At 32.9% G+C, this 144,179-nt stretch overlaps 3 protein-coding genes across 3 annotated transcripts; 1 reads left to right on the top strand and 2 right to left on the bottom strand.

The window, feature by feature from the left end:
- Positions 1-47,966: 47,966 nt before the first annotated feature.
- On the bottom strand, positions 47,967-51,861 carry LOC110995229 (centromere protein S). Its single transcript, XM_022262289.2, has 4 exons — positions 51,618-51,861; positions 51,179-51,336; positions 49,688-49,754; positions 47,967-48,130 (listed from the first exon to the last, which is right to left on the bottom strand). Exons 1-4 carry the CDS (start codon positions 51,648-51,650, stop codon positions 47,981-47,983), a joined length of 408 nt encoding a protein of 135 aa, XP_022117981.1. The 5' UTR covers positions 51,651-51,861; the 3' UTR covers positions 47,967-47,980.
- Positions 51,862-52,290: 429 nt separating this feature from the next.
- LOC110995227 (GTP-binding protein 128up) lies at positions 52,291-56,837 on the bottom strand. The gene is made up of 7 exons (XM_022262287.2): positions 56,653-56,837; positions 56,374-56,494; positions 56,013-56,188; positions 55,491-55,730; positions 54,949-55,117; positions 54,196-54,448; positions 52,291-53,641 (listed from the first exon to the last, which is right to left on the bottom strand). The coding sequence occupies exons 1-7, from the start codon at positions 56,692-56,694 to the stop codon at positions 53,539-53,541; spliced, it is 1,104 nt and encodes a 367-aa protein (XP_022117979.1). The 5' UTR covers positions 56,695-56,837; the 3' UTR covers positions 52,291-53,538.
- A 1,133-nt stretch (positions 56,838-57,970) lies between these two features.
- On the top strand, positions 57,971-142,588 carry LOC110995230. The gene is made up of 6 exons (XM_022262291.2): positions 57,971-58,494; positions 138,918-139,103; positions 139,693-139,877; positions 140,219-140,438; positions 141,356-141,584; positions 141,901-142,588. The coding sequence occupies exons 1-6, from the start codon at positions 58,260-58,262 to the stop codon at positions 142,364-142,366; spliced, it is 1,521 nt and encodes a 506-aa protein (XP_022117983.2). The 5' UTR covers positions 57,971-58,259; the 3' UTR covers positions 142,367-142,588.
- Positions 142,589-144,179: the final 1,591 nt, after the last annotated feature.

The raw sequence follows: 144,179 nt of genomic DNA, 5'->3' as shown, positions 1-144,179 counted from the left end.
GTCATTCATAGAACAATTACTGATTAATGGTTTTAGTACGTGTATAATTTTGGCTGGTCATCTATATTTATAGCATAAAGTGTATGATTGGCAGGTACAGGTTATATTGAAATATGGTCTTTTAAAAGCCATTAACAACAAAGTTTAAAAATCTAATTTTATTTTTATCGTGTTATAAGAATCGATTTTTAAAATCGAATTCCACCACAAAGGCTAAATTAAAAGCTACAGACTATAGCAAAGATAACATTTAAAAATGGAATTCCACAATCGAGTTTAGAGAAATTCGAGCATAGCTAAGATTTAAAAATCGAACTCGAATCCAGGTTATTCCATATGCTGTCTATAGCCAAGATTTAAAAATCGAATCGCACTTGCTGACCCTTATACAGCGACTTAATATAGCCGGGCGCGTTTCCTTTGCGGCCCAGTAAGTTGATCATAACCGGCCCGTTAAAAGCTCCTAACTACCTTACAAGTCGGGGCCACATAAAGAGGCGTATGAACGCTCATTAGGTACGCGGTATCGTCCATAAATACATTATCGCAGGGTGGCGGGCGGCGGGTTATCGAATTAAAACTTCACTAGCAATACTAGAGTAACTATTAATACACCATGTATAATTCGAGCGGTTGGCCCGAGTTGGTCCAACTTGGCCCTACTTGCCGATACCATCAGAATATTGAATTTTATTACATGTTATGCGATGTTAATTGCGAATTTATTCATCGTTTTTAATTGTTCCCGATTCTTTAATAGAATAATGACGGGTTCGAATTTACGAGTTTTTGTAAGGCGGGATTAATTAACTCGGTGACATATTTATTGGTACAACTTAATATGAGCGTGTTATTATTTGATTAACTTATCTTTCTGAATTTTTATTAAGATAAATTCCCTGTTTGTCATACAAAATATCGGTTTAGTCCATTCTTGTCACGTGTTGCAGTCTTGTATTGAGGTCGACTACTTTATAATCCATATTATGAAAACAAATATTATTAAGGATTACGTCTAAAAGTGTTGTAATAACGTTTCAAAGATTAAACGTTTTTTTCAAATACCCATAACTTTCACCATATTGACATGGAAGTTAATATTAACAGTTAATAACAAACAAAACTGAACATAATAAGCCATAATTTAACTGTATACATAAATATTTGTGTTTGTTCTAACTAAAATTATTAAGTGGAATAGAACAACGGGAGGGGGTGTTGCGGGGTGAGGTCCGGGAGGGGGAGGGGGTAGACGCGAAGGAGCGATCGAGGTAAGGGTACTGGCTACGTAATTAGATTTTCAAAGTCCGAATACACTGCTCGTACTTGTCTTCATAATAATGTGGTTAGATGCGCACGTTTTGATACTAGACATTATGGCCAAGATTTCAATTACTAGAGCGACTCAGAAATACTTTGGTTTGGATTTTATATGCGTCTCGTTTGCGAATATATATTAATCTACATAAAAAATCATGGTATGCAATATTCATTTTTAGCTGAAATCATCTAACACATACAATAAACAAGTGAAGAAGTACGTCATTTCAGCTGCTTGTCCAAGGACAAGGCTGGACATAGGCTAAAGATCTCCACTACGAACGGTTTCCCGTTCTAGGTCAGGTTTCTGTATCGGCCTCCTGGACCTAACACACCGTCGACTGTTTGGGACTAAAGCAAGCCGTTTCCTCACGATGTTTTCCTTCTATCATCCTAAATCAATAATACACCTGAAAAGTATCAAAACTCTCCCGTCAACACTCCTAGCGAGGTATCGGATATTTAGTTTGCTTTGGGCCGGCGGGGTGGGGAAGCTAAGTCCAACTATAAATTAGGAAGGGTACAGTTTCATTAATCACCCATACGCCGTTATTATTAATTAACCCCCTTCGGAACTATCGCCGTTACGTATCGACCTACGCTAATGTCAACTCTTTCAATTCTCTCTAAGCTTTGACATTAATAACGACTGTAATTATTTGATACTATCGAAATGTCAATGGAATTATACAAACTGTTTTGAATGTCGTAATGTTATTTAAAAATATATGAGTTATTTGGATTAATATTTGATTCATATGAGTTCTCTATTTGAATATGCTTAAGGAGACAGTATTTGAAAGGATACTTTAAAATTTAAATTTTAACACTAAAAAAATGGGGGAGGCCTTTGCCCGTGGGCACACAGAATTAGTTATCGTAGATTAACAAAACAATAAAAGCTATAATGTATATACATATTTTGTATTCTGATATAAGGCTATAAATAAAATAAGAAATAAGGATACAGTAAACGGAAACTTGAGGCTAGAAATTATATGAACAGATTATACTTGATAGGAGGATTATGTTGATACTTGCCAGGTGTAATATTGATATAAGAAGATGTTTTGAATGATTTTTCTAAACAGTATTAGCCTTGTAGCTTCGGCGTGCCAATCTTATCTCTACGGTCGTAGGTTTGATCTCCGGCTGTGCAATCGACTTTTTTCATTGTGCGAATTTAATATTCGCTCCAACGCTGAAGGAAAACATCGTGACAAAACCGGCCTGGATTTGACTCAAAAAAGTCGACGGCGTGTGTCAGGCACAGGAGGCTGATCACCTACTTGCCTCTAAGAACATAAAGCATTTAGACAAATTATGGTTTCTAGAACTGATGCATATATTTTTATAGATGGCTTATTTGATGTTAAATGATACAGGCAATGAAGCCTTATTACCAGTGGTCTGACAAATGCGTTGCAGGCCTTGTCTTATTATAAAAAGAGTGCTGGAGAGTTATTTGCCAGTTTTTCTCTTCCGTGCTACGCCCTTGATTTGAGAACTAGCAGTAAATGTAAAATTAGAAGCATTTGATGTATATTTATTTTTTTGACGGTCATAAGTGTACATAATGTTACCTATATGAATAAATGATTTTTGAATTTTATCTTCTATTGATATTTTTATTCAGTTATGTATACGTAAATTGTAAATGTCACTTTTATCTACTAATTTTCATCTACTGAAACTATATTTATTTATCACAATGTGTTAAAGATAATATAATAATTTTCCTTATGTTTAGCTAGTGTTAAAAGGCAAACAAGGATTTTTAACCTTATAGGTAGCACTATCAATACTACAACCCTCACTGCAATGACAATTAACTCAAACAACACGTCCTGTACTGTAATACATACATAATTTTTAGTACATAATTGTTATTTACGCGTTTCCGATTCACTCAGAACACTATAAAAGTTAAACCTAGTTCACTCTAGTCGCTAGTCTTAAATGATTTCTCTACCAAATTTTTTTAAGTAATAATAGGCCGCCCATGGACACTCACATTGCCAGAAGACTCGCAAGGGTGATGCCGGCCTATTGAGTTATGTACGCTCGTTTCTTGAAGGATCTAAGTCAAATTGGTTCGGTTATACTTCAGCAGGCAGCTGGTTCTACATAGTGGTAGTTCGCGGCAAAGACTGCCTTAATAAACGCTCAACTGTGGAACGGCGGAAGTCAAGGTTACTAAAAATTGGCGATTAAAAACAGTAGCGGAGAGATTCTTGCTATTCCATCTTGCGCGCTCTACGCCCTTGACTTGCGAACTGGTATTAAATGCATACAATCAATTTAACGTCTTTGCTGTTGAAGTTCCTATGCTAATTTACCTATATGAATTATATAAACAGACGACTATCTTACAGTTTGCTGTTATTTTCTATTTATTTGTTTAAGGTTCTGTTTCACAATGTCCGGATAAGTTCCAAATAATATTTATTACTTATTGGTAGGCTAAACACTATTTTTGCGTTTCACGATTGTCAGATAGCGCTATTCATCATGAAACGCGAAGTATCTTATTTGGAACTTTTATCTTTCGAATAATTTATGTGCTACATAGCTATTTGGTACTTTATCCATACATTGTGAAACACACCCTAAATGCCTTACTATCATCATTCAGACATGTAAATGAAATAACTCTTAACGTTGTTTAAGTTTTGAGTCCTTTTATTTCCTAAATATAAATCTTTCCGCTTAAAATATTAGTATGGAACACTTTAATCAGTTTTTACAACAATTACCAAAGTACCGCGTAATATCAAACAAAACTAGACTATATAAAAACCTGTTAATGTGGTTAGCAATAAATTAACGGACATAAAGTGTAGTTACAAAGAAGCTATTAAGGCCATTAAATTGAGGACCGTACAAGGTTAGGAGCAATATATTTATGTAAATTGTGTCTGGGCGCACTTGTTTATTTTAAACATACAAGTCAAGTAGATATAACTCGCGAACACTATCTTGGGTTTGTTTCCATTGTGCTGGCTGGCTTAATCTATTTTTCGTAATATATTTTTGCAGTGAAATGTAGTTTTGGCTTTTAAACTTAACCAACCACTGAAGGTTAAAAGGTTAGTCTTCTAATATAATATTAACATATTTGGGTAATTGATTCGTAACAGATTTATGTAAAAAGGGGCAGAAATAACTCATAAGTAGTAGGACCACAGACGTTGATTGACAAACTTAATCCAGATTGTAAAACTTCAAAGACAAATAGAGGAAATATAATCTCTTATTTCACTGTAGGATTTAATTCAATTCAATTTCAAAGATACTCACTTACATTTTTTATTATAGTACTTTAGTACAGCTAACATTTTGTATTATAGTACAGGTTTAATGCCATCTAGACTTCATTTGCCAATATGGCACTATCACATCACCTATCGATAACAATGTACACTTATGAACATCCATAAAACAGATAATTCCAAATTTAAATTTGCTGTCACTTCTCAAAAGGGCGTCCGGACGTACGAAAACGCTCCGTTAAAGTATAACTATGGAAACAGATTTAATGAGGTTTTGACTTCCGTAATTAGATAGGCGTGAAATTAATATCGTTAAAACAATGAAACTTAATCTTAATTAAGTATTCCATTATAAATTGTTTGGATCTTTTTTAACAAATTACCATTAAGTAATAAGTGAAATTGTATAAATTTAATAAACCTTTAAGCTGACTGGTACGTATTTAAATTTACTCTTTAATATCATTCACAGATTATAGTACATTATAATTCTGTATCTACTCTGCGATGTTATAAACCATAGATTAAAAAATATTGATTAATCAGACAGGTTGGCCAAAGATTTAATAATTAATCTGTGGCGATTTACAAATAAACCTACGCATTAACATTACCGGTTTCGTCCAGCAATATAATAGCTAGCCGAGTATCCGTCGACTGACCCTACCCTTATAAATAATAGTGGTAACTCTCCCTCCCCCACCCAAGGGTAACGGCTACCCTCCGGATCTCATTTCCAAATTGCATTTCGAAACTAAATCTCGACTTTACATCGGCTTATCGTCAAATCAAAATGGACCTTACCGCTAACTGCGAAAGTTTAATATATCTCGATGATGTAAGAGCGAAATTTAGTACTTACTTGTGAGGTCATAACCTAAGAAGGGGCTTCTACCCAAGCCTGTACAAGCACTAACTCGTATAATGAGATATGATAATAAACGCTCCAGTTGAATATTGATGTTGGGAAGTTAGGGATGCACTCAATGTTTACAGCTCAAGCTAATTACGTATAAATAAGCTAAGTCATTCTATGAGTTTCTATAATTACCGAAATATTCTTCGAGCGGCAAACTTAGCATCACACAAGTGAACTTAAGCGTTGAATCTTAAAAACGTTTTTAAGTGTTAAATGAGTGATCATTTAACACTTAAAAGGCGAAAGAGTGTACACAGCAAGCGACTCATTTCTGTGGTCGTAGGTTCGATCCCCGGCTGTGCACCAATGGACTTTTAAGCATTGAAAGATGCTCGTACGGTGAAGAAAAAAAGTGAGGAAACCGACTCGAGGAACCTTAGACCCAAAAAGTCGATGGTGTTTCAGGCACAAAAGGCATCAAAGGCCTATTAGAACGACAATCATTAAACAGACACACAAATCTGAGGCTGAGACCTAACAAGGTTATAGTGACACACATTTTTTATATGGCTTTTAAAAGAGCAATAAAGTTAATATGCCATATTACAAACACCACTGATTTTTTTTCTAATTTTACTATTATGTATAGTGTATACATGAGCCTGCGACTTTAACAACAAACAAAAAACAAAAATCTTTTATTCATATAGGTAACATAATGTACACTTATAAACGTTAAAATATACTTTAAATGATTCTAATTTTACATTTACTGCCAGTTCTCATACCTGAGGTCGTAGGTTCGATCCCCGGCTGTGCACCAATGACGTTTCTTTCTATGTGCGCATTTAACAATTGCTCGAACGGTGAAGGAAAACATCGTGAGGAAACCGACATGTCTTAGACCCAAAAAGTCGACGGCGTGTGTCAGGCACTCGATGCTGATAACCATTCGATTTAAAAATGATAATGAAACAGATTCAGAAATCTGAGGTCAAGACCTAAAGAGGTTGTAGCGCCACTGATTTATATTTTTTATTTTCGTATACATGAGGTAAGTAGTTGTTCAGAGTGAGTGTTTATTAACTTTTACAAAGGATCTAAGTAAGGTTTATAAACATAATATTTTCGTAAAACGCACTATTCAACCAGATTACATAACAGTGACTGAGATAAACGATTCTTTGTGTTGGCGAGAATAATTGTTTTGTTTAAATCAGCTTGTTGTCGAAGCAACTTGTTAACTGCCATTTATCTGGTTTTCGATTTAAGATAGCCGACTGGCGTATTTGTAAATTATATGGTGATATGAAGTGCAATTTATTGATAAGAATAAAATAAATCGGTGGCGCTACAATCCTATTTAGATCTGGGCCTCAAATTTCGGTACGTTTCATGATCTGTCAATCTAAAAGGCAAGTAGGTGATCAGCCTCCTGTGCCTGACACACGCCGAGTCACGCAGGTGAAAGTCGCACGATGAAGCCACGTTGCCCACACTGTTCATATTACAGGCATGTTTTCATATGTACAGTATGATAATAGTATGACTCTGAACGAACTGTCCAAATCAAGACGCTCACAATTGTGAGCTAATTATATATCACGTGCCTTCCATGACATCACTAAACAGTCAGCTTTGCCTTCATTCTCCAAGACGGGGATGAATCATCATCTGATATTATTCCTGCGCAATTATCAACGCCGCGCCTTAGTATTATACCAATTAATTGTTACGTGCTCCATTCATAGTATGGATTAAATTAGCAGATAAAATATTTATGAAAGAGAAACAGAAAATGTCTTTATCAAAAAAATTAATTAATTGCAAATTTACATTTACTACCAGTTCGCAAGTCAAGGGCGTAGAGCGGGCAAGAAGAACAGGCTAGAAACTTTCCGCCACTCATTTCAATCGCCAAGTTTTTGATACAAATTGTTTGAACTGGAGCAAATCAATCCCAAGGATTAGGATCTTTTAAGTATTCGTATAATTTTAACGAAGGATTTGAATTTATTTACCTAGTGATAATTCTCTAATTTCGCTTGGGAGTTAGTTGTAAAAACGAATACAATTTACATATAAGGAGTGGTTTATCTGGAGCCTGGTTGTTCGTACAGTCAAATAAGTTCTATTTCGCGTATTAAACTGGTGAAAGTCACCATTAGTTTTAAAATTGATTATTTTTTTTTGTATATACAACAAGGCTTCAAGAATATATTGACTGGATAGTATCATAATATTTAGTTCCCTAAACTTATTCCGTACCGACTTCCTCGGAGAAACACAGCACTTCCCCAAACACGCCCGCTTCTGCAACACAAATATGGATTTAACCTCTGCAGCAGCACCGCGAACAAACGTACCACCCTTACCAGGAACCAGCTGCCCACTCAAGTATTTCCGAACCAATTCCTTTCATCAAGAAAGAAGAAATGAGCGCATCAATCTTAAAAGCCCTCGCAAGCTCTCAGCATTGAGAGTGCCCATGTGCGGCGGTATCACTTAACATGAGGTGAGCCTTCTGCCCGTTTGAACTCTGTTCTATAAAAACAAATAGTACATCATACAAGAAAGTATCTTTGAACGAGGGTCTTTAAGGATAGGGCGTAACAATTTTTAAAAGCCTGGCAACGTATTTGCGAGTCCTCTAGCATTGAAAGTCTCCATGGATGGCATAAAATACTTCACGTATCACTTAACATCATCATCATGAGCCGTTTGCATGTTACTTTAAAATTCGACTAATGTAGTCGAAAACTACCATCATTATTATTATTTGTATTAAACTTTATGGCATAGTCTTGAAATTTTGCATCTACTATAATCAAAACAATAGTGCTAGTCGGTGAGCAATTAATACTTTTATGGTGGCGCCTAAATGCGGCACTGACAACTCATTCAACCAATTTTGTCGCTTAACACTTCGTGCACAAACATTAGTTGCCTGCTTGTTTAGCAATTATCTTGTGATACATACTAATAACACGACAATATATACTATATACATATATAATCTTAAAAAGAGTATAAAGTCATTTTTGTCGCACCACCAGTATGTTGCATTTGAATATCAGTGGCGAGCTGCTGAGGTCAGTCCGAACCAATACAAAATCTCCTATGCTCCTCCTAGGGCTGGACTTTTAAAACTTATTCTCATAGTGTATATACATACTTGATATTTTTTAAATATTAATAAAAAGTATTGACAATATTTTTAACCGACACTGTAATAAAAAAAGAGTTTGTGTACATGTACTTGCGTTAGAAGTTATACTTCTTTGGCGCATGGAAAAAAATAACTAAAATGCAGTAGTGATTAACTTAAATATTAAAATTAAATAAAAGATTTTATTTAAATAAATAAATTATTAGTAAATACTATCACCGTCGTATATGAAATTGATTTAAAACACCAACATAAGATTTCGATTAATGAAGGAATTTATTTTTTTAAGTTATAATAATATTTTTATTATTAACTAATATAATGTAATATAAACTTAATCAATTATTTTCGTTTCGTCTTTATATTGCGCATTGAAAGACGAAACGATAAAGAACATCCAATAATATGATTTTTATACATGTGTCTTCACTAAGACATCATTGAATATTACCATCTGCCTAATTAAGACTAATAAGTAATTTAAGTCTAACCTAATTTACCAAAAAGGATTATTATCATAAGAAAGTCTCCAATAATACATACAGTCTCTATTTAAGGGAAGACACTCTGTTCTTGTGTTCTATTTTTTAGAAATAATAATAAAACATAAATACATATAAAAATAAAACCAATTTAAAAGTTTCGTCCCTGTAGCAGTGTACCTTTAACGCTGGCAGCATTTTCTCGCTGTAAAATAAAAATAAAATAAAATACTTACCTTTATTTTGGAATATAAGATCATCAAGGTATCACTTATTCCACGTCGTTAAATTCTAACCTGGAGCATCCCTACTCATCGGCAAAGAAGACAGAGGATGTGTGTAGGCCGTCATAAAAAGGCGTAAAAAACTCTCGGTACTCTTTTAAAAAAGCATATCATCAAACAATACAACAATATTTAAAACAAATATAGCAAATTAATTAGACAGCACTAATCCCAGGCCCTTTTATTAATTAGATAATCGCTAACATACATACATCTAATAGTAATGAGTTTTAATTAAATGTCATATTTTCGTACAGATGCAAATTGTTCTAAATTTAAAATACTATACTATGCCAGTTAAAAAAAAGAAGCAGACATTTAAGACCATATCTCGGCTGGCCAAAGCTCTATTCACCTACATGTGTCGGGAAAAGGGAAAAAATCTAAAGCTTTTAAAAGAAAATAAAATCTGAAGGTCGTCCCCACACAAGTGTGTTGTTGCGCCATTTCACGCCCTTGTCCTTCTAAAATATACTACTGGAGATGATACAACACCTCCAAAAATGTATAGAAAAATCACAAAAATTGAATTTGTTTGTTTTAACAAGCTTACAAGAACATATATCTTCACAAATCTCACACACATATGCACAACAATTACATTACAATATAAAAAACTTGCAACTCGCAGCCGCAAACTTAAAAAAAAAAAATTTAAAACTCATTAAGAGCATAATACACATAGTTACGGTAAGTTTGAAAATTGTTGTAAATTTATTTGGGCAATTGAAACAGTAAATTTCCTTGAATTCAAGGCAATTCAAATATTTATATATTATTTGTCAAAAATTGGTCCCAACTAAACTATTAAAAGGGCCCACAGCTATGACTTAACTTCTGAAAAGGGCACATATGATTTGCTGTATTACTTAAATTAACAAATCACAGGTTATGGTAATAAACGGACCTTTTTTAATGCCAAAGTTCAGAACTTACAAAAATTCAATTATTTGCTAGTAATTATTTTTTGTTTTTTATTTATTTTATATTTAATTAGCTTTTTTCCTTATTTTTTTTCTTGTAGATTTAGGGTCACCGATTATGACAGAATTGTGTTTTTTGTAGATAAATACATTAAAAAAATAATTAAAGAGACGAACAATGTCCGTCAATTCTAGAGAATGACTAAATATTATTGAGAACTATTACTTTAATTTCATCTTGAAAGTCTTACATGAAATAATAATTGTAACAGCTCCATATAAGTGTGTTCTTTTATTTTCTCACGGAAGCAAGTAGCGGAGTTCCCCCGAAGTCGATTTATTCACTACCTTTTCACTTTTACGTGTGTGACTTTCATTCTTTCACTTCTTAGATACAGTATCATTTAAAAGGTTTTATTCATTTGCCGCAACAGCGCTACAGGTCTTTTAGGTTTGGCCTAAGATATCTGTATCCTGATCATTTGTTTTAATAATAGGCAAGTAGACGATCAATCTTCTATCATTGTCACATAAGTTTTTGGGTCTAAGGCATGCAATGTTTTCCTTCACCATACATATATATTGGTAGTGCATATTTATTTATTAAATTGACGACATCATACATAGTCAATTTCTAGCATCATAAATCTACAGATTTTTTTACAAAATTTCAAATGTGTGACAATTAAAGTAAACATAAATTTTACAAAAAACAGAAATTAAAAAATACGATTAAAATACACATATATACACACGCAAACAATTAAAATATAATTTAATAATAAGCGTAGAGACAGATAGTGTACTGGTGCACAGCCGGAATTCGAACCTACAACTATTGATAGAGTACACCAACACTGCTCAATTTTTTAATGTTTAAGATTATTTTAATTCTCAAAATTTCATCAAATTCATTATCATCGATGGCTTTACAGTATGCAGTGTGTTGGCCCTAGGCTAGTATAATACTTACTTGTGTACTATGTACTATGCCTTTATGAAGATTATTTTTGCAACTGACAACCCAGCTACATAGTTAATGACTTGGCACAGAGGTCAAAAGACAGAACCGGCCCCTTTTACTATCGAAGATGATCTAAGGATGGCTGGCACTTACACGGGAATAATTTGTTTAGTAATGAGTCAACTAATGTTAAAATATGTATACGTAAGTATTTATTTTAATTCAAATGTGGTCATAGTCGTAATACAACAGAATTCAGCCGGTATGTTGTCCTAAGCTTCGTCTTGTGCAGGCTGTTTCAGTGCCGAGGAATCCATCACCCAGGTGTCACCCAGTCTTAGATTGCGTGGTTGTGGCTTCCCCACGAACAGAAATCTTCGAAGCAGTGAGGTCGCACCTTAAAGTCGCCCTTGCTTAGGAATTTCTGAGCATCTGGAAGGAGCTATGTAGGCCAGGAGTTTAGAATCAAACGTAGGGCGTCTAAGTGTGTAAATTGAGTCCACTCCACATAGCTACATGCATAGTAGGAACCATCCCAAATGAAAATTCCAAAGGAAAATCTAACAGTTTGCGTCAGTAAACATTTTTTGCTCCTGTGATAAAGGCAAAAATTTTAAGGTGACGGACATGAATAACACCCAAAAATCTACATGTTTCGCAAAAGACTTTGGCAATCTGATAAGAATATCAAGGTAGTATAAAGTAAGGCAAAAAACATATCATATAAAAATAGCCAATTTCTAGCATCATAAAGTAGTTAACATTAAGATCCTCTTCAATGTTAATTCAAAGATCGTAAGCCCAGTTACAATTTGCACTAAATTTATCATACAATAACGTTTGTACTGAAATTATTATTCAAATCGAGCTGCATTAATCAATGCGTCGATAAAAGAAAATGCGAACGGTGCTCCTGCGCATAGGGTAAGGTAAGGTAATTATGTCGATATTTTTAAATTAGGTAATACTATTTCATTAGAATTTAATACGAGAAGAAGAATATTTTTAAAATTAGAATATTGATTATAATATGACTTCCAAAATCCATTCTTATACTCTCAAATCTTTGATTGTCTTGTTGAAAAGCATTCTTTCGTATCTTTGAAGACGCGTTGAAAACAAGGATTTGTCTCTTTTTTTCCACATTCATAGAAACAGAAAACAGTTATTTGACTTGTTTATTTTTTTAAACAGTAGAATTTTATTTTATTCATATGAAAAACTTATTATTTACATTATTGCGCGCCATCTTTACATTATCTATCCACACATTGGTTATAATTCATCCAACTTCCTGCATTCCTTTTTTATTTTTTTTGTGTCTCTGTTGGTCTATCATAATAAATATAATACAGTTTTAACTGTCATTTGATAATAATTCACCGTGAATCATCGTTATTTTATTAAACTCAAACTCAAAACATCTATATTCATATAGGAAAACAAGTACACTTATGAACGTCAAAAAAAAATTAAATTAATTGTAAATTTACATTTACTGACAGTTCAAAAGTCAATTACTATGAAGTTATTCACATAATGTGAATCAATAATCGATACAGAAGTACATCACTAAATCGCGGATCCTTTCGTGTATGCATGTGTGCGTGAGACCGCGAGATAATGAAGTATCTGCACTAATATATTATAAAGTTCATTATAAACAATTATTTATTGTTAGCGCATGTTTATTAATAAGGTAGGGCTACTGCTTGTGTTGGCGGCGTGTAGGGTTGTCGGTTTATAATTAATCACTAAGATTCCATCGTAACCTTGAAGCGACAATTTCTTAGATATAGTTCATTTCTATGTAAATAAGGTACGCGGATGTATTTTGTGTTAACGTCGAACTGTAATAATTCAAAGACAAACATTTAATCATGTTTTGAGTATCCTTTCAGTCTCTACGTAATTATAAGTACGTTTATTTTAGTACAGTTACAATGACAGTGTTCGCGATGCCGGCCTTTGGCATTGGTACGCGAAAGACGGATGTCGAATACGTGCGGAATTACGTACGATGATGAAACTCAGCAGGTATTATTCTATTCTCTCCATGGTAAATGCAGTACGCAACGCAAACTTACGTTGCTTTAAATGATTTCTATTTAGCTATAAACAATGTAATGAATAAGTAACAAAACTGGTAGGCCCATGGTAACGCCATCTATTGCCGAGAAGGAGAAATAACAAGTATTCACTGCGATTAAATGAACTATCAAGTATGAAACCATTTTTTAGACACTATGTTCCGCCCAAAAATAACACTAATTTATTATTAAGTTGCTGACCTTTGAAAGGTGTATGCTTTTAAAAAATCGGAAGCTGTATCTCCTAGGGTAGAGCCCTGGGAGTCAATCACACTTTGTTAGTTCGCAAAAAACAGTGCCTACTGAAGAGGCCGTAAAGATTTTCTTAGTGGAAAACGAGTTTAGGGAACGCCCATAAAGAGCAGTCATTAAAGCCAATGAAGACCCTCTAATAGGTTGCAGGCCTTTGAGGGAAGAGTATTATATTAAACAATTCGAGTTCGCATCTCCCAGGGAGTCGATTTCAGAGTTCCCTGGTTCTCAAAAGAACTATAATATAGCAGTGTTTATAACATAAAAATATATTTTGATTAAAAATTGTATCAGCCCTATAAAGCCTTTGTGCATTAACTGTCCATGCCGTAATATGAAAGTTGTACGGAGGTCTTAGATTTTGCGCTCGTAGATTATTATCCCATGAGCTGATCTTTGCTTCTCATTTTGATTGGATTTTTATTATTAGATATGGTAACTCTGTTTGGAGATGGATACACAGTCTTTAAAGGGAGCAAACCAATTTAGGCTTAATTAATTAAATTTAATCACAGTTAGTTAATTGTATTAAATACTTTGTTTGTTTGTTCCCTTTTATAAGTCTTTTTGTTATATAATGTATCATGTATTCCATCTGTGGCTATATTCTCAGTGTATTTGTTTGCTATTATATAAAATAATTTATGTTAGCTGTAGGAGTACAAAATAAATAAATACTATGCCCATACGAAAATGTTGAGAAAAAATAGTTTATAATTGTGCGTGGCTCAAAGAACGCCTAAGAAAATCTTTGTGGACGACCTTTGCCCTAGGGAATATATGAGAATAGTCAGGTGTAGACATCAGTAAGTTCGATAAAAGTTTCGTCAAGAATATGAACACAATTCTTAGTATAACTTGTATAAGAATTTGTACTTCTGTTTTCATTTCAAATTTAGCGACATAATTTCTTTTCAATATCGTAACTATTCGATAACTATTTGAGGTTAAGCTATATTTGTTTCATAAGTTTAGAAACACTTCCATGAAATTACCGAAAAATTCTAAATATTTGCGTTTGAAATTCGAATAACATGTTTGAATGTTACTACGAAAGCTTTTTTAAAATCGCTTTTTAAGCCTTGAATTTGAAATTAGAACGGATAACATATCTATAAAATCCACGCATATCCATTAACACAGATTATAATGTATTAATTAATTAGCACCTTGGTTGCTAGATCTTTCAAAAAAGAGCGTACCAAAAGGCCATCAACGCACTTGCGAGCCTTCTGGAAATATAAGTGTTCATGGACGGCGGAAAAAAATGCATTTTTTAAGTAACGTTACAATTACATTAAATATATTTTTTTATATGTCATATATAACTTATATAAAATTAAAAAATGCTTCCTACATATTTGCGTTTGAAATTCAAATAACATTTGTTTGAATATTACTTCGAAAGCTTTTTAAAAATCGCTTTTATAAGCCTCGAATTTGAAATTAGAACGGATAACACATCCACATGTATCCTTTTTCACAGATCAGAGTAAATAATGTGTAATACCTTGAAATAAAACCTCCTTGGTAAATAGATCAAGTATTGATTAACTGAAATATCTGGAGTTGTATTATCTTATTTCATAATATTAAGATTTGATATTTACGTAAATATTATGCTTTTAATATTATTATTTTGTCTGTAGCTTCCCTACCTTTTACTTGAAACTGGCATAAGGTTATAACTATTTCCATAAGTAGAAAAAAAATATCTGGAACCAACGTTATCTATACATTACTTATATAATGAAACGCCACCAGCCAGTAAACTCGTAATTAATTATTTTAAGATCGCGTCTTAAATAGTCACAGCTGTTAATTAAACAGGTGTGTGCAGAAGTCCTCTATTAAAATCATACATTATGCAGGAATTAAACGTGACTCGCAGAAATTCTATTGACAATTACAATTTACCTTGACATGAACTTGCACACTCATAAAATCACTTTAATGTTATTCAAAACAGTATTTATATGTCAATATTAACATAAATATAAGGTAACTAAGATAATTATTTGGTTATTAATTTGTTTTAAATTAATAAATCAAAGTTGCCTGGAAGATACTGTTCGAATATGACCGCCTTTTGACCGCTATTAATTTAATTGTACTGTATTTTTGTGTAAAAAGTTAAAAGTGGTTAGTGTAGTAAATGTATGTTTTTAAATCAAAATCGGGGTATTTGTCGGAGAGAACTGGCAATAAACTCTCTGTTATCATTATAATCGTGTACTAAATTGATTTGAGAACATTCTAATAATTAATTGAGGTTGTTTCACTAGCGTTACTTGGGATATTAAGAATGACAGACAGAACGGTAATTCAAGAGAGACTAAGGGTAAACTATGGCGGCCGTGCGTACTTTTAGATTTTTGAGTACGCGAGTAAGACCCAGAAAGATTTTAGACACATATGTAAACCGAAATTGAACACAGTTTTGATAAATTTTATAACTATAAACCCAATAGGAAATAATCATAGTACAATCATATACTCAAAAATTTACTTTATCTAAAATAAAGGGTATTTTTTAAATAAATTTCTGTAATTCTAAGAAATCTGTTTATGGATAAAATTTATTTTATCTTTATTTTATTGCAAGGAAAAAGTAAAAAAAATGGGTAATGAAAACATTATCTATGGTAGCATAACGAATTGTTCCATTTGATGGTATGTAGCTGCTGAAGGTAGGGTAACTAAAATAATCATTAAGACCAAACGAAGTTCACGGGCTATCTAGGCCATAATAATATCCGAAACATTTTAAGAGACGCAACATTTTGGACCAAGACCCATTTATTGGGTCTTCATCCAAATTAGGTTATGAAAGTAGTAACGCTCAATATAGAAACTTAACATTAGAGATGTACGTACGTACGTTTCTAAGGTCCCCACTGAATTTATACGTAAACTAAATAGCGTATAAAGCTAGAATCAATTAGCAGTGTTTATAATGTCGATGGCCGATGTAGGCCCATATCGAACGTTTAACCCAGCGCAGTGCGTTCAGAGCCGTTCGATAAAAAAATAAGTTCAAAAAAAGTACGCGCCACCCCTAGGCTCGACGGGAAAAAAGCAGATAAAAATGGGTCCCGCTCGTAATTTAAATGTCGATCCAGTTGTTTGTTACCTGTGGTTCATTCATTTAAAATTGTAGGTTCTCTGTGCGGTTTTTTAATAATTTTTCAAATGTTACACATTCTGTTGAGTAATAAGATAAGCTTGCTGAAAGAGATTTTATCAGCTCTCTATGTATTTTTATAATTTATTTCCATCAAATAAGACGTGTATGTGATAAGATGTTGCCGAAAGACTTTTTATTCGTATTTTTACGAATTCTTATAGAGTAAAGAATACGGTCACTTCGTTTATAGACTCTTCGTTTGGTGTATATTCGGTGTTCGGTCATATAGAAATTTCAAATCGCGTTTTGCTATTTTTAATTAATTTTAATACGTATTGCAATAATCAAACTCCCATTCAATTTTATTGTTTTTGTTAATTGATTTAATTTTATTTATTATTCCTAAAATAACGTGTTTGCTAAGAGATACAAGAAAATATTTATTAACATACGTACACATCAATCAAATAATCTTCAACCTCCAATCCTATCCAATAAACCTAAAGATTGTTGTTAAATATACCAATATTTCTAAATTTACAAGAGGAACGAGAACGTGTTGCTACTTTGATAAATTGCATTTTTTTACATTTTACTTAAAAACCAAAAGAAAACAAAAAAAAAACCCTTAAAAAAGGTTGAATAGCTCTGAAGAGGACACAACATAATTTATACAGTAGGTACTCAAACACTACTCATGCTGAGCACGCCGCGATAAAATGATTCTTCTGGATTGTGTTAAAAGATTATCGTCTACATTGTTTGGTCCTCCTCAATCTGTATTAATTACCTGATCACGATAAGTTATTATTCAGAACTAATCGTAAATCAAACGGATACGTGAAAAACTATACCATTACGATACGTTATGTAGTTACGGTAACCATAACCCCCGTGATGTTCTCCCTAGTACCAACTTCAAATACCCCTAAATATCGATTAAAAATCCCTAAAGTTTTTGTGGTACTTTTTGAGGGACAATTTCAAATATACGTCAAAAATACATTCAAGTTTATACAATTTAGTTGGTTTAGTTTGTTGTATAGAATCGTACGTTTTTCAAGATAAAATATAACCCTCCAGGATATCTTGATATACCCTAAATTTTACGCATTAGCGTACACTTTGAGATTAAAATCAAAACGTATATTTCTCTGCAAGACTTGAAAATAAAATTATACTATGAATCGAAGAACATGTAAAACATTTTTTGATGAATAAAGATATTTTGTTGTTGTAATTGTTGTTGATACACTTACTTATTATTTATTACGATAAATAAATTCTAGCTCAAATGCAAAGCAGCACTTCTCAGTTATATTCCATAAGCAAGTACATCAATTTGCACAGAGTGACCCAGTAAGACGTAATAATATAGATAAGTGGATCAAATAGCAGCACCTATCCAACATCAGAGCAGGATCTCTAAACATAGTCACAATGGCAAGTCATCATTCAATTGTGCTAGTGGAAATGGCCCGATTATCTTCAATAGGACGTTATCGTTTCATTGCATTTCTTCTATATTATGTACCAGGTGCTTCGGGCTAATTTAATGTGACGTCAGATAAATTCTGGATTTATTTTAGAAGTATATTTATTAAATAGTCTTATTACATTTAAACTACCAACACGTATTTCTGCTTAGATGTTTTTATGGAGAGGTTTGAATCATGATATACATCAACCAAACATATTTGGATATAGTTATATTTGGATTATATGCCCATTCATTCACTCATATTTAGAAATACTTTGAAAACACTCTGTTTAAAGTACTCTTTTTGTATTAAAGTATTTATAGCAAAGGTTCACATATTACATTATTTATTTCCAACACACAAATATACAGTATTTACAATATTCCTAAACTACTTAATAAACATTAAAATTGATAAATAGATATCTATTTAGCTATACCACACATGGTTCATAACCATACGAATTGTACTTTATTTTTGCTCTAAGCATCATATATGTTACAAGGACAATCAGATACTTTATTTGGTACGTATTTATTCTTTATTATATTCTTAATGGGATAAATAGCCCACACTTGTTTTCGTTAATTTCTCTTAGGATCCCTCCACCGTATGCGACACTTACAATTGTTTCATGTGCCTCAAATGAACACAAATTTCCTGCAACCTGGTTGTATCTAACGATGACACTAATTATGAGGATTTTTATTTAACCACCGCACCAAAGAGGATGTGAAGAAAATATATTTGAAGAGACCTGAAGACTTTGACTTTGATCTTTCTTGTTTGAAATAAATGTAAAATCTCAGTTTTCTTTTATTTATTTTTTTGTTTATTCATTCTTTATGTTTCATGTATAATGTTTATCTATGTAATCTGTTTTGTAAGATTACTAATAAATAAAATATGTAATAAAAAGTGTATCCAAATATCCATGTGTGAAAATGACACGACAACAGATCCATGCAACTTCCTTACGATCAAGTAGCCAGCAAACTCGTATAATAGTCTATAGTTTATGTTAATAGTTAGAAATAACTTCATACTGTATTCTAGATGCATCCATCATAATGTTAACAAAAGGGAGGTCGCGGCAAGATTGACTACACTTATACAATGAGCCGAGCTACTTAGTACCTATATTGGATTTACATAAGCATTTATAGAACTTATATACTCGTCTTCTAAGTACTAAAACCTAGTAGCGGTAACACCTTTAAGCCTCTATATGAATCTGTTTCGTGATATGTTTTCTTCATAACAATAGGCTTTTTTAAATTATGAACATCGTTCCATTTATATGGATCCTAAAAACTTTAACAATATTAAAAATACTAAATATACGCACCACCATATGCTTGCTTCAGGTTTTGGTTTGTTCACCATCAGATATCGGTCTCTTCCATCCTTTTCTAATGTTAACTAATTAAATTCAAGGCAATTAGATCTGTCTAGGAATGTCATGGCTCACGATATTTTTGTGTATAACCGAGTGTCTATTGTTGACATCGTGGTAAATCACTTGGTGCCCTGTGTGACACGATGCAACGACCAAAGAGTTGAAAGTTCAAGGCACAACGCCTATACTTGGTGTACAAAACACTGGAAAGTAAACATTATAGAAGACGTAGTGCACACCGCTATGTTATAAGCCATAGAGGGTAATAGATGTAAAACTGATCTTTCAATACAAAATGGCGTAATATCATTTACTTCTTATTATCTTGTTATATATCCTATATAGAACTCCTTCGCGGGTAAAGGCATCCTCCAGCTTTTTCCATCTGACTTTTTCCATAGCTTTCTTTCTCCATTCACCTCCTGTTACCGCTCATAGTCTGTTTCTTCTATCCACCTTTTTGGGGCACCATCTTATATTATAGTATATTTTAATAAAGGTTGTTTACTGTTTACCGGCGTTTTATTGTAGACATTATTGTGGCAAGTAATTAATAATTCATACATACATAGACGTAACAGCATTTTATCTCGCCCTATCATTCGTTTCCAAATAAGCTCATTTATAACGCACGGGGGCTGAACAAAAACAAAAAATTTGAATAAGGAGAGCATTATTTATCGCCGCCCCAATGAAGGCCGTTAATGTGATTTTTTAATAATAAAAAATACACGAACACCAGCGAAACGAGGATCATGTATCATCGCCATTTTGACCAGTCATTGTGCTGAAAAAATATTTTTATTTATCAACCGAAGCGGGGTAATGTTAACCTCGTATTAATAGCCCTAAATGGTTGACAAATCTGTGTTATTTTTCACCTACAATCCATATAAGATATACACGAACAGTAACAGCAAATTTACATAATATTAAATACCTAATTAACAATCGAGGCGAAAACAAAACGGTGCACGCCGATAAAACCCTTGCCTAATTAAAAAAATTAAAAAAAAAATCTCCCTCAGAACGCGTTGTCACGTTCCATATTCCCGCGTTAATTACACGTCATTCTTTTTTCAAAAAGCGCGCCAATGACGCGCGCAATTAAAGCCATGTACAGACAACGGGAAGACGCGACATAAAGCCGGCATACACAATGCGTCCTCGGCGAAATTCGCCGCAGGCTCTGCGAAATTAACAAGGCGATTTACACTTGACACTAGGCGTCCGTATTTCACTACTCTCCAACAGTGCACACTGGCTTAGCGTGTGCATTGTACATTGCGTCTTAACTTTTATTTTTCATATGTAAATGCATGTTACAAGTCATTCGCTCGCTTAGCCGGCAATGCTGAGCGAATCGTTGACATTTCCCCTTGCGTTGCTTGAAGCTTGGCTTGAAGCCGCCTAAAAGTTGAAACTTAGTTGAAAGCTTATTTACTGCGCGTCGCTTAATACGCACAGTGCAACGTGTCGAGGTAGAACGTCGTAATTGTGAGAAATGAAGCGTTTTGTGTCATTATTTTCGAGATTCTTTGGCGGAGGGTTATTGTTGATAATTTTTTATTATTACGCTGGGAACAACGAGTTCATTATTTTTTCAAGTGGTTTCTTGAAACAATGTGTTACTTAGACTATGCGTAGCCTGCGGCGGCTCTCTATATACAAAGACAACTGTCTTTAGTTCTTCATAACTAATTCTGAATGCTGTCTGTTGGAACAATACACGTTTAGAAACGAAATTGTGTCAAGACATTTTTTTAATCAACGTGTTTACATAATACACAATTTTGTGATTATGTTATAAAATTTCAAATTTTGTCGAATTTACATAAGCTCTAGGTATTTATTACTTTCTGGTTATATCGGTAGATAAAAATGATGATGATATGACATTAAGATTGGATTGGAGAATCGTAAAAAAATGTTTGATATATCGTTTGCATTTTATTCATATATTTATTATTGCCCTAAATTTAAATTTTGTGCATCTTGTGTGTGTGTCAAGACATCCCATCATCCCGTTTTGGGATAAACTCCCCGATATCCTGAGCATTGAGATAACCGACCTAGGTCCGGATGTCTATAGTTGCTCTTCTCATACTTTGAAATCGATTTTCCTTTTCCTTTAGATTTATATTTTTTTTTATATTGTCGTGCATGTTATGTTGGCTTGTAAGTGATAACATTAAATCTTGTATTTGATTTTTCTTATGTACCAATGAGTGAGCATTGACAAGCTTTGTAAATAAATAAAATAAACACCATGGATAAGCTTTTTCTTTACATAAAAGGCTTTGTTAATTAAATCGAGTTTTACTAAAGTTGGCTATTTGTCAGATAATTTAAATAATGTACATTAATTTTAATAGCTACACAGAGTCAGCTTTAATAGATAAATCCTATTGTGAAAACATAAACTGTACACAACTTACACAATTATGCAAATTTAATGTCGCCCCTAATTGCCAAATTATTTAAAGAGGTTTTTGTTAATATCACCCCTACACCCCTTGAGCGGGCGAAGATTTTATTTTCTTTAAATTGCATGTAAATTATGCTACAAGATTCGATGGGGTTCTTAATGGAAAACGTAATAAAAACTCAAATCTGAAATTCTCTTTTTTGTTTTTATTGTTTTGGACGAGGTTTTTCATCTGTGGTTGTTTATTTAATTACCTCCAATACAATTCCAAGGTAATGGTATTACCGCTAACAAGCAGTTTCATACACCCATAGTGAGAAGTAAACTTTGGTAAAGTATAAGAAATGCGACATTTATACTATGTAAACATTAACAAAACACTATGTAAAAAGTACATTCATTTTTCCTGGACTTGATTCCCACGAAAAGTTGAAAGAAAAGCTCTGTTACGAAACTTTGACAATAGCCAACGCAACTCATTGATTAACTACAAAAACAATTGAAAAGCGTGATAAATAAAACAGAGATTAGGGTTACCCTTCATCATAAAACTTCGTAACAAAAATCATCAAAAACTTGATAACTGGTTAAAAATACTAAACTATAACCAGAACACACCCCTGATCATTTATAATGCCAAAATGTTTTAATTAAGACGCTGTAAAATGTAATTTACATGCAAATTCGGTTTATGTTAATGTGCCGCGTATATCTGTTTGGGTGCGTGCTTGGTATCTAATTTTGCGACAGTGTACGCCGTCATTATCTTAGCTCTAATGAGAAATCTGGCAACGGCTTGATGTTTGCATAATTAAACTTGCGGTTGGGTTTTGATTGTTGCTAGGATAAAATACTCCATCTGTGTACTAATGTTTCTATTTTATTTTTCTACGATATTTTAGATAAGCACCTAAAGCTAAACCCTGCTTGGAACGGTAGAAAACACGAAAGTGACGTAATAAGAGTATAATTCATAAACTATCAAGACAGACAGGAAGTCCGTACGACAAAAATGTATAGATATTTGGAAGAAGGCAGTTTTTACCGCGCACCACCACTTTGTGGAACCAGCTGCCCACTGAAGTATTTCCGCACCAATTCGACTTAGAGTCCTTCAAGAAAAGAGCGTACAAATTTTTAATAGGCCGGCAACGCACTCGCGAGCCCTTTAGTATCGAGAGTGTCCATGGGCGGCGGTATCACTTAACATCAGGTGAGCTTCCTGCCCGTTTGCCCCCTGTTCTATAAAAAAAGACAAAGTTCGCGATAAATCTCGTTTCTATTTTCCTTGGATAGTAGGGACTATTGGCGCTAACACCATCAACATGAACTACGAGCCGTTACGGGTTGTAGTGCCCTCTAGCGGCAAATATTTCAATAATATCAATAAACTAGAAATTATAAAACATTTAAACTTTTTTTTATAAATAACTAAAGTACCTACTACACCAATACACAATTAGTGTACAACTGAAGCTCAAACACACGATTTTTGCATATATAAACTATGCTTATAAATGCGAACAACGATTAAATTTCTAAGTCTTAAAGTTACTTCAAATTCAAAAAGAAAATATCGGATTACGAATACAACTATCCAACTCGCAAATTAATTAAAACGAAGAAATTCATTAGCAAAAGCTCAAATCGACTAATTTATTCCGATAAAAGAAACGACTTAAAACATGTTTTCCCTCTCCAACCCTTCGCCGAGATTCAATTCGGCTAAATAAACTGAATTATGTGCTACTTAAATGAGTGTCAAGCCTCCCTTGAGGGCCTCCCCGTACTCGAGTCTTTCTTAAGGAAATCTTTATTGTCTTTGAAGTTTTCTAGAAACGTTCCAATTTCAAATTTCCAGAAAACTTAACGCTTTTTTATAATAATACTTATTGTACCGTATTAATACTATCAGTTTTATACATCGAATAGTTCAGTTTAATTAGAGTGTATTATTATTTTGTATCACAAAGCCGTGGTTAGGTTTTGAAAGTAATACTCATTACTGCCATTTAAATACGTTAAAAAAAAAAAAAATCCGCAACTTAATAATATCCTAAAAAAATATTTGTTTTCGTATGACCAGTGCTTGCCAGTTCGAATCCCTCGAAACTGGCTTTATTACCCCACCCAATAGTCACTTACCTACATAAAGTCAATGAAACACGGAGATGTGTTTCACCACTCACCGAACTTAGACTCTTTATTAAACTGAGTACAGTAAAATGCTTGTGTCGTTTTTAAATTTCGAATTGCAAAAGAAACGATACTCTAAATAATGTTTGAAGAGTGTTCTATTTTTAAACACACCAACCAAAACCTTTGAAAGGTATAAAAAGAAGATCCAAGTTGTTCGTTTTTCCATCGTGCAAAGACAAAAGTAGAGCCGCCCTCTGAAACGAATAGGCCAGGCGGCGAGCTTTTCTCACTCTCTTAAACGCTCTTGCTTACTGTACGGTGATTGCGCCATTTTGATACTTTTCACATACGATTTTTACGACTTGTACATTTTGAGAACTAGTACTTTGCTGGCTCCCGCTGGTAATATTTATAAACATATTACATATAGGTTAGGTAGTAAACTTAATAGTTTACAACATTAACATATAGGTATCAGTGGCGAAGAGTCCATACAAGCCGATTCCCACCGGGTTACCTTTCAAAAATCAGTTCCATATTCATACAAAAGTATTTACATTCTATTTCATTAACAAAGTATTATTAATTAAATGCCTGCGCGATTTACAATAGCAATAGTAATTCTTAGCAATACCCTAAGTATCACATTTCATTTTATAGTCGTAAATTAATCAGCGCGTCAATTTTTCGTACCTAAATTACATTAAAGGTAACTCGACGAATTACAGCTTATCTCGGCCAACGTTTTACTATGAGGCGAAAAGAGACAGAGCGTGTCAAACCATCTCTTTCTAATGCTCGCTAACTGTACGTAAAATTTAAAGAAAGATAAGGCTGATCGCGACCGGCTTGCAGTTCTCTCCTCTCCTCTATTAGAAAGAGACAAAGAAATTATTGTTATTGAACCACGGCACGGGAGAAAGAAAACACGACAAAATTAAAAAGAATTAGCGTTATAATGAATTCCTTCGCAAGTCATATTCTTTTTATTTTGGCATATTTTCGCGTTCCATTTCGTTTGGTTGAAAATAGATTATTTTTAGTATGTGACATGTGTTCCTATACCACTGGTGCGTGATAATTTCGTTTGTTATATTTTAATATTTGTGTTATTTAAACTGTGACTGATTCTGTAAGGTAATTTAATCGCAGATTTGGTTAAATACTGTGGATTTTGTTTGTTATTATGACTTTAATTCATATAGAGTGCTGTTCAACATTTTTTTGGACCGGCTTCCCTTTGCCAAAATTTCACCCTTCGCCACTGATAGGTATTGATAAGACTTTGAAAGTTGTGTGTTGATGACCTCCGAAGGAGAATTGTATTGTTTTAATAACTCGTAATTTATCGGAACTTTAGTTAAAGATGCACATATCTAGGTTATGTAACTGCAAGTATAATATGAACTTATAATATCCACTCGAAAAATTCGACAATTCCTTTTTGTGTTCCATATTATTAGGCCATTGTCGACACATTGACTAAATGTCAAAGGCGAATAAGGCTTCGCAATGAACATTTATTTTTAGATCAGTTAATTTATTGAAACACGCTAAATAAAAAATGATTTCAAGCTATGACCAAATAAATGGATAAGTTCGGAATAACGCTAGTTAATTTTATAAAAGTATCAAACACGTTCAATCTAGTTAAATCCGACAAGTGTTGCTCAAGTGGCGCCGAGCCGTGGCGTGTCGCCATTGTTGTAGTTACGTGTATCGCTAATATAATAATGGTATGTAACTTTATTTGAATAAATGAAGCAAAGACGCTTTGAGGACGGATGTGACGTCATTAGACATGATTGTTGAATTCCAAGGTTCGTAATTGAAAACGTCACATCCGCCGTTCTCATTTGTTTTAGAAGTGAGTACTACGATCACGGAATAGATGTGAAAAGAGAATGTAGACTCAGTAAACGCAAGTTTTTGCATATTATGTGAAGTAGAAAAAGATAAACAGTACGAATAGTACTTGACAAAAAATCGAACAGACATACAAAAATTACTTATCTATAAATCGAATAAAGTGATTGAAACGTAAAAAGTATTAGATAAGCCGATATAATTAATTATAAAACTTTGTAAAATTAAGAACTTTCCGAAATTAAAAATATTCAATCAATATTCAAATAGGCCAATGATTTAAAATTACAACGCAAAAAATCTCCGAACTCCATTAGAAACAAAAATAAATTGAATTAAAACTCGATCGACATTCACGATTCAGAGGCCTAACTCAATTAGATAGGGAGGGCTGATGGAAAAATAAAATAAATACCAAAAAAATTAAACAAAAAAGAGTTCAGATATAATTTGAAATATCTCCGTAAATGCAAAGTGCGAGTGGTGTTATTTTATTCAAATGAGGGTGAACTTTTTCAACCCCTTTCTCTCGACGCGCCATCAAAGTGGCCTGATATTCAATTAAAAAAAGAAGAGCGAGCCCGCGACTGAAAATTAATCAGAAAAAATGCTTTTAACTAGATCTACATTTTAATGAAATTTATTATTGACGATTATTGTTATAAGCGAGCGTCTTGCGATTGTGTTATAAATGCTTTTTGCTAATGCTCGCGATATCTTTACAAAAATTGACTATTCTTAGTCCCGGCGGTGCTTCGTGCTTGCATTTATTTATTTTACGCACTATATTTTTATTTATAGGTAAACTGCTGGTCAAATAACAGGAGATGACACTTGTAGGAAGTGTTCTCTGTACATAATAGGAGGCTAACGGGCAGAAGCCTCATCTTGTGATAAGTGATACCGCCGCCCATGGACACTCACCTTGCCAGCAGCTCGCAAGTGCCTTGCTAGACTTTTAAGAATTTGTACGCATTTTTCTTGAAGGAAATTCTTCACGCACGCGGCACGACGGATGTCGAAGATGTATGTTATTGGATATACAGCCTTGACGTTCGATGACGAAACCCAGCAGCAGGTCGGAATAACTCATCTGAACACTCACCATGCTGTAGAAGATGCGGAGACCCCCACATCTCGCACGAAATGTAACTCGTCTGGTAACTTGTGTATGTTGACGATTCGAATCGGTCTGGGGAGCTCCCGACCAGATGTGAGAACAAGTGCTCCATGTATTTATTTTAGAGTTACAGGAGGCAAACGCGGCGAGGCTCACATCCATCGCTCCATGGACACTCGCTCTGCTAGAATACTGGAGTGAAGTTTCCAATTTCTTGTAAATACATTATTTATTATTATTATTATTATTAAGTAGTATTCATAATTTAATCTAATGTTTAGCAAGTTGCTGAATATAGTTCTTAAATATCGTAGTGATTGCTAAGACTTTAAAAAAAATTGCTTTTATAACTGGTGTTAAATTTATTTATTTATATGTGTGAATTTATAGGCATTAGGTAAATGAACTGAACTGCAATTTAGCATATCAACTAACTCAACTAATTGAAATCAAATTAAGCAGATTCAAAATAGACATCTGCACAGATCCAAAATAAACTGTTTAGCAATAAAGTGCTAACTGCTGTATTTTCATAATAAATGTCAAATGGCAAACAATATTCTAAGCGTCATAATCACAAAGAATAATTTTAATATGCATATGATGAAAGTGCTTTTACAGATACACAGATACGAATTAATTGTTGATCAACATAACGGCAGACCGCTTTTACACCGAAGTGTAATAGCTGTTACTCGTTGTAAAATACGAATGTTTTTACCGTATCACCTCGACGTCCACCATTCCACAACTGCGCGTTTTTCTAGGCAGATTTTGCCGCGCACCACCACTCTGTGGAACCAGCTGCCGACTGAAGTATTTCCAAACTAATTCGACTTAGGGTCCTTCAAGAAAAGAACGTACAAATTATTAAAAGGCCGGCAACGCACTCGCGAGACCTCTGGCATTGAGAGTGTCCATGGGCGGCGGTATCACTTAACATCAGGTGAGCCTCCTGCCCGTTTGCCCCCTGTTCTATAAAAAAAAAACTTAATTTTAGCGAACGAGTTTTTACTTGAAGTTTTAAGTTTAGTTTACTTATTCACGACTGCATATGCTTTCATGGCATCGCCATGAAAGCGTTCTAATACATCGAAATCGAAGGAAAGATTATTAAAAATACCGACGGGACAGTAAAAACTAATTAATAGTCGTGATTTCTGTCTCTAAACGTAATCTAAATAGAAAATAAACATGTGATAGTCCCATGTCCTACCAATATATTTTCATACCGGAACATGGTATGAAAATATATTGGTAATTGGAAAAAGGACATAATATAATTACATATAAATATAATGTATAAGTATAAATACGTGAAGTTGTTTTACCATGTCATTGTGATTCTGTCACTACACCAATCATATTACATTTAATTTATTCATTGACTAAATACATTAACTTACATTAAGTGTAAGTTAATGTATTTATTACTAAAATCCTAATCTAAAGTAAACACTGTTACAATATGTTCTGAAAGTAAATGGAGGAGTTTAATATATCATAATCCTTATATGGAAATTGTTATCGTTTTTACAACTAAATTAGAGAATTGTCTGTTGTCGTTTTTTCTGTTGCTTTTTTGGCGTTCATAAGTGTACATTGTGTTACCTTTATGAATAAATGATTTCTGATTTTTTTATTGATTAGACGTATTACTTGGTTACCAAAATGAAGCTATTTTGAGTTCGAGTTTAAGTTTAATAAATCTTTAAATTTTCAAGACTTCCTACGGCGTTCGAGTCTAGAATAAAAGATTCTAAGGAACAATGGCAAAAAAATTATTTTAACCACTGTTACATAACAGTGTAATTCATAACAGGATTCGTGGACTGGTTATTATTCACCGAGGCCGCGAAATGAGTCCGTTTTTATTCAAACCCCAGAATGATATAATTAAAATTTGAATACAAGATTAAGTCTGAAAAATCCAATATCGAATTTAGCTTTGCCACACAAAGGATTGACGCCATTTTATCGTTGTAATTATAATATTAATAACCTTATTTGCACACTAATTAATACGTAATATTGCAAATAACTGTTTATAATTCGTTACATATAACCGTCATATTATATAAAATCATCAAGTAATCATATTAACAGATACTAATAATATTGCGTGACTGTTAGAATACACTCTATTCTCAAGAAAAATAATAAGTGAATCTCTCTATTTCTCTATCTTGCTATTTCAACTTGATTACTAACATTAATGAAATTATTTTTATATTTTACAAGAAATAAACTTCCAACATACCTTTTTTATCGTGCTGTTAATGTTTAAATTTATATTAAGATTTAGTTATTTACATTTTTGTTACTTATAGGTATCGTGGTTGCTTGTTTAATTTTTTACTTTGCTTTGTTATGTATTAATTGGTATGTGAAGAAAGAACAGCGAAGCTTCCCTGTCACAGGTCTCTGACGTAAGGAGAAGGAAGGAAGAAGGAAGGAAGAAGGAAGGTAGGAAGGCCTCTGAATCCTATTGTACATATTGCTAAACAAATAAAGAATTTTTGAAATTTTTTTATGTGTAAAATTTGTGACGTCTTGAATAGTTTTATACATACATATTTTAGAACTTATGAATACACTAATATAAACCTAACATAAACCTGTGTCTGTCAGCTTTTTAATTAACACATTGTTTTGTGCACAACTGGGGTGCAAACACACGACCTTGAGAATCTACTACTCTACTACTCAACTAGGTTAATGTATCTGTCTATTTATAGCCATGTTTCCCAACGATGAAAGCGAGGAAATTTGATAGCTAAGCTAATCGAACATTTATTAATTTTAAATATTTGTAATTCAGTTTTTAAAAATCTACTAACTGTGTTTCGTTAACAATTTCCAAGTAATTTCTTCCTAAAACTATTAAGTTTTTTAAGTGAGCAATTCAATTAAAACAATTAAAATCTTAATACTAATTAAATAAAGACGCAACTATAAATACTCTAAAATTCTCATCTCAAAATGTCTGGGTACAATATCAATGAGAGCAGGTTTCATGCGATATATGAACTTGCACTCTAGAAATCTAGGCAGGGAGGCTAGACCGAAAATTATTGGGAGTTAGGGTAGGGCCAGCCGTCACCGAGCTGATATGTGACCGGAGTCTTGTTCAACAAACGATGACGATGATTTAAGCTCAGCCGTTTTAAGTGTATTACCGTAGAAATCCGGCTTTCTGAGCTGAGGCATGGATTTGAGAGGGCCAGCCATTACGGCCCACCCGATTTATGTGCACGTCTACCGCGTCTCAGTCGATGTTGCATTCTGGAGTCAATATTTAGGCAAGAAATTGGGAACTCATTTGTTTTGGGTGAAAGATTAAATAGCTAACGCCTCGAGCGAAATCAAATCAAATCAAAATTCATTTGTTCGGTTTAGATGCGTCTTAGGGCATGCTTATGAATGTCAAAAACGTTTACAAAATTCGCGAAAGAGCATAACTACGCCATCCGTTCGCAAAACTACCAGGAGGCCTTCTGAGAAATAAACATTTCAATTTCCCAAGTAAAGGTATATTTTTCTAACTATATGTACAGCGGGTAAGTGAGCATATATGTATGTATCTTGAAATGGTTAGTTTAAATCATATTAAAACAGTTATGAGGTAGACTGGTATACAACATGATAATTAATTCAGCGGTTTCGGTGTGAAAACTTAACGCGTAAAGGAAGGCTTTCGCAATTAATACAAACCACTTATATTACATGCAATTGTTGGTTTTAACAGATTTTTTTTTGTAGTAGAAAATCAAATTTACTGAGGGTGGGTTTTGAGACCTGAAACGCGGGCATAAAAATAATGCACTGGCGTTCCAATCTTTTATAACCTTTCCAAGTACCACCTCGACATCCGTCGTTCCATGACTTAGCGTTTCTTATGGCATGCTTTGCAGAAGAAGCCCACAGTAATAATCCGACTTAGGGTCCTTCAAGAAAACTTGCAAGCCTTCTCGCAATGTGAGTACATCAGTATCACTATACATCAGATGAGCCTCCTGCCCTTATGCCCCGTTACATTGAAAAATTTATCTGGGATTGGTCCGATTATTATTTACAGGTCCTAATATGTTTCAATACATCATGTCTTTTTTGAGAAATAAGATTTTTAAACCTAAACCTATATAGGCTTAGGCTTAATTAACTTAGGAAGTAATAAAGAACTTCCCGAAGAAGTTATTATAGCTAAACATTATTCCCTATAATCTTTAAGCAGTAAATCTAAACTAAAATTGAGAACACATTGTTCGGAGATAAGCCTTTGGTTTCAAGCCAAAAGATATTATGTAAAGATCTCAGGTCCAGCGTTAACCATACACTATATACAAGTAGATATAGTTTACAAGATTATGATATAGATTTAGTGTAAATTAAGTTTAAATTTATGTTTATATATATAGACAAACTTTTAACGTAAACTAGCGTATTCAAAGTCAAAGTTAAAATCATATTCATATAAGTAACACAATGTACACTTAAAAAAGAAATATACTTTCAATGCTTCTAATTTTACATTTACTGCCAGTTCTTAAACGTAGGACGTAATTAAAGAAAGAAAGAAATGGCAATAAACTCTCCGTCACTCTTTTTAATCGCCAAGTTTTTTTGTTTTACACAACGTTTGCAAGGAGCTGTAACTATTACACCATGTTCCACATGACATCTGAAGTAATTAATAATAATAAAATAAATTATAATTAAAGATTTGTTCTCTATCAGCAGGAGGCATGGTGAAATAGAAGCACGCACTTTCTCGTGGGAACAACACGCTATTATAAATATTTTCATTAATGTTTGTATTCATATTGTAGATCGAGCCTATTTTAAAGTAGCAGATAAGCGAGCCGTTACTACTTATAGAAGACAGCGGGCATTTTAGTTTATACTCTAAATTCTCTACAAAAGATATTTAAGAAACCTTACATACAAACAGACGCAGGCGCAGACGATTTGAAGTTTGTTAAAAGCAATTACATGTTATGCCGTTTAAATAATAAAGACATACGACGCGTCATAACATTAATGCAGGTGGTCTGGTGCTAATAGTCTCGTGTTGATACACAATAAAACAATTTTGTGTATTGGATGCGTGTGCGCAGTATTAGATATTCATTTAACTTTTTCATGTAGGGATGTCTCAGTATCGGTGTTCTACAAAAATTGTCTTCGTTTCTTTCAGCGTTAAAATCTTTGACTAAGTAATTTTTATACATGATTGTTTATCCATTAAATTCTTCATTAACATCAATAGAATACAATTTTAGAGGACCTCATAGCAAGATTTAGAGACGAAACTCAGCGATGTTTGACCCCAGGGTATCAAATCCATTGCGTTTGTAGCGACACCTTTCTCTCTTCTGTGGCAACACACGTGATTGCTTGGCTTGCAGCTTCTCTACCGTAGTCACTAGTCAATGAGGCCTGTCAGTGGGTGAAAGTCTTCGATGAGAGAGTATCATCTCTTTGTCTTTTTTGAAATACCCTAAGTCGAATTGAATCGCGTTCTTGGATCTAAAACGTGCAGTTTCTTAAGTAAGATTGTAAACAAGTAAATTTTCGAAAATAATGTAAGTATATTTTCCATTTCAATGTTTCAATAAATATTCAAATAGCACATATACTATATATATATATAAATATAATAGGCCCTTAAACCAAGAAAATATAACGGGCAAGAGACTTGATGTTAAGTGTTACCGACGCCTATGGACATTCCCAGAAGCCTCGCAAGTAACTTAACTAATACTTTTCTCTTGTCCTTTATAGAGAAGTAAGTGATCAGGTTCCACAATACATTTTTGGTTCTAGAACCTGCTGGTTTTCTTCACCATAAAAACTTGGGTTGAAAGTCGTATCTTATTTCGCAATATCTACTCAGCTATCAAAAACCAATTCTAACAGTCAAATTCCCATGCATACTAGCTTTATAATTGCACAATTACGCTGACAGCCCTATTCTGCCCGTATCATATAGATTTATTCTTGTTGTGTCGTGATTTGCGAGACATTATGATAAGTTGGCAACGTCTAGGCCGCAATTAGAGCAACATACACTGTGAGGCATTAAATAAATTAGCGTATAGACAAACTTAGTGATTTGAAACGGTAGCACGACTGATTTAAATAGGATTGGTAGTTATGATTCTGTGTTTTATACATGGAATACTTGAGTGTACTTTAAAATTATTTTTTTTATTTTTATAGGTACTAGTTTTTATTGGATAGATGTTAAGTTTAGATCATTGTTTTCCGATCTTGTTTGTGCCATGTCCTATTATAAAATCCTTATGGTAACATTTTTAATATACAAGTAAATTTTCAAAACATGATAAAGACAATGAAATTCAAATTTCAAATTCCAAATAAGTATATTTTCTATTTGAGTATTTTATATAAAATAGCAATTATACTAAATATATTTTGCCCTTAACATAAAATTGCCCCTTCTGAAATTAAGAAGTATTAAGATACCTATTATTTCATAAATATATCAAAATATATATTTTGCATAATTATTTTCTTAATTAGGTTCCATTTACATTCATATAATACACATATACAAATTGAACCTTATTTAAATATACATGTATATGTACCAGACATGATACATTTTCGTTGAGTGATTTAACTATGTATGTACGGTAAATGTTCAGTATTTTTCAACTGACACACGCCGTCCATATTTGGCCGCACTCATACCGTTCTGACTTTTCCAGTATCAAATATTTAATTAAGAGCAGTGTTGGCTTAGTGGCGTGCGACTCTCATGCCTGAGGTCGTAGGTTCGATCCCCGGCTGTGCACCAATGGACTTTCTATGTGCGCATTTAACATTTGCTCGAACGGTGAAGGAAAACATCGTGAGGAAACCGACATGTCTTAGACCCGAAAAGTTGACGACGGGTGTCAGACACTGGAGAATTGCCTATTAGATGGAAAAACATGAAACAGATTCAGAAATCTGAGGCCAAGACCTAAAGATGTTGTAGCGCCACTGATTAATTTATTTATTTTATCAAATATTTAATACATATTTGTACAAACGACCTCATTTTCGAAATGAGCACAAGTATAGATTCAAATAACTAACCAAAATACATTACGCGTATATCGCGGCGATTTCTTAGTGCAATTAAGCTGCCGATAACAGCTGTAATTACGTATGCTAATCATGCACTTAATTCCTTTACATTTTGCGCAGTGTATACATAACACGTTTCATAAGTGTATGCTTTATTTTAGACCTAGGGCCGATATTACAAGGTGTGAAGTTAAAGTCTGTATAATTAATTTATGTCAACTGTGGTGACTGGTTGGACTTGAATTCGTAAATGCGTTGAAATAATTTCAACCTGTGTCACATTTTTTTTATAATAAATTCCACGTCACGTGGAATACCTGCAGCTTACAAGCATATTTTAAAATAGAATAACAATTTATAAAGAATAAGTTTATTTTCAGTATTCGTCCTTTAAACGGCCTTTTAAGTATAAATTTAGAGTAATTATAATAATTTTAGTGCGATTTTTTTGTGTGATCTTCTATCTTACCATGTCTGCTTATATTACCGGTCTGCAGCTATTTTTATAAATAAACTATTTATTTAATAGGATTTCGATATTAGATTTTTTATTGAACCTTCGTTCCTTTTGATTGTCCATCTTCAAGGACCTTATACTACTTACAGCCCAGCCATTTGTAGGTCTGAAATTGAAAGCAATAATAATATAGAAATAATAATAATAAAATTGAATAAAACTAGAAGAAATAAAAGATTACAAACTTTAGACATACTGTTACTTCTAGTATAAGCTTGAAATGGAAATTACACATTGTGATAGAAGACAAAGATAGAAAAAGTAATGAAATGCCTTTGAGCAGCGCTATGTGGCTCCATAAAGCTAGACACCGAGAAGAGTAAAATCACTTAGAGGAAGCCCTATGTCCAATAGAAATTAGTGTTTATTCATTCGCATTTCTATGCACTAAGATAAGCAGCGATAAAGGCTACTATTAATAATAATAATAAAAATAATAATTTATTTAAAGTTTGTTTCACAGGAAAAACTTATATCTAATCTAGTTATATAAACAAAATTAGTCAGGTTTATCTGACGCTGAACTAGGTGTGAACCTGTATTTCAGCATACAGCGCCTAACCCCTTAAATATATCAGACAAAAACTCTAGCATCGAGTACATGACTCATTGGCGAAACTTATATGTTGTAATTTACAATCAAATGTTTTTAATATAAACATTCTCTTCGATACAAGTACCATGCGTGTTGCTTCTACCGTATCCTAGTATGAACTAACGTATGAATAAATTAGCTAGAAAGCTTCTCTAAATAAGGCAATGCGTGTATTAAGTTACTGCAACGCCGCAAATGAACAAAGTGCTATTCAAAGCAAGTTACGAACTAGAATGCACGTTTGATAATTTTCAAATTTTGAATCGAAAGTCATTCCGATTTACGCTTTTGATAAAGTATTGGAATTTTTGGATGAAAAGTTTAGAGTTGCGCGTGAAGTATGTATTAGTAAAGTATACAAAAGTGCTTGGTGATACGATTTATAATAGTCACACTCAAACTCATGATTCGAAATCTTCTTCTATTTTTAGTGCCACTTTATTGCAACGTTTTTGCAACTTGAATTGCTGCGCCCGAACCCAATAATTAATCCACAATCTTAGATTGAAAACAATCTGAGATCAAAGGGGGAATGCTGCCAATATCTCCTAAACCTTTTAATGTTAGCTAGTGTCGGCGAATGTCAAGTGGAACATGGTGTAATGGTTGCAGTTGCTTACAAACGATGTGTAAAAGAAAAACGAGTGACGGAGAGATTATTGTCAGTTTTCTCTTCCGCCTTCTGCCCCGGAACTGGCAGTATATGTTAAATTAGAAGCATTCAGTGTATAATTCTTTTTTGACCTTTATTGTGTTATATACATATTTTGTGTTACCTACATGAATAAATGATTTTTGACTTTTTATTTTTATACCTGTATTTTATATTCCATAATAAACATATTTTTGCTATCTTACTTAAATAAAACAGACTCTCGTAGCGCGGGATCATATTTCATACACGTTTTGTAAAAAATTATATTCCATATTCTATGGGAGATATATTGATGGAGCTTATAACTAATAATAACGTATTATTATCATATCAGTAATTTAAATCAGTAATCTCTTACATCAGTAATTATAGTTACTGAAATTTGAGGACAGTTGGTGCACTAACAAACCCTTTAACAATTGCAAATAAGAAATTTTATTAGAAATCTTTATTTATTCTATTATTATTTATTATTCTTAAAAAGCAAGCAACGAAATCGCGTGCCTCATTTACTATACGCAGAAGTTAACTAGACTAAGGGCCTGTTTCACAATGTTTCATAAAGTAACAATTAGCTATGCAACACATAAATTTTTCGAAAGATAAAAGTTCTGAATAAGATACTTCGCATGACAAATAGCGCTATCTGACAGTCGTGAAACGCAAAAATACTGCTTATTCTACCAATAAGTAATAAATAGTTTGGAACTTATCCGGACATTGTGAAACTAAGGGCCTGTTTCACAATGTCCGGATAAGTTCCAAATAAGCTATTTGTTACTTATTGGTAGGATAAATAGTATTTTTGCGTTTCACGACTGTCAGATAGCGCTATACGTCATGAAATGTGAAGTAACTTATTTGGAACTTTTATCTTTCGAATAATTTATGTGTTGCATAGCTATTTGGCACTTTATCCATACATTGTGTAACAGGCCCTAAGTGTCACTATCGCCAAATCAGATGCCAAGTTAATTTGTGCGTGTACTACAATGCCATGAAGCTACAACTATCCTATAATAATAAGTAACGTACATGAGAAATGCATCAGGAAATCTGAATTGATTTTCGATAAGTGGTGAAAATAACCATAATCATTTTCATATTTGACAGTTCGAGACTGTTAGCTCATTTGCATCGACGATTTTCTGTATCACATTGATGGATATTAATGGATGGATATTTTGAATTTATTTAAGGAATACATTACCATAATATTTGTAGGCAGTCGCTTGATTAAAAATTATAAAATAGAACACAAGAACAGAGTGTCTTCCCGTTAATAGAGACTGTTACTAGTGTTATTGAAAACTTTCTTACATGAACACATTAAGTGATCTTTTCTCGGATCCGAGTGGAGCGGAGTCATAGAAGCAGTGCTGCCCACACATTTAATTCGGATCGGATTAATAATTAATGAGAAGTGTTATCCTCGTGACTTTAGCGTGCGATTTCGATCCCTGAGGACGTAGGTTCGTTCCCCGGCTGTGTACCAAAGGACTTTCTGTCTATGTGTACATTTAACACTCGCTCGTACCGTGAATAAACAATTGTAAGGAAACCGGCTTGCCTAAGACCTATTTAGAAGTATTACCTACTTGCTTATTAGATTGACAAATGTATATTAAATATATACAGAAACCTGAGGCCTAGACCTAAAAAGGTTGTAACGCCATTGATTTATTTTCTCTATTTGACACGTTTGAATACGATTCATCTCTCGTCATTGTAACAAACGAATGCCTAGCATCCATCTTCCATAACATACCTGTCGCGTCCTATTAAAAACACAGCCATCATAAAAGCACCAATGGTCATCAACCGCAAAAAACTATCCGAAACTGAATAGAAAAAAAATTACAAAAATACAGTCAAAAAGAGCACAGATTGTCCGCGGTCGGGGCGAACGTTATTAATTCTTGGGCATTCGGCGACCGGACCGCATTGGACAATTGAAAAATAAAATAACTATTATTCATTTGCGTAAAACTGTTTATTATGAAGTAGCTTCACTCTTTTGCGTTTATTTAAACATAACTAAATAATGGAGTATAAAGTTGACACAAAATTTTATAATAAATGTTAGTTAACAATTACTTAGAGTATAATTCAGTATACACACATACAATACCCCATGTGGTTTCCTTATAATATAAGATATATACTTTACTATTATAGATATATGTATATATTTTCTTCTTTTTGTTAAAGTTACAACCTACTATAACCATAATAGTTTATTCTTTATTATTTATCACGATAGCAAAAATATATTTATTTAGTACTCCTACAGCTAACATAAATTATACATAATGACATACAAATACACTGAGAATATAGCCAAATATGGAATACATGATATATTTAACAATAAAAAGATTTAAAAAAGGGAACAAACAAACAAAAATTATTTAATACATTTGACTAATTGTGATTTAATTTAATTTATTTAACTAAGCTTAAATTAGTTGTGTTGTGTGATGATGTAAAAGTGTGGGTATGTCCTACGTGATGGTGTGTATGTGGGGTGTGCTCATGATGTGTGTGATTTTGCGCTGTGGATATTCCTAATAAATTTTATAACCACATTCCATACATATCTATAGTCCGAATTGCTAGACTTTTTACCACCACGTGATCGGTCTACGCGCGTGAAACCGCGGGGCATGATTAGTAGATAATAAAAATCAAATCAAAAAAGAAATAACCCAGAAATGTCTTCATATAACCGGTTACATCCAAAAATCAAAAATCGGTAAACAGATACGAAATTCAAATAAATATATCGAACCTGTGATAATAAAAACCTACTTCCGCTGGGATATCACCCTGTACTTTTTTGCCATTTTATTAATAATTAAGGTTGAAAACCAAAAAATGTCAATTGCAATCGGCGTCGCAATCGAACGGAAAACGATGGATGGATACTACTTACATAACGAAATGATTAATTTTTATTTCTTTTGAGTGTGTGCAGAGCATTTGTGTGCGTTACAGTTTCACCTTTTAACTATGAAGTAAATAAATAGAATTGGATACTATCAATATAATAGATTGTTGTAATTGTATATTATATTTTGTTGTCCCTTTGTTAGACCCTAATCCCTGAGGTCATAGGTTCGATTCCCGGCTATACACCAATGGGCATATTGTCCGTGCGCATTTAACATTCGATCAAACGGTGAAGGAGAACATCGTGAGGACCCCTGCTTGCCTTAGACCCAAAAAGTTGAAGTGTGTCAGGCACAGAGGGCTGATAACATACTTGCAGATTTGTTGAATTAATTATAATGACATTATATTTATTTATAATGTTTAAAGAACTTTATTTCTCATTACAGAACCGAAATATTTTATTTACATGAGAAACTGAATATTAATATGTATATATTATATACCTACGAGCGAGATACACGTCGCCATTAGCCGTAAAAATTTTAGTCAGCTATTTTCATTCTAACATGCATCTTTAATGCCTTTTTGAATTTGTCAAACACTCCAATATTGCGAATTTGAGATGGTAATTGATTAAATAATTGCACACCCTCATACCTAATAGATTTCTTCAAATAATTTGTACGCGGCTTCGGCAAGATAAGCAAACTCGCTCGACGAGTATTGCGTGTCGTTGTGTATTTGATTTTTTTAAACGACAAGCAACTATGGATAGAGTTATTTAAATTCTTTTATCAAGATACAGGTGCTATATACATACAGTTGTTTAATTATCATAATTTTGGTTTCTTGGTTAGATTTTATTAGTCGGTGTTAAAAAATTGTATCTAAATAATGATTTTATTAATTTATTTTGTAGTGTTTGTAAGTTAGAAATTATGTTTTTACATACCGTACCCCATATTTCAATTAGATATATGAAATGTGGCTTGACTAAACAATTATAAATTAAATGACGTACGGATTGAGGAATACATTTTGATATTGACCAAAATCTGCCTATAAGTGATTTTAGTTTGGTAATTATGTGTGATATATGAAAGTTCCACTTTAAATATGTATCTATTCTAAGACCCAGATATTTTTCCCATTTTTTGTTAGTGATTTCAACGTCTTGAACTTAAATTTATACAATAGCTAATAGCCAATGGATAGTTATGTAACTTGATTATAGTAATTAGATCATATATACATACCTAAGGTCCGTATTGCAAATTGAGTATTTTGTTTCAATGAAGCATAGTGCTCATCTCTCACAATGTGATGTAAACAAAAATCTTGGCTATTTTAAAGAGTGGCGGAGTTTCTTGCCAGATTTCGTCCATTCTTTTTTATATGGAGACTGGTAGTAAATGTAAATTTAACAATTTTTTTTTTGTATTGACTTTAGGTGTACATAGTTACATATATATACATACTACGAATATAAGATACATTTTGATTAAATGTAACTTTTGCTTTTTCAATTAGTTATTCAAAATTCTCGTAATACAGTCAATTTACTGCGTCTATAATATTGATGTTTTAGTGACACAGAATCTTTACCAAAACCTGGTTTGTATTCGATTAGTATTCTAGTCTAAGCGGTAATGTAAATCATTCCTAGAAATAAAAATCTATTGAGATTTTTAATCAAGGTGACGGTGACACAAATATCTAATACAAAATTATAGTGTGCGTGGGACTAAAACGGTCCTAAGTGCCCTGATAATGAATAATTCAAAAGGCATTCGCTTCTAGGCTAGTACATTTTCCTTTTGCACCCGTTTCGATATTCACTCTAAAAGTGTTCCCATGACGTGTCAGATCAAAGACGACCAACGAATGCAATTGGAATTTTGAAAGCTTCACTACAATTCATTTTTTGAACTTTATTGCCTCTTGCAAGTAAAATCGTTTGGGTAGTTGGGACTGCAAAAATTCTTTATGTAATTTTTTTTAGATTTTCCTATAACAGTATAGTATTCTTCTCTACACCATTGCGGCTTCTAGCAGAAAAAGTCAGTGTCAAGCTGGCAAAGTGCGAGTTATTTCTAAGTTTAACAAACAGCAGACAAATGCAGATGATGCATGCCAATTGTATTGGAAATAAATCTGAAGAACGACCTTTTCAGTGGACTGTCTAATTGAAGGCCCAGCAGACGCCGACATTGATAGTACCTACCTACTATTGCAGTGTAACCAGTTAAAGTATTAATAATTATGAATAATTATAAGGCGAAAATTAAAAAAAAATTGAATAGGGGCTTATTACAATCATATGATTCTTGAAATGTCGGCAATGCGAGACCTCTGGTATTGAGAGTGCCCATGGGCGGCAGGCACTTAACATCAGACGAAGCTTCTGCCCGTTTGCTACTATATATTAAAATGTTACCATGGTTACCATTTTTCGTATCCCTGGTAACCTATTGTTTACCCTGTGTACATATACATTTCGTGTATCATATTTCAGTCATATAATGCGTAGAGGCGATGAGAAAGGCTTGGAGAATCTGATCGAGGTACAGAAAGCAAACAATCACATGGCCAATCACCAACTGGACCGATCAACTGAGTCATCTTAATCAAATCTCTACTGTTATAAGAGAAGCGATCAGAAACCGGTGGAATCGATTGTCCGCTCCAGATTTTTCCTTGGTCTGCCATGAGCAAGCGACTGAAAAGGGACTGTGCAAACTATTTTAATAAATAAGTATAAAATGTGAATCTAGCGTTAAATGAAATTCTTTCGTAATAAAAATGTCAGCAGAAAATAATTACCATTTAGTTCCGTTTGCCGTTAATTATCATAATGAAGGAAATAATTTCGAATAAATTTTTCTTGACGTCGCTTTATGAGCCAAGTATTTTAGTTCTCTTGCCAACATTTTTAATTTCAAATTAACTTTTAAATTTAATAACTCGCTTTGGTTAAGAGTCTGTTTTGCAAGTTCAACTCGCTTCAATTGCCAAAAAATAACGTTGAAATTGTAAATAACACTCCAATATTGTGATAGTATTGTATATCTTTTATATTATCTAAGAGAAAACCTCTTTTTAATGCATTCGTAAATAATAAAACGAGGGATGAGGGATACTTTGATTTTACAATTGTTTGCAGTTGTCATGTGGAACATGTAATAGTTGCAGCTCCTTATAAACGTTGCGGAAAACAAAAACTTGGCGTTTAAGAAGAGTAGCGGAGAGTTTATTGTCAGTTCTCCTCTTTTGTTCTACGCCTTTGATTTGATATATATTTCTTTTTTGACGTTCATAAGTGTGCATTGTGTTATGTACATATATGAATAAATGATTTTGAATTTGAATAACCAGCCTCCAAAATGGCGTGAAATGGCGTGGTATGCCTACTATCCTCAGCGTCCGTCTCTCATCCCAGGGGTCTAAGGTTCGATCGCCAACTGTGCTCCAATGGACTTTCTGTCTATGTGTGCCTTTAAAACTCGGGCGTACGGTGAAGGAAAACGTTGTGAGGAAAGCGGCATGACTTAAACCCAAAAAGTTGACTCATAAAGGTGTGTCCTGCGGCGTGTCCCTGCCTATAAGATTGACGTATCATGAAACCGATCGAAAAAGGTTGTAGAAACACTGATATATTAATTTTCTATAAAAATCTACATAACTTAATTTGTTTTGAAGAAATAAAACTCTTTAAATAAATTTGCTGATTTGTAAAAGAGTTGAAATCCTTGCAAACACAACGTCTAAACCAGTGCAAATTTTAATATAAGCATCGATATAATCGACATGCCTCGCTCGCCTCATAAATAATAGAGCAGACAAAAAACAAATCGTGACTTGTAACCTGATGGCTGTCAAGGGAATCTGCGTCTTATTGTACTTGCTAAGCCCTCTTGTACCATTAACATTCTATTATCATTTCCCTCCCGTCATTAAAGTTGAAATTTGAATATCTTCGGATCGGAAATGCACAAATTAAGCGAGTGATCTGTTGGCAGTAACTGTAATGAGCTGAAAGGAACGTAATGACGAGGACAAAACAAAACAACACTTGCTTACCTCAGCGGACTTGAGTAACGAACGCCATTCGATTTGTATGGATTACTGTTACGATTTGTAAAGAGCTTTTTGAAGTTATACTTCTTTTGGCGAGATGGGGAAAAATGATGAGAGTAAATTTTTACGATGCGCACGTGCATCAACACCTAAATTCGACATCGTAAAGTTAGGTCTAGGTGGCATGGAAATCTATAACAATGTTCAAGTTGTATATTCTAGTATTTTTATATTTAGAACACGTGTTTCGTAACAGTACAATTAAAGAGTGTGAATAAATAAACTCTCTCTTTTTTTCAATATTATGTCTATTTACAAAGCTTTTGACATGAAGAGTGCTACAACTGTATCTGTATTCTGTATGGCTGTGAAGCTTGGACAGATAAAGAAGCCGGTGCTTAGAAGCATTTGAGATGTGGTGTTATTGTTATTGTTGTAGTTCTTAATCGAGTTTGAATGTCGAAAAGACTTTTGCAGAAGATTAAACATCGCTCTCTGAACACTCTCTATGGTAAATGTGGTATAAGATGCAGAGAGATCCCAACGCCAAGGGATCAAGCCAGTCAAGTAGGAGGTGACTACGGTCAACTAGGGAACTGAACCATTTTGCGAACCTTGGAAAACTTTTAAAATGTTGTACACAGTAAAACAGTAAAAACTGAAAATTTTTAAACATAACCTAATCACATTTGTTTAAATGTTCCAAACTTCTAATCAAGTATTGAACAGAAGAATTTTAACGTTAGCTTTCTTCTCTATTCTCATATCATATCTTTTTTTCAAAATATTTTGTAGAAGCCTTATCCACGCTATGAAAGCTTCGACTCGTTATTAATAAGGAACGGTAGCAGCGCACAGACGGACAGAGCGACATTTGTAATGATACTAAATAGTTGCGCGCGGTAGGTGCCCCATACCGGTAATGCGTTCACAACCGCGGGATGGTGTTATGCAATTTTTATATATTATAGAAAGTGTTATTTGAATTGACTTGTAGAATTTTATGTTTATATTTTCATCTTACAGAAAGAGCCCTTATGTCAAGATTACATTATTTTTTATCAATCCACTTATTATATATTTTTTATTATATATGTCGTATAATCGCTTACGTATAAATAAATTTATTCTAATTAAAAATATTCACTAACATAAGAAAATCGGTTGTCTGTAATGTCGGTTTACTGACGATAGTTGAACGTCATAAGAAATACTGATGCAATGGTTGCATTTTTCAAAAGAAAATTTTAATTTTATTTGTTTGTTAGATATTTTGTATGTATATTAAATGCATCACAGGTAACGACGCGCCGCGAGGTAACGCTGCATGAGTCATGTTTTTTCGTGGGTGCAGCCAGCTTCATCAAATTATAAGATGTTGTCACATCAAAAAATAATAATATTAAAAACATAAAACATACTATATCACTCCACAATCGTAAACTGTTTCGCATTAGAATCTACCAAAAAACATCGTCTTTTTACCTCTTGAATTCCTAAAGAAAGAAACATTCAAAAAAGAAAACTACACTCATACTGCACAGCAAAAACATCCCACTTCGAGTAAATTCGTAAAAGCTTTGACCGCATATATGGAGTGCTTAAAGCTATCCAGTCAATAAGTCAGAAGCACCTATCTGCGTAATGTCTGGGGAACATTTACATATTTTAATGAGCACCGCAGGCCTATCTCCGTACACTCGGTCGCTAGACGTAGCCTAGATCAGACTATTAGTTTTGGAATTTGAGCTTTCAAGAATTAAGCTTTTTACAAGCTCACTCACGCACTTGGATAGCTTTGTTTCGAAAAGCATTCCTCAAAAGCGTTCCTAAGCGCTATGGATAAGTTTTAATACGATATACCAGCAACTCATATTTTTCCTTCTGGAATTGAGCTCAGTAAGTCTTTACTTAGAGCAGTGTTGGCCTAATAGGTTCAGCGTACGACTCACATCCCTGAGATCGCAGATTCGCTCACCGGCTGTGCACCAATGGATTTTCTTATATGCACATTTAACATTTTCTCGAAGACAGGGACGAACGGGGGATACTGAACAACACCAGCACGACTTAAGAAAGTATCCTTGATTTTTTTTATTCGTAGTTTTTATTTCTTATTACAAATAAGTATACAGTATTTACAATTCTCTTAATCTACATAGTAATAATAAAATAAATAAAAAATGAATATAAAGAAGATCAAAACAAATTTAAAAAGTTTGGTCTCTGCCTGCATTTCCTCGCTGTATTGTGATACTTAATCGTTGAGTTAGCAAAACACCAGCTCTGGGGTCAACATTACCATCTATCTACCAGGCCCCAACTTAATCTTCAATTAGCGCCTGTGCACTTGCACCCCACTGCCCAAGAGGAACTCCAAAGTGAACAAAATCGACGTTGGAAGACGGACTCCATTTGTCCATTTATTTTCCGGCTGCTGGTGAGACGAGCCTAACGTGTCAACAAAAGTAGCATTCCATACCAAAGCCTATCATTCCATCTTCATTCATCAGGCATCTTCCAAAGGACGACATCCCATCCAGCCGCTTGGCTTGCCTAGCGATGCCAAGTATACTTAATAAACTTGACTCGATCCTTACGGACTTCTAATTCCTTAAATTATTTGGTTTTTATAACTAGATGATATCCTATATTTATACAATTTGAACTACGTAGACGAACTTTAACTCGCATTGTGTATAATACTTGCAAATTCGTTTGATGAAATTCATTAACATGCCACCTAATAACCCATGGGTCACGTTGTGTGAGGTGACACCCAGTAATGTGTACTGTTGAATTGCAAAAATCTCATTATCCTCTAACTGTCGTTATAGGAGTAATTAACTACCTGAAACATGGAATGCATGGAGATGCTTTAACTAAAATTTGACATATATTAAAGCTCAAAGTGCATACGCAACTACTAGGTTAATTGATTACACCCATGGACACTCACGTTGCCGGCCTTTTAAGAATTGGTACGCTCTCTATAAAAGACCTCTCTCTGCAAAAGAAGGACCTAGGTGGCCGGCAACGCACTCGCGATCCCTCTGGCATTTAGTGTCCATGGGCGGCGGTATCACTTAACATCAGGTGAGCCTCCTGCCCGTTTGCCCCTGTTCTATAAAATTTTTTTTAATTAGGAATGACTATTGTCTCTCATGTGACTGCACCATTACTAGTGCGGTTGTCAGGGAGTTTTCCGGCAGATGGCGCAGTCACTGGTTACAGCTGATCGTAAAAAAACGAAATGCGGTCGCGGATATGTGACTGATGCAAACAAAACAATCCTTGATGCGAATGATATATCATGCTAAAATTTCAGCTTAATCGGTGCAAAACTTTTTGAAACAAACATAACACAAGCTTACACAAACAAACATAACATTTTTTTATATAATAGACTGTATCATGTTGAATTGTGGGACATAAAATACCAGCGTTATTTTAAAAGAATTTTTATTTACCATTAAACTTTATATAATAGCGACTCCGCTTCTCTTTTGTTCCGTGGACCATAATTGTGTTTGGTTATAACGAGTTTTTTGGCAGCACGCTCGGTCACATCCCTAGTTTTCATGAGCATGCTTTTTTGGCCTAATCCTATACTATTATAACGTTAATTTAAAGCCCTATCTCAACACTGCTGGAATTGCTGTGTCAGTGTCTCGGGGTGGACTCCGGTGCGCAATGGAGAGCCAGAGCACCGAGGTTCGCGGGCCCGTAAAAACAAAGTTGTGTAAAACATTAAATTAATGTAATTTTGTAATTTTTTTTTCCTGATATGGATTACTTGGCTTACGATAAAATATATCGTGTAAATTTCAAAATCACGTTCTATATAAATTTTCTTCATAAATTGAATTCTATGTGTCAAAAATTGGCTATGTATGGATTTTTTTCTATCGAGCAAACTTTTTCAAATCGTGTGTCGATCTTTCAAAATGGATTCATAAACTGCTCAACTCCACAATATAATTTTTCTATTTGCCCTACTTTAAGAAAGGATGACAAAAGATAGAAAGAAAGTATGTACTTTTTTGAAGTTTGGCGACTGGATAGATCGTTAACTTTCAACTAACATGTTGAGACAGCAATCGTGAAAACTTTGTTTATTTTATTTTCTATCACAATACAATCAAGTAACAAATTGATAAGGAAGAAACGGCGGTCGAATTAACAAGAAATTATTTCCAGGCAATCATTATTTTTTTTTTTTATATCCAAGGTGGAAATACATTTGCGCATATCCTTCCCCCGGAAAGTTCAGTGATGTGGGACCCACACCAGAATCTCAGCTTATAGGATGTATACTATACGGATGAGGATTTTTACTCCGCCTCTTCTAACAACGTAGAATTACAAAACTAACATCTAAAAAAAAGGGGGGATGTAGTTAAACCTGTCATATTTGAGTTAAGTCTGTTATAGTAAGTTTTGTGAATCTCTTAAATTGCATAAATATTTGAAAAACTGCATTGAACGGAGTTTTATAATCAGAATAAACATTTTTAAACCTAAGTTTTTTACAAGACCATTTTTAAGTCTTGTTAAATGTTTGTGTCTGTATTTTTCACCGTGGGACTTTAATTTTCCATTATTAATTTAGCAATTACCAAAGCCAATGTTTTAATGGTAAGATTTCTTTGATAACATTTCTTTTATACAGATAGCCCCAAGCCTCGACTCTGAAACCCTAAACACGCGTTCGTTCTAAGAAAACAACACGAGTTTCGTGGAAGGATGATATCCTACTGATTGTAGATGTCGTTTTGTGTGTAGTAAAATAAATAAACAATAATAAATACATACGTTTTACTACAAATCAAAGAAAGATTGAAAAAATATTTAACATTTAGGCGTTGTTTTCTAGGAGTATCTTAATAACTATAATAAATTAATTACGGTTATTTTTCAGTACACCGCCCATACTTGTGCAAATAAAAGACACTTTATGCTATGCGTTTAATCAAAAGTGAGGTCGATATTATCCACCACCATATCTTCGACGTCCGACTCCTTCGACTCCTTAGACACATCTGGTTTCACTACTGGCACTGTTTTTCTCCGTTTATCTTTTCCAGAGTTGGAACTTAGCGAGTGGAGGCGTGATTTCTGCAAAATTAAATGGTAAATAAATCTATCAAGTTATTTAAAATGGTGTAAACAAATATAATGTCAATCTGTCAATATAATCTTTGTCGTGTATTTAAGAATAGATATTCGTAGTGCTGACAGTAATAAGTGTGAGTGTGGTAATATTGGTGACCTCGACCATATTTTCTTTTCTCGTTCCCAATATGACCGCACCTCCTTTCTGAATTCCTTACAATTACTACATGTTCCGTTTCCGACTAAATTCTCCTACCTTTGGATTAATACTATATTGTATTTTAATGCATCAGCTTCTTTCATAATCAATAATAATATTAATATTTTTATTACATATGTTTTTAACTAGCTTAACCGTTTGTTTCCTTTTGATGTGTTTTTTATTGTTTCTCGCGTTTAGTTTTCCTACCTTTTGCTTGTAACTAGCATAAAGTTCTATCTATTACCATAAAATAAAATTAAAAAAAGAATACAAAGATTGTAATATATACTGTAGAATATATGAAGTGGTGTACTCTAATTAATACATAATCAATAGTGTTTAAATCTCTACGTAAAAATGAAAAATCACTTCGGTATTGCTTCATCCAAAAGTAATGGAATAAACAACTATTATGTGATATAACACCTGTTTATTTATTTTCGGGTGTACGAATGAAAATGTCATTATGCTGGTTACATGGCGAGAACATCAATTATGTGATTTTCCCTTGAAAACAGCGGTTGCATAAATAACAACCTCCATCATACGGATAGTTAGTGATTCAGAATCGAATTTGAATTAAAATTGCTATTTTAATAACCACTAACGGATTCATTATTGTCTGTTATCAGGTATTTTGTTATTATTCGTTATAACGAAAGCTGGTGGTACATGAGACGTAAAAATTTATCAGTGGTGCTACAACCTTTTCAGATCTCGGCTGGATTTCTGTATCTGGTTCATGATCTAATAGGCTAATCTAAGTAGGTTCTCCTGAAGTTCACTTTTTGGTCAAAGGCAATGTTAAGTGCGCACATAGAAAAGTCATTGGTGCACAGCCGGGGATCGAATCTACGACCCCAGGAATAACAGTCGCAAGCAGGCACTGAGGACAACACATCATGTCCATGACAAGTAGCACGGTTATTAATTTTTAAATACGTAGATTAAATGCGCCCGTGTCTTTAGTCGAATGGAACGCACGTTCTTCCGTATTACATAAAAACTCTTATGTACTACATGAACTTAATCATGGGAGCAAAAGTTTAGTCTTATATATATATAAATTGAAAGTTCCTACGTAATCTTGACGATAAATAAATCTTGTAAACATAGTAACTAAAATCATAATAAAATATAAGATTAAAAAGTGATTCTTTTGCCGATGAGTAGGGATGCCTACAGGTTCGAATTGATTGACGTAGAATAAGTGATACCTAGATGATCTTATGTTCAACGTATTTTATTTTTAATTCTAATCTATACGGCGGCTGCACCATCTGATATAGAACCTACCAACTAGATTGCATATGAGGTAAGACTGTAATTAGATTAATTTTTATTTCGGGTATACAAACCAGAGATGGATTTCTTCGAACTAATAACTTGACGTCATCGGCGTTAATTGTTGAACGTTTTGCGTGCCTGCAATAATAATAATAATAGTCAAGAGAAGAAAGATATAAAAGGTATATTTAAGTGTGTAATGTGTGTGTGTGTTATGGTTGTAACTGGTCCTGGCTCTGTATTATACCGTGTAGTTATTCTGCCAAAAACCACAACAGTAAGTTTGCGCCTCAGACGCAAAAGAAATATACTGTAATAATAGAAGAAAAATAATAAAAAGAAGAGTGTGTGTACTTATGTACACGCGTTAGAACTTCTAACTCTACTTCTTTAGCGTATGGAAAAAAATAACTAAAATGCAGTAGTGATTAACGATAAATATTAAAATTAATCAAAAAGATTTTATTTAAATAAATAAGTATAGTAAATAATAAAAAAATAAATTGTCACTAAAACTACTATAAGAATAATAAATGTTTTTAGTGGATTATAAGCTAGATTTATTTTGGCACAAGATAACAAGCACAGGTAAATATATACCACTAACAAAAACCTATAGCATTGAAACAGAAGCCAGTTAGAGTTTTTAATAGCCAATGATTGAACAAAATATATAGAAATAAAGCTATGGAAAGGCTTAAATGATAGAATACCTGACAAAAGAAAACGAGGAAGACAAATAATATGTCATCGGCTGTCGATTGTTTTTACGACGAAATATGTGTAGTCCCTTCGATGTCATTACAGAAAATGTTGACTGAATTAACATAACACATCGACGTGAAATGAGGTTTAAAATAATGTATGGTTGTATCTATTGGAACAGTGGTCGAAACATAGTTGCAACAGACAAACTAATATATTCATATCTACAATGTCACTGGTATATATTATTGTTAATATGTACGGATATGAAATCGTTTGCCGAAAAATAAATTTGCCTAAATTCCTCGCAAAAATGTACCGACTTAATTCAATACAAATACTCTTCATTGTGATAAAAAGGCAATTTTTTCCTAATTCAGTGCTGCTACAGTATTTGAGCCTCGTTTTATATTAAATCCGTTTTTTCGATAGTTTTTCTTGTATAGGATGGCTGTTTGTGTCCTGTAAACGATATTTGGATTTGGAACGACATGCCGGTTTCCGCACGGTTTTAGCACTAATTGCACACATAGAAAGAAATATCCAAATAACCGAGATTCAAACGCGTCAAACGTCAGGATTATGCTTGCTAACCTAACACCTATCCTATCAACTCAAGAAGTATGTTTTATAATATAACAATTAGGCGAAAAAATATCACACTTTTTATTTATAGTCTTTTTAAACTTAGATATAATACGACTAAAAAACTATTCTAATGGACTCCTGCCCGTTTGCCCCCTGTTGGCCTGTTCTATAAAAAAAAGGAAGTTTACAAGTTTTAAGAAAAATAATTCTGTCGTTTTTGACGCACGCATTTCTGTTTTTTTATTACTTTAAATTATTTATGTATTTACTTAGCGAATGCCTCTAAATCTGATCCATATACATGGCATTTCTTAAAAACCAGCTCCGCGATCACTTCGATTGCTGGTTTAGTGATTTCCAAGCCTAGAAAGTGGCAGGCTTCCGTACAAATACCTCTTACGTCCTTATGTACGGCCGCTTGCAACTTCTGAAAGAAATACATTTACGAGTTATTAAGGCGCCATAAAAATATGCATTTATAGTACAAATTATCTTAAGAAAATGTGATAGAACGTATATTGACCAGCAAAGACGTTAATAAAACGGCAGAAGTCAACCACGCAGATTCTGACAAAATTATAATATGATGCAACAAACGGCAGTTTTTTTTTGAATTCGCGGTCACATCATAACCTCTCAGCTTAAAGTTTATCATCAAGAACATAATTACAATAGTTTTAGGTCTCCATATATTATTTTAGTACATACCTGGGTTGCTGATAGATTCTGAAACATTGCCATTTTTTCCAAACTTGTATTGTTGAACGCTGGCAACTTGGACGGTTAATACTTTGAAATTATAACCTCTATTTTAACAATACACAAAAACGACCGGTCATTTTAAAACTTTTGCCTTAATAAATTAGTAATTATTGTTATATTAATTTTATTAAATTACAAAAGAAACAAACTGGGTACAATATTTACAAACATAAAAACAGCTGTTAAATGACATATGACTTATTGTCTCAACTGCAAGTTGACACTCATTGATATTTCACAAAAATAATTGTGTTATTAAGTTTTTAAAAAACGAAATAGTTAATTTTTAGTTTTAAATGAATATTTGTTTTATTATAAAACAGCAATAATAATGGGTTAAACACATCTCTAAAATATTTATTTACAACGCCATCTAGTGGAACTTATAATAACTACGACGTCTCAAAATAGAAACTATATATGTATTATGAATATCCTGTTTTCTCGTTTCAAAGTCATGATGCACATCATGTAATACATTTTTTTTGAATCATGCAATTCTTATACGAAAAATTTAATATTGATATTGGAATATATAGTATATACACATATTCCGAAACACGTATCAAAGCTAATTATTTTTGATTTACTATTATATTATAGATAATAAATAAAAGAGTATGTTTAAATAATTTTATTACAAATAACAATCCTTATAACACTTACAGGGGTTGCTTATTTAATGTAACTTTAAGTTCACAAAAATAAAAGTCAACTGCTTGATTTCATGCAACTTCTAGATAGTTTCACATAATTATTTTACAAATTGCTTTTTTATGTAAAACTTACAGTTATATTTTTCTCTTATTTATTACGAATTTGTTTAAAGAAACTTTCAATATGTCGCGTTTTATAGGTGCTAATTCTGATGTACAATAATTATTAAATTTAGCATTACTTATATATTTCTTTAATAATTTACTAATATAAACCGAAGAAACATATAATCAATTATTGCAATACATATTATAATCGACGAGTTATATAAAAAAAACAGCGCTCTGTGGGCGTATTTGGAACTAAACGAAAGTATACAAATGCCATTGCCACATACTTTTCTTGGCCGGCGGTTGCATTTAAACCGTAAAATTGTAAATACAGTTAGTATATAGTACTATAGTATTTTGATTGGTTTTTAATTGGTTTCATTTTGAGGTAACAGAACCTAGAATATCAGTTCTTATTATTTTATTTATTTCAGAAATACACACATCCTTACAGCCAACACTATACTGTCCAGAAACATTTAATAAAATATATATTATAGTATACATTGCTTTAAGACATTTCGATCAATAATTAAATTAGCCTGTAAGACTGCTAATACGACAGTGATACTTACCGGCCATAAAAAGTATGTGGCACTGTATGATAAATTTGCATTGAGGTTGTCAATTAAATGATTTATATGCATATAAGTTTTAATAGACAAGTTTTTTAAACCTTAATAATTGTGTTTAGTGTCAGTTACAGTCTGAGACATTTTGAGTTTGATAGAATGCATTTTTTTTTTTGATCAATGAAAACCTAATTGAATTTATGTTACTATACCAATATGTAATTATTTCATTTTGAATTTTACAAATAAAGTACCAATACAGGCATGCATAGATCTTAAAAATATTTATTCATAGAATTGTCATATTTTTTACCTCCATTATTCATAAAAAAATGTTTTATCATATTCAGTAAATTATTCACATACATATTCAACTGTCTCGTTTTGTCTCAGCGTTAACAGAATTTGATAGAAAGAGACGAAAGAGTACACAGTACAGATTGAACTGATCAAGTTTTATGAATGAAGGGAACTAGTTATTGATACACTGGCATACATCAGTCTTAGCACCATCATGTAATTCTGTAATTACACTTTCTTCACAATTTGAACAACATCTTCATCAGCCAACACATGTTCAATACCAACTTTCTGCGGCTGATGCTTCACCGAAGAACCCCATACCAGGGCACTGAAAATATATATGTGGAATAAATAACATTGGCAAAATAAATACCATTGGAAGAATAAATAACATATGTTGGCACATCGAACTTGCAGCTATCCATGTGATACATCACTTGATTTTGGATATGATGTGAATTTGCCAAAGGCACTTTTATAAGACAGGAGGCAAGCAGGTAGAAGGTTGATGTTGTGACACATAAAATATCAAAATTCAATACATATAATTAAAAATAAATGCCTTATTATTGTGATAATGCATCTTTGAAAAGATAATTGATATTTGATTTTCATTTGTTTACGCAACAGCGGGCAAACAGGCAGAAGGCTCAGCTAATGATAAGCGATACCACCACATATGGACAATACTTTTAACTCTCAATGGTAGAGGGCTTTCTTCGCCTTTTAACAGTTGATATACTCTTCTTGTAGGATTGAAAGTCAAGTTGATGAAGGGTACATTACAAATACATACTCAATCACTACATATAAATTGATTCAATCATTACATAAATCAGTGTGTAACATTATCTTCACAATATTTATAAAAGGAATACTCACTATTTAAATTCTTTCACAATAGACCTATGGAGTTTATTACAAAAATCTTCAACACTTGTTCTATCAGCATGCAACACAACGGGTGAGTTGTAATCCGGCAACTGGCCCTTGGGTTTTGTATATATCCTAATCAGTTTCAAATATTCCCACATTTTCTCCAATAAATCATCAAAGTTCCATCTGTGATGAGCGGAAATAGGCACACAATGGGGTATCTTGTAGATAACATCCAATTCCTCTATACTGATCTGATCTGGAAGAATAAATAATTTAAAAATGAAGAGAAAAATTAATGATCATTTTGTAAGCACTTTGTAGGATGGATGAATATTGGTTATGTCCTACCTTTGTCTTCCTTTATTAAAAATTTAGTGAATAAATATATATAATTTATCAAGAGCGATAAGTACACTCTTTAGATCTAAACTAGTGAACTTGAAATCATTACAAACAAGGTATATGTTTAAAACTACTACACACAGGTGCAATTTACTTACCAAAAAACAAAAAAATAAAATAATAAATAATCTTTTTAATCATTGTAATATAATAGGAAGATTGTCCACTATTGATATGGCAAGAAGAAAAATTTTAACAGTAAACAATGCAATGCTACTGGATGTATTTTGCTTTAGAACTTGCCCGTTATGATACATTTTCATTTCATAAAAAATCAACTATTACTGAGTAGAAGTATTTGTATTCGTTATTCATCAAATTTAAAGTATGTATAGTATAATAAACAAGGCTTACCAATTTTATTCAACAAGTAGATACAGGGCACATAAATTCTATTTCCTTCAATGACATCAATAAGATCATCACTAGTCGCATCATACCTTAGTGTAATATCAGCATTGTGTATTTTATATTCAGAGAGTATTGTCTTTACAGCTTCCATGTCTAACTCAGTTTGAGGGCACTGGAAAATATATCATACACAATGTTCAATAGTCCTCCAAACCGATTTTACCACAGCCACAAATCTCTTAAGGCTGATCAGAAGTTATTATGCTATAAGAGTTTTTGTAAATAAATCAAATCAAAATTCATTTATTGAGTTTAGATGAGTCTTAGGGTATGCTTATGCCAAAAACATTTACAAAATTCGCGAAAGAGCAAAACTACCAGGAGGCCTTGTTCTGAGAAGAACGGGTAAGAAACTCAGCACCAGATACTATTCCATAACTTTCATTGCCTGATTGAACAGACAGCATAAGATCGAATTCATTAAGTTATTTTGTTATTCATTCATGAATTTACTTTAAACTACCATTTTGCAATTGAATACTTACAGTAGAATTCAAATTGATGCCACCTTTGTCTTTCTTTCTAAAGTATATATTAGGTGGTTGCTTGTTTAACCGCAGCCCAAAACCTTCTAACTCATGTTCTAACAGCTTTTTGTGTTGTAGCGGTTTTAATACATCTAGAACAATGAATACGAGACTGCATGTACGGGCAACAGCAATTACTTGCCGACCACGACCTTTACCATCCTTAGCACCTTCAATAATACCAGGCAAGTCAAGAAGCTGAAAATTGTTTTAATGTGGTTAACTGTTTGTTTTTGTTACTTTTACTATGTTTAAACAAAATTTCAAGACTTATTCATATATTATCAAATATCTGAAACTTTTCAGTTAGCTTGTAGTTAGCATGTATTTAAATATGAGTTATTAAAAAAAAATTGTATTTTTCTTCTATAACAAGAAATAGAAGTAATGTTGTATTAGAATATGCCACTTATAATTTAAATGTGATAATTAAGGCTTTTAATTCCATCCCAAGATTAAGATTAATATAATATGAATCACCTGTATTTTTGCCCCCTTATATTTAATACAACCAGGAACTGTTGTTAAAGTGGTGAACTCATATGCTGCTACTTCAGAATACACACCAGCCAAGTTGGACAATAATGTTGATTTTCCCACTGACGGAAAACCCACAAAACCAATACGAGCATCACCAGTTTTGGCAACATCAAACCCTAAAATTATATAAATATTAGAGTAATATAGTATCAATAGCTAAGGCTATTTATACTACTTAAATGACAGAAAAATTATGTAATGAAATATGAATCAGTCCATTTAGTTGATATTAACAGTTCATGCTGTTTAGAATTAAGTCATGGTTTAATTAAATAAGAAGTACATATATAAAGAAATTTACCCTCTCCAGTTGCACTAGCACCACCTTTTGGGGTGATCAATTCACGTCTTAGTTTAGCTAATCTAGCTTTTAAAATACCCAAATGAAGAGCTGTGGCTTTATTTTTCTGGGTTCTAGCCATCTGAAAGGTATTTTAAAGATGTTATTTTTTGTCTTTATGAACATGCAATTGAGAAGATAATAAATTAATAATAAATAATCTAAAAATTATAATGTAAGGTTTCATTTTTTTATTTCTTTTCTAAAAACTTCTGGAAAGGCATAACCTATTTCACTTACCTCAGCCTCTATCCCAGCAATTTTTTCTAATATAGTACTCATCTTGGTATTGTTTCTTGACTAATTTACAATTTGGAGGAAAACTCAAATTAATAATATTCCTGTGTATTTTTCGGTAAAAATAATTATGGTTTAAAATAAATACGGACTACGGAGCCTACACTATGAAGCGTGTCCCGCCGTCCGGTTTCAACAGTCAACTGTCAACCACGTCAATTTCAAACAAAGTCAATTGTCACATGAAATCATACATATAAATTTTGTAGTTTTTAACAATTGGACTTCAAAATTATTTTTATAAGAATAAAGCTTATGGCGCAAGATATAGGTAAAAATTAGGCATATATTTTAAAATTTGTTATGTGTGTGTTTAGTATGGTGTCATCTATCGTTTACAAGGAAAACTATAATGGGGTCAGGTCATTAATAAGTTATCTAATATCAGCTTTAGTGTTTTTTTGGAAATTATATTTAAGTACGAATTACATACTAATAAAATGATGAAATATGAACAATATAGATCATAATATATTATGCTGGAATAGCTTTAGCGTTGTTGTGTCGTTAAACAATTAAAAAAAAAATAGTATTATTATTCGCCGATAGATGTCAGGAAGATTCATTTTTCAGTTTAAATTTGGACTACTCAAACACCACCTTTTTGTTATTTTCTATCATTTATTCCTAGCTGGATCGATTTATCACCCCCGAAACCCCCCGTATACTAAATTTCATGAAAATCGTTAGAGCCGATCCCGAGATTCCATTTACAAATATATATACAAGAATTGCTCGTTTAAAGATCTAAGATAAGATTAGAAAAAAAATTATGAAAGTGAATATAATATTTTTAAAATTAAAACAAACGTAAATTTATGTAAGGCTATATTTATATTAGTATTTGCTGCCGGCGTCTAATGCTAGACAAAGGTCAGTCTTCACCCTTCATCATTGCCAAGCTTTTTACGTAAGAAAAGGTCAGGAATTTTTAATGATGTCTTTTATTATTAAATCATATTTTACTTTGCAATCCATTCTACATTTTTTAAACAGGTAATGTTTTAGGAATATATATTTTAATTCAATCATTTTACACAACTATGAACTTTTGAGTGCCTCATCCTATATATGTACATGATTTGTCATATTTAAATGCTTAATTTTTTAGCGTCCTAACAAATAATTATTGCTGACGAAGTCGCGCTGGCATGTAAAAGTTTAGACCGTGGACGAAAACTGAAAACAGACTAAACGTCAGAGTTCAGAGTTCAGACTCAGTGGCTCAGTAGTCAGTGCTTCCCCATCGTTAAGGGCGGGTGGTTGTGCGTACCTTCTAACGTCGAGAAGTTTTCGATGTTTAGTGGAATGGAAATAATTTAATACCGAAACGGTACAATCAAAGTTGTGAATATTTTATATAAATTAAGTTGATCTATAAAAACAATATTTTCTGATTTACTTTCAAATTAAACCTATTTTAAGGCTTTTCGACGATGCAGTATGTAGAAATTGTTGAATATTTAATTTAAAAATGAAAAATTTCTTATATCGAATAAGTGAAGCAACATAAATAATGATGGTGCGTTTAGTGTAAATAATAAGTAAAAATGTCTTCAGAAGTATCGTTAGATGGACAAGAAAGACCAAATTTTTTACGCCGCGCGGGAAAAGGCTGTTTGAAAGCTGCGTGTTCCCAAATTGGCTTAGTTATTTTGGTTATTATATACGTTCTTCTTGGTGCTGTGCTGTTTGAGTACTTGGAGTCAGGACCTGAGGTGGTGAAACGGTCTGCCATACAGCGTTCGAGGGACGAATGCTTGAAGGAACTGTGGGCAATCACAGGTAAGTTATTAATTTATGAACATTTTTATATACATATTAAATAATACTTGTTTAATACAAACGAGTAAGGATAATGAAATATAAACCTGCCGCATATATCTGGGTAGAATATAGTTTTAAAACATTTTAAACATAAACAATTATGTATAATATGTACTAAACCTTTAAAAGTTACAGTAGAATTTAGTGACACATCAACTAATGTGACATATTTTTTTATGATAAAAGGAGGTTTAATGTTGGGTGTAAAGCATTAAATCGTCCATACCATACATATTTCCACGCGTACTTGTGTTTGACAGTAATCTAATACGTAATAAGAGCGTATGTAGAAGTTGGTATACGTTTTTATATCGAATATGTAATGTTCTCATGATGGAGAAATAAAAATGTTAGAGAGCAGTGTTGGCCTAGTGGCTTTAGCGTGCGACTCTCATCTCCGGGCTCGTAGCTTTGATACCCTGCTGTGCACCAATGGAGTTTCTTTCTATGTGCATTTAACAATCGCTCGAACGGCGAAGTAAATTATTGTGAGGAAACCGGCTTGCTTTAGACCCAAACTTACTAAGCTTATTCGATTGACAAATTATCATGAAATACATCTGAGGCCCAAACCTAAAAAAAACATTTTTTTTTATGGAGACTGGTTCCCATATATGTATCGTTTGACGTATTCGGTATTTAACGTCTTTAATATGTCTTATATTATTTTATATATTATATTAGTATAAATGCATTAATTTTTTATAGATTCCAAACCTAGCTAAAATATTTTTTTATGAAATCGAGTACCTATTTGATTTTAGAAAACGATCAAGGGTTGTAATTAATAGCTTAGCAGGTGTCGTTGACCGCTGTTTCATTGTTTTGGGAAAGGAATTCGGTGTAATTAATCCAATTTGGAGCTATGTGTCACAAGTTTTGAGTAAATACTTCGCATACCAATTTCTGTTATTCGACTCTACCTATTGATGCAATTAAAGTTGTTTGTTAATTTATCTACCTCGCTTCTCAGGTTTAGAAAAAAAATACATTTCTTTGTTTTATTTATGTTAAATTCTTTATATCCTTAAATAATCCTTTTAAGTGCCAATGGTGGATTTATATTTTTTCAAGGTACAGTCTATGAAGTTTTTGCCGCCTCTCTACAATTGTCATATCTATATTTTTCTATGAGTCCTATAGTTTTTGAACACCAACCATCTAGTTTGCAGCCTCCTACCAGTAGTAGGAATGATAGGGGGAAAAGGGAAATACATATGCTGCAATATCGCCCTTTTTACTCGTACAAACTGTAAGCCGAGGACGCAGATGTCTGGTTGAGATGACTGGTTAGAGGCGGAGAACTAGCTGTTTTACTCTTGAATATTGAAGTTTGCTACAATGAATGTACAAGGATAAGTGAGAGGAGATCGGCATCGGAAAAATTGGTTTCAGTCCATTCGTAAAAAATTAGAAAACCGACATGCAGAAATCTCTTTGATTTTTATATGAGATAGCAAAATATTCGGTTGCCAAATTTGCCGCTGCAATAATCTGTCGTCCTAGGCCTGCAGCCTGCTGGTAAATCCGCCACTGCCAAGTGCCGTTGTCGGTGAAAGCTGTATACATAATAAAGGTCATATTACAGTTTTAATTGGCTAAGCTGCGAGCAATTAATTTTAACCCTTTTCCTCATTAGTAAGCTATTAGAAATGGATTAGAAGCTCTATTGAAAAGAAAGGTCACGCTTTGTATAAAATAAATCATTATTGTACCAATGAAAATTGTTTTCCATTTTTAAATGAATTACATTTAATCTGTCCTATGCTGAGATTTAAAATATTGTTATTGTGCACCAATAATTTAATTATAAAATGTGTTATGTAGAAAGTATTATCAAGTAACGTTAATTAATTGTAAGAGACTAGCTGCCGAGGGGATTAGGGGAGTCCTAGTGTACTTTCTATTTAAAATAACAACCTTTTTAATATTTTACGTTCCTCGAGCAGGATAATGATAAAGATCGTCAAGTCTCTAGGTTTTAAGCTACCTCCCCACCAATTTTCAGCCAAATTGGTTCAGTAGTTCTTTATTCATAATAAGTATTGTAACTAATACGACTTTCTTATTATAATTTTTTATCTTTTTTTATATTTATTATAATTTAATTTAAATAATATACACGATGACATTAAATAAATGTAAAATATACTAATAATATAATGTCGCAATATTAACGATAATTTACGCTAAAGGGAATACAATTAAGGTTAGTTTGAACCGAGGTTATTAAATAGCCATTTAAATAAATCCAGTTGTATGAAACTAAAAATATTATGCGGCATTTGTTCAATAGTATATGACGTAATGTATATAGAAACCACTGATTTTAATAGCTAATTAAAAGGCCAAAGGAAAATATCATTTTCACTGACATTTCGGGCACGTTTTTAGAACAATAAATTGGGACGGCGATGTTTTAATTACTCCAAAAATACTTTTTAATATCACGATGAATTTGGATGGAGTTGAGAAGAAAATTAAATGTTTACTGCTAATTAATATCGTTTATATGTATAGGCTACGCTCGATCCCGTATGAACGTTGAACGATAAGAACTTAAAATTCTTAAATAGCCGGCAACGCATTCGCGAGCCCTCTGGCATTGAGAGTGTCCATGGGCGCCGGTATCACTTACCATCAGGTGAGCCTCCTGCCCGTTTGCCCCCTGTTCTATAAAAAAAAAATACTGGAAAAATCTGCCATTATTTTTGTTGCCAATTGTACACGATGTTTGTACCTGCATTACTCGTTGGACCTGAGAAATAACGAATGAGAAAAAAATCTGTTGTCTATAAATTCGGTTTACTGACGATAGTTGAACGTGAAAACGTCATAATTAATACTCATCGAATGGTTGCATTTTTTCAAAAGAAAATTTTAATTTTATTTGTTTGATTTTTTGAATGGATATTGAGGAGGTAAATGGAAAGCACAATTGAATTGATCAAGTTACATTTATTTGTACCGAGTTTAGCTGCTCGGCCACTAAGTAGGAGAGAGTTAGATGTCGAACGCTGCCGAACGCGGAGGCCAATTATTGTGCCTCTTTGTCGCTCGTTCCGCGCTCTCGCTTGCACTTCAAGCATTAAAAGGAACGCCTCAGAGCAAGGTAACGTCGCATACGTCATGTGCGCGCAGCCGATTCCATTGAAATATAGAACACTGTCACTTCAAAACACAAACGTTTAGCGGGCATGACGACACACATTATGCTTACAACCTGCGTGAATAATAATAAATAATCTTTAAGTGGACGGCAAAGTTTATTTTTCTTACAGAATTTACATATTACAAGAAAATTTGGCCTTGCCAGGCTGAAAAATCGACGACGTGTCGACGGAGGACTAGCACCGATTTGGCTAGAGATAAACTGATTGAGTCAGTTACGCCGAACCTTTTCTTATACTTCTACGACATGTGTATTGTGAATATCCATAGCACTAAATAACCTGTATCATGAGCACACCCAAATTAGGTATACTGAGTTAAATATACGAGTATTTAATCTACTTTAGAGATTTTTTTCCCCGTGAATTCTTAAACCTTTTTAGATATATTTGTGTAATGATGACCCGAATAACTTTATATTACTATTTAATAAGTACATTTTTTTAAAAGAACAAAGAGATCGGACTATATACTACAGTTTTGAACAAAAATATCTGAAGGTCTGAAGTATATGACAAGCCAGAGACAAAAGACTACAAATAGAAAAATAATAAAATATTTCGCATCTAGTTTTTAGTGAAAAATACAATTGCCATTTTTCCTTTACTTATTATTTATGTGTCTCATCGTTTAATGAGTTTGTGTAACTGGGAGAAGTATGTGTAACCATGTCGAAGTATGTAAATATAAATAATATATGTACAACATTTATGTAGAGTTGCATCGGGCGTGTTCTATCACGTCAATTTTAATTAGCGTTTTTCTCGCATCTGTTCTCGTTGGGTTATTATTCCAACACCTTCCTATAAAACAAAAAATTTAATAAGTAATGAATTTCACAAATAATGCAATATCGTAAAAAAATGCTTTAAATAAAAATTGACTTGTGAATTATTATAATTAATATTAATTTGATAACGTAGTCATATATTTCAATAATTTATGATGAAGTGATAAAATATTATAAGGATTGACTATATTATGACTCATATGTAATATATGTGTAAAATTCAATTTAAGACAAATTTGCACGCCATTGTATGTGTATAAGAATATGCGAACATTAGATTGTACCACCAAAACATTATAGTATCATATTCTTGCAAATAAACATTATTATAATTATTAATATTTCCACGTACTATATATTTCGATGTTACTCACTGATTATTTTTTCTTATTTTTTCAGTGTTTATCTTCAAAGTAGTAGGAGTTTGCAGCCTTATCATTCATAAGCACTAATCCCATAATGAATTTGATATCTTGCGTCTAAGAAACGTTATGAAATGAAAAATAATTTTATAAACGAAGTTGCTTACATCTCTTGCTTGTATATTTACATCTAGATTTAGCTCTCTCTACGAGTGCTACAAAGATTGTCTATTATAAATTCATACAGTAAAAATATTTAAATTGTCTAACAAAACTGTATTATATAGTCAAAGGAATCAGTATTTATGAGGTTGTACTTCTCCGGCGTGGATTTTCTAGACTTGCAAGATTTTTTTCGATAACCTCAACTATACTCGTTACATAAAAACAGTGAATTATACACCTAAACATTTATCAGACTATCGAGTTCTTGAGTTTATTGCGTTCATACAGGTGACGCGGCTCGGGGACTTAATTTCTTAATATTTAAGGTAATACGTCTCATTACTTACATTTTAGCAAGAAAAGGCTAAAATTAGACACTCGTACGCAATGGAAATCCATAAATGAATGGGAAAAAAGAATTTGTAATACCATATTTAACAACAGCGAGATTTTCCGTAAGGAATTGGTAGCAAAATTAGGTTACTCGGGAGATGTTTTTAAGGCAGTAAAATCGATTTGAGGCCTTAGTAATGGAGGGTACTAAAATATTTATCCTTATCTGACATTACTTTTATTGAGGTTGGGAAATGTACCTATCAATAATGAACTAAAGTTAAAATGTATGAAATAAGAAGGCAAATGTTGTTGTTCGATGTTGGAAAACTACATGCTTGTTTTATGGAGCTTACTAATCTTAGATTGAAATTTCGCTGAAATTAACCCATTTATACACATTTATATTAAACTGTCTATGGAATATGAAAGAGGACAAGGGGACCCGCCATTTTTACAAAAAATGACGATGCAAATTAGCGCAGCACTTGTTCATGTCAACAACGAAGTATGAAACTCCAGCGTGATTCTAGAAGAGCGCTCTTCAAAAGTAGAAAAACTTACTTGGAATCGTCCAGAGGGCAGAAAGAGTTGAAAACCACCATAAAAAAGATAGCTAAGATGAGAGACAAGTGGAAGAATTTGAAGGAGGCCCAGACATTTCACAGTTTCCAATATTGAAAACAAATATTAGCCATTTCGAACATTAGTGCAGGAACTTAATCTGATTCATAATTATACCTGATAAAAGCTATCTGTATTTAAGTATATCTGTAAAATGTACTATTAAAAATAAAGACCGCACACAATATCTTTGTATGTGACATACATATTGCTGCGAAGCACGCGAAACGTCAGTTTTATAATTGGATTTTTATTACAATCGCATCGCTATTAAAACATTTGAATAAAGTTACTTTTGTAGTAAATCAAATAATAATTATTATACGGTATTGTTTAGTCAATATTAGTATTGTAGAAACTGTATTTATTATTGTAACGAGTGTGATTGCCTCACGCAGAACTCACATTGCCAGAAGGATCGCAAGTGCGTTGCCGGCCTTTCAGCAATATGTCTACTATTGAACGACCCAATTGAAATGTTTAGGAAATATTTAGTGAGCAGCTGGTTCGACACAGTGGTGGTACGTGGCAAAAGCTTCCTTAGAAGACGCTCAGTTGTGGAACGGCGGACGTCGAGGTGATACGGACGGTATTTTGTATTTTGCCTTGATGTCCGATAATGAAACTCAGCTGCAGGTAGTAGACTGAACAACTCCTAAGAACATTCTCCATGGTAAGTAAGACTATAACTGAATACAGAATATCAATAAAAATAATTCAGTTGCAAATAAATCTTCATAAGGCCTCAGATTGCATCTGTTCCAAAAACTTTTTCGTTAATAGAAAAACCTTCAGGTTTCTGAGCCTGACAAATTATTTAAGGGTTTTAGTACCTATTTCGGGTCATAATTGCCCCTAGTATGACTCCCTTGTGTCAAAAACCTATTGTATTTCGTCATACAGAAATATCTACCTTAAGACACGTTTTTCCACACTTTTTTTATAGAACAGGAGACAAAACCATAATGGACACACAATGCCAGAAGGTTTGCGATTGCGTTGCTAGCCTTTTAAGAATTTGTAAAATCACTCAGCCACACCAAAAATGCACACAAAAGAATGTGTTCTGTTAGTAAAGTTTAAAATGTTTAAGTAATTAATTTGGCTTGATACAAGCCCTTCAAGGCTTTGCAAAAGTAGATTGACGTATTATTGGTCTCTCCCGGGTTAGATAAAGTAGATAGATTATAATCGTAGACGTCCGTCGAGAGAATCCTCTCTTTATAATCCCATAGAGAGAACCTCGAGATTTTCATTACATTGAATGCACTCTTAATACGATTCCTTTATTAATCGCTTCCAATATCCGCAAGACAGCGATAAAAGTCTACTGAACTTTGAGCTGATAATAAAGAGAACGTAACTTATTTTTACGATAGAAGTTCCCCTTCTGACATGTGTACTTTGTGCGCACGCACTTTTTTTTATTTACTAAACTTGATGCAGCGTATAATGAAAAAATAATAAACTACACTAAACACTACTATATGAAATATTTTTGTCAATATACTACGTTCTCATAAGTATATACTACTCAGAGATTACCTAGCATTCTAATGGTAAAAGAATTTATAAAATTTGTCTAGGATTTATTCGTTAAAATAATGCAAAAGAAATATTTTTACTAGAATAAATAATTTTTGTTATAACCGATATTTCACATATTAAAATCATAAATATTACGATATCATCAGGAAAGGCAATAAACACAGTGCATATATTATAGTTCTGTTACATTTAAACTAAAAATATATAATAATATGTGATGTAGGACAAATATTGTAATTTTATGAAAACATAAATTACTTACGCAGGTGTAAATAAGTTATTCACGCCAAAGAGGCATCGTCACGAACTTTGCGTATTAATCAGTGGAAATGATTCATATATTCATAAGGTCGTGTGCTGAAAAATATAGAGCTCTATAAAGTGTCATAATTTTGGTGGAATACTTAATATACTTTTATCTCTTTGCTGCGTTGGAGACAGTTCAAGCTTTAACTTCCGTTTGGACCCAGGGGAAGAAAGAGAAGAGTTTTTAAAAGAAGGTAGATATTATAAGAAATAAAAAGCGTTAGCAGGAAGCGAATGCAGAAAGAAAGCCATGGACAGAGATATTTAGAAATATTTAGAAAACGCTGGATGCCTTCTGTGAAGGAGTTCCGATCAATGGTTCTGAAGAAAGCAATAATATATTAGGAAAACAAGAAAACAATGTATATAACAAATCTTAGCTGTATATTCTGCTTTTGTAATGATTAGAAATTAAACGGACTTTTATTATTGTTATATTACATTTAAGTCTATTTTTAATTTAAGTTTGATTAAAGTTTATTCCGTAATTAAAATTAGATTAAAATTATTATGAAGATGTGCCGGTGTGAAGGATATGCTCATGATTATTTTCGCAACAGTTGTGACTTTATGACGCTGTATCAGCGCATTAGAGTCTGGTTAAAAAAAATACTAGCCTCAAAAATAGCTTGATGTTTTGCCTTTTTTATGTTTGTGCTCTTGTACCCTTCTTCTGTCGTCACTTTATTGGTAAAGCTTGGCTATTAAAAATTTATACGCTGCATCAAGTTGTATCGATGATGGCGTAAAATATGCCCGAGATAAGCGACTTTATGTGTTAAAAATCATAAACATTCGTGTACCATTCTATGACATGACAATTTCTCATCAAAAACCCAGGAGTGCATTTCTAAAAGTTAAATTCCCTTTAAAATATTTAGGATACTAATCAGTTAATGAAGTAATTAAATTAACTTAACGAATTTCATTCAGTCAAGAAATAGTTTTAACACCTGCCGTTCTCTTTGATATTTTTACTGTGATTATAATAGAAGCAGTTTTTCATATTGCAAAACTTTATTAGGTATAATAATTATTAATTATATTAATTAAGATACACTTCTCGTGTTATAAATGAGCGGAGATTAACTCAACTCAGTGGGGAGTCGCGTGAGAATTGGCCTGAAAAATGTTAAACTCGCCCAAAATGTAAATTTGCTATTTTGTGTTGGTTTTATGGCCGGTGTAGCCGTTTCGTGTATTAGGCCTTTACATAAAATAAACCTCTTTAAAGACGTAGCCCGAGAGACGCTGAAATTATTTTATTATATAATTTCATTTTTCATTTGCAAAGCGTAATTCCGCCCTTTGTCGCCTATTCCAATGCAAAATTCAAAAGTAAAAGCTTACGTGAGGTATTTTATTTATTTAACAAAATAATATGATACTTATTTACATTTACACACAATACAATACTAAACAGTAATATATATTTAAATATTTACATAGAAGACTATTTCTTTACTACAGCATAGGAACTGACGAGACACAAACCTCTTGTCAGTTCACTCAATGGACAATTAATAAGAATAATTAAGTGGATAGTATTTATACATCAAAGAGTAATAATTTCTGTTTGAATAGGGATGTCATTAAGGCCAGGATTTCACAAAGCAATTCTTATGTCTTGTGGGGTATACCTCAACTAAGTTAGTATTTACTGCTAAACGTAATTATTAACGAATTCTGAAATGTAAAGCTTTATGCTGACATAACTAATACGTTTTAAGAGATTATAATAATATTTAAGATCAATTTCATAAGAATATAAGTACAAGTAGAATTTATTTCACATTTTTATACAGATTAGGTATTGATTGTTTTTGTTTATATAACGGGGCAAAAGAGAATGAGACTCACCTGATGTTAAAAGAAGACATATGTCAAGGTCAAGACAAGGTCTTTTAAGAATTGTTACGCTTTTGGATGGATCCGAAGTCGAATTGGTTCAAATTAAAACCGCTCAGTGGAACGACGGACGTAAAGATGATACGAATGGAATAAGATGTTAGAAGATTTTAATTTTAGGTATTTAATTTATTCGTAGTATGTATGAATACAAGCAAACAGAAGAAGATTGAGTAGATTAATTAAAATATTAATTCAAAATATGTAAATTGATAACATTAGTTATTACGTGTAAGAGCTTGGTTATTTGAAATAAAGCTATTCTAAAAAATCTATTCATGTATTATTAGTTTGGTATGACTGTAAATTGAGAGATGAATGATGATGAATGATGAAGAGAATTCTCTTTTTTTATGGGACCTCGCTGTAGGCCTGAAGGGTCTTTACACCTCAGCTCGGGTTGTATTGCTGCTGCTCGGTCCTAATGGTTTTCCACGACTAGTTAAAGGGCTATCGCCTGAAGGTAAGGACGGAATCTCACTGGAGTGAACGAAGTGAAGGTCCACGCCTTCCCCGTTTTCTACGGTGATGGTATCAATTAGATGGATCCGTTAGTACATGTTGGGACCTCATACGGGACGTCTGTCCCAGTGGCTAAGTATAGCTAAGTATAATGATTAAATTATACATTAAAAGAAAATTATACGTATTAAATTATACGTGTCGCTATAATACAAAATAATACTGCAAGGTAGTTTAAAGCAAACTGGTGTTCGACTCTTGGCCTATAATCAGCAATTGCGTCCACTCAATGTTTTATAAGGTTTTCGGGGTTTTCTCATATAAGTAAAGGGTGGAAATTATATGGTTACACTGTTGTTATTGCACATCGTGTTATTGACCATTTGTGGCATTGCATTGTTGTTCAATAAGTAATCTTAAATAAATAAAATACAATATGTTTATTATGGAACAAAAGATACAGGTATCACTTATTCCACGTCATTTAATTTGAATCTGTAGACATCCCTACTCATCGACAAAGAAGACAGAGGGTGTAGGCCGAGAGAAAACCTCAATGTAAGAAATTCTCGGTATTCTTTTAAAATAGCTAATCATCAAACAACACTTATTTTAAAGAAATATCGCAAATTCATTAGAAGTAGTCTGCCTATCACTAGTCCCAGGCCTTTTTATCAGCTAGATAATCGTTAACTTTACTTAGCTTTTTTTTTATACATTTCTTAAATTTATTAAAAGGCTGAGATAAAGAGCCTCTGGGATTTTATTAAAAAAAATATCACTTTTCCCAAAAAAAGAATTGAATACATAGTCTAGTATGGGGAAATTGCATTGCTACGTATACATACTATAAAAGAAAACTCTTTAAGCCGAAACAGATTACATTGTTAAATAAAATGTATGAAAATAAGTATTAAAAAATTAATATTTTAAAGAAAGAATATATAAACTATATACTACTGATAAATAAAGCTTCCCGCTTGCTGAAATATTTTCTCACTTCCTTTTTGGTTAGATGGGCACATGTGATTTAGGATAATATATATTATTAATATCGCTGCCACGGGCTTCCATTTCCAGAACAATCCTTAAAATCCTTAAGAATATTATTTGTGTGTTGTAAATAAATATAATAATTAATTCAGTATTTTTAAAATTGAATAATTACATTAGTAGTAAGTAATACACGCCGCGTTTTTAAAAGAAAATGAGATGAACATATAATTTTAAGTAACCCTTGTCAGCCTTGAAACGCTTGATAGATAGAATAATGATATTAATGTATCATTTTTCTTTCAAAAATTACACTATAATCTAACTAGTATTTCAGGCGTTTTAATACGAGTCAACTAGAATAGACATGCATATTAGACTAATATTTTAAGACTCCGTCTCTACGTATAAAATAGTGCTTAGATGCAAATGTGTGTTATTTCAAGTTATTTAAATGAGGGTAACGTTATTTCAGCGGTAAAAACTTTTGCCAGTTAGCTACGTAGACGATTTGCGTGAAATTTAAACTCGTTTTTCCACTTAAAACTTTAATATGTGTAATCTGCAAATTGCTTATGTGATTTTGTGCCAAATATTATGCACATTGAAATAAGTGCAGTTTTGGCATACTGGCTTTAGCGGGCGACTATGATCCCTGAGGTGGTAGGTTCGTCCTCCAGTTGTGCAACAATGAAGTTAATTTTTATATGTGCATTTAATATTCGCTCGAATTGTGATGAAAAACATCGTAAGGAAACAAAAAAACGACGGGGTGTCAGTCAGTTACGGTCAGGCACAGGAGACTGATCAGTACTGATATTAGATTGATAAAGTATCATGAACTAGATACAGAAATCTGAGGTCCATACCTAAAAATATTGTAATGCCACCGATATATTCTATTTCCTAACGAATAGGTTCAACGAGTTCCTTCAACTAATCATCCAAGGCAAAGAGCCTCTGGGTAGTAGGAGACCTGGCTGTAGACGCACGTCCTGGTTGAATAATTAAAGACAATGGTTTGGTAATAGCACCAAGTCATTGTTTAGAGGCGCGGCATCCAAAATTTAACTAGCCACGATGATCGCTAACCTTCGCAAGGAGATGGCACGATAAGAAGAAGAAGAAGAAAGTTAAAGATGAGAATTTGCGCAGTGTCACAGGTGGAACAGAGGCCGTACTATCTCTTGCGTTCAAGGCCAATCTCAATAGGAAAATACGCTCTCCAACGTAGGGTCTTCTTATCTCAAAAACCCGCCAAATTACCACAAGGGATGTATTCACAGTCGTATTTTATTCAAAGGCCCCTTAATCTGTATAAACCGGGTCCCTTGGTTTTAGTATTCATTATTTTTATTGTATAAATCATCTCTAATCTTTTAAACTGATCTCGAGATTCCGGGTACCTAATGAGATTTTCATTATTTTTCGCTTTTCCTCGTTTTGTTTGAGTCCCTTTGTGGAATTTAGTAATTAAAAATTAATTGGTAACAAATTTAAATAAATTAACTGACATTAAACTCGATGACTTTCATTGCCAATACCTATCGTAATCTAACCGATTAATTTTCTAAGACGTGGAAAAGTTTAGGTCAGGCGCAATCAACTATAGGCATATTTAAACTGAACCAGATCTATTCGGCCACGGTTAATCTCCAAGGGTCGTCAATGCGACAGATGTAGTTTGCAAGTTAGCGTCTCATATGTTATCTGCTATTAGAACGATAATCAGACAGGCCTGAGAGGTGAGAATGTAAAGCGAAAAACGCAAATCGCAAAACATGATGTATCATGTAGCATGATAATGCGCATTAGACTAGAGATGCTGTTAATCAATCACGATTGAAAGCATCGACAATTTGTACAGCAAATAATTTTTATGTATTATTCCTGCAATTCACTCGCAGTACTATATAATATACTGTTAATACTAGTTTAATAGTTGTATAACTGTAATTATATTTACTCTCATTTGATTGTAGGCTGTTTCTAAAAAGAAATAGCGATACCGTCGTTGGTAAAACTAAGTCGTCGGTAAGAGTAAGGACTGACTTTGATAGACGCAATATGCAGGCTGACATTTACACAAAATAGGCTGTTTAATATTTAGCACTGTCCACAATAAAAAAAACCTTTGAAGACTGGCTTCTTAACTGCCTTACTCAGAGCTTGAGATGATCCTACCTACCGATCTAACATGTGTTATTCATTCACTCACATGCACCCATCTTTATCACTAACTAACTAACTGATTTATCAATCACGTGATCGAAACGCTACTCGCTAAACGCTACCGCCCCTCCCAGTGGTAACTAAAAACGCGTCTGCGCAGGCAAGGGCATTTGTTCAAGATGTTTGCCGGTACCTGTAAAAGTTTAAAAAAAATAAAAAATATTTTCTGACATTGCATATTTAAAATAACGAGATATTTATATCCAAGTATTCCACATCTCACAATCAAACGTTAATGGAAAACATTGTGATAAAAGTAATACTTAGAGTTCAATAGAAACTACGATTATTCAAACAAAAGAAATATTTTACATAACATGACACAATTATACTTGGAAAAATATCTCAGCGGTATGCGAAAAACATTAAAATGCATTCAAAATTCAAATGAACGTTATAACAATAGGCTGGGGAAAAGCACAAATATGCTTTCATTCGGAGTTTGAAGAGCGAGCATATGAAACATAAACACCGCACATCTCATTACAGTTTATGTAGTTTAAATGCGAACGAGAAACTCTTTACCTGTAAGATAAGTGTAGCAAAACTCGAATGGCACTAGAATTTTATGAACCTGGGATGTATGTATCTGTTGATATATAGGTATAGTTAGTCAAGAAGGCTGGTGACGTACAGTTTTGGGACTATTATATATAATTATACAAAAATAGTATTTCCTTATTTCTTTCTGAAAGTAAATCAAAGTGATTATAGTGCACCCACGTGGCATGACTGAACCACATTTACGATACCCAAACAATGAGGTAATCAAATTATTATGATTTGTGACGTTACAATTTTTATTTATATTTTCTTTTTATCTACGCTAGAAATGTGTGGAAATATTGTTTCTATACAGAAAGATTTAATGTTCCGTAATCGTAGTATAATTTTGTATAGTAATATAAGAATTTACTGATTCATAATGTAACTTCTATATAAATTTCACCTTTTAAAATAACACTCACATATATTATGGCATTTGCGAAGTTTAGATATTCTTACATATAAACTATTATTATTATTTGCAGGTCGTATTTTTTTTAAATGGTACGAGAAATTTTAAACTATGTCATAGCTTTTATCGCGGGCTTTGAGCGCGGCGACCGAATCAAGAAATTTCGTAACAAAAATAAACCTAACGCAATGATGTAATATCGGTGCCGCCAATATGCGTTTGAGCGGGACAGAACGCATACTGCATCTCACTGTGAGATGACTATGATTTTTATTTAATACAGGTGCTCGACCGGACTTTTTTTCAAAATCAGGATTTTTAGACATGTCAGACCGGATTATGCATTTTTAGGCCTGGTAACCCTAATCTCACATCGGTCTAGCGGTGCAGCCGACGGTGACGTAGCGTAAGCACGGCTGGTTCAGCTGGTACGCGTAAGAGTGAGACAGACTATTATGGAGTCTTAAACTGGTAGAGTGGTAGATTGAATCGATATCAAAGAAAAAATAATCATAAATAATAAGTAGTTTAATAATAAGTTTAATATATATAATAAGTTGATAAAAATACCATGCTTTACCGCGGCAGTCTCCGAATACCAGACGTTTTTTTGTTGTTTAAATCGGATGATAAACGCAATGCCTTTTTAATACTACGTAGGCATTCCTTAAAGCCTACATTACTAATTTAAGACCCTGTATTAATTCTGTTTACCTTGGGGCTTTTTAGGCATTATCAAGCCCTCGAGTCGACAAAAATGGTCAATAAATAAAAGAAATGAAAAAATACCTTTTATTCGTTTTCTTCATTACGGAAACTTGCTTCAAGTTATGAACCTGCTGCTAGTGATATCACTCCATTTTTGTTTATTGCTTCCAATAGGGACTTGGAATCACTTGCAGGTGATCAATAAAACACCTATGACAAAATAAAATAGACATGGGAGTATAGGATCAAAAGTATAGGTAAGGTTCAAAGGAGCCAAATAGCACGCGTTTGTGACAAATGGGCATCTTTGGACCGCTTTACGCCATTGGTCTCGTGGTTTTTAAGGTTTATTATGTAAAATAAATCCAAATTATTCAATCTGGATAGTCCAGAGAAAGATTTCCGCTAGACCGTAAACAGTTTTTCCTGGAAACCGGAATGACACAAGTACACGACTGAGTTACATTCATAACAGATGATTATAGCCAGGATTTCACATATCTGTCACATTTTTGTAGCCATAAACAATAGACAAGAACAAAGAGTTGAGTCGGCGTAGAAATTGGGGAAGTCATTATCGTAGTACGGCGCGCGGCAATTAGGAAAATGGGACAAGGGAACGCAAATAATATGCGGTATATTGTGGGAACCGCGTATTTCGCACTACTTTGAAAATTATTAAGTATTTTCTTAATACGCGTTGGATAGCGGTACGTTTGGGTATAATTAGAATTTTAATTGCACTTAAAGCTTTCGATTGTCGACTTGAGTGATTTTCTTGAAAACAAAATGTGTATATTTTGGATTTTAATCGGTTATGAAAGGAAGTGTCTCTGTTCTGTGTTTTAGTTTATTATGTAATGTATTGAGTACATATTCTATTTTAGATGATTGGAAATTTAAAAGTTTAGTTGCTTACTTCTGAAAGTTAGAGGTGTTATTTATAGAATTCGGCCAAAGGGCTCATGAGTACCACACATTCCATAGATCCAATGTGACTCTCATCTCTGGGGTCGTAGGTACGAACCTGGGCTGTGCACCAATAGATGTTCTGTCTATGTGCGCATTTATCACTCTAAGACATTGTGCGGAAACGGAAATACTATAGACCCAAACAGTCGACGGTGTGTCTTAACGACAGAATCTAGATCACCTAATTATATATATATTATTTGTAATATAGGTTAGCCATGTGTTTCTTGAGCCTTAGTTATCTTATCTTCATTTTTAAACAAAAATCCCGAGCGCGTCTGTTTGTATGAACGCGACAACTTCAAAACCAATCGATTTGTATTTTTATTAAATATAGATTTTTATTGACAAATATAATATAACAATTATTGTTAGTGAAGAGGGTGCTAAAGACAATATACATTAAGTCCACGATAACAAAGCTGCCATTCAGTAATATTACTGTTTTAATTCCTACTGATTTTAGATATAATTATTATACTAAATAATTATATAAGAAATTGATTTAGTCAGTAAATAGCGTTACTACATATACAATTCAATATCTAATTCCCAAAAGTAATTTGATATTCATCATGCGCTATTCCGAACTGAGAAGCTCAAGTTATTTGCATAGCAGTTAAATCGATCAGTGGGGTTAAGCAACAGTTACTCCGGTTAATTGATGGGGTCTGTCTTGCAAGTACATTCATAATGTTAAAACATTCAAGTTAATTCGTCAATCTCTTCGGCGACACTAGTTTATATCTAATATTTTTGGCCAAATGGTTTTTTTTCGAATGTGCCAAAACGAAAAGGATGTTCTGATGGTAATTAAAGTAGTTAAGTAATACCGCTGACCATGGACACTCAAGGTTTCGTCAGAGGGTCGTCGCCTTTTAAGAATTTGTATGCTCTTGAAAGATTCTAAGTCGAATTCGTTGGGAAATACGTCAGTGGTATAGTATAAGCAGCAAAAACTACCTTAAATTACGTTCAGTTGTGGAGGTCGAGGTGCTTTGTCGGCCTTTAAGAATTGGTACGCTAGTTAAGGACCCTAAGTGGATAAGTATCAAGTGATTTGAAACCTTACATTTTCCAATAATAATTCCAATAATTTGAATATCGATCTATGCTATACCTGGCCAGAGTAGAAGATGGCTTGCTCCGTCTTTTGTTCTCACTGATGATAATTACTTTTGTGTTTAAATATTTACTACTGAAAAGCTGAAGTTTCTCGCGAAACGGTACAAAAGCAGCTTAATTAAATAAACTCATTACCTCTGCGGCTGTATAATGTTATCCACACTTTTTGTGAAAAATAACACATTTGAATGTTAAAAGTTGCGTGATAATTCCCTCCATTCACGTAGATTTTTACATTGCCTTTTAAATTTGCCCCTTACCAATATCGATGCCAAACGCATCTCATATTTTTAAATGTATGAAATTAAATAAATTAAAATTTTGTTTTATATATAAATGTTAATTTGTCAAATGTTAGTATGAGACTTAGTGAGAGAGTTAGTTATCAACAACATGCTATGCAAAAGTACAAACTGACTTTGGTCATATCGCTCGACGCAAATCAGAACCTAGACAAGCTGGTTGACGTCGGCAAAGTTTCGCTGAGGGAAGGTATAGACCGAAAGTGGAGAAATATCACTAACAGGTCAGCAGGCAGTGACACGACCTTCAGAAATGAAGAATACTACTGAGATGAAATAAAATGTTGCACTTTTGTAATAAAATAAAAAAAAATCAGTGGCGCTAAAACCTCTTTAGGTCTGGGCCTCAGATTGTTGAATCTGTTTCATGATCATTTTTTAATTTTAATAGGCAAGTAAGTAGGTGATCAGCCTGCAGTGCCTGACACACGCCGTCGACTTTTTGGGTCTAACACATGTTGGTTTCCTCACGATGTTTTCCTTCACCGTTCGAGTAAATGTTAAGTACCTACGCACATAGAGAGAAATTCGAACGAACTCAGGGACGGAAGTCGCACTCTGAAACCACTAGGCTAACAATGCTCTTTTGCATTACAAATGTTATTTAAAATAGAAAAACCCTACCCTTAATATTTATTTTTTTTGTTATCGCCTAACTCGGGTTGCCTGGAAGAGATCGCTTATTAGCGATAACGCCGTCCGATGCATCCCTTATATCTTTATGTTATTTTTTTTTATTTAAATATAGACGTATAAACAAATGAATATTAACTTCTAATAGGATATAAACAGTATTAACTAAACAGAGACAAACTTCTTTTCTTGAACGAACCTAGACGAGGTAATTCGGAAATATTTCAGTAGACAGCGCCACATAGTGGTAGTGCGCGGCAAACTCTGCCTTGTTAACCCTTAGTTGTGGGACGACGGAAGTCTAGGTACTCTGGGATTATTAAAAATATCATTATAAATTATATAATACATATCTTGCGTCATGTCATTGCTTCAGACTGTCATGCCAATCAAAAATCTAGTATGACAAACTAAAGTCTAAAGGGGGAATAGAAATAAAACCCAGAAAACAGATTTACCTATATGTTGGTAAGTTACCACGTCCGTTGGGATGTAATTAATTTCCTTGACAAACTTGCTTCCGATTAATAAAGTTTGCTTGAGTTGAGATTGATAGTTTGGTAATCCAATGCAAATTATATTTTGGCTATCCGCTTTGCATTATGCATGCATACTGACGATTAGTGAATCAATCAACATACTGTTGATATTTATGTGACTAGCTCTTGTTGCTTAATTAATAGAATAGACTTTTCTTTCTAATTGCGCATTTGACTATCCTCGTACGGTGATGGAAAACATTGTGAGGAAACCAACATGCCTTAGACTTAAAATAACAGTGTTAAACTGTTTATGTTCCTCGTCTCCGTGGCTAACCAACGTACAGAAATCCTCGGAGCAATGAGGTTGCCTACAATGTGTACTTCTGTGCGTCTGGAAGGACCTAGGCTGGCTTAGTTGGCCAGGACTTTACGCACAATAGACCTAATGAGAGTCTAAGAGCGGGAACTGACTCAACCGACCTTAAAACTTTTTTTCACCTTGAGATACACAAATCTAGGAGGCCTAGATGACCAGCATTATTTATTTAGTTTTTTGCTAAGAACAGTATACAAATACCTTTTATTTCGGTACGAACTAGAGAGTCAATTAATCTTAATTCCGTTTGCCTATCTCGACAAAGTCCTCCTCCAGACTCTTTCATTCTGCCCTTACTCGCCCTTAACTTGACCAAATCTTACCAGCACCCAGTTTTATTTTATCTACCCATCTCTGGTATTGTCTGCCTTTTTTTCTTTTACAAGTTTCGGTCCTACTAATCTACTAAATGCGCGATGCTTAACCTAATAATGGAGTAAAAATAAGTATTTTGTATGTTTTTCATGGATTAATTAAAATGTGCTTGAGATTTTTGATAGTTTTTTATCGTGACAATACGACAATTAGAATTCACCTGCGAAATTTATTACCTAAAATTAACACCTGAATAAAGAATGCCCTTTTTTCATACAAAATCTATTAAGCTTTCCATTTATAGTAAAATATATACTTAAGTAACTAATAATGATTTACGAGTTTGAAAAATTAGACTATTGTCAGCTTTTATTACATCGTCTCAAACTTTTTGGTCTGTATGGCGCGTGTTGCGTGACGGTTGGCCGCGGAGTAAAGATAAAGTGAAAGGCGCTCGTCATAGCAGCCAAGGCCAATATGGCGGAGCACATAGTTCGCAGCAGCTGACCCTGTAGTGTATTATTATTGATATTCATTTGTGCTGTGCTCCACGCTATTTTAATATGTGTATATAATCTAAATAATTGTTAAGTATTATGTATGTCGTACTCTCTAAGACAAATTAAATAAAAATATTAGTTGGAGTCTTAGTCTACTTTTATTAGTCCCATAATCATTCCAATTTTCCAAGTATAAAATTAAGATTGATAAAGCGATTTTATACCGGAATATTATTCCAAAAATTTTTAGTTAAATGTCTATAATGTGAAAAAAAGTTTCACTTTTACCGTGGTTTCATAAAACCAAACAACATTCTTTTATAAATTTGATGACGGAAAAAATGTTGGAATTGTATTTTATTTATTAACACTTCGTTTGCATAAAGAAATAATTAAAGTAGTGAAACCAGCGATCTCTCCCAGCAACCACTGTGAGAAAACCAAATTATATTAAATACTAAGGTAAGAAGTGCAAAACTACATAAGATAATTAGATACTGAGAGAAAAATAATAGAACATAGCACAGCAATTAAAACATGTGTAAGTGAAAGAGACAATGATATAAAAAAGTATACATGAAAATAAAAATGTGTGTGTTACACGCCTTTTTAAATAAAAAAGATTATTAGATAGATATTTACAGTAACTTCAAAATAAAATAAATCAGTGGCGCTACAACCTCTTTAGGTCCTGGCCTCAGATTTCTGAATCTGTTTCAAGATCATTTTGAAACATAATAGGCAAGTAGGCGATCAGCCTCCAGTGACTGACACACGCCGTCGACTTTTTTGGTCTAAGACATGTCGGTTTCCTCACGATGTTTGCCTTCACCGTTCGAGCAAATGTTAAATGCGCGCATAGAAAGAAAGTCCATTGGTGGACAGCCCAGGATCGAACCTACGACCTTAGGTATGAGAGTCGCACGCTGAAGCCACTAGGCCAACATTGTTCTAACAGTAACTTGTGGTTTCATAATCTTCATTAAAAGATTAATAGAACCCGGGGCAGTTATTTTTACGAGTGGGTAGGCAAAAAGAGGCAAATAATTATAACAGACTGCTCCAATACCACAAAATTTTCTGAAGTTAAATGATAAAAAGAAAATAACACCTGAATTTGTAAAACGTCAACCGATTTTAAAAATACAATAAAAGACCATTTAATTCGATTATCCACGTGTGAAATTCCGCTTTACAAATCCACCGTTCAATACAAATAAATGAACAGGCTTAACATTTTTTATGAAAGGGAGGAAAGTTGAGCGATTCTGTGAGAACGTATTGTTCATGTTCTCATTTTTTTTCTTTTTTATAGAACAGGGAGAAAACGGGCAGGAGGCTCACCTGAAGTTAAGGGATACCGCCGCCCATGGACACTCTCGATGCCAGAGGGCTCGCGAGTGCGTTGCCGGCTGTTTTAAGAATTTGTATGCTCTTTTCTTGAAGGACCCTAATTTACATGGTAAAATAGGAGCACGCTCTTAAATTCTCGTGCGAACAGCACGCAAAAACATAGTCGATATAATTAAAATAACCGCATACACAAATTCAAGTCTGACCTGACACCACAAGTAGCACCCGTTCACTGGCTCAACGCATTGCCAGGCGTTCTTTTGTCATTTTGTGGGGAGAGACAACCCGACGCATGGACGCTAAGCAATCAAAAAAGAAAAATGTTATATTCTTAAACTAGGAAAACAAATATGGCGGAATTTGGTAAATATTTTCTATTTTCGGACCATTAAGAGGCTTAATAAAAAATAAGCTTATGAAAACGCTTTTAATAAAAAAACAACTCTTCCACTGTTTTATTTTGGCTCTTCAAGTAAATGGTGAAAGTCATCAAAAACTCGTAAAAACTTTACGTTTACGACTGTATTTATTCTCATAATTCACAGGTTTCATGTGCACGTAAAACGTTATGGCAATTAGTATTACAAGTTATGTTACCTTACACCAAGTTGTAATATTTTTATTGAACTACTAAGGAGCTGGTGTTGGCGAGCTTCAGCAGGCGACTCTCATTCCTGAGGTCGTAGGTTCGATCCCCGGCTGTGATTAATGGGACTTCTTTCTATATACGCATTTAATATTCGCTAGAACTGTCGACTGTCTGTTGACGGCGTGTGTTACAGGAGGCTGGTCACCTACTTGCCTATCAGATATACAAGATATCATGAAACAGATACAGAAATCTAAGGGCAAACCTACGAAGGATGTAGGATTGATTTATTTATTTACTACGGGAGCGACACTTTTTTGTATAAAACCGGGTCAGTTTCCGGCATCGCTTAGATTCGTTTGTTTGAAGGCTTGAATCACTCAAGGGGAAGGTTGACGTTTAGATTATATAATAATATTTATTTATTTATTTTATAAAACAGGGGGCAAACGGGCAGTACGCTCACCTGATGTTGAGTGATACCGCCACCCATGGACACTCTCTATTCCAGAGGGCTCGCGAAAGCGTTGCCGGCTTTTTAAGAATTGGTACGCTCTTTTTTGTAAGGACCCTAAGTCGAATTGGTTTGGAAATACTTTTTGTAGTCGGTTAAAAATTAAGACTATTACGTCCAAGGATCAAGTTTCAAAGATCAATATAGCGTTTCTGGGGAACAGGGAACATTAGCTGTCATTAAGGCTTCGATATTGAAGTTCACGATAATCCGTAGGGCCGTATTATCCTGCTAAAAGATATAACATTGAGGCATGATTGTGGGTAGATCTTTGGCATTACGCCAGCCGCTATCGAAGGCCTTTTTCAAATATTAAATGCGCCCTCAATTTGAAATTGCTTATGAGGTTGAGTTGATGACATGTCGTTGACATGAAACTGTTTCTGTGTATTCACTATTTCAATGTGAATTGAATCATTTTGTAAAACACAAACACACACGTACACGAAAGTAAAAATACTTTACTTATATATCCTTATAATTCCGTACCTCATTGATATTACCATAATATTAAATTCATCACGAGATTGTAGGTTCGTACTCCGGATGTGAACCAATTGACTTTGTATCCCTATGTGCACTTAACAAGTACGTTGAAAAACAACATGGAGGAACGGGTATGCCAAGAAAAAAGTGAATAGGCTTGTCGGCGAAAAAAAAAGCTAACCTGGCGAAAATAGAAAAACTCATGTGTACAATTCACACCTTCAACAATTTTGGTTTTAAGATAATGAGACAAATGTAATTTAATTTTTTAAAGTTTTATTTCAATTATTAATCTTGATAAAAACTACAATGATTAAAAAGGATTTTATAATTAATAATATGTTAATAAGAACTTTATTCACTATCTAAATGTAGCAGTGTCAGGATTTTTTTTTAATGAATTATATTTCAATTTTAGTTCAAATTAATTAAAGATTGATATTATATATAAAAACAAAATTATTTAAGTTTCAAAATCGATGAAACGAAAAAGCGACAGACTTCATAAGATTTGACGTGGGAGAAAATGAGATAGGAAGCGTGCTTCCATGCTTCCTATCTCCCTACCTATTATTATTATAATAAATTCAAATCACAGGGATGCTAAAGTAGTTTTTACTTCAATAAATGATCAAAAAAGGAAACGGAAATTTGAGGCGCAGACCAAAGAGGTTGTAATGCCACTAGATTTGTATTATGCATAATATGCACTGACAATTAACCGTGTACGTAGAATTTTGTAAGAAATCAAATAAAGTATATAATAAGTCCTTATATAGGTACTGTAGCGTAAAAAAGTCTTAAGTAGCTTCATCATTATGTGGTTTAATCTATTGGAATCTGTCATTTTTATATGATTTCTCATCCCTAAGGTCGTGGGTTCGATCCCCAGCGAGTTCCCATCGAGCGGTGAAGGGAAACATTGTGAGGAAACCTTGCTTGCCTTGGACCCAAATTCTCGACAGCGTGTGTCAGGCATAGGAGGCTGATCATCTTCTATTAGACTGACAAATGATTATGAAACAGACAAAGAAAACTAACTACAAACCTAAAAATGGTACTAGCTTCAGTGATTTTTTATTTTATATATTATGTCGTAATTAAAGAGCTAAATTCAGCGCAATGTTGCGCTAAAAATGCTCAGCCAAGAAAATATACCAGCAAAAGTTCTGTAGAGTTTAAAAACGATTGCGAATAAGTAAGAAGTCGTTGTTCAAAGAACTTACTAGTGTTGGTATTTACCATTTTCGCGTTAACTTTTAATGGTTTTACAAGTTGGAACTTCACAACTTTGAGGGTCACGCTAAATTAATTTGACTATTGTAAGACTTCGAAGTCTAATAGAATTGTACACTGGAAAACTTTGTACGGATAGGTAATTGCGAAGTTAACGAACTTGGTGTTTGATGATTTAGATATGGACGTAACAACTTTTAAGAGGCTTGGTAATTAGTTATATATTATCAAGCCGTTCTCCCGTCACTTGCTACAGTCCTGACGTACCTCTCTCTTCGTCCACATTGACCATGCTTGCTCGTCGGTTATGGGTACTTTTATTTTAAAATTCAAATGAAAGAACCATTAACAACGTTTACATAAAGATTACAAGCTTTACCGAGTAAGCTGAAATATTATTTTTCGTTTCGTCGAGGAAATAAACGTGACTTACATACATTTACTACATTTAAAAGTTTATTAAAAAAACTGTTGTTACATAATTTGGAACTATTTACGTAAAGTAATTGTATTAATATAATCTAATTTAATAACTTATAAGCAATGACCAGCGCTGTGGAACACTCTGCTCCTCAGCATAATGCTGTGCCAGGGCCATTTACAGCCACAGCACACACGCAATATATGCTTGAGACGGAACGAAGGGGAAAGGGAAAAAAATAATATACCTCTCTTTATATCTTTTATTTAAATTTTTCTCTTTGATTACTGCTGTGTTGTGTATTTATGTGTGTGTGTTTTGTTTGTAATAAATAATATGTCTATGTCTTTGTCAATGTTAATATGAAACGTACGAAAAGTTACCTGCAATCAAACTGCGTAAGCAGTTTAAATGAAAGTGAATCTTTCTATGAATAAATATACTACATACATTTCGGATTATGTATGTAATTGTATGGTTTCCTCAATCGTCTAGGCGTGACAAATCCTACACTAATATTATTAACGTTACTGTATTAAAATACATTTCATTAAAACAGAGAGAGATGGATCACACGAGAAATCGTTTTGTTTGAAGTTAGTTCAGAATTTGGTCGAATTTTGTTTTCATAGTTGATTTGAAAATTATTTTCGTAGTTGAATAGATGTAAGAAAACTTGTATTCTAACTTAAAATATATATTGGTTTATTTACTTCACTTTTCAAGAAAGGACAGCTTTTTCGGAGTGTCCATGGTCGGCGTTGTCACATAACATCAAGAGAGCTTTCTGTTATTTGCATTCTGTGTTTTTTTTAATTAAAGCACCGTTAATGTTAGATCATCAATAAAAGCGCATTTTCATAAGTGAGATTTTAGAAAATTAGGACAATGGCAACATTGTCATCTCATTTATCGCTCAATATGTTATTAAGTGCCTATCAGCCCGTAACCGGATTAAACTGCCTATATCCAGCTCGTCAAAGTGCAGAGGTCACTTAGCAAAATGCATTCCGATCATAAATGGGTATCGTGGTATATGCATTTCAAAATGTAGCATATACAAGTAAGTACTATTTACGTGTACTTCATCGACATGTATATATTTAAAATTTGTAAAATAATTTACAAAGAATGTCCGACTAAAGTAAATTTTTATAAATACTTTACAGGTATTGGAAAATTCTTTATTTCAAGTAGGTAATGAAATAATTTTCTTAATCAGTCCAGGAATTTTTAAGTTCGCTTATTAAAATTGTTAAAAATACTGCCGAATAATAGGCTAAAGCTAGTCTGTACTACGAAAATGTACATTTTATTACTGCCGGTCATAGGTGTACTAATGATATTTAGATTTTATGTCACTGATACCGTGGAAAAAGTCCGTCAAGGTCACATATTCGTCACGTCGGTACAGAGGGCTCTCGGTATATTGTATGGCTCTTAGTAGACCTTGTGTGAAACTCGACCTTGAGGCGACCTTCTAGAATACGTAAAACTATACTATATTAAGGTTTTTTGAGAGGGTAAAAAGTTTTTACGGATGAAACGCAATAATAATAATTAGCGTCACGAAGATGTGATAACAGCGTTGTTTTTTTTTTGTTTTCTGGTATACTATGTTTTGTTTTCTTTTTTAGTTTCTAAATTCTCCGGGTTTAGCTCCAGAGGAAATAGTCAGGCTATTTTCTCTGGAACTGATAGTAAAGGAGAGAACAGATCAACAGACTCTAAAAGGAAGCGATCATAATACAAATCACCATCTGAAAACAAACGACAACACACGGATGACATAATAGCTTTAACTATGAGTTCGTTATGAATTTTTTTTGGATTTTCATCACCGTCGAGGCAGAATACGAAATTCCTTCCGTATCACCTCGATGTCCGTCACAACTGAGCATTTCTCACCAACACTACGTAAAACCAGCTGCACACTAAAGTATTTTCGAACCAATTCAACTTAAGGTTCTTCACGAAAATAGCGTGCCAATTCTTAAAAGGCAATCGCGACCCATTTGGGTTTAAAAGTGTCCATGGGTAGCAGCGGTATCACTAAAGCACACAAATTTATTGAGAAACTAAAAATCTATATACTCAATGTTCTAACATAGGAACGAAATATTCAAGAAAACGTTTCTCTACCGCTATTCTAACGTCCATAGAAAACGATCCGTAAAAAGTTTTTGGGGCTGGTTTAAGAATTACATAATTTGTTCTTATTTGATCGTTCTTGCTATACAAAATAGGCACAGTTTAGCATAACACGGTCTCGGCTAAAACGTTTTCAATCAAGAAACCATGACAGATGTTCGAGAAAGGTGCCATCCATCAACTGTAGACACTTGAATACTTCTGCGGAATCTTCAAACCACTTGTTAAATTTAAATTAATTTGTTGTTTTAGATTATTTTATATTGTAATATACATAAGACCATTAAGGGTTTGATATCTACATCACCCATGTATTACTTGTGTGTCTAACATATATATTATGGGTCTAAATCATGATTCTCGTTACCAAGTATAAATTGCACACATAAAGGAACCATTCATTTATTTGAACGTATCTGCAGGACTTTCTTAAAGGGCAGTCATCGCAGTCCATAGATACTTTAATCGTAAACAAGACAATTCGATCTGAATAATGCATTAATAAAAAATCAGAGAAAAGAAAATAACACTTACACAACTAATGCTCATATTACGAAATGTTAACGAACTAATTTTTGTATGGATTCATTAAAAAGCTTTAATAATAATACTTAAACACATCACGATACCAATATGTTAAACAAAATTAATATGTATAAACAAAGTTATTGTAATCTATTCAATCTACTTACCTAATTAGCAGCCAAACTAATTGTGAAGCTTTACCAGGTCCTACTATGTGTAATCCTGTTGAGTAAATGTTATGGGGTAATGGAACAGAGTAATATAAAATTAGATGCGTCTCATTATATTTAGGATAATTTATGATTTGTAATAGTTTATTGTATAATTTATATTTATTAAATACTGGAAATAAAAGGCTTTTTTTATTTTTTTGTTTTATTTTATTTATTTTATTGTATAATACTAGATTACTAAATATCTTATTTTGATATGTATGAACTTATGTATGATGTTAGGGAGTTATTTAATATGTAAAGTACTTTCATTTGTGACGGTGTTTTAATTTAGCATAGACGAGATAATTCAGTTTCAATTATTGAATGAAATTTTGAAACACTAAAATAAATAGATTTATAGTTTGTAAAACTTTGTTAAACTGCGCTTTATCTTTCTGTTTCAATGTTTTTCCAACTAAATTCCGTGTGGGTCTCCCGTTAACGGTTAATTATTTTTTAGGTTTTATTTAAAACAGTGTTATTAGACTGATTGAGTTGATTCTAAGTTATTTAGTAAAAAATCGCACACGTGCCAAGAGTTTCATACTTATTTGAGATCGTCATATTAAAACAATTTTTTTCTTCTGATCACCTAACTAAACATTATGGGTACATATATTTTCTGATAGCTAACATTTGCTTCATAAATAATATAAAAAAAGGGGCATATGTTTGACCTAAATTAATGATCTGTTTTAAGTCAAAGAATAAATGGTCTAAAAATAATATAAATAAATTGTGTAATGAGAGCATACCCCATGTGCTGAAAAATACGGAGCGGCTAATGTAAGCAATATTAATAAAAAGTATCAAAACTTAGTAATCGAGAAGCTAAAATCCTCAAACAGCTCTGGGCTTCAATTAGCCTGTGCACATCACGAAACTGAAGATACAGACGCCTCATTTAGTCTCGCTTTACACAACCTCAATGGAAATTTTCGTGAATTTCTACAACTACTTGAGAAACTCAAATACCTTTTGTATGTTACCTGAAAAGCCGAACATCAAACGGATAATATTCATAACTGGTATCAGTAATTAAATGCGTATTAGGCGAAATAAGTCGTTGATTCAATCAATTCTTTAAAGGCCGGCAACGCATTCGCGTGGCATTTAGTACTTAAAAAAAAATACGTTTATTTTGGAACATAAGATCATCAAGGTATCACTTACACCACGTCATTAAATTCGTACCTGTAGGCATACCTACTAATCGGCAAAGAAGACAGAGGGTGTAAGAGAAAAAGCCGGCGTAAAAAACTCTCGGTACTCTTAACATCAGATGGGCAATAATATAAAATAAAATAAAATAAATCAGTGGTGATTCAACTTTTTTCAGTCTCTGCCTCAGATTTCTGTATCTGTTTCATTATCATTTGTCAGTCATATATGTAGGTGATCAGCCTACAGAGCCTGACACACGCCGTCGACGTTTTGGGTCTAAGAAAAATCGCTTTATAGAAAAGTCCGTTTTTCATAGAAACATAAAAAAATCCAAGTCGCTTAATAGAAAAGACGATTTTTCATAGAAAGAAAGTGCACATATATGATCATATATAAAATATCAACAATGAAACTTTGTGGGTTAATTAATTATATACTTAAGCATTAGCTAACAATGTTTACATATTATATTTTCCTTTGTGATAAATGATCACCTCGTGTGAGGCTTTTGGGGATTACTGTTACAGCCCCACGCGGCATAGTTTCATGTTATGGCGGTTTTACCCAGTTATTAAACCTTAGTGGACTTTCATAACTGTTATTTATAACCCTTTTAAAACTTTTATAATACGTATTGATTGAATGAACGGTATTTGTATGTTATTTGGACATTCAATTTTTACGTAGGCACTTAGGAGGGAGGGGGGCGTCTTTAATTTTCTTTCTTAGTGTACATATGTGGGGACTCCATTTCCGCAATTAGACTCTTAATAGGTGCGTTGTGCGTGAAGTCCTAGCTAACTAAACCAGCCCAACTCCTTCCAGAAGCACAGAAGCTTCCTGGGCGCTTCGCAGGCTTCTCGGAGCGACCTCATTGTTCCGAGGATTTCTGTACGTTGTTTAGCCACAGCCTCGCATTTCAGGACTACGTGGGTGACTGATTCCTTTCTTAGTGATTACGTCAACAGTAATTAGTAACTTATACTATATATTACCCACACAATATCTATATTTGAAAACGAACTGCATTTTCGAGGATTCTTTCTAAAAATTTATGTGTTATTATATTTGAGAAGTTTGCTTATTTTTGTTGACAACAGGCCCCTTGCAGTAAATCTTGTTACGTAATACTTGAACGACCCCATACTACTATTTCCCTTCTTATGGACCGATTATCCGTACCGCACTGTCTTCGTTATTAATTAATATGAATTTGACAACGTAATACATATATATTAACATATATAATGTGATGCAGTGATAAAATAATGTTAATATAACTTATCTTTCTTTTAAGAGAAATTCGCACGCCATTTTATGAAAAAAAAATAATAATAATAACACTTCTACATATTAAGACCACACAAAAGTTCAAGGAGGTAACATATTTTAGAATAGTAGAACGTATCAAATAATCTAATTTTATTCATGGTTAATCAATATTAGGCTAGATTTATGGAGCATTCGACTTACCGATTTATTGGTTTCGAACGCTGAAAACAATCATGATGGATGGTGTTCGCCTGTTTTCGATCAATATTTAACCTGTTTTGACAGCCTTCGCCTTAGCTACAAATTATTCGCTGACAAGTTTTGAATTAGTATTCGAAATTATTCAGCTTTTATTAGGCTATATTAGAAAATGAATTAATTGGGGTTTCGTATTGTATTAGATAGTGTCTAAGAAGGAACAAAAGAATTTAAAGGGACGTTTGACATATACTATGCGAAACAAAATATGTGAGAAAAACACTGTTATACGGATTGAAGTTATGTTAATAAAAGACAATACTAAAATATGTGAGCCTTCCGATTCAATATAACCCAATGGTCAAAAATAACTGCTAAATGCCGCTAATTACGACGTTAAATAAAATTAATTCAAACGATATATTTATCCTAAATTATTACGTAAATTTTTATTAATATACCTAATGGATAAATATAAAAATTGAAGATAAATTGCTAACACAAAAAGGAAAGTGTAATGTTTTAGGATGGAGATCCAACGCGCCCCTTGAGATCGGATGACGAAATAACAACCGATAAGTTGATTACCTGAGCGTTTATGGGAATTTAAATTATAATACTGTATTTTAATATACCTTTATTTATCTGTTTCTTCCTTACCATGTTTTGAAATTCTGAAGCTCTGTTTTATATAGAAGACTTTACTTTTTACATCGCATTTTTTTATATTGAAATCAATTTAAAAATCTACATGAGAAACGTAAATTGTAAAAATATAATCTTAATCTTTTGTATCTAATTCCTATTATATAGCAATTTGCGGTTTACAATCGTGACATAGTACTGAATTGTTAAGTTATTTCGTTATTTTAACGGTTTATCATATATATATTACGCTCGGCTCGATATAAAGCGATATAAAATAAATATAATTATGGTTTAAACTAAAAGGAAAGCTTAATTTCAATATTTATTTTCTCATTACGCTGCGCGCAACAAAATTATACGCCGCTCTCTTGCCACCGATGAGCCAGCCATTTTAGAGCCAACAGGTATTTGTAACAGTACGGGCTTTGGTATAGGATGCTACTTCTGTGGACACATTAGCCTCGTCTCACCTGTCTGAGCGACAAACAAACCTTGCGCGGCCGTAGAGGAAGCGGAAAATAAAAAAAATAAAAGTGTCTTTCTTCCAACTCTGACTTTGTATCAATTGGAGTATAGAAATTTTAATTCAAAAATTACATATGTAGGTAACATAATATACACTTATCAACATCAAAAAAAAGAAATATACATGCTTCTAATTTACTGCCAGTAAAATATAAGCATTTAACTGACACTCAGACTTTGACATTTAACAAACTCTTAGACTGTATTTCAAGTGCACAGACGCTAATTAAAGATTAAAGTTGATGCCTGATGGTTGGAATCCGTGAATCCAGAGCTGGTACTTTCTTCGCTCAACGAATAAGCATGGCGATATAGCGAGGAATAGCTGTAATGATGGTACACTGCCAAAGATACCAAACTCTTTAAACTTATTTTAATTCTATATGTATCAATTATTAAAGATTATTACTTTGTAGGTTAAGATTTTGTTGACCTGTTAAATTTTTGCACATAATAAAAAGAATAATTCTCAAAACTATTGGCTGTTTTATCGCTATTAAGAGATCTCATTCTGGCAATAAATTCTATATTAACAGCGAAATGTGTACGTTGAACTGATATAAATTATAACGTGTTACGGGTATTAACCGACCACAGAATGCAGGAATATTGCTCAGTGGTTACAGTATAATGCGCCTTCAATAATATTGAAAGGGCCACTAATTAAATGAATACGAGGCGTATTATATATAGCTGACCTGGCAAACGTCGTCTTGCCAAACTACTACCTTTAACTCAGCGCCATCTGTTAGAATTGTATCAAATAATAAACAAATGTTAATGTTATCGTAATTTTAGTAAGGATGCCTATTTTTTTGAAAATGAAATATAGCCTATGTCACTCAGGAATGATGTAGCTTTCCAACAGTGAAAGAATTTTTCAAATCTGCCAAGTAGTTTCGGAGCCTATTCAATTCATACAAACAAACAAACAAAAAATCAAACCTTTCCTCTTTATAATATTAGTATAGATCAGGAATATATGTGGGTGTTTAAGAAATGTCAAGTACGTTATTTATTTGGTTGAATTTGTATTTCGTATAAATAGTACCAATTAGGCTCTTTGAACGTTGCCTAAGTAAGAGGTTTTCAGACTCGGTTTGCGTTTTAATGTTGAAGTTGGATCCGTGCTACATTTCCTTTAAATTAACTCTATGGATTAAATTTTAAGACTCCCCAAAATTGCCAACACGTCCTGTAGACTTAAAGACCTATCTATGTGTCTTAAATTATCTATTTATAATTCTTAATATTATTATTAAATTAGATAGTAATAATAATATTTATTTATTTTCTCACAAAAACTTACAAAACTTCATACATGATACATTACAACTATTTATTAATGTATCTAAATAATTGTCGTTCTTGTTCTATGTGACACTGATGATTAGATATATTGTAGCTGTATTGCTACATAATATCTAATCATCAGTCTCATCTCATATTCGATACTGAGGAAGGTGATATGGAGGGAAAATTTGGAACATTAAATATATTCTATATTTTTATTTAGTTCTAACGTATTAGTTCAGTAAAAGTGAACAGTCTCTATGAACCATAGTAAACTGTTCCAGACGAGTATATTGCTACTAAAAAGTAAAAACCACATGAAGAAGGAATGAAGTTCGCGAGGCAGCTAGTTTTAAATAAATAACAACTTTAAAGTCATATTTACTTACCGTTCTAATATACAAGTTAGTATGCATTTTCTTCGCATGCATACGTATGCATAGGTATATGTGCCTCTTTTTTTTTATAAAACAGGGGGAAAACGGCCAGGAGGCTCACCTGATGTTAAGTGCTACCGCCGCCCATGGACACTCTCAATGCCAGAGGGCTCGCGAGTGCGTTGCCGGCCTTTTAAGAATTGGTACGCTCTTTTCTTAAAGGACCCTAAGGCCTCTACTAATTTCTATTTTTTTGATATGTTTTTATCTCTACTAATTCCTGTATACGCTAAGATATTTAGACCATTGTACACGCATCTCATTGGCATACAGGCTTGAGAATCGCAAGACATCCACAGCACATAATGAAAAAAGGTTCTTGAGTGATAAAAGCCTACAAAGATATCTTTACTAAGTGCTGTCAGGAAATACGTCATCAACGGCTCGTCATTTCGAGAACACTCGACATTCCAACACTTAGGCGATTGGCATCCCAATCTCAGTATTGAAATGCTAAATACGACGCCTAGATATCGTATTATAAAGTACACGAGTTCACAAGAGTGAAAGACTTTTATGCTTTTAATGAAGGGATATGCTGTGTTACTACTAAACTAACGCCCCAAGACAATAATTAATCCACAATCTTAGATTGAAAACAATCTTAGATCAGACCATGACCTATCCCATCCTATCCCAATAACCAAAGCCTACGAAGACAATCCATTTTTGAGGACGGATAGAATCTCTTCGCTCTTTATACTCATATTTGATAGTCAATTTAAACCAAATAAGTAAATGAAACCGTACATATAATATTAAAATATAACATAGCAAATAGCTTTTTAATTATTTTAAAAACTGGTGTAAGTTAAAATATTAAGATAGGTTGTTGGCACACCGATCTATCCACATACACCGATTCGACCTACCATGGATAGCTTGTATCGACAGATGGCTATTACAATCCGTCGTTTGGTTATTGGCGCACTTTTATCAACATTTGGATTAAGATGTCTATCTCAGACGTAGAAAATTATTGAGTCTTGACACGCCTTACAAAGGGCTGCTAGAATATTCAGTTGGCAGCAATTACCGACGTGAAATGTCTAAATCCCTTTAGATGCAATCGGTTAAATTAATAAAGCCTATTTGAATATTTCAGTGAGTTAACGGTTGAATCCATAAAGGACGCGAACTTATTTACGCAAAAGATAAAAAAAGTTTCTGTCTACCGTCATATCGTTTATTATTAGATATCTTTATTATTATTTGGGTGGACTAAGCTCAAAAACGACAAGAGCGAAGAATTCATAGGAATTCGTAGTAGACACACACAGACAGATGTCCTGTACATAATTAATTCGAATAAATCATCTAATTGCAAGGAGGAATCAAAGGAGGAAGTACAAATACATGCGCAGATAACTTATATATAAAATTCTCGTGTCACAATGTTAGTTACCATACTAAACGGCTTGTCCAATTTTTATCAAATTTTATATGCATATTCAGTAGGTCTGGGACTTGGCTACTATCCATATTGCACACCCTTAAGCGTTATGAGGCGTCCACCTCAAAAAAATTTTTTTTTTAAGATACAACATATAAAAATACATTATTATTATTATAAAGGTACATTATCATTATCTTTGTATATAAAGATTTCAAAATGGAATTCGAATTTATCAATTTATACTTTGCGGACTGTTGATGCGTTTAGGTCATCTGACAAATATGTGCAAAATGTTTTTTCACGTCACCATGAAATCCAATAAAATCGGTTCAGTTTTTACGATATCCTGAATGTAAATAAAATTTGATTTTAAAATATAAGCTAAGGGCGGTTAGAGACTAGCGTTTTTACGCGCGTGTAAGCTCGTCTTTGGGAGCGCATGTGGGTACGGAAAGGCGCGCCTTTTGTCACACGCTCAACTATAACTATATAATAGCAATGTTTATTTGTCAGAATCCATGTTGTTCCCGACACGACTTCACTACCGGTTCGAACGCAGACGTCGAAATCTGTTGGTTAACGCACGTCCGGTTTTTTTAAGCGCGTATGATGAAACGACCGTAAACGCGCAGAAAAATACGCTATTCTGTAACCGCCCTAACTGCAACAGGCATGTTGACAAGTGCTAAATCTATCTCTGATAATTATATGTAACATTAAATCAGTAATCACTTGCATATACATTTATCATTTTAACTAAAAGCTAATTCCATATACAATCATAAATATCTTAATATATATATTTCTTGTGTGCGTGTGTATGTGACTGAACTCCTCCTAAACGACTGGACCGATTTAGACGAAATTTTTTGTGTGTGTTCAAGGGGATCTGGGAATGGTTTAGATTCACAATTTTGTCCGCTGGACAATGTTTTTTTAATTAATTTTCAATTTATTAGTTGTTGTTGATTTTGGAATGTTTTACATTGGATCCGACAGACGGCGCTACCATCGCAGTGTCAAATTTTAAATAATATTCGAATTTTAATTTTAGTCTGTCCCGAAATTTAAAAAAAGTTTTGTTATCATTGTGTTATATCGTGTGTGACCATGTGCTGGATCGTTAGATATTGTCATAACATTTGAATAATAATTTTCATCAAAATGGCTTATTAAAAATTGAAATTTTGAAATTAAAGACGTGTAGACAGGACAACGTCTAGCGGATCCGCTAGTAATAATGTAAAGATTCCGTTCGCCTGCAGTGTCAAACATGTTGCTTTATTTTCAAGATAATACCAATTCCTAAAAGGCCGGCAATGCACTTGCTAGCACTCGGCATTTAGTGTCCATAGGCAGCGAGTATCACGTAGGAGGTGGTCTCCTGCCTGTTGGCCTCCTGTTCTATAAAAGAAAAGTGCATGCGTACAAAATACACATGTCAGAACTGAAACTTCTGTGTAAATTAATTATTACTAAAAGTAATTAAAGTTCTAAGATCTCCCTTTTCTAACTCTCTCTTAATTTATTTCTTCGTCAAAAACGCTGCACATATTCGTGACGTTCCACGCGAATAAATTTCATGCGCCTACAGAAGTTTCACTTCAAAAATAGTCTATTTTCATATCGAACTCTTGTAGACCATCCTTCCTGCACTGTTATATGTTCCAAGTAGGTTTTAAGCTGTTTATATAGCTAGTAATTTAAAATAGGAAAACACTTTGGCAGGCTTTATGGACAATCGTGATTTTAAATCCAAAAATGAAAAGCCCGTCTAGATGTCAATTGACTAAAACCATGCATGTCATATGTCATATTACCACGCCATCTACTATTTTCTTATTAGTAACTATGTAGCAAAAGTTTCGAAATTCGGCGTAATTAATAAAGAGGATAGCTGAATCAATCAGTGACGTCACGGACAAGGCCCCCAAACCGTCTCGTTACATCATTAATTACTTAAGCTTACATTTTGAGACAGCTTTAATAAATTGCAAGTTAAGTAATATTAAAAATGGATAATGATTGACTGAATTCTGTTCGGAGCATATTTAACAAGATTATTAAAAGACTTCAAAGAAACTCAACGTTTATTTGTCAGGTACCATTTAAGTCATGATTTTACCTAATTGCGCAAATAGAGAATAAAGTTTTGCACAAGGTTTTAATGAGAGATGCAAGGTCATCGTAGTTAAACTACTTGAATTTCTACTTGACTTATAATTAAAAGATCAGTGAAGCTAATGCAAGTGCTAATGAAGTGCATTGTATATAGAATGTTTAATAATAATATTAATATAAATTGCAAGAAATTGGTATAAGTTGCGGCGTGCATATTTGTCTTAAAAGGTAGAACAGAATTTACAATACCATAATTATATAATATTATATTGCCGTTCCACAACTGAGCGTTTTTCAAGTCACTTTTTGCCGCGCACCACCATTTTGTGGAACCCGCTGCCCACTTAAGTATTTCCGAACCAATTCGACTTAGGGTCCTTCAAGAAAAGAGCGTACCAAATTTTAAAAGGCCGGCAACGCACTCGCGAGCCCTCTGGCATTAAAAGTGTCCATGGGCGGCGGTATAACTTAATATCAGGTGAGCTTTAAAAAAAACATCATCTCATTGTAATTTGATGACTTTTCTCAAATATACATACAGCAGGTATAGATATAGACCACTGTCTATGTCAACGGGTAAATAGTTGTCTTGAAATTAAAATTATAACGCACACTCACACACTAACACACACGCACTCACAAACACACGACGCGGCGTTGTAAAAATTTAAAGACTATCGGAAATTATATAATTTTTCACAGTACACCGCCAGTGTATTCATATTTGTGAAGTGCAAACTACGTATACACCAAACAGACCAACAGAACAGATAACTCTGTCCAACTATTAGCACCTTTTTCATTCACTTTATTGTTTATCAAGATGAATTGGGCTTTGGATTAATAGATACAGATCTGCCCGCAACAGGCCCTGATAAATGTTTAGAATTTGTACGGACTATTCAGACCATGAAGGGTACACAACTATGTAGTTGTATAGAATATATGGTACGAAAATTTGATTATTTATCCTGAACATTTTCCTTAATTTCACTACACTAAAAGTACATTTAAATATGTTTAGGTATTATTAAATATTTTTGTAAACAATGTTATGATTTAAGAGTTTTCTAAACCTTTTCTAATCTTCGATCTCAAAAAATGTCGAAGAAACTAATGTTAGTTCAAAACTACTGAATTTTGATAGGTGTCCGTTTTAGAAAATTTTGCAGGCGCAATTGGTTATTTTCTCCTTATGATATAGTTAACTGTCGCATAAATTGATATTTTAGAATGATTATTAAATTCAATTACAAATTTGGTTTCCTGGAAGAGATCGATCAAAAGCGATAAGCCCGCTAGTTGCTCTCCTTTTTATTTAACTATATTCAATTTTTATATTGTAATGTAACGAAGTGTTAATAAATAAATGAATAAAATAAAATAAATATAATAATATTTTTTAAATTTCGAATGATTATAAAAATACCAACTAATATAATACATATTTTTATTTTGGAACTGAACAATAAAATATAAAATGTTTTCTAAAAATGTTATTTCATTTTTGTGAAACTTACAAAGCTTCTTAATTTAAACGAGAACATATTTTGTCCAAAGGATAAACTCGGTGACTTTTACAAATGAAAATGCTCCGACAAAGGTCAGTGACATTTTAAAATCTAAACCAACGCTGAAGTCTCGGAATATTTTTTATCATACATTTGTCTTTACTAAGACAAAAGTCAAAAATCATTTATTCATATATGTAACACATTGTACACTTATGAACCACAAAAAAGAAATATACATTGATGCTTCTAATTTCACATTTACTGCCAGTTCTCAAATCAAAGGGGTCAACTGGAAGAGAAGAACTAGCAATAAACTCTCCGGCTCTCTTGCATGACATCACATTACAATCTAGCCTAACATAAGAATTATAATTAATTTAAGTCTAACTATAGTTAGTAAAAAAGATTTTTATCAGAAGGAAGTGTCCAATAGCACTATTTACAATCTCTATTAAAGGGAAGACATTTTGTTCTTGTTTTCTATTTTTTCACTCACTGTGTAGCACTTCATACTAACGTTCACTATCCCTAACTCACTAGTTGAAATGATTTGGTCCTTTTATTTGTCTGGGAATAACGTGCTATTTCTTATATACTATTTTCCTATGTAAATAGTCTATTATGCACCTCGATATGTATATATATTCTACACATTTACCACGTCAACAATTCTTATACAAATGTATCGATGTTTCAAAATTGGGTCTCGGTACTATGTGATTGGAGTCAAATACAATTTTTAACTTCAAAAGTGTCGTAGACGCCCAACGCATGAGGTTTTTTTTGGCAAACGAGCCTGTGGGACCCCAGAAAGGAAAATCATCATAAACATGGACACCCATTTTAGTGGATGCGTTGCCGGCATTTAAAGGAGGAGGTATATTCTTTCGACAATTGGAGGTCGTATCTCCCAGGAAAGACCGCCACCGGAAACCGATTCCACAGTAGTTGGGATTTTCAGCCATTAAAGGGATGCTGATGAAATACTATCGGAGATAGAACTCTTATCCAATTGTTCACTTAATTCATTACTAATTAATAATAATAATAATTTATTATGCTCGCTCTTAAATAATTTGAGTCAAACAAAGGCAAGATTTAATGTAAACGTATTCAAGATACGCGACAATTTACGTTAAATTAAATTCGAGATTTATTTCCGTTTGCATTGCACAGGGCGTCATAAACATTTGAGTGTCGTTCAAACGAACTAAAGAAAAAGTAATCTGCAGTAAATATCTTTCACAAGTCACGTTGGCACGGCTGATTTGAGTCGGATGTATTACGATCGTATAGTCTAAGAGCTAAATAAAAGTGGCGTAGCGAGTCCCGCCCAGTTTTAACCTGCGTGCTATCTGACAGTATTGACGATGGCTAAAAAAATTCCACGTCTCCATGTTAATAATTATATTACTGATGCAGTGGGACTCGCTAACTCATAGGAGTATCTGATTTTATCTTTTTAGTAAAATATGAAATACAATATTAGAGATGGAAAAAGAGAGAAAAAGAAGAAGAACTGTTATCTACATATTTGGCTTATCTGATTTAGACGACGTAATAAGCGGCTTATTTTTTTTTCACTTTCTTTTCTTAAATTATAATTTTTTCATGTAATAGGAGGCAAACTCATCTGATGTTCCGCTCATGGACACTCACATAGCCAGAAGGCTGGCAAGTGCGTGGTCGGCCTTTCAAGAATTTCTACGCTCTTTTCATGAAGGACCGTAAATCAAATTGGTTCGGGAACACTTCGGTGTTCTACTGATTTATCGCATATTTAGTATCAGTAACCTGGGAAATGTAAGTTAGATAAATTTCCCACTTATAAAAAGGATAGGTTAAAAGATTGTAATCCACAATGGACTTCTTTATACCATTGTTATATCTTAGTTAAAATCTTTCCCTAAGTCTTGTTTTTGTACTATATTGAGTCGCAAAACTTACCTAAAATTCATATTAATCATCTAGAAAGCTAACAAAATGTTCCTTTTCTCGTCCTTTACAATATAAAACAGAAACGTTTCTGAAAGTTTGAGCTCTCGGACTATGCCTTACAAAGCGCAGTACCTGTCCAAGGTTCAAGTAGTATTAAAAAGCAAGATTACATCTTTCGATTTAGAAAAGGTCCAGTACTGTGCATTGCGAACTTTCAATCGAAAGTATTTCTTCAGGGTTGTGATAAAATTGTAATAACATTTTGTGTTGAAAAGGGTTTTAGTTAAAGTGAATATTAGGTAACTATTTAAGTTGTTTCTCGGACGTGGCAAACATTTTAAAGGACAAATTTCACCTGTTTTATTTCTTCTTTAGTTATTTCTGGTTGAGTGTAAAAAGGTATGAGTACTATGAACAGCGTTTATATTCTGTAACGACCAAAAGCCTTATTTAATTTGTTTCATTAAATCATGTCTTTATTTGACTATAATTATTCAAGAGCAAATTTTTTATGTCATAGAAGACATATGGGTAGGAGGCTACGCCGCTAAGGATAACTCACACATGGCCAGAAGGCCAGAAGGCTCGCAAGTACGTTACTGGGTTTTAAATAATCGGTACGCTGTTGTCTTGATGAACTCTCTATAAACTATCTCTGTCCAATAAACGATAGTATTTTATCAGCATCCCCTTGATGGCTGGACCGAAACTAGCGAACTGTGCGTTAATAAGGTATTTTTGTTACCACCACTAAGTGGAACCAGCTGCCCATTGAAGTATTTCCGAACCAATTCGACTTAAAAAATATTTAAAAGGCCGGCAACGCACTCGCGAGACCTCCGTCATACTATAACATTAGGTGAGGCTGCCCGTTTGGCCCCTGATCTACAAAAAAATAGCATGATATTTATTTGATATATTAAGATCTAACGACTTGTAGCAAAAATATACTCTACGAACTTTATTAACTAAATATTACGAAAAAGAGACGAGCACCCGTTCAATTTAAGAACCTACAAAAGCAATGAAACGTTTCGTCGTTTCTTCCAATTTTTCAATGTTGATTGATTGGCTGATATTGAGTGATTACTCCCAACGCTTGTATCGGGAAGTCGTTAGCATTGCTTTTAAAGGCAAAGTGGGTATTTGTATAGGAGTTTGTTCACTGCCTTGACATAATGAGGGTGTAAACAATCTTATTTACATTTGGTATTAAAGTGTAGGTCTGAGAAAGACTTTCATACTAAATGTGAACTTCGTATCAACTATTAGTGTCATATTTTTTTTTTAAAAGACCAAAGAGTTCGGATCTCGCACTACAGTCACTACACTCAAAATCTCGTATTGAATTCAGACCGTGTTCCTGTTCATAAGTTAAATTAATATTGCTGTATTTAATAAAACATTAAAAAAGTATGTTTTCTTAATAACTTTTACAAATTTAATGGAATTTTTATATAAATAAATATATTTCAATATAACTATTGAACCGTGCCGAAAAAAGGGTCTTTTAAGACGCGTACAAATTACTATTAGAGGCAACGCAATAGGTCAAAATAGGTCAACGCCATAGGCATCGAGAGTGTCCATAGGCGGCGATATCACTCAAATGAGCTGTCTGCCCGTTTAGTTTTATAATAAAAAAACTTTATGATAGTTAAATATTCGTACACGCTAACACGAGCGAGATTTACTTCTTAAAAACAACCGATGTGTGATAAAAAATACTCTTAAATAAATACTTAAATATACCAGAAAGCCAGATTCAATAACCTAGAAAAGAAATTCGGCACAAATACTAAGTGCTTTATTGTGTTCGTAAATCAAGAAGAAATGTATCTGCTATCTATTATTGGAATGAAATTCCTTACGTATCTATTATTTACTGACAACGACAATTCATGATAATATGAAGAAAATACAAGGTACCTAATAACCTTTATTATTTTCTCTTTGAAATACATTTTACATTGCAGGCACTACGCCTACATTTTCGCCTTTTTCTTTGCCACATTTAAGAAAAAGGTGTAAAAATCTTCATATTAATAAAGTATTACTGTATTCATAACACCAAAGACCAACAAATTTTAATATCAAGAACGGATAAAAGTAAAGGTATCCCTTGTGAATCTCCTGAACCGTCTAAAAACAACCATAAAAAAGAGTGTACACGCGCAGTTGCAGCAAAAAAATATCTCTAAAAAATTATTTAACAAAAGCAACTACAACACATTGCTCTCCAAACTCAACCACAACTCAACCCCTTTTTTCACAAACATTATAATAACAATTAGCAGTGCCGCCTCCACCTCCAAAGAATTGAGTTATTTTTCTATATTATAATATGAGAAAGTTAACTTTGTTCTTTTGTTTTGTATTTTATATTTTTGTTTTATATTTTTAAATATCTCTTTGTTAAATTCATAAAATGCCTTTGTGATTAAAGATTAATAAAAAAGAAAATCTTGCTGAAAACGCTTCTTTTCATAATATTCTAAAACGTATGGTTTGGTTATTCTAGACGATTTTAAGAAAACTAAAAACAATCAATGCCATTACAATTTTTTTAGATTGAACCCTCTGATTTCTGTATGTGTTTCATGAATTGTTAATCTAATAGGCAAGTAAGTGATCGGCCTCTTGACACACGCCGTCAACTTTTTGGTTCAAAGCCGATTTCCTAACGATGTTTTCCTTCACCGTTAAAGCAAAAGTTAAATGCGAATTAATAAAACATAGGTATCGTTAATTACAAAACGAAATATTAAATATAAATACACTCTGATACACACATAAAAAACCAACACGCACCCATCAATATATAGATAATATTTTACTAAAAAAGGCTATTTATCAAATGTTATTCCATTTAGAGTTGTATTCTATATTATAATGTAAATAAACCCCTGGCTACCTAAATAAAAATAATATTTATTACTCTAACACAGCTAATCTAAGTAGCATTAACGCAGTTAAATTCCTCGCATAGTTCAGAAATATAAAACATATGTCGGAAAGGTTTTATCGCACAAATGTGACCACCGAGCACAAGCCCTTATAAATTATGCAGGCGAGAATGTGTGAACAGTTTATATTCCTAGTATAACAAAGCGTTATAATGTATACATACATATAGTTTGTTCGTAGCGTTACAGTCTTCTTCCATGAGTGGACAAAAATAAAATTTTACTGGAATTCTGATAGGGTGGACTAGTGGCTATAGCAATTAAATAAAACGTTAGTAATACTTGTAACATTGTATTTACTTGTATAAGAGAAAGTATACAATGATAAATAAATGACAACACACAAAGAAAACATATTCCAAATTCAAACGTAGTGCAATATACAATTATATTTGGACAGCAACTTCCAACAAATACATTTTATTGTTCTTGAAGTCGCCAAATATTGGGAAATTTTGAAATATTAGTTATGTTAACTTTCATTTTATCATCTGTCAACAATTTAAAGTAATTTTTTTCTCAATATTTTATTAGTGCCCAATTAAACTTACAAATGTGATCAATTAATTACTACATGTATTTTATTAGTCTTAAAAAACTATAGTACAAGATACTATATTTAAAATAATAAATGGCACTACGACCTTTTTAGGTCTAGGCCTCAGAAATCTGTATTTTTTTAACGATCATTTGTAAATCTAATATGCAAGTCAAATCAGCCTCCTGTGCCTGACACAAGCTTTGGACTGTTTCTATGGCAAGCCGGTTTCCTCACGATTTTTCCTTCACCGTTCGAGGGAATATTAAGTGCGTACATAGAAATAAAAGTCCATTGACTAGCCGGGGATCTAACCGACGACCTCAAGTATGTGAGTCGTACGCTGAAGCCGCTAGGCCATCACTGCTCTATTATTGCATATTTAGGGTCTGTTTCGCAATGTCCAGATAAGTTACAAATAAGCTTTTTGTTACTTATTGGTAGGATGAACACTATTTTTGCGTTTCACGACTGTCAGATTCGTCATGAAACGCGAAGTATCTTATTCGGAACTTTTACCTTTCGAATAATTTATGTGTTGCATAGCTATTTGGTACTTTATCCATACATTGTTAAATAGGCCCTTAGTAAATCTATCTATCTATCACAATCTATCATACAATTTTCGTCTAACCGAAATTAAATGTTGCCATAAAATCCGACAACTTCCTTAATTTTCCTGTAACAGGATAATGACTGTCGTTTAATCAGTGCGAGGGGATTTTCTTTTGATGTTATAACCTACTTGAAAAGTAAACAGTCGCTAATAGATTTAATTTTTCTAGACTATTTTCCATTATAAAAACAAATTCTGAATCATACATAGAGTTTCAAGTACCTATTATATGATTTATAATTTTCCTCTTCGGCTATTAAAACAAACATGTCGAAAAACATATATAGATACAAATTCCGTATCGTCGGTATTGTATTTAAATTCATAGAAAATATATACACGGGATTGAATTTAACTTCTTAAGCTAATCTGGTTTGATTAAAACGTGAAAATTTTACCATAGCGTAAACAGCATTTTTTATAATAAAAGACAATACTATCAATTCACAAGTTTAATTGAAAAATTTAATTTTACATTTACTGAGGAATAGGGTGAACTGTGGATACAAACAAATACAAGGTTTAAAAGGTATTTTCGGATAAGTACGGTCCGTAAGAAAAAACTTAGAGACTCGTTCTATCCTCGGCCGTTTCACGCAATTTTATGATCACGTTTCAATAAAGAAGAAATTTAAGATCCTGTTGAATAAATTGACTCCCGTATATGGTCTTTGATGTTTTCTCGTATATCGGAAATTCTTAGTTTTAGTTTTCTTTGAATATTTAACTTGTTTAGTATTATAAACATAGAGAATTTATATACCCTCTTTTGTTTACCCTTTTATCGCTTTATTTTAACAAAAATTCTATCTTATAAAATGAGTTATAGTATACATTATTATGTTGATGTTTAATGGGCGAAAAATTATGGAATTTTTTGTTTCTATATAAAATGTATACTTAAACGGTTGGCAACCTCTCGAGCCTTCTAGCATTGTGTCGATGGCCTGAATCACTAATTATTAGATGAGAATCCTCCAAGTCTTTAAGTTTTCGTCAACTACTGTCTTAGCCGTATTCTGGGAATCTACTGCTCCGAGAAGATATCTAACGAGCAACCGTGGGAGCGCTGCCACCCGAAACCCCGTTTAGCCAGCAGATGCAAGTAGAAATGGATCTCAGATGAGATCCCGAAGAACCCGCAAAGAAAGCGGTAGCGTGTCTATCCCAAGCAAACGTGGTTCCGTACAGTTACAGATGAGGAAAAGAGAGCGAGAGTTGCACTGACTTGGGGCGAGGTGAAATACGATACTCAAACTAGAGATATAGACTAACTGTGGATGAGAATCCTGCCTATATATTCCAGACATATCAGTAGTTTTCATAACGTGCGGATTACAGGTTTACTGGTTTCATAGTTTAATGTTTTATACAATGAGAGTGGCATGTGAATTTTATATGTTTCAGCACAGTCGTTTACACTCCGGGAATTTTATGAAACTCGAACTATCAAACATTTAATATTCGTTACAAGCTCTGGAATTTTCGAGGTTCAATACACGTAATTGTATAGCTATTTCGAGTACAAAAGTTTTCAATGAATTTGCTCCAATTGTTGTTTCAAATCCTGTTTAAAAATATTAACGTTAATCCACTTTCAGAGAATTTATTTTAATATTTTATGACTTCTCGATAACACTTTAATTTATTTTAAGCTAAGGGAAGGAAAGTTAATTTAACATTCGTTTGTAACAAGTACATGTCTACGTAATTACAAATTATGTTTTTTGTCCATAATTATTTCATTATATTTTTTTCGAGTTTAATAAAAATTATATTTATATTTTAAGAAGTATTTTTTTTTTAAGCAGAAATGTCGAGATATTTAATTATATATGAACACTTGGTTTAGATTTATGTAGCAACTCGTAGCCACCCGTAGCGCTATTCGTAGGTGGAACGTAGCTCTTCGTAGTCATGTTAATAATATACATACAGTAAGATATCGTTGTCTCGAAATTTTGTAGAGCCTTTTAATGATACTACTATACTAGAAGCAATACATTGATATGTAGTTTAACTGTGGCTTTGTGGAAACTAGTTGCCCATAAATTTACTAGTAATATTCTAATGACCAATCGAGGAAGATTAATTGTGCTGAGCTTAGCATGTCATGTCAAACTGCGGACAATTAAATGACTTATGACTAATGTTGTTTATGAATTTCTGAAACAGATATTTGAAATTGCTTATTAAATTTACGTATTCACTATCCTTACATGCGATAATGTCGAAATAGATGAAATATAATAACATTATGTCGATAGTGTCGGAGACAGCTTTCAGTTGGCGCAAGAGTTTTTGTTTCCCGATCTGTACAAAAGACTAATCGTGATATTAATTACTTAAATATATATGAATCAATTAAAATTATAGTTTGGTTTTGGATCCTAACTTAATTTTCTATAGATATTTCTAGAAACAGCAAGAGTAACACAGAAGATATATGCTATACTCAGGTATCTATTAAAACCCACACTGAATGCACATGCAACCATAGGAAAGGAATATATACCCGTACGGAAGAGACTTTTCTCCAGCTTTTATAAAGAATAACAATGTTTTCTTTTAGTAATGTCGTATTAAAAATAACAATATTTTTTTTAAATACTGAGACAGATTACAGTACAGTCCAGGGACTTCTTATGCTTGAACACAAAAAAACAATTGACGTCTTTGGCCTTTTAGTTCGGAACGTGGTTCATTTCTGTGCTTTGAGTATTTTTAATCATTATTTATATGTCACTTTAAAATAGTGGATTCAATCTGAAATACTGAACAAAGATATGAGGACAAAGGATAAGGACAGAGATAAACGAAACGGCTTTTAAACAGATTAGGATTAAAATACGAAGTTGGAAATGGACTACAACAAAGCGTTTGAAGAGTTGCTTGAAATATATATCTGTTGCAGGCTTCATATTTTGCAAGTAATGGTTAAATGGGGCACGGTTTGCACACTAAATAGAGTTGTGGTTGTAAAACAAACTTCTTTCTTGGTCTTTCTGAAGCAGATAGAAGGCATATTAGAATATTGTTGTGTTAGTAAAGTTTTAATATCACTTTTCAATAATATTAGTATAAAATAATTTTAATGTATCTTAGTAATTCAATATTCGAAATAAGAGAAGTATAATATGTATATACGAACGTGATATACGACGTCATTAGCCGGCCTGATTTTAGTCTACTGTTATCACTCTGACATGTATAATTTTTGACGGTAATTGATTAATATACAGTGATAATTGCGTACCCTCATACTTAATAGACTTCTTATCGAAATAATTTGTACGCGGCTTCGGCAACATAAGCAAACTCGTTCGATGAGTATTACGTGTAGTTGTGTGATTGATTTTTTTATATGATAACTTACAGTAACATAGTTGTTTAATCGTCATAATTTTGGTTTTGTGGTAGGTTTTATTTGTCTGCGTTAAAAAAATGATCCAAATAGTGCTTTTATTCATTTATTTTGTAGTGTTTGTAAGTTATAATTTTTTATATATTAATAAGTTTTATTGTTATTAACAGCAATAATAGATTACAAGTTCTGAAAAAGTACATTCAGGTTAATGTACGCAAACACAGGTTACATAAGATCTTGCAAAGTTGTCACGAACTTTTCAAATTTACGAAGGTGCTCAAACCACGGCTAAGATGAAATGAGATATCGCCAAGTTGGCAATTGACACGAAAAGCGGCAAACTTTACAGTGGCTGGTTTCACGGCATAATTTCCTTGGGCTATGTACAAAAAATAAACCTTGAATGAAACGGCCTTGCATGAGATTTCTGGGGTTAAAAATACTGTTTATAAAAACATTTTCTATAACGTTTTCTATAAATATGTAATAAGGTATCTTAAGAAATATTTCTTGGTTTTCTTGGTTCAGATATAAACGAATGAATTTTTTTGTGTGTGTCAGCTCCGACGCACGACTGGAGTTTATTCTTTAAGTACGATCGTCAGTCTAATTTTTTAACTGAAAAAAGAGTAATACCATATGAATGGGTAAATTATTAAATTAATGAAAATAATATTTATTCATTATATCAATATAGATAATAATAATTTGTCTTTATTTTATTTATAACCATTATTTATATTTAATTATATTAATATACAATTACAAACTAAAAATATATCTAATAACTAACCTTAAAATTTAATTATTAAAAAATATTATTAAAAGGAGTCCCTTTAGGCAAGGTTCCGAAGATACTAGCAGCGTTCCCTCTTTGAATAGCTAGACTAATTCTTTGTGCGAGGTAGCTGCCAGCTCTTCGTTCTCCTGTGATGTCGACTAACCTTTTTGATAATTCCCTAAAAAGCATTAATGCGCTAGGACCCCACGGACCAAGGGTCTCGACACCATTATATTATATGCATTTATTACAACAATCGGCGAAATATTTCACATTACACTTTCCGGAAATTTCATCTACACCCCTTTCTGCCATAGTTATATCAAAATACTTTCAGTTCACTTTAGCGAAATATAATATAATGATACAAATTTGTAAGAGTGAAGTTCGTACGTATAGAATCGCGCTTAGCTTCGCGATTCTAGTCGCGCCGCCATTATGATGTGCATACAGCTTGCCGACGTACATGCCTTTTTCTCTCGGGACCTCGCCGCGAACGGACGGGTACATCAGTCCACATCTATGTGTTTTTATTGTTTTTTGTATGAGGATATCAGATATTATAAGTATATTATTGTTACAAATTGATAAATGTTTCTTTTTTTAAAATCTAATTGTTCGTTTTTATTATATAGGTGCGCACCAAAAACGAAACGAGGTCATTAATTAGTAGATTTTACTCCTTACATTTTTCTCATACCGGGCGCCTTATATATGAAAATCGAAGTTATGTATTATCATACTATACTTAACTAATGTTAGGAACTTAACTAACTATACTGTAACTTTGAGAACAAATTGAGACAAGGTCTATAAATGATGGGAATTTTATAGAACAGGGGCAAACGGGCAGGAGTTTAGGTGAGGTGATAAAAAAAAAAATTGGTACACTCTTTTCTTGAAGGACCCTAAGTTGAATTGGTTGAAAAATACTTCAGTGGGCAGCTGTTTCCACAAAGTGGTGGTGCGCGGCAAAAGCTGCCTTGAAAAACGCGCAGATCTATTGTGTATCTTCATACTGACAGTGTTTTGAAATCAAACCCCTTTTTTCTTGTTTAATAATTCATTTTTCCTTCTATAAACGCTACATTGTGACTTTCTCTTTACAATTCTCGTTATCGCTTGTTTGTCAAACCCTTGACGTTTGTTTTTAATATTTTTATTATGCAGTTTGTATTGAATGAGGTATTCACTCTGCCAACGATTTAAATAAAGCAAAAGCTCTTTCATACCGTAGTATCATTACCGTAGATTGCGTGGAAACTTTTTAAGAGTATCGTTATTTTTGATGTCGATTTTTAAATACGTCCCGCGTTTAATGATATTAAAGATTCAGATGGATTATGTTGATAAATCGCGAGTATTGCTAATGCCTAAATATATGAGAACTGTTATTTGAACGTTAAATTTTAATTTCATGTTTATTTTAATAATGTGGCATTTTTATGGTTGTGCAATTTAATTTAATTTTAATGGTGTGGCAATTAAATTTGAAAAAATATTTAAACAAATTATAATACAAAATCCAAAAAAACATCTGAAACTAATTCCCTAATCATACTAACTTACGACCATGATAACCTTAGATTTATCCAACACAAGATTTATTTTTATAATTATAAACCAGTATTATCTAAATCACATTATTGTATGTAAGTGATGTGAAACTTCAACAGGTAAAGTCAAATTTCCTGAGCGAATCGATGTTAGGCAAGCACTCGAACGTCCTTTAACAGATTGGATTCCGATCGGAAATAGATTGTTGAGCTTAGAATTCTGTCATATTGAATTATATAACGACACTTCTATGAATATTTTACCATAATGAAGGAAATTAACTAGATTTTACGACATAAATATAAGAAGTCGTTAAAGGATTGTAGTTTTTTTTTAATAATAATAATAATCTGAAATAATAAAAAAATCACTGTGGTCGAGTATCGAGTGTATCGAGTACTATATTTCGGGAAGTAAGAACACATTGCTTATTAAAACCAATATTTTTTCTAAAACAATATGGTGGTATGACCGATACATACAGACACATACTTTCCTTCGCCGACGGCTGAAATTGGTACTCGTCGGCATTTTAGTGCGTACAATAAATAATTATATCATCTATATATGAAAGGATATTCATAAATTATTGTATTTGTATGTAATATCTAATAAAAATCTATCTTAAACGTATTTATTTTTATTCCATCGGCAAGGTTTTAATTATCTGGTTCTGATTGCTAGATACCTTAAAAGATATTATATTAAAAGTACAGATAACAACCTATCATATCAGTTGTTCCTAAGTTACAAACTTTTCTAGATGTATACTAGATACATTGTTTTATTAAGACATTTCAATGAATTATTCAGTTAGCCTGCATGACTTTAAATTATTTCCCTTATTGCTTTTATGGTTCATTTTATTCACTGGCAATCCCTGACAGCGACGATCTTACCGGCCAAGAAAAGTATGCAATACTGTAAGAAATCTATATATAAATTTTTTTTTTTATATATTGTTCATATGCTTGGTTCAAGACATGTCGGAAAAGATTGGGTTAATACCGCATATAGAATAAAATCCTCCCGTGAGTGCGCTGATTTAAACTAAGCGTTTGACTACCTATTGAATGTCAGATTTATGGTGTTTGGAAATTTTTTGAGGAAAAATATTAAACAGTATTAGTAACTTACGTTATTACGTTTATTTGGTCATACCGTCATGTGATAGCGTAAAATCTTCCTATTTATTGATTTATAAAATACAATATTTAATGTGACCATCACTTATAGGGAAGCAACCAACACGAAAAGATAAAAAAAAATTATAAAAATCGAAGAATAATCGATTTTATATTGTCAGGGGAGCAACTATGGATATCCAAATCAAATCAGATTAAAATTATATAATAAATTCAATTTGGATCTGAAATTCATGATTTATTCTTTATAATATTAGTATAGTAGTATATCTTTTATGTATGCATTGAAGTGTAAATAAATAAATATAGTTTTGAAACCATATCAATCTATTCAAATGTTGTACGCTATCCTAAATTTCACTCGTTCATAACAATCGCCTTTTGGATAATGAGTCGACAGCCCCGAACAAGTAACTAACGTATAAATCGATTACACTATAATAATAGCCTTTAATAGACATCGATTTTCGATAGAACATTGAACTCCTTGTCAACATAATTGCTAATTGTTCGTTATTAATTACAAAACATTATGTATCGATATAATTTAAATCCTAGGATTTAATAAATGGCATTAACAAGTCCTACTAATGACAGCACGAACTAATATTTCATTTCTTAACCGTGTCTATGTACATTACATTAAGTACGATGAATAACCCGCGTAGACAATATTATTGTATCCATGTTTCTCACACATATTTTATTAATAAGAAAAGATTTTGTGGAGCCCAATTGTGCCTGTATCGCAAAAATTCTCGATTTCAGACTACCAAAGAGAAGATAGGAAGGAAAGTGAAGTAAAAATTATTAACAGCGTTTTTCTCATCAACATTAAATGTAAATACAAATCGAAAAATATTTTTTTTAATAAAAGTTAATTGAAACAATAGATCATTGATATCTCGAGTACCTAACCATTATTTAAATGAAAGCAATCTGAATAATTAATTCATACGATACGATATTCTGACTCATGAAAAATGCAACACCAATTTGTAGAATGTTTTCATTGTTACTTACTCCGCAGGCGTACCGACCCAAGGTGAGTATTGGCGTCCGAAACGCCACCGCGAAAGTGACGAAAGCATGCCTGGATATTTGAACTTGCCTACGATACTTATGTGGTGGGGGACAATGCATAATTTTTTTTTTTATAGAACAGGGGGCAAACGGACAGGAGGCTCACCTGATGTTAAGTGATACCGCCGCCCATGGACACTCTCAATGCCAGAGGGCTCGCGAGTGTGTTGCCGGCCTTTAATTAATTAATTAATTTTTAAAGGCAATTAATTAATTACCCCTCTGACGCAACACAGTTATAAAAGGAAATGGACAACAGATACCAGCAGCTTCGATCGGATACCTGACATCGGACTGGTCAATTGTCAATTAGGAATAAGTCTATAATATAGATCATTGATAGTGCATCTCATATCAGGCCGATTCAATTTTCTTATTCAGTTGTAGTAAAATTTAGGACAATATTATTATTAACAATATTGCAACTCACAACAATAACACATTAATAACCATATAGACTTCGATTGTCTATTTAAATAAATAAATAATTAATATAATAAAATTATTTTTAAAGTGAAAAATAAACTATATCGGCATGTGTTTATTCACCTTTACCGAGGTCTTACTGATTTTATTTCTTGTCATTATTGTTTTTTTTGGTTTGATATATTTCTACAAAATCGCTGTTTATGTATTTACATTATAATGCCTTCGATACAAAATCCCCTCAGGATTATAATTATTATTATGGGCTAATCAATTGCATGTGCCTGACTCCGAGCGCTGCTGGTTCTATAGATCTATATATCTTCTTATTTTGTTCTTAAGATCATTTTCACAAGTGTAAATCCTTATTCTAACACGTTTTCGAGTGTTTGAATGTCCTCATAACACGGGTAATGTTTGAGGGCATAATTAAAATAATTTTTTTCAAGTGATACAAATTAAACTAGACATTATTATTATTTTTTTATTTATTTTATTTTATTTATTTAATTATTTGTACAGCTTAAAGCTAAACAATATCCAAACAATTACATTACACACAAAAGCCAAAACGGAATACACATATAAACAAAAACAGAAAGTACAGTTTTACAAAGCACAGTTGTAAGATTGATTGATTGGTAAATTAAAATATATATTTAATACGAAGGAACAAACAAAGCCGTTATTAGTAAAAGATACCCGAGTTTTTTAAATATTTTTTAAAGAATTTTTTAGTCACATAGGCTCACGTAAGCAGGAATATTGTACTAACTTTAGTCTCGTTAATTTTTAATCATTCTTAAAGCCTAAATCCAAAGTGGTTTCTGAAAGCTTAATAAGGTAATTTAGAAACAAAAAACATCATATTTAGTTACTTGCCGGAAATTACTTTTTGGATTACTGATTTATGACCCTTTCTGACCCGCATTAGATTCTACGGTTCATGCTTTTGAATTAAATTTTTCTCCGGCCAATTGAAACCATCCTCACATAATATAGAAATGCTTTTGTTCTTTTCACCACAAACAGTTAATTTATAGCAGTACATACACAGAGACATCATTAAATTAATAATTGAATTTCTTATACCTACTTATTTGAGAGTATTTTCACAATAATGTTTGACAATATTTACAAATAACTTAAGTCTTTGTATTATGACATTATAATAATTAATATGAAATTCCTATGTCTATTTTTATATGGCTGACTGTGACTTTTTTATAATCAATCTGAATGCAACGTAACGTACGTTTAAAAAAAACATTTTTTTTTATGATTGATATATTTCTACCAAATCGGTCAATGACCTTTTTTTAAATAAATGCCGAATGGCTAAAGCAAAATAATTTTGAGTACGGCAGTTAGTAACAGTACTTTTAAGTAGAACGTCAGCCATTTAACTCCCAGAATATTTTTAAAGGCTTTATCGTTGGATTTGAGTTATTATTAATTAATTAGTTTATATGACAACGACACATATAATAATATATAAAGTTTAGTGTTAAACCGATTCAGCATATTATGAGTAAAATTTCGAGCGCACTGATTTGAGTAAAAATGAAAAATAAAGGAGAAACAAGTTACTAGAAATGTACTAAAGAATATAAATTAAATACGGGCCAAGTGATCTCTTTTAATTACCTCGCCCCAGCGGATTAATTTTTATTTAGACTAATTAATTTGCTGACGTTTATAATCCGTTAGATTCGTTTTGTTTTCGCGGAGAAGTCTTTTATATCATAGTCTCATTAGTCTAATATAAAAAATGTCGCGTTTCATTTCCAGTGCCGAAATATATACATTAAACAATTTCTTGTATGAAATACCTGCACCTGAACATATGCAGATTCTGCATCTCTTCTTGTGAGGTCCATTACGCTAGACCTTTTTTTCTCGTGAGGAAATGCGTTTCGTATACCCTCCCCCGCGGCACGTTTGCCTGGTGGGAAAGGGTTATGTGGGACTTGCTACTGTGTCCACTAAACCCCACGGCCCCACCAGCAATCGCTTGAGGTATGACACGGTGTACCCTGTCACCTGTTGCCTTGTCTGCATTCAGCCGTTAAAAGTCACAGTGTTCTGCAGCCACGAATAATCTCAAATGGACCTTGGCTCAGCAAGGGCGTTCACGTTGGCCAATTAGCCCTGTTTTATAAAGCTGGGGGAGGCCGGGTACAACTCGCAGGGATGCATCCCTTCTTTTAGACGCATGAACCCGTGTTCCCCCGCTGAAGCGACCCAAGATTACACACTGGATTGTACGGTGCAACGGCGAAGCTGTGGTCTCCTAGACATCCGTCGTTCCACAATTGAGCGATTCTTAATGAAGTTTTTTCTGTGCACCACCACTGTGGAACCAGCTGTCCATTGAAGTATTTCCGAATTTTTGAAAGGCTGGCATTCACGGTAGTGTCCATGGGCATAAAAGACAAGCATATTTTTGCTAAAAATCGTTGCAAATATGTGCTTGTCTTATTAATGTTGTAGTTCATTCCAATAGTGTATTTTAATATGTAACAAAAAATATATGACTTGAATTTAAACCTTTAAAAAAAGAATGGTTAATTTCAATAAACTTGTTTCAAGTGCTTTTACAGATTTGATATTATGACAATTTATTATTATAAAATAATATTTAATAATAAAAATAGAGTTTATTTGAGTACACTAAACTACACTAAGTACATGTCATTTATATTTTTACACTAGTACTTGACCTCCGACCGAATAATGGCCTCCTTCAAATTCTTACACTTGTCTTTATTCCGACAACTTTCAAATTCTGTCCCGCTATCCCGTTTATTCCATCTTCTCAAGTTTCGCGTGGGCATCCTACCTTTCTTCTTCCCACTGGGATAAAAAGTCTATTGTAAATAGGAAAATGTATAAATTCCCAAATTAACGACATCCGCTCCCGAGACGTTGATTGCAGCCATTACATTATTTTTAATATACTAGAAACCAAACATAATATGGAATGAATTGTCACAAACATTTTGGTCATTTTACAATACAAACTACAGTTGCCACGGCGAAGTAAAAACAGGTCAACTTTTGTCACGTATTGTTGGAGCGAAACTAAATAATTAACTGTCTTCATACAGTGACACACTTTAATATGTTGTTCTTGGAAGCGGGAAAATACAATTCATAGATTTATAGAAAAATATTAACAAAGAGATTAATTTATAGTTAAACGACGGCTATGGTAAGAGAAATGGTGTATCTATAGAAGGTCCAACGTTCGATTTTCAGCGAAAAAATAGTTAATTTTTAAAGGTAGCAAACGCAACACCTTGCAAGTCATTTGCGAATTGTAAAGGGAGCGGTACATGGCGGTTTTTCTTAGTTGTATCGGTCTGGAATAATATTTTATTAAAGAAAAAAAAACAAAAATTATTTGACGTTGGAATAAAAATTGGTAACAAATTTCCCGTCCAAGCGTCGACATACAATAATATTAATTGGTTTAAAATGATAAGTACGTGGAATTGCTACGTCTTAGTTATATCACTGAAACAGATATTTTGGGTTTACATATAGATATATTTTTCTCTCAATAATATTAATATCAATTCGGAAATTCAACTGCCAACGCCTGGTTCTAGGCACAAATGCGTGGCCCAAAACGATTAAAAGCCAGTTATTATGCAAATCAAGGGGCAACTTTGATTAAGCTGTTGCTAGAAATAACTAGCCATAATTACAGTTATTTATCGTAAACCGTAATTTTAGTGTGAAATATGTTCTTTTATTTTAACTTTATGATTCTATGATACGGCGAGATATATTTCAAAATTATGTTATGAATTTTTCCCATATAATCTTACCAAATTGACTAATGCAAGAGGGTAATGCAACCAAAGTCGGTTCAAAAACCGAATATAATAAAAAATCTATGAAGTCTTCTTTAATAACATGTCTTGGCGTTTCACGTTAAAGTTTGCTTCATTATTAATCGATAAATTAAAACATTATTATTTATTGCTATACGTACGAAATGTTTATGTAAATTTTGTTGTAAATTTAAGTTTTCTTACAGACCTGTTAGAAAAATTTAATTATAGAGAATTTATTTTGAAATTAGGTTCTCTGATATTCGTGTTCTAAATTCAAAATATACATCTGAGATTCTATTAGAAATAATAAATTATGGAGAATTTATTGTGGAATTTGGTTATCTGTTCGTTTTTGTTGTGTTCTAAATTCAAAATATACCTGAGACAGGGACTGTTAGAATACTTATATTATGGAGAATTTATTTAGGAATTTGCTTCCTTAATATTAGTGTTCTAAATTTAAAATAAGCATCTTAGGGTTTCAAAGCTGTAATATTATCAACAATCCAAACTGGTTTAAATAAAGAAGCCGGATGCTAGACTTGTCAAAGTGGAACAAAACCTGTTTAAATGTTAACAAAAATCGGGTACAGCATTGCACCAAAAAGTCTAACAATTCGCGTTTGAGTAGAAATTCAAAATAGCTGTATAATATCCGTTGCGGGTTCGATCGCCATTTCCAATTCCATTTGTTATGCAATTCCGGCTGAAATTCAGATTTGTTACCACGATACAGAATCTCATTGGAGATATTTACGTCTCGCTTATCAAAGGTCCTTTGATCTAATTCTATGAATAATTTGACTTACAAGACAGCCTCGGGGCATGCGTGAATCTTATGCTCTTAAAGTATTCCATTACTTAATCAATCATATGAATTAGATTAATTAGTACTATAGACATTTATACATACCAAACATAATGGACCAAATATGTATTAAAAAATTTGTAAAGAACGTGATTATCCAAAAATATAGCTTTTGTTAATATGTCCTAACCTTCAATTCCTAAAGCTACACAGTTGTAATAATAAAATATTAAAAGCCTTTTATTATTGATACATATATTTAAATACATTTCCCGTTTTTGGGAAAGGTTTCTTGGCTTCTGTCGAATCCTCCAATTCTGTCTGCAATTCGCAACTGCTGTTTCGTCAATCCTGTTCGCACTGAATCTCTTTTTAAAACTCACCCTAAACCCTGAAATCTTCAACGCACGCGTCATCACACACACACTGTATTTATCTATGCTTAATGAATCTTCTCAATTATCTTCCTCTTTGGCCTTTACTGTACCTAAGCTACATAGTTCGATAAAATAATTTTATCGAACTATGACATCCATTATCAGGATATTGAAATTTTCCATATAAAAAAAAGATGTCAAGAAGTACTTGAAGAAGCGGGAAGACTCTGATTTTGTTTATGTAGTAATTTTAAATTCTAAGTATTATTTGCTGTTTTTTAATGTTTTTTTATGTATCTGTGTCTATTAATGCACTTGCATGTTTTTTATACATATATTGTTTATCTATATCATCTCTTTTGGCTTTCTGTATTGTCTTAGTGTTTTGTCTCATAATATGTATAGGTATAAGCTGTTAGATTATTTATAATTCAATAAATAAAAATAAATAAACGATTTTCTAATAATTACGTTGTGATACTAAATGCGACAGCCATTTTCCACGACAAAAGTGTTCAGTGCAATCACCTAGTTATAACACAGGTTTTAATGTTATTTGCACTGAACGCGAGCTACAATGACCGCCCCAGTTTCATTCATTTTCTGCAGCTAACGTTGAACAAACAATGGCAGGACATGTTTTGCACTTGCACGTCGCACATTGACGCGCCCGTGTGTCGAACCTTCTATTACGTCATGTAAAAGCAACAATGTATATTGTTCAGTTTACAATCAACTGGATTGTATAGAGGTTTAGTTCCATCGAAGAGTTTTCTATGTACGGTTATAAAGTGATCGTTATGCAGCGGAGATTTTCAATATTATCTGGTCTTTGTGACTGAAATATATTGGTTTATATATTTATCAATACATGTTTAAAATAAACACTGAACATCGTTGTTATTTATATTACTATATTTATTGGGAAGATACTAAATTAAATTAGAGAAAATAAAACTTCGAATAAATCTCTCAGACTTTTTCATTTTTGATTAGTCTATTAAAACAATCTGGATAATTAGAAACAAATTAAATAAAAAAAATTACCTACTGATGTTTTTCGACTATATTATCTAATAATATTAAGTAACTTATATGCGTAGAGATAGTATCACTAGAAAAATAGTATTTTAAATATGTATGTGTCTCTTCACCTTTTGTTCAATATTATTTCTTTGAAGTTTGATTTTGTTAATTCCTATAATTTGTTCAGTATTGTATAAGGTTATTCTAATTTAATACTACGTTCAATGTAGGTCAAATTGGTAGATACTACCTACGTACTTATTAATTTTTACATATATTTTGACAGAAACCGGATTCAAAAAATAGAATAGAATCTTTTGAAACCGTCAAATCGTATAGACAAAACATGTTAAAATTGTAAAAGGAAGCAAATGTTTTGTTTATACTTCCAAAAAACGAATTGATTCTAAATGAAATGACTGTTTCATCTTGCAGAACCCTTGGTTAGTTGGACTAAATAAAAATACATCGTTCAAAAATATTATATTTAGTTTACATTTATCATTAGTGCTTCGTAAGCATCCTGTATAGCGAACGGGTTTTCAATGAGTTAATTTGCAGTGCAGCGAAGTGGAAGAAGAGATTGCGTTAATGAGTGCCTGAGTAAGAGTTACTTTAATACCTGTTTACGTAAGACTACAAAGATTCATATCAAGTCGATATTTCAAAGCATGAAAGCAAAAATGTCTTATAAAATTTCGTGCCGAGTATAGTATACGTACGTATATACAGTATAGTTGCATGGAGACTACTACTCGATGGATAAAGATTACTGTGGCTACATCTCTCAAGTGTGTTATCTCAAAAAAAAAATGCCAACATACAATACTTGTATGATCTCTTCACTGCTTGTGCTTGTAACATTAATAATTATATATTACTAGCTGACCCGGCAAACGTTGTTTTGCCATGTTTTTGTGCCAAAAAATTAAAGTTTATAATTAACAAAAAAAACATAAGGGATGATTGTAGAGGGGTGAAAATTTAGGGTTGCATGTATTTTTGTATGGTGTATCGTAAAAAAATAAAACCGAAAAATTTTGTCTAAAAAATAAATAAAAAAATTTAGGGGTGGACTACCCTTAACATGTAGGGGGATGAAAAATAAATGTTGTTCGATTCTCAGACCTACCCAATACGCACACAAAATTTCATGAGAATCGGTCGAGCCGTTTCGGAGGAGTTCGGTTACTAACACCGTGACACAAGAATTTTATATATAAGATATATTTACGTTACATTAATATATGTAGATTGTGATTCTTTTACCAATGTGCATTCCTTCCCGTATTTTCCTTAAGCGGGTTGTATGTAAACAGGCACAAATCACTCTAACATGTAATAAGCTGAAAGAGTAATTTCTAAGCCCGAATATTTACGCATATCACCATAATACATCTCCATCATGTTTACGAAGTTCATTATTTGGATTAACTCTGGGTTACGAAGGGTCCTAAGTATCCTAAATACAAGCTTATTGGGGAGTCGGGAACGTAGTATTTTTGAAATGGGATGTAGAAAATACAATAAGTTATAAGAGAAACATCTATTTCATTAAGAGAACACAAGTATGTAACTATAAGATATTTAATTAAATTTTGTAATTATTTTATAGAGACTAGTAGGTGGCATTGTTTAGGTATTTATACTTATTAATTTGCAATATTTGTTTTAAAATAAGTGTTGTTTGCATTGTCGATTTGATTTTGAATTGTGATTTGCTATTTGAAAAGAGTATCTTCTGGGAGTTTGAGACATTTTTACGCCGACCTTTTCTCTCGGCCTTCAGCCTCTGTCTTCTTAGCCGATTGTAGGGACAGTAGGGATGTCTACCGATTCGAATTTAATGACGTGAAATAAGTGATATCTGTATATTAGATTCTATAATAAACATATTTTATATTTCTTTACTTTATTGTATTTTGTAAACATTTCTGGCCGGTCCTCGAAGTCGGTCATTTAAGTATAGAAAAATAATGCTAATTCCAACGGGTATAGCCATATTAAAAAGCCCCAATAACGCACAGGGTGGACACATTTTTTCGTCTTTTTAATATAATAGGGGGCAAACGAGCCTGCGGGACGCCCAAAAAGACAATCGCCGCAGCCCATAAACACCCATTTTTAGTGGGTGTGTTGCCGGCCTTTAAAATTGTCTATGGTAAATTTAAATATGTCTTAAGTCCACCTCTGAATTTGGGCAGATGTTGAATATAAATTCATTAACAACACAATGAGTCCTATGAACAACTAAGGCTCACGGCTGCTTATGTTCAAATTCGTTAGAATAGTTTTATATTTAATTAATTTAATAAAAATTATGTAGTACTATAATTAACGACACATACTACAATTATAGATACTTATTTATCTATGTTATATTAGTAATCAATTATCCGTTGAAAAAGTTCCGTTCTTCCAAATATATAGGGCGTAAAGACATGCCTTTTGTTTATGCTTTTGTGTAAATAATTGGCGATAAACATGGTAAAATAATTGTATAAAAGATCGTTATCTAAATTGGTTCTTTTCGTGTTCATGAAGTACAGCGTTAACAAGTTTTGAGGTTCTCTTGGATAAGCTTACGCTTAGCTTAGCTTTATGGGTTTTCTATATTTATTTATTTATTTCGTAATCCTACAGCTAACATAAATTATATATAATAACAACCAGTTACACTGAAAATATAACCAGAGATGGAATACTTGGACCTATACCGTAGAATTGGTTCGGTGGTTCGAATCGATGATGACCGTACCCTTCCAAACAATCCCTTGGCGATGCGTAGAGATGCGAGGTCACTATGCATCTTCTAGCGCATTAACTATCAAGAGTGTTCACAGGAGTTGTTCGAATTAATATACCTGCAGCTGACTTTCATCATCGGACGCCACGCACCACCACTATTTGTCACCAGCTGCCCATTGAAGTATTTCCGAACCAATTCAACTTATGTTTCTTCAAGAAAAGACCGTATCAATTCTTAAAGGGCCGGAAACGCACACGCGGAAAAGCCTTCTGAGGGCGGCAGTATCACTTAAAATCAAGTGAGCCTCCTGCCCGTTTGCCTCCTGTTCTATAAAAAGAAAATAACTTATGTATGTAGAATGTCGAGAAGATAGAATAGATACGTATGAAACGCATAAAATCTTCTAATATTTAAGTAATTTTTGTGATTTTTTTTTTATAAATTTATGGCGCACGTATATAATCTTGAATTTCGTTCGCGTTCTTTATCGTGACAAACGAGGGCAACATTACTAATTTGGTATGATTAATTACAATCATACATATTTACAATTCAAATTAACTTCATAGAAAACAAAAGTACTTTATTATCGCCCTAACCTTATTAGGTTATTCTATCTCAATCCGTTTTTGACCATCTGAGATCGACGATTATAATCTGTCATCTGTCAATACAAGCTATCCATGGTAGGTCGGGTCGGTGTATGTGGATAAACCTTTGTATGAAACTGATAGTTCAAATGTGCCAATATCCTATCTTAAGATGTTAACTTACACCAGTTTTCAAAATTATTAAAATTCTATATGATATATTTTAATATTATTTGTACGGTTTTATTTACTTTATATGGTTTATATTGATTATCGAATACGAGTGTAAAGAGCGAAGAGATTGCATTCTATCTGACACCAAAACTGGATTGTCTTCGTAGTGTTTGGTTATTGGTATGAAGATAGGAGATCGATCGACTATCACGGTTTGATCTCAGATTGAAAACAATCTGGATTAATTTTTTTAAATTCTGGATAAAAAAAATGTGGATTCAGCTCATACGAGCAAGTGTTAAATTATTATATTTTGCTTTATTATATGTATTTGCTTAGAAATGACGCACTAGGCTAACCCATCACATATACTAGACAAGAATTAGTTGCTACTGGTGAAAAATAATGAACAATAAATTCAATTTATATTCCTCCAAAAACCTTATGCTCTGGTCCTGGCTGATAATGAATTGAATATATATGTGCACTTTTAATTATAATAATTATGCTTTCATTTTGTATAAGCCTGATTACAGTTCGTGCATCCAGTCGGAAATCCATCATCATGGAAATTGATAATTACGATAGCTAAATCAATTAAATTATACGTTTTTGTTTGATTAAACATGGCCATTATATTATTATGGTGATGAGGTACATTGTGTACCTGCATACAGGCTCTTATCTGAACACAGTCAATAAACGGAATCATGTATCCTCAACATATAAAGACAAAGTTAAACAATGAAATACAAAGCCTACCCATTCAAAAAAGATTTGACTGGAAATGGGCCGGTCCAATTTCCCGCGAAATGATAGGTAGGTCTCAACGACCCTTACTTGGAAATGCCTACTTGGAAGAAAGAATAAAGCAAGCCCACCTGTAACCAGGGAAGATATTGGACAATAGTAGCGAAGATGAGAGGCAAATGGAAGAATTTGGAGGATGCTTTTATTCCGTCGGAAGTCGTGTAAGAATATTAAATATAATAATAACATAAACTCAATGTGGTCCTGATTATGTACGTAGTATTTGAATAGAGGCTATTACTATTTTAAATCTACTAAGCTTTTCTTTGGTGACGTCAGACAGGGAAAACAATTTTTATGTGAAGTAGACAATTGTAATAGATGGTATAAATTTTCTTCAACGTTCACGTTAAACATTTAGTATATGTCAGCTAGATCTAAAGAAACAGAGATTTGAATAAGCATCGTCGTCATAGTCGTAAAAGCAGTCTTATAAACGTATGTATTTCATGTTTTCCTTATCTTGAGGTGGAAGTAATCAATAATAAATGTATCATTTACAATAATAACTACTAATATTGTTAACTCAATGTCAAACTAAAAAAAATAATCATATAGGTAACCAAATACATTTATGAACGTCAACAGAAAATATAATCTTAAATTGATTATAAATTTACTACCAGTTAACGAGTCAAGCGCGTAGAGCGTGCAAGGAGACTGGTAAGAAACTCTCCGCCACTCTGTTCAATGGTCAAGTTTTGAGTCATACATACCTTATACGTTATAAACATATATAGACTTTCTGTCTATATATGTAACGGTGAAGGAAAACATCGTGAGGAAATCGGCTTGCCTTAGACCCAAAAAGTCGACTTTGAGTCTTCTACTGATCACCTGCTTGTCTATTAATTGGACTATGATCATGAAACCAATACTTCCATGAACTAATTTCGTAATTTGAATTAGAAGTTTATAGTAAAAATGTGTAAAATTCTTCCACAAACTTATTTATACATTAGTTATACTAAAACTATATTTTTAATATGGCCAACTAATTCTCAGATTCCAACGCTACCTGTGTAGCCAATTTTAATTAAAACTTTATAACATTTTGTTGACGGGTGCCGCTAGCCAGTGATTTGAATTTACCTTATATTTTCGCGAGTTATTTTTAAAACAACAAACAAAATTCGCTCAGATATTTAAACATACCAATCTATTATATGACATAACTCATTACCTGAAAATAGAAACGTCAATAAAAGTCATAACATTTAATTCCTTATTCAACACAGTTAAATGTTTGCAATACTTTCAATTAATTTAGAATAGTTGTTTAATGATTTGCTAGTTTAAAACCGAGAGTTTTCTATGCCGGCTTTTTCTCTTGGCCAACACCCTCTGTCTTCTTTGCTTAAACATATGTTTATTTAAACAGATCTATTTCATTCAAAACTTTTTTCACTTAATAATACACTGGACTCAAAACTAAAGTATGTCCGATGCATGGATTTTTTATAATTCACATATAAAATTCTGAAAAGAGACAAATATGTATAAGAGATTATTAACAACCACAGATTAAGGTTACATCTGCAATTATATTTGAAATGAATTAGTAGGACGCAATATATAAGCTATAAAAAAAAATAGTGGCTCTACAACCTCTTTAGGTCTTGGCCTCAGATTTTTGAATCTGTTTCATGATCATTTTTAAATCTAATAGGCAAGTAGGTGATCAGCCTCCAGTGCCTGACACACGGCGTCGACTTTTTGGGTCTAAGACATGTCGGTTTCCTCACGATGTTTTCCTTCACCGAGCAAATCTTTGATGCGCACATAGAAAGAAAGTCCATTGGTGCACAGCCGGTGATCGAACCCACAACCTCAGGTATGAGAGTCGCACGCTGAAGCCACTAGGCCAACACTGCTCAGTAAGCTATATTAAATTTGAAACAAAATATTTTTAAATTTGGAACGATATAATTTTAGATTTAAGTACTTCAATTACCGACGATTTGAAATTAGTATTCTGATGAAAGTGAATATTAAATCATACGTTGCTAATTTGATTAAAATTTTGTATAAATTTCCCAATTATATTAATTTTACAGTTCGCAGTATGAACAAATATTTTAATTATTGGTTATTAATACTGATTATTTAAAACATATGCGGCGGTATGGGGATATATATTTATTAAATCAATGACTTAATAAAATAATTTTACTACAATAAAATATAATATTAAATTATCGACAGAATCTTTACCTTAGCTGTATATAATAATAATAAAAAAAGTACTAAAATAGTTTACAGCATTTCCTAGCTGTATTGGGAAACCTATTCGTTGAGCGTGGAAAGCACCCGCTCCGCATTGGTACTGTCTACCCTAATGACCCTAATGAGTGCTTATGCACTTGAATCCCATAGCCAATGAATATGTACATTATTACAAACAAAACAAAAGTTGGAGTTTAGTGGCGTGTTTTATATAGGTACATGCACGTTTTTCTAGAGGTTAATGCCAGAATATAACATCGTCTGGGCTAGAAATACTCGTAATTTATTATTTATTTAAAGCTACGTGCCCTGCCCATCTCCATTTAAGTCGTAGGGTATGTTGCTCAGCATCAGTTACTTTTATTTTTCTGCGAAAACAATATGTAACTTTACATGTAGTATTTATTTATTATTTTTCCTTACCAGAGTTACCAGGAAGAGATCGCTTGCTAGCGATAAGGCCGCCAGTTGTCTTCCTAATGTTATCTGAAATCATTAAATAGATATAACTTCATTATCGTATGGATTCGTGTTAAGCCTACAAGTAAATCAATACCGCAATTCCTATATGTAGTTGAATAATTTGACGTTCCAAATTTGAACGTACGCCCTCACTTGCGGAAAATGTAATTAGCACCGGTTTCCGGAAACACCGGAATGTCACAAAATTAATAGCTTATTGGAAGGGTCAGCAAACAAGGAAGACCAATCAGGAAATTTATGTTTCAAAGTAAATTGAAAATTATAAGTATACCGGGAAATATAATTGGAAGTTCGCAGCTTTAAAATATGTTTTTTTAATTAACGTAATATTTTTTTCCAAAAAGACTATTTTTTGTTTATTTACAGAAGGACATTAAAGTCCCTTATTAAGATATGACCTCAATTATTTTTATAAGTAAAATATATTTATCGTATTTTTACGTAATCCAGTACTTTATAAGAATCAAGGAAAGCGGCCGGCCAATCAAACCTAGTGATGTTGCAGATGAGGAGAAGGAAATTGACTTGGCATAGGTAAAATACGAAACTGAAAAATCAAGCTCGAAGGAAGATCAGTGTGGACATCCAGAGGTCAAAGTACATTCATTCTTCATGTTGATAAACCCTCAGATAGCAGATACTTTATTGCAAACATAAACTCTTTTAATGTAACATATTGTCATTATATTATATAATAAAGAAAACAAAAAAAAGATAAATAAAAATACATATATGTGGTTTTTCTATGTAACAGAACAAACTACATTGCTAAATAATAACTCGTCTTTGCGTGTACGTTAACTCACCGAATTTCAGGCAATAACTGAAATAACTTTTGTTTCCGCGATACGGAATTTCTTTTCCAACTAGTTAGACTTCAATACCATTTACTATAATTGTCTGGGTTTTTGTATTTGTACAATGGTCTAAAGTTCGCCACTGTTTGAGTATGTATAAATATTTTTTGCATGTTTGTCTTTCTTCAGTCGCACTCTTAATTTATCGGTCGTGTTAGTCACTCTCTTCTGTCTCTACGCCGTATGTTACATACTCATTATTTGTCTCCACTAAGGCGCAGTCTAACACCTGGAGTATTGGACAGTTATTAAGTTATAAAGTTATAAAACGTGGCCTCGTTGGTACGTATCGTGGTGATTTTGGGACTAGTTTGGTTATCGTGGTGGCAGAGGCTGTGACGAGCGACATGTCTTCTGTATCACCTCGACAGTCCCCTGTTTCACAGCTGAGCGTTTTAAGGAAGTTTCTGGCACGCACCACCACTATGTGGAACCAGCTACCCATTGAAGTACTTCCAAACCCATTTGACTTGAGCGTAGCTTAAAAAGCCGGCAACGCACACGCGAGCCCTCTGGCATTTAGAGTGTGTTTGCACCCAATAAAAATGGAGGGAGGGTATAACATTCTATTTGTTCCTTTGATATATATAAGGTCGTAAAACCGTCGCATAAAAGGCGCTGAAGCATAGACTAGCAGACAGCGATACAAGTTATGCGCATACGCATTCCTACGGACCTTTTTCTAAGTCTTGGTATGTGGATGTAGAAGAATACTGTTATTTTGTTGAAATGCGTACATTATCAGCCATGATTTAAACTGTAAGTACTTGTGATGTGTCAATAAATGTTCATTTATTTACAACTGTATACACAACTGGGTCAATTCTTTCATAAAATTGTGTTAATATCCTGCTAGAAACTAAAAGCTTCAAGTAAAATGTCAGTATTTCAAAATGTATTGACTTAACAAAGTGAAGGAAATTGAAGTCGCGTATAAAAGACACGCTATTCACTGAGTAAAAATACTGGGTCGGCTCACATTCATGCCAAATTTGTATTAAGACAAATGTGCTTAATTACGTAGAGAGTAATAATTCAATATGTGCTTTCATCTCATAAACTTTTTAATATACTCAAAACATAATGTAAATATAATAAAACATTTTTTTAAATTTATTAAATTTTTGAAGTGAAACTTCTTTAGGCGTGTGAGGGTATTTTTTTATGGATGCAACGTCACGAAGATGTGCAGCGTTTTTATCGAAGAAAAGGGAGAAAGCGATTGAGACTGATAGAGTGAGAAAGGGAGATCGAGAATACACGCTATTTGGTCTGTAATATAGTAATGGCAAGAATTTATTACGAATAACAACTACATCTGAAATATGTTTATGCTATCTAAACTTAGGACTTATTTATATATTATCAAAAAAATTGCTATAGCATATTATATTAGATACCCTATCTTGAAGGTGAAATTATATATTCTGAACTAAATTTTCAAAGCAAATATTCAACCGAATTAGGGACTGCGTAAATCTTAATATTTTCGAGACGCCTTTGACTAGATCTATGATATTAGAAATGTATATTTTTGTATAAATGTTTTTTTATAAATACAAAATTAAAAGTGTTCTTTATAGTTTTTTGTCACTATGCTTATCATTTTCATTTGTATATTGTATGTGGTTGTATTTGATTGTGTCCATTGTGTTAAACCTTTAAATTAAAAAAAAACTTTACCAATAATAATTAATTAATGTTTTATTGCTAAATATAATTAATTTCCTGTAAAAAGAAAGCAAAAAGAAAATCAAAGAGAAATTTCCAAAGTTTTCAGCGATGACAAGTCGTTAAAATAATAACTTGGAGTGTCGCAAGTTTCGAGAGGTTTTGATTAGGTGAGATGTAATAAAAAAACTTTTTCAAGTTTCGTCAACTGTAATTTAACTCATTTCATAGAAATTAATGAATAAAAGTTGGATATTTGTCGAAATTAATCAACGTAATACAATTATAATTTATTCTCCTTCATTTACAAAAATGAGTTTTATATGAGCGTAAGAGGATGGATATGAGTGGCAGAATCCAAAGTAGCCTTATGAAGAGGCTCGCGGAACTCAATGTTAGTTCTGATTAATGGTTCTGTGCGATTTTTGTTACCTTATTTATAGTAAATATCCTTACATCAACACATGTAAATATCGACACATAAATTAAGTAAATAAAAAGCATATGAAATTCCTAAGTTATTAAGTATTGAAAAGCAATCTTAATTGCAATCTAAAAGCTGTTTACGTTCAGATATATGACTCCTGAACGATTCGTTGAAGGCTGTTATTACTATTTGCATTAAAACCAGGATAGCATATTCCTGGAATGCACACAGTTTTTAAAATGATATTTGCTAAGAATCTCGTAGTTGTAATTATAATTTTAAATTTAAGTGGTATTAAATTATTTACATTAAATATAAGCTATGCTTATAAGTAACGGGGTGAATATATTTTTATTGAGTATAAAAATGTTAATGAAAAAAAAAATAAACTGGACAGGCGTTTTAATTTTTTTTTAATGAAGGAGATTTTGTTATGGTTGCAGCTCCTTACAAACGTGTCAAACAAAAATCTTGAGGACTAAAAAGAGTGGTGGAGAGTTTAATAGTTAAGTAGTTCTTCTCTTCTGTTCTACGCCCTTGATTTGGCAATTGGCAGTAAATGTTAAATTAGAAGCATTTTATATATATTTATTTTTTGACGTCCATAAGCATACATTGTCTTATGAATGAATTTTGAATGATGAAATATATATATATATAAAAAAGGCTAAAATTATATTTAAAAGTATTATTGAATTTATTTTTTTTCAAATTTTAACTGGTTAATTTTCGAATTTGAATCGTAAATGTTAGAGACATTTACGATTCAATCGTGCTCTATTTATTTATATTTTTTTAATAATATTTTTTTAAAGTCATCACTATAAAACTAGCTCTTAATATGTACATGACATATGCTAGAAATATAAAAAGGTGCAAAACTATAATCTTCCTTATCTGTATAGCTTTGTCATGCCACGCAGTGTAGTTTCCATTTACATGACTAATTAGCTGGCTGGTTGCCAAGAAGTTATCGCTTACTCTACTATTTCGATGTCATCGGTCACCTTTACAAGTGAACTGACTGACAACTTGATAAATTTGTATTTAAAAATAAGTGTAGAAATGTTATATGGACGCTTTTTTTATTAAAGCACAGATTACAATTAAGACTATGTTCATGCCACACATGGAAGTTAAAATGTACTTGGAAGCTAGCGACCTGAAACGACAGAATATGCGCGTTTCATTTGTTTTCCATTCGTGTGCCTGGATCTTTTCCTGATCAAAATACAGTACGATAAAAATCACTCAATCAGAATTATTGTTTAAATTAATAAAGTTATAAAAGATCAGTAAGTTTAAGTACGAAAAGCCTCTTTGAAAAATAATCATGCTCAATGATTTAATGTTTCTACACTTGATTAGGTCTACAAAACCACACTTATCTCTCGTTTGAGGAAACCGCAGAGAAATTCGAAAGTTCACATAAGGCTGTATTTGCTAACAGGTTTTCCAGAATCAACGAGGCTTATCGCTTCAGTGAGCCGATAACTCGACTAACTGAATGTCAGCCGGTGGTGCAAATAGTCGTGTCGATTGAACTTTCGCAGACCAATACTGTTTGTTGTCCTCAAATTTTTCTAACACTTGTGAATTTCTACGTATAGATACACTTCTCGTATGACATATTACATTAATTCACTGGAATCTGCGTCTTAAACCCTGTATGGCCTTTGATGGTTGTTTTTTTAAATAAAGTGGTAAGTGGTCAACTTTCTGTGGTACACTGCTCTTATCTGTTTTATAAGACTTTGTTTGGTGTTATATAAAGACACGAGTTTCATTGATATCTGAAGTCAAGAAAAGTTTTTGTATGTGGGTCACACTGAAAATATTTAGAACTGGCCAGTTAGAAACATTGCTAATGAAAATTTTTTTATTTTCGATTTTGGAACTCTTTGGTAACTTAATGTATTTAATTGTAATTATTATTATATTCATAATAAGTTTCATGAAATGGTTTTGACGAATAAATAAATACTATTTCTTGAAGCCTTGAGCCAACACAGACAATAGAAGCATTTCTTTCCATTATCAACGAAATACCTTTGGAGGCATTACGAAGGATAATTTTTGTAAGAAATTTTTTTATTTTAATATTAACCTATAGTCACGGGTAGAGTTATATATTTTTTGGTAAATCTATTCTTAAAGTCAAATTACAGAATAAATGTTTAAGTGAAATGTAATAATCTATGTCAAATATTTTATCAATTTGCTGAAATTGTTTGCACCAAATCCGGAAGTACCCCAAACACCTTTGTAAGCTTATCCTATCCTTTACAAATACACTGTAATAGTGTAAAGGTATTTTTATCGCCTCTAGCTACACAAAACAATTTATTTAATGTGTTTAAGAAATAAATCCATAAACCTATTTTTTGTGTGTAAAAGCGATACATTTATGGAACTGGGCCAAAATCTGTATATGTAATGATTTTCTAGACAAGTAGGTGATCTCTGTGCCTGACACTGTCTACGACATTTATTGTTACGATGTGTTCCTTCACAACTTGTCTCAATATAAAAAACGAAATGGCTTCAAATAAAGACCCCAGGGAAATACACGAATTAATTGCGCAATTTCCGATAATATTTTTTTAATTGAAATCTACACTAATATTATAAAGAGGAAAACTTTGTTTGTTTGATTGTAATGAATAGGCTCATAAACTACTGGACCGATTTTAAAAATTCTTTCACCATTCGAAAGCTACATTATCCACGAGTAATATACGCTAATATATTTAATTTTGAACAAAAATAGGGTTCCGAAAGATATTAGGGTTTTTCGGACACAAGGTGTAAAAAATCAACCAAAAAAATTAAAAACTTATTTTGCGTACCCTGCATAAACTATTAAAGATAGAACCATAAAATGTTCAAAGTAATTGTAGATCTTATAAATATCTACAAAAAAGTTCACGACATACTATGCCTATTACCTATCTATGTCGAGTGAGGCACAATAACCATAAATGATTTACATGGCAAAATGACATTTGCCAGGTCAGCTAGTGTAATATAAAGATGTAGTTTTAATAAGATAAATTGGCGTCTTGTAGATAGTACCAGTGACTTCACAGCTGGTGCTTCCCACGCTTCTAGAATAACTATTGCAATACAGCGAATAAATGCTGTCAGCGTTAAAGGTACGTTTAAGGGACCAAACTTTTAAAATTTGTTTTCATTTATAATTACTTTTATTATTAAAATTTAGAAAGTTGTAAATACTGCATATTTATTGTTTTGATAATTAATAAGTAAATTTTTCCTCGCAATTACCCAATAATTAACAGAATTTTTTAGCCTTTCAGAACTAATGTTGGTAGCAAGGAACCAAATTTTATTGGTTAATGAACAAAGACGAAATATAAAAGAGTAAATTGAACAAAATCATACCTTCGTCCAGTCAACAATTAATTAATTTTGAGGTAAAAGGGCCAAAGGTCTAAACAGGATATTTGAGATCAAAAATAAAGTATCGCTTGTTTGGTACACGTCAAACTTTTAATTGAGAAAAAGTGTGCGTTTGATGCGAAAAGGAATTTTAATCAGCTCTGTGTATAAAACTTGATTAAATTTATTTTTTGAACTAATTAGAAGGGACATGTACGTGTATCTATGGTTCTTATAAAATATTAGTAAAATCACTTTGAAATTTAACTCGAAGTTATCAGCAATTTGGTTTTTAATAGTATATTTAAACACAAACTATATTTTGTTTTTGATGTTTTTGTTTTATTATTAGTATTATTGTGTAACGTTCTTTTGCTGGAATCAAACTCTGGATATTAATATTTCTCATTTTAGAAATCAGGCACATGAGTAAATATACTATACACATATAACTTTTCTGTATACGGGAAATTGTTAATGTAAAAACTGGCAGAAGGCTCATCTGATGTTAACTAAAACAGACAGCAAATAGAAACTTACGCAATGTAAGCAAGGGCAAAAGCAAGGGCTTGCAAGTGCGTTGTCGGCCTTTTAACTAATATGCGGAAATATGCGCGGATAGGATAAGGATGCGCGGCAAAAATTGATCATAAAAAACTTTTTCCAATGACTTACAGTCTTCATACATCGATTTTATATAACTAACACGCAAAAATTGTCAACACGAATACCAAAATATTGAACGTAGACCCAACCACCTAGAATGCAAACTAGTATCCGTTTTTCGAACAATAGGATCGTTTCCTCTTTCAGAGGCAAAACACTTCTATAAATAAACTGAAAACTCTGAAGCTTGTTCGTGATAAACCGCGAAAATAACGACAACAATAGAGGTAAATGGAATAAAGTTTGATCGAAGCAGAGACAGAGTGAAGCTTTGCGTGACCGGCGAATGATCGCCAAAAGCACAACGGTAAATGCCAATTACAGTTGAATTAATCTGTTCCATTCTATTATTTATGGCCAAAGATGTTGAAAGACTGTGTTAAGTGACTTTGATTTTAATGTATTCTTTTTTAAATAGTATGTTTAGTACTTAATTTCAGGTTTCTGTGTATTATCAATGTATTCTGGTTTGGCTTTGTATATTGTCTTAGGTTTTCTTCTATAGAATGTATATAACTATAATATAATATACTTATAAATAAATAAACGTTTGATTATCAGCATATTATTTTATACACATATATGGCACAAATGGTATGTTTGGTAAATACCAATATATTATTAATAATCAATATTATTAAAGATGGCTATATTTTTACTATTGTACATATATTTCCCGTAGCATCTCTGGCTCTGTTATTAAATTATTAATTTATTGCGTATGTCTTATTTCAAATGATTTCTTCAATATAACCATTAGACTTTTTAAAACATTACCGTAGTTACTATTAATGATTAAATTACGATTTTCCGTTTTCTATCTCACTTCTGTTGGACGCCACATTAACAAAGGTTATCTAAACAGTTTTCTTGATATAAGATACTGTTGTCGATATATTAATTCCGCCTTTCCATGTGGGATACAAAGGATTCAAGTTAATAAAATGGGGAAGAAATTGCTTACAATATTACAGCTTTGATATTATGTTCAGAACATTATTTTCTCGTAAATTTATTACTAACTTAGAATCTTTACGATTACTAAATAAAAGGAATTGAGTAATATTGAAATGATAATTTTATTTGCTGTTAATTAGAAGTGCAAACACAATATTAGCAATCATTGCACACTTGAAGCGAGAATGAGCAAATTCGACTACTTTGGGGTAATAAATAGTAAAAATAGGTAACAGAAGTGTCACATAGATTTAAGAACCCTTAAATAAGGAAAATTGTATTTTGTTAACCAGTGACGTAACCATTATGTTTTAGTAAGCTCATCATTACATCCTTTAAACAAATCTCAATGCTTACCTTTTAATTCAGAATGTTAGCGTGCATAGCGTGTATCAGATGTTGAAGAAAACATTTCCCAATACTTAGAGTTTAAAAAGCGTATCATCTGTATCAGATACAGTTGCCTTTGTAATCAAACCTAATATATGAATTTAATTGCGGTCCATTGCCGAAACAATTTATCGTTCGCTGCTCTTTGAATTTGATATCTCGAGTAAACAGACCTAATTATTAAATGTTCCAATAACTTTCCGACTAAGATGACATAGGAAATGCTGATAGAGTTGACGACACAATTTATAGTAAAGCATAAGGAAGAAAGAGTGTAGGCACTGCAGGTGTATTGAGTGTAAAGTGATATTGTTGAGATATAATGCAAACAAGTTTTATGTAGGAAAAAACGTAGACTTTATTTTGAACAAACAATACATCGGTTAGTAATGTTCACAGAGTAGAGAAAGGGGCAAAATCAAACGATATGTTATTAAAATTATATCATAGTCGAAAGGAGCAGTATCGGCATAACCCTGATGGCTGGAACTTTTCCACGACCCGCGTCTTCCCTGAGAGAACCGACCTGTAATTGTTGAGTTGTGGACTAGTAGTAAATGTAAATTTAAAATCAATTTAAAGTCTTTTCTGTTGACTGTTATAAGTGTACTTGATTACCTATTTGAATACAGTTAATTTGAGTTTGATTTATACTCCTCTCATAAAGGCCGGCGACGCAGCCACTAAATTAACAATTAATTGATTAATTTGATTAAAAAAAAAAATACTAAACTTAATTTGAATTCAGTTATTAAATAAGTGTCTGAATGATTGAAAAATTCAGTTAACTGACGTTTAAATTTTATGCAACGTGGTTACATTCGTGAATACCCAATGAGATTTTTACTCCATTAACTAGTAGGTAATTTTAAATTCAATTTTATCACGCTATATTAAGCAGAGTATTGGTTAGTATTAATGCTACATTTAAGATATCTACCTCCACAATTTGTTTTATAGATCACCGGTCAAACGGAGCCTAACTTGATGCTAAGTTATACCGCCCATGGACACTAAATACCAGAGGGCTCGATGCCGGCCTTTTTTAAAAAACCAACATATCTTACACCAAGAATTTATGTCATATCTCAAAAGCTTGCCTTTATGAATTTATAACTTACTGTAACAACATATTCTCCAGCTAACCAATGGACTATTTTTTTTCTATGTGCGCATTTAACATTCACTTACACGGTAAAAGGATTCATACTGAGAAAACAAACCGGCGTTAACAACTTTTCAGATTTTTAGGGCCTGTTTCACAATGTATGGATAAAGTACCAAATAGCTATGCAACACATATATTAATCGAAAGATAAAAGTTCCAAATAAGATACTTCGCATTTCATGACGAATAGCGCTATCTGACAGTCGCGAAACGCAAACATACTATTCATCCTACCTATAAATAAATAGCTTATTTGGACCTTACCCGGTCATTGTGAAACAGACCCTTAATATATTAAATAAAAGCGATTATCCAACTCAGTTCACATTCTTGTTTATACTAAAAAACCTCAACATTTTCCAATAACCCTTTAAATGCAGACTTATTCCGGAACACGTTCCCAGTTATCTGACGACGTAAAACTTGGTAATTCAATATAGATCCGATCTATTCGGCAGTTGGAAAAACTCACGTGAAGGCACGGACTAGCGGTATTGCGTTCGTGATTTTGCAGACGATATAGGCATGAACGTGGGCTAATATTGTTATATCATTCAGGCTAATCGTGTTGTTTCATTATATATAGTATGAAACGATCTAGACAACACAATTGTTTTAGCTTATCTTTTAACATGCAGGTATACTGGAGAGATCTCAATCCAGTGTTACCTTCATACACAAATTGCTTAGTAATCTTAACAACAATTATGTTTACATGATATCTGTTGTACAATATAGGTCTATCTTAATTTTACACAGCGTGATAAACAAGTATAATACATACGGATAACACTAAATTACATTCTTGTAAGTGCTGCCCCCTGACAGATCAACAACAGAATCTTATTTTAATATGGTTAGTAAAATTATATTAACACAGAATATTGGCGTCCCTTATTCATTCCCAACGTTTAAAGCAACAAAATTTTCCAAATTCTAAAAACGTCCGTCGCCCAAGCGTTTTTAAGGCAGTTTTTGTCGCACACCACTGCCAGCACAACACAACACGCTTTTTGAAACATTTGATTAGTTATTTTGGCGGTACCTACAATACCTATAATCCCTCTGATTTTATTTTATTTTAAAATGCAGCTAACTATATATTTTAAAGCTATGGCCTTTCCTTTTATTGATCGTAATTGGATCGAGTTCAATTTTATTAATGTTTAAAAGAGATTCGATGGTTTTGTTTTAAAATAGTCAATATTAAATAGAATCGTAATACTAAATAATCGTTCAAATAAATGCTTTAATACTTAATTAAGTGCTTTGTTCTTTCTATTAGAAAGGCGGTTTCAGTAAAAATCAGTTGTTTTACAAACCGTGCTTTTTGCCTCAGAATTCTATATTTATTTATTTTTTTTATAATAGGCAAGTATTAGCCCTCTGTGCCTGACATAAGCTGACGACTTTTCAGTCGAATGCATCCTGATTAGCTTAATTAAAAGATTTTTAATGGCTATACACAAATATTGTTTTCGTTCATTTATAAAAAGTATTTTTAAAACAATATTATACTCATGGGATTCCTTGTATATTAAATAACCTTCTTATTGATCAGTTTAAATATAAAAAAACTGTTATTTTAATAATAACTACACCTGATAAAATAAATAAGAGGATAACAAGTACTTTAAATTATGAAAAACCTAAAACTTCAGCAAATTATTTGACATAATCTCTCTCTTTAGGCAGCTCATTTCTGAGCGTCGTGGTCAGCAACGAAACATTTAGCGCGGACTATCTGCTTCCACCGGTTTCTCTTCAGCGCTTCTCTTATGACATTGTATAGCTTTGAACACGATGAGTCTTTCACTTGATCGGTCCATCTGGTTGGTGAGCGGCCACGTGATCTTTTGCCTTCTGTGTTACCAACCACGATCAGCTTCTCCAAGTTCTCATCGCTTTTGCGCATTGTGTGGCCGAAATACGATACGATTCGCTGTAGGCATACGGTAGACAAGCGAGTTCGTATGCGAAGTTGGGTCAGGATTGATGTGTTGGTGCGCTTCGCAGTCCACGGTATTTGACATAATACAGTAAGTAAAATGTTCACGTATAATAGGGAAATACATTATAAATCCTCACTTCTTTAGACACCTCTGTATATCAAATACTTTTTTCAATCGAAACAATAATAATTTTAAGTAAGTTGTAAGTTTCGTTCGCTCCCCTCCAGCTAACCTCATATAACAATAAAATTAACATTTGTTTTATTTCTCATTATTATTATTATTAATCAAAAAAATAAATATCCCGAAATCTATTTATAATTAAACGCCCTCTTTTCTTTTAACAGTTTACTGGATTTTGGTATACAATTAAGATGATATGATTTATTATAAAGGTGAAACTTGATAAAAACATAACTAGGTTAGAGAAATCGCACTGTAGTCTTGGTCCCTTGGGCCCTCGTTAATCCAGCTACAACTGAAATTGCATCAGTCAAATTTAGTCTCTAGTTGAGGCCGAAATACGAACGAAATACATGTTTTTAGCTCGGAGCCGTATGTTCTAACTCAGTGTAATCTATTCGTTCTCTAACGAAATACATAAGGCTTGTTAAAGAAACACATATACAAATTTTCTCAGTAACTTACAATGCAAAATTGGTCAACTAGTTTTGAAACAAATGGATAAAATATAATCATTACAACAGAGGTAAACTATCTGTCTGTCATAAAAACAAAAACTAGCAAGATACGGACGTGTTGAAATTATAAGTATTGCTGGTTGGTTTATCAGTTCTATTACGATACAAACAAGATAACCTAGTCTGTACGTATAATTAATCGTATTTATAATTTACTTAAATATTAACTAACAGACCCTGTAAGTATAAAACATGAATGAAGTTAGAAAGTCAAAAATCATTTATTCATATCGGTAACACAATGTACACTTATGAGCGTCAAAAAAGGAAATATACATTAAATGCTTCTTAATTCTCATTTACTGCCAGTTCAATTAAATTACCGGTAGAGAAGAACTTATAATAAACTCTCCGCCACTATTTTTAATCGGAATTTTTTTTTTCAGCAGACCAGGCGTCAATTTTAATCTTAGTTAATCCCACGGCCCAAGAGCCTCCTCAAAAGAAACAAAATGAATGTTTTTCTCGAGAGTTTTCATTTAAAAATATATCAATAACTATTTGAGTTTGATGTAATGATTTGTGACAATTAATTTCCTAAGAATACTGCACAGTGTAGTTCCTATATTATCCTTTAATATTTTTCTATTTATTTCGTCTACCATATAACAAATGAATATCACCATATTATGTTTTGTTTATCCATGTCTATCATAAACTGTAATTGACGTTAAAAAAGCATAAAATTATAATGATTATTTTTATTCCTTTAAATATTTAATGTGTTTGGACTCCTAGAAAACAAAATAAAAAGTACAATTTGTCGTTTGATTTTGTTTAGCACAAACTGATTTGTATTTATGACATAAACCAATTGAATGCTTGACTTTCAAAAATTGTATCTTGTCATCAACTTATATCGACTGCAAAAAACTGCTACACATATATCAGTACTTATCTTTGCTATACATTTAATATTTTTGTCCATTATTATTATTGCTTATTGCGATACTCCATCGTTTAATACACAGGGACCGAACTTTGAATTTGTTTTAATTTTCTATTTAATCATTTCAATTATTCTTATAGTGACTATTATATGTAGTTAATTAGTATTAACTATTATTATTGTTTATTGCGATACTGATTCGTTGAATACAGCGAAGAAATGCTGCCAGCATTAAAGGTACCGAACTTTTAATTTGTTTTTAATTATTATTACTATGTAGTTTGTTTGTGTTAACTATTATTATTACGTTTTCTGAGACATGGATATCGAAATGTTGTTATCTGCACTCTATAAGAAATCTTACGAAAGGTTTGAATTCTATCAGACTCGAAGACATCAGGAAACGTCCCAACAGGGCGGCCGATGTCTACCCCCTCTTTTGTTTGCCTCATCCAAAAATAAACGTCCGAACTTCGACGTTATTTTGTTTAAATAAAGGCTAAATACTTAAAAGTTAAATGGTTCTTTTCAGTTCTGATTAAACTAAACGTCTGATTGCGGACCTCATTAATTTCGACGGAGCTCCATCGAAGTTATAATGGCCTCTTAACTTGAAATGTTAAATTCTACTTTTAGAATTTATCCTATATTCCGAAAAGATTAGGTAATAATGTTTTAATTGATGTATTGGCTTGTTTGAATTTATCTAAAAACTCTGTATATTATCATAATATGTTTATAATGTTTTATAACTAAAAAATTATGATCTCCGCATTTTGACCTTTACGATTCATTGTTGCAAGCCTTCCTAGAATATTACACATTTCATATGATTTTGAATTTGTCAGGGATTTCAATAATTAATGATATATACGATACTAATTAAGCTATTGCATAGGTTTTAACACGGGCTTTGAGCGCGGCGGCCGAATCAAGAAATTCCGTAACGACAATAACCTAACACACGATGACGTATATGACATCGGTGACGTAGCGTGAGCGCGGCCCGTGCATCCGGTTAGCGTTACAGTTAGATATACTATATAAAGTGGTAGATAAATGAAAAACAATAAAATAATTATAAATGCTGATAAAAAATGCTATGCAAAAGCTTAACCACGCAGTCCCCAATTGCCATACTAATATTTTATAATGAAATGAAACCATTTGATTATGAAACATAATATTGAAAAATAATGCCTGATAAAAATGGCGACTACGCAACATTCATCGTTGAAATTCCCAATGTCATATATTCTAGTTCCTTTAATCTCTCAAAATTCTAGATTAATTATTATAATACACATCCATTACTTCCTGAACGATATTCCTCGATAATATTTTCACGCATAACTTCATCAAGTCAGTAATTTAATTAAAATTGCCATTGTTTTAAATCATTATTAAAGTTTTATAATGTAATTACACGTGAACCGAAAACCTATCCAATATAACAAATGAATTATTTATTAGCCTATTTTGACTGAACGACATGTGTGATAAATTACATTTAAATAAATACAATATACTTACTTATTAATATACTTAATGTCCTATTACCCATCCATTACCCATCGAAGGGGCAAAGGGCGTTCACAGTGAGTCTCTATCGCGTTCGGACTTGAGACTCGTATTTCACCTCGTTCCCAGTCTTTCCGGCTTTCTTTGCCTCATCTAAAACTGTTTCATTTCTGGTTTCTCATTGCTTCGTTTTCTTGAATCGTTGATGCTCATCTTATATAATTATACGTGCATATAAAGCTCCAAATCAAAATGTATATCCAAATCTATTATATAACTCTATTTTTCTAGGATGTGTCGTTCTTACTAACATTTTCTTTACATTCAGCATTCTACTTTCATTATGCCTTTAAGCTTTTGCTACCTAAAATTAAAAAAAAACATATTTACTCGATATTATCATCTTTAAACTGCAAAATCTTACTGTTTTCCTTATTATTTTTCATATACTATTGTTATAATGTAACGAACTATTAAATTATAGTACTGCCGCTACAATCTTGGATGGATATCATTGTAAGACTCAATTTTGATTAATATTAGCATATACATATAGGAGATCAGCCTTTCTCCGCTTGTCTGGGCCTCACCTATCTGTGTCTATATTCTAATAGGCAAGTCTCACCAGTCTCACGTCAGACATACGCCGACGACTTTTTGAGTCTAAGGCAATCCGATTTCTTCACGATGTTCTTCTGTACCATATGAGCGAATGTTATATGATGAAAGTCCAATGGTGCACAGCCGGAGATCGAACCAACGACCTCAGGCATAAGAGTCGCACATTGAAACCACTAGGCCAACACCAATGTCTACACTGTATTGGCGTGCATTAATCCCATACAAAAACTTATTTCTGCAAAGTCGACTGCCACCTTAAGTAATCCAAGGCCTATTAGGCTCACAATGTTCTAAGTATTAATGAAATAAATAAAACCCTTATTTGTTACAGAACGCCTTAATGTGTTATATGAGAGGAATTGGACGAGATTGGTACATGAACAGCTTCGAAAGTTTGAGTCTTCCATAGTAGCAGCCGCGAGGCAAGCAGACGTTCGGTCTCCAGAACTGGTGCTTGATACTAAATGGACATTTTCTGGATCTCTCATATATTGCATTACGTTAATAACAACGATAGGTATGTCATGAATGCAATAAGTATAAGAAGTCGGTTATTTTTAATTAGTTTAAATGGACAGTACAGTAAGCGATCATATGCTAAAAGTCAAGTCTGAAGGAGACTATATAGTTTGTATATTAGTATGAAGAAACAGATACGAATTATTCTATAGTTATAATTATATTTATTTTTAAATATTGTTTGATGATTTGCTTTTTTAAAAGAGTACCGAGAGTTTTTTACGCCGGCTTTTTCTCTCGGCCTACACCTGTCTTCTTTGCCGATGAGTAGGGATGCCTACAAGTTCGAATTGATTGACGTGGAATAAGTGATACCTAGATGATCTTATGTTCCAAAATAAACGTATTTTTTTTTTTTATATAGTAAATTAGCATAACACCGACTACACTCGGACAAAGAATTAGTCTAGCTTTTCAAAGGGGAACACTGGCAGTATCTTCGGAACCTTGCCTAAAGGGACTCCTTTTAATAAATAAATTAAATATTTTAGTTTTTATATTTTAAAGTTAAGATACAGATTTCATCATAGTCTCACAGAGAAGGCATTTTTGTTAATAAATATGTTCTCAAAATTTAATATATTTAGGATATGGAAACGTTTCTCCGCGTACTGCTGCTGGCAGAGCAGCTACAGTTGCATATGCGGCAGCTGGTGTACCCTTGGCTTTGGCCTGTTTGGCGGGACTTGGCGCTTCATTGGCAAGACTAGCTCGATTAGCTTGGCTGCGAGCTACAAAAGATAAAGTGCCTAATACATGGCGGAAAGAAGAGGTACAAATTGCGGACTGTTCGCTTGTTGAAACAAACTTTGCAACACCTTTTGCAATGAAGCTAACAACTTGTTTCCTTGTATATTAAGCGTTTGTAACATTATCTTTAATCAAAATCAGCCTACCTAAGAAAAACTACCTATTGATTCCCTATTAATCAAACCCATGACTTCTAAGTTATACACACAAATGAATCTGTCTTTAAGTAATTTATTTTAACTTGTGTGAAATTACTTGAAAAAGGTTCAAGTTTCTATTGAAGACTCCACTGAACATAACAATTGTAATAAAATCTTTTTTTCTTTCTTTCTTTCTTTATTATAGTATTACCATGAATTACAGATGGAGAATCATTTTCCACTGCATGAGCAACAAAGACTACTTCCTCAGCCAATAGAGAACAACCAATACACGTCGTTTCCACCAAGAACCAACCGATCTCCTGGGACTGTGATGGTTAAGGCCGGGGAAAAAGGCCAGTACTCTCAAGTATTTGAAAAGGCCCCGGCGAGTCCTAGATCAGCCACTTTAGGCCGAATGAAGCGGAGTACTTTTATTGATGGTAATTTAACAAAATATAAATTTTCTAAATGTATGAACAGTTCTGGCCTAGTAGCATCAGCGTGCGACTCTCAGCCCTCACGGTTATGTATAAATCTATCTATCTTGAGTTCCATCCCCGGCTGTGCACTAATTGACTGTCAATGCCATATAAAAGAAAATATCATGAGGATATCGGCTTGTTTTAACCCAAAAAGTCTATGGCACAGAAGGTTGATAACCTACTTGCCTATTAGATTGACAATCATAAAACACCTACCAACCTAAAGGTTCTAGTGCCACGGATTTATTTTTATTTATTGTATATATATTTCATATCACGTATACTTTAAAAATATAACATTTGACTTTTCGTAATACTATGTTGGTCACCATTAACAGTTTTCGTAAAGGGAAAAACGTTGTTACCTTAGAAACAAACAGGAAACTAAAATTTTCCCGCCCTCTTTACGCTTAGATCTGTGAAAGCACGCTTCTTCTTTGTACATTTTGTTTGTTATTTTGTCAATCTAAATCGCGTTGGTTTTTGTTTGTAATCTAAAAGTTAAATCTACTAATTACAAAACATAATATCCACAAGTAATTTGATTTAAACTTTTAATTTAGACTGTATATATTTTACATGCTATTTAAATGGTTTGATAGTTAAAATGTTATAGTGATTATGTCACTGGCCTGTATATAAGTTAATTATTAAATATGTTCGACGTCCTGGTGGACAGAAAAACTGTGTCCAGTTTGTGTAAATAATAATGGGTAAATGGAAATCACAATTGAATTGATCAAGTTACATTTATTTGTATTTTACGTTATTGCATTAATACAAGTATATCATTTTTTAAACTAACGAACCCTACCGAACGCGGAGGCTGATTGTGCCTCTGTCGCTGTCAATTAATAACTTTTTTTCTTTTACAGAACCACATACTTCAACCTCATTACAAACGCAAACCCTAGATCGAAAGAAGACTATAGGAAACACCAAATGTATGGCCACAGTACATAGCCCTAGCAGAGGTCTCCCCAGAGGAAGAATAGTTCAACGGCCTCGAGGGCCAGTTATTGACCAACTGATTGCTGAAGAATGCAGCGATGTTTATCACAGAAGCCAAGAAGATCTTGATGACTCGGAAGATGCTGATGAATCGTAAGTAACTCTTATAGTATTTGTAAAGCAGGTCTTGGGAAAAGGTTACATCAATAGTATAGTTCTAGATAGGAATTTACATAACGGAAATAGGAATTTTCGCTCGAACGGTGAAGGAAAACATCTAGAGGAAACCGGCATGTCTTAGATCCAAAAAGTCGATTGTGTGTGTCACTTGAGGCTAATCACCAAGTAGGTGATCAGCTCCTAAAGTTATTCAGAAAACTGAGGCCTAGACAAAGACCTGTTGTAGCGGCTCTGATATTTTGTATATAAAGCATATTAATTTTTAATCTTATATTTTTCTTATTAACAGAATCTGTCCCCACGATACACCATCACGAGTGCCTTTAATCTGGAATCAAGAGAGTCACAAACAGAAGAGCTGCGCTGTTCCCAGCAGCAACACTATGAGCATCCAGCATATTCACATAGAACACTGCCACATCCCCGTCAGTATTGTTCTCTTTCTTTTACTGGGCTACATTTTCATTGGCGCGGCAATCTTCTCGACTTGGGAGAACTGGAGTTTCCTAGACGCCGCCTACTTCTGTTTCATAGCTTTAGCTACTATAGGCTTCGGTGATTTCGTTCCTACCAGCTTTCTTATTTCAAAACCAAACGTAGAATATTCAAAAAGCGAATATATACAAATGATTGCGTGCTGTGCATATCTGGTTTTTGGACTTATATTGATAGCTATGTCGTTCAGTCTTCTTCAAGACGAAGTTGTAGCCCGCTGTTCACAGTTAGCAAACAGTTTGGGATTATCGCGTCAATGACAATACGACAAGAGCGAATGTAGCTCGACCGATCACTTGAGAATGTTATGATCGTTTGTCTGAGTATTGTACGGTGTGGATGCAAACTATAATATATTTTCTAGATGTCATTGTATCATACGACAGAATCTCATGTATCAGGTTATAATTTATTGAACCTTTTTACGGAATTTATACTTGTTTAAGACCTGTAAATAGTGTATAAATATTTATAAAAGCAAGGCTGACGTTGTAACAAAACAATAAAATTGTGTGAATTCTGTTGTTGTTTATTTTCTCCAATTAAATATGTTGATGGTACAATGTTTCAAATTACCATGGACCCTGGGTCTCCGCGCCTGTTTCAACTCTTCCATGAGTTGTACGTTGTAGACTGCTGAGAGACAATTGTAAAATGCATTACAATGACACAAAATGCATAAATCTTGTTTGCAGTGCAGTTTCCGCTTCAAAAGTACACTCGACCAAGTAAGTAACCTGTACTCACCTACTCCCACAATAATTTAGAGCAACAAGACAGAGATAAAGAGAAATGTTTACTAACTTTTCAAAGATATATCGTAAACTGCGGAATAGCGTGATTGTTGAAAAAACAAATAATCATTTATAATCACACAAAACACTGTCACAGCATATAGCGAACCATTATTTAATTAATGTTAGTAAAAATATATCCATAAGTCTTATTAAAAACCTAAAACATAAATGTGGTGTGCAATAGGTCCATATTAGAGTTTTCATAGTGAAAAGTAATATACACAGAAGTCATTTATAACGTAGTAAACCGTAGTATGTATAGTTAAAACCAAATTCATTAAAAAACTAATACATATCATTATTGGACATTTTTATTTAAGTCTCTACACCCTTTGGAACTGTGTGTGTGGTTCAAGTGGTAGATGGTACCGATGACTCCAGCGACCTTTCTCAACGAATTTAAGTATCGCAATACAGCGAGGAAATGCTGCCAGCGTTATAGGTACACTGCCAGAGGGACGTTGTGTAAAAACATTGTATATGCTGTATCCTTGATTGTAATCAATGAGAATTTAAAAAATAAATCATTATTTCATATAAAATAGGCTTTTCCCTGAGGAACAACCTGGATACGACGTGCGACTTGATTTTGTTGGTGTGTTGGATGACCAATTATCTTACTTTTACTTACAGAAGGATAAAAGCTAAAAGAAGAAAGTTGCTTTTTGATATCTTTTCGGTCCCTACATCGTTGTAGCTTGTTACATTGACAAAAGTTCTTAATGGTTAATTAATATATATAGCAAGTAATGTCATTAATTTAACAAACGTTTGACGTGCAATCTCAGTTCAGAAATATAATAAAGATTGACGTATTTACGACGTTATAAATCATTAACTGTCAGCCAGAAAAGCTAACCAAAAGTTATTTAGTAAATCCTACAAAGGATTAGTCTAATTCCTCATCTATTACTAGCGAGTCCAACGAAGAGACTACATGTACTTATTTTGTGCACCATAAAACCCAACGGGATGGCTGGATTACGTGCGGTCTGACATACTACGCTTGTGATTTATGGCATGGCTACACTATAATTTCATTTGTTTGCTCTGAAACTAATATAATTGTACATTATGTTCTAAGTTCCAAGGAGCTGTTTGTTAATAGTTATTAAATACAACTTGTACTTCTTCTTATGCGCAATTTGTAAATATAAATAATTAGTGTTTATTACACTCTTCTGACTAAGGTACAAGTTTTATAGAACAGGTCATCTGATGATAGGTGATGGACGCTCTCAATGCCAGAGGGCTCACCAGTGCGTTGCTGGCCTTA

The sequence above is a fragment of the Pieris rapae genome, chromosome 14 (assembly GCF_905147795.1).
Source record: "Pieris rapae chromosome 14, ilPieRapa1.1, whole genome shotgun sequence".
Lineage (NCBI taxonomy): Eukaryota > Metazoa > Arthropoda > Insecta > Lepidoptera > Pieridae > Pieris > Pieris rapae.
The sequence above is the reverse complement of the archived record's forward strand: the minus strand, read 5'-3'. Positions and strand labels throughout refer to the sequence as shown.

Coding starts and splice junctions, on each gene's coding strand:
- LOC110995229 (XM_022262289.2), bottom strand. CDS start 51,650: ATGGCAATGTTTCAGAATCTATCAGCAACCCAG. Junction 51,337..51,617: donor AGAATCTATCAGCAACCCAG/GTATGTACTAAA, acceptor TATTTCTTTCAG/AAGTTGCAAGCGGCCGTACA. Junction 49,755..51,178: donor GATTTAGAGGCATTCGCTAA/GTAAATACATAA, acceptor TTATTATTGCAG/GCACGCAAAACGTTCAACAA.
- LOC110995227 (XM_022262287.2), bottom strand. CDS start 56,694: ATGAGTACTATATTAGAAAAAATTGCTGGGATAGAGGCTGAG. Junction 56,189..56,373: donor TGCTAGTGCAACTGGAGAGG/GTAAATTTCTTT, acceptor ATATAATTTTAG/GGTTTGATGTTGCCAAAACT. Junction 55,118..55,490: donor GCATCAATTTGAATTCTACT/GTAAGTATTCAA, acceptor TATATTTTCCAG/TGCCCTCAAACTGAGTTAGA.
- LOC110995230 (XM_022262291.2), top strand. CDS start 58,260: ATGTCTTCAGAAGTATCGTTAGATGGACAAGAAAGACCAAATTTTTTA. Junction 58,495..138,917: donor GGAACTGTGGGCAATCACAG/GTAAGTTATTAA, acceptor TATTTGTTACAG/AACGCCTTAATGTGTTATAT. Junction 139,878..140,218: donor ATACATGGCGGAAAGAAGAG/GTACAAATTGCG, acceptor CATGAATTACAG/ATGGAGAATCATTTTCCACT.